This window comes from Archocentrus centrarchus, chromosome 3 (assembly GCF_007364275.1).
Source record: "Archocentrus centrarchus isolate MPI-CPG fArcCen1 chromosome 3, fArcCen1, whole genome shotgun sequence".
Taxonomy (NCBI): domain Eukaryota; kingdom Metazoa; phylum Chordata; class Actinopteri; order Cichliformes; family Cichlidae; genus Archocentrus; species Archocentrus centrarchus.
In genome coordinates, this window is record NC_044348.1 from 35,731,462 (window position 1) to 35,867,104 (window position 135,643).

The 135,643-nt window shown below is 46.3% G+C and overlaps 7 protein-coding genes across 15 annotated transcripts; 4 read left to right on the forward strand and 3 right to left on the reverse strand.

Annotated features, from left to right (window-relative positions):
• Positions 1–15,024: 15,024 nt before the first annotated feature.
• Positions 15,025–23,679, forward strand: gpatch1 (G patch domain containing 1). 2 transcript variants are annotated; one of them, XM_030722578.1, is made up of 20 exons: positions 15,025–15,156; positions 16,372–16,506; positions 16,800–16,885; positions 17,435–17,595; positions 17,906–18,003; positions 18,212–18,270; positions 18,462–18,707; positions 18,774–18,921; positions 19,249–19,328; positions 19,406–19,622; positions 19,839–20,153; positions 21,158–21,336; positions 21,424–21,551; positions 21,640–21,728; positions 22,041–22,228; positions 22,308–22,599; positions 22,784–22,861; positions 22,969–23,081; positions 23,158–23,291; positions 23,537–23,679. In XM_030722578.1, the coding sequence occupies exons 1-20, from the start codon at positions 15,087–15,089 to the stop codon at positions 23,568–23,570; spliced, it is 2,850 nt and encodes a 949-aa protein (XP_030578438.1). In that variant the 5' UTR covers positions 15,025–15,086; the 3' UTR covers positions 23,571–23,679. The 2 variants fall into 2 exon arrangements, with proteins under 2 accessions (XP_030578438.1, XP_030578448.1); XM_030722588.1 differs by having other exon boundaries at positions 22,787–22,861.
• A 3,356-nt stretch (positions 23,680–27,035) lies between these two features.
• Positions 27,036–34,685, forward strand: LOC115777505 (WD repeat-containing protein 88). 4 transcript variants are annotated; one of them, XR_004019636.1, is made up of 12 exons: positions 27,036–27,140; positions 28,062–28,172; positions 28,897–28,985; positions 29,605–29,668; positions 29,795–29,933; positions 30,019–30,148; positions 30,803–30,990; positions 31,378–31,460; positions 31,543–31,611; positions 32,651–33,175; positions 34,065–34,163; positions 34,288–34,322. XR_004019636.1 is itself a non-coding variant. In XM_030725430.1 (11 exons), exons 1-11 carry the CDS (start codon positions 27,036–27,038, stop codon positions 34,411–34,413), a joined length of 1,203 nt encoding a protein of 400 aa, XP_030581290.1. In that variant the 3' UTR covers positions 34,414–34,685. The 4 variants fall into 4 exon arrangements, 3 of the variants coding, with proteins under 3 accessions (XP_030581290.1, XP_030581292.1, XP_030581302.1); XM_030725430.1 differs by lacking the exon at positions 32,651–33,175 and having other exon boundaries at positions 34,288–34,685; XM_030725432.1 differs by lacking the exons at positions 31,543–31,611; positions 32,651–33,175 and having other exon boundaries at positions 34,288–34,685.
• Positions 34,686–34,788: 103 nt separating this feature from the next.
• wdr59 (WD repeat domain 59) lies at positions 34,789–56,908 on the reverse strand. 3 transcript variants are annotated; one of them, XM_030726143.1, is made up of 27 exons: positions 56,832–56,908; positions 55,118–55,167; positions 54,348–54,483; positions 54,177–54,262; positions 54,022–54,102; positions 53,822–53,859; positions 52,570–52,658; positions 52,300–52,416; positions 51,959–52,036; positions 51,232–51,388; positions 51,069–51,148; positions 50,842–50,971; positions 49,428–49,549; positions 49,185–49,349; positions 48,751–48,846; positions 47,422–47,526; positions 47,011–47,132; positions 45,808–45,961; positions 43,338–43,394; positions 40,750–40,883; positions 39,959–40,040; positions 39,697–39,809; positions 39,375–39,525; positions 38,582–38,663; positions 38,373–38,493; positions 38,150–38,292; positions 34,789–35,553 (listed from the first exon to the last, which is right to left on the reverse strand). In XM_030726143.1, the coding sequence occupies exons 1-27, from the start codon at positions 56,883–56,885 to the stop codon at positions 35,318–35,320; spliced, it is 2,979 nt and encodes a 992-aa protein (XP_030582003.1). In that variant the 5' UTR covers positions 56,886–56,908; the 3' UTR covers positions 34,789–35,317. The 3 variants fall into 3 exon arrangements, with proteins under 3 accessions (XP_030582003.1, XP_030582001.1, XP_030582002.1); XM_030726141.1 differs by lacking the exon at positions 43,338–43,394; XM_030726142.1 differs by lacking the exons at positions 38,150–38,292; positions 43,338–43,394.
• An 816-nt stretch (positions 56,909–57,724) lies between these two features.
• Positions 57,725–66,900, forward strand: nob1 (NIN1 (RPN12) binding protein 1 homolog). 2 transcript variants are annotated; one of them, XM_030726503.1, is made up of 10 exons: positions 57,725–57,815; positions 58,825–58,957; positions 59,039–59,172; positions 59,882–59,953; positions 60,037–60,165; positions 63,435–63,593; positions 64,442–64,687; positions 64,866–64,963; positions 65,124–65,268; positions 65,472–66,900. In XM_030726503.1, exons 1-10 carry the CDS (start codon positions 57,741–57,743, stop codon positions 65,739–65,741), a joined length of 1,461 nt encoding a protein of 486 aa, XP_030582363.1. In that variant the 5' UTR covers positions 57,725–57,740; the 3' UTR covers positions 65,742–66,900. The 2 variants fall into 2 exon arrangements, with proteins under 2 accessions (XP_030582363.1, XP_030582364.1); XM_030726504.1 differs by lacking the exon at positions 63,435–63,593 and having other exon boundaries at positions 65,472–66,898.
• A 16-nt stretch (positions 66,901–66,916) lies between these two features.
• cog8 (component of oligomeric golgi complex 8) lies at positions 66,917–70,396 on the reverse strand. Its single transcript, XM_030726502.1, has 5 exons — positions 69,892–70,396; positions 69,144–69,351; positions 68,082–68,906; positions 67,814–67,982; positions 66,917–67,671 (listed from the first exon to the last, which is right to left on the reverse strand). The coding sequence occupies exons 1-5, from the start codon at positions 70,329–70,331 to the stop codon at positions 67,388–67,390; spliced, it is 1,926 nt and encodes a 641-aa protein (XP_030582362.1). The 5' UTR covers positions 70,332–70,396; the 3' UTR covers positions 66,917–67,387.
• A 69-nt stretch (positions 70,397–70,465) lies between these two features.
• Positions 70,466–83,510, forward strand: katnb1 (katanin p80 (WD repeat containing) subunit B 1). Its single transcript, XM_030726501.1, has 20 exons — positions 70,466–70,622; positions 72,183–72,295; positions 72,388–72,518; positions 73,345–73,462; positions 74,807–74,907; positions 75,000–75,041; positions 75,519–75,602; positions 76,158–76,273; positions 76,854–76,925; positions 77,000–77,150; positions 77,237–77,430; positions 78,120–78,268; positions 78,706–78,756; positions 79,032–79,096; positions 79,649–79,867; positions 79,960–80,109; positions 80,447–80,523; positions 80,728–80,802; positions 81,163–81,279; positions 82,859–83,510. Exons 2-20 carry the CDS (start codon positions 72,247–72,249, stop codon positions 82,998–83,000), a joined length of 2,103 nt encoding a protein of 700 aa, XP_030582361.1. The 5' UTR covers positions 70,466–70,622; positions 72,183–72,246; the 3' UTR covers positions 83,001–83,510.
• Positions 83,511–84,649: 1,139 nt separating this feature from the next.
• kifc3 (kinesin family member C3) lies at positions 84,650–117,249 on the reverse strand. Of its 2 annotated transcripts, none has more exons than XM_030718846.1 (22): positions 116,632–117,243; positions 105,216–105,336; positions 101,482–101,624; positions 99,830–99,986; positions 99,380–99,465; positions 97,918–97,983; positions 96,612–96,761; positions 96,118–96,378; positions 95,732–95,905; positions 95,174–95,260; positions 93,632–93,779; positions 92,966–93,096; positions 92,607–92,718; positions 91,456–91,637; positions 91,103–91,207; positions 90,886–91,016; positions 90,185–90,308; positions 89,836–89,965; positions 89,039–89,268; positions 88,807–88,953; positions 88,352–88,481; positions 84,650–85,735 (listed from the first exon to the last, which is right to left on the reverse strand). In XM_030718846.1, exons 1-22 carry the CDS (start codon positions 116,863–116,865, stop codon positions 85,713–85,715), a joined length of 3,072 nt encoding a protein of 1,023 aa, XP_030574706.1. In that variant the 5' UTR covers positions 116,866–117,243; the 3' UTR covers positions 84,650–85,712. The 2 variants fall into 2 exon arrangements, with proteins under 2 accessions (XP_030574706.1, XP_030574697.1); XM_030718837.1 differs by lacking the exon at positions 84,650–85,735 and adding an exon at positions 85,754–87,693 and having other exon boundaries at positions 116,632–117,249.
• Positions 117,250–135,643: the final 18,394 nt, after the last annotated feature.

The window sequence follows — 135,643 nt, forward strand, 5'->3', positions numbered from 1 at the left end:
ATATACAGTCTGTGCTTTTAGCATGTAGTTTAAGGATAATTAAAAAACTGCATTTCCTGTAATGCAGATGGATGTGTGAACACACAATCTAGTGTTTGTTTCCTGTTTCCATGTCAGAGCTCAAGGAGCCTTCTGAGCCTGTACTTACACATTAATGCGCGAGTGTGCACAAACTGATGATAAAGTTTTTTGAATGCAGCCAGTTGTTCCAGCTGGTTTGTGTTCCACTGCTGAACAATAAACAAAAAGCCTGTGTGGGTTCAACAGCCTGCAGTTTAGCAGGAATTAAGCGATCAGGTCTCACTCATTCATGCAGGAACCTTTTGTCCCGGGATTGTTTGCTTCCTGTTGAGTGTTGGCGGCAGACTTTCAGGAGTCTCAGCTCCGCTGGCTCGAGGTCGTCAGCCCAATTTGAACCTGATAGAGACAAAGAAGAGAAAAGTCAAATATCTGCTGATGAAGCTGTTCTGTTTCACTGCACACAGACACACATCAAAGTGACGGGAGAATCGCTGTGCAGCTCAAGACGTTGAAGCACATCCACGGGAACATTTAGATTCACCTCAGCAGGCCAAAAACAGTGTTTCCTGCTGTCAATTTATTTATTTATAATGTCATGGGTCAGAGGTCACAATAGGTATGTAAATAATATGGTGTACATAACCATGATTTTACACAGATATTTTTATTGTGATCATTGTTTTTGTTGTTATATACACTCACCAGACAGTTTTTTAGGTACACTTCTTCAACTGCTCATTAACGCAAATTTCTAATCAGCCAATCACATGGCAGCAACTCGATGCATTTAGGACTGTAGACACAGTAAGGACAACCTACTGAAATTCAAACCGAGCATCAGAATGAAGAAGAGAGTGATTTAGGTGACTCGAGGGCTGATCTGCTGGGACACACAGCCATCCTCAGGGTTTACAGAGAATGGTCCAGAGAAGAGGAACTATCCAGGAAGAGAGACCCCCTCATTACGACCACGGTCTGCAGAAGAGCATCTCTGAATGCACATCACGTTGAACCCTGAAACAGATGGGCTGCAGCAGTACGATCACCACACTGAGTGCCCCTCCTGAGGATCTCTGAGGACTGGAGACATGTCACCTGGTCTGAGGAGTCTTTCGGATGGTAGGGCCAGACCCTGGTGTAAGCAGCATGAAATCAGTGGTTCAGACTGTGGGGTGAAATGGTGTGGAGGGTATTTTCTTGGAAGGACCACCTGACAGCACGTGGTGAAAATAGTTTAAATATAGTTTACACAGATATTGATTTTTTTAGATGGCTGAACTGCATGTGGCTGCAGCAGCTGTAGTCCTGTGTAGAAAATACTGAGTACGGAGAAGAACTTCATTAAACACCAGTGAAAAAAGAAAACCGTCTGTCCCTCTTCTTGTTTCTGCCCTGACAGCTTTCATTATTTACATTTGGGATTCACGGCTTGCCTGGCTGACCCACTGCCCTGTGATTGGCTGTACCACATGATGTCACAGCGTCCCCTCAGACCACCTGGTGTGGGAGGCCCTCGGCCCCCTGCTGTCTCTGTGTGTAAAACTTATCTGTGTAGATAAAATAGCTCCATGGACGGGTCAGCTCGTCCTCCACCATCGACCGTTCAATAAAGTTTAGTGGAGAAATCAGCAAACAGTCACAGCTCACTGTAACATGTGGGCTTATGTTTCCTCTGATCGCGCTCTGCTGTCTGCACAGCTTTAATGAATCCAGCTTCAAATGATCCCTGTGCAGCATTTTCCTGCACACAGTGATGATAACAGCGTTCTCTGCACTCACAAATATATTAGCTTCGATATCTTTCAGGAAACGAGCGTCAACTACAAACACTATCAAGATATGGAAGCACTACTGAGACTGGATTTCAAGGCAGACCATCATTCCTCAACCTCTTCTGCTGCCTTCTTTCCTTCTCTACCTCCTTCTTTCCTTCTCTACCCCCTTCTTTCCTTCTCTACCCACTTCTTTCCTTCTCTACTCCCCTCTTTCCTTCTCCACCCCTTCATTGCTTCACTACCCCCTTCTTTCCTTCTCACCCCTTCTTCTACCTCATCCTTTTTTTAATTTACTTCCTCTGGTCTTTCTCGTCCCACCTCTTTCCTTCTGTCCTTCTACCATATGGGTGGAAGGACTCTCTGTTCTCGCTGTTCTCTTTCAGCCAATCAGCACCATAGGAAAAAGTGACATCACATCCACTGGCCCAACCCCCTGAAAAACACCCCCACACCATAACCCCCCCTCCACCAAACTTTACACTTGCAATGCAGTCAGACAGGTACCGTTCCCCTGGCAACCACCAAACCCAGACTCCTCCCTCAGATTGGCAGATGGAGAAGTGTGATTGATCCCTCCAGAGAACACGTCTGCACTGCTCTAGAGTCCAGTGTGCTTTACACCACTGCATCAACACTTTACACCACTGCATCAACACTCTGCATTGAGCTTGGTGATGGAAGGCTTGGATGCAGCTGCCATGGAAACCCATCCATGAAGCTCTCACTGTTCTTGAGCTGATCTGAAGGTCACATGAAGGTTGGAGGTCTGTAGTGATTGACTCTGCAGAAAGTTGGTGACCTCTGTGCACTATGACCCTCAGCATCCTCTGACCCCACTCTGTGATTTTACGTGGCCTACCACTTTGTGGCTGAGCTCCTGTTGTTCCCAATCGCTTCCACTTTGTTATAATCCCACTAACAGATGACTGTGGAATATTTAGTAGTGACTGGACTTGTTGCACAGGTATCATCCTATCACGGTACCACGCTGGGATTCACTGAGCTCCTGAGAGCGACCCATTCTTTCACTGATGTTTGTAGAAGCAGTCTGCATGTCTAGGTGCTGTTTATACACCTGTGGAAGTGACTGGAACACCTGAACTCAGTGATGTGGCTGGAGAGTGAAGACTGTTGGCAGTATAGTGGGATCAGTACAGAAGCTCACACAGTCACAGATGATACAGAAGGAGATGTTACAACAGTTTGAAATGAGACTTTCTGGACAAACTAGGCAATTTCTTTACTTCCTGTTTTGACTTCTTCTCCTATACCAGCACTGATGTGGAGGTTTAATCTTTAAGAAGGTTTTAAAAGGATACTTTCTGAAAGATACTTTCTGAAAAAGCTGAAAAGTCAAGAGCGTGATATGTTTATATATTTTTAGTTTTGTTTACCTGTATGAATGTATGTATATATCTTTGAATTGTTGTTGTTGTGATATGTGTAGTTATTTTTAGTTTTATGTATTTTTTAGAGCTGTTTGTTGGTTGTTGTCTGGGACCACAATGGAAATAAGTGTTCACACTTCATTGTGTAATCCTGGTTTCTTATGCTGAGTTTGATGTGTGTGTGCTCTGGCTGTGATTAACCGAATAAACGAAACTAAACTAAATCTGAGTGGTGACGCCCATCATTCATACTGCAGCGAGCACTAATATAAATAGTGTGGAGCTGTGGCGACGTCAGCGTCAGAAGCAGCCAGTGCAGCAGGTATAATGAGGCCCTCACTTCTCTCCTCCCTCCTTTGCTTATTTGCTTTCTAATTTATTTAGTCTTTTCATTTAGAGTTGGTTCAGATTATTCTGAACTAGCAGTCAGTTACATGGCAATGTTTGTATTTAGTGTCTATTCTATAATAAAAATGCTGAAAATGTGGGTTAGGGTTGGATAAATGAGCCTGACACTGCCAGGCTCAGGGGCACGTGGTCAGGGACATTAGTCATGACAGTCAGTGTTCAGACCCCCCCCCTCCTGAGCTGTGTACATTCTCCTATATGAAGCCTTCTCAGCAGAAAGCTGCGATTATCCCCGGCACCATGTTAATCTGCAGTAAAGTGAGGGAAATGAGCGTGTGAGTGCAAAGGCTGATGGGAAGCCTACAGTGGTGTGTTTGTTTTGTGATCACAGCTCCAGTCTTTGCATATGACCGCTGCAGCCATTGCTTTCTAAGGAAACCGTACCTTAAACAGGTCACACAGAGGTCAGCTGTTGGAAGGTGACTGGACCTCATGCTCTCTGGATAATGTGGTGTGAGTAATCTGCTCACTAAATCTGAGTCACAAACAGCAGTGACAGAGTCAAACAGAGCTGTGCCGGGTGTGGCTGTCACAGCCTGCTCACAGCCGTCTCTCTGAGAGAGGAAGTACGGTTCCTGCAGGTCTTTGAAAAATTCAGAGGAATATGAAGCTCCAGTCTGGCTTTTAAAGGTGTTTGCTTTGATCACTCAGACCAACATTTACCTGAGCTGCTCAGACTGGCACACGAGTGTGTGTGGGCCCACGTGGGGTTTCCTCCTCTCAGAGGTTCAAACTGACTCTGTGTAAAGATGAGGACAGAACATTTGGTGCTTCTGTCTGAAACACTTACAAACTCTGTGAACCTATAAGAGTACAATAAGGTACCTTTAGGTACACCTGCCGCTCCTGCAGTGGCTTTGCAGTGGGGTGGCCCCCTGTTTGTGTGTCACAGAGGCCAGTGCTGAAGCTCTGACAGGTTTGTACCCCATCATACAAAAATATGAGAACCTGAACTTTTAAACAGGGTGAAGAGCTCTCTGTCTGTTTGTGTAAATTACTCTGAGGCAGCAGCAGTAACCTCTGCTCCACCACCTCAAATATACAGAATGTGTTAAAAGCTTTTCATTGAACCTGAAGAAGAAACCTATAAGCACCATTTTACACATAGGTAACAATGAGGTCCAATAATTACCCCTGTAGGTGCATTCACAGACACAAACACACGTTAGCATTTCTTGTTTTTCCTTGTGCAGCAGAGGCCACGGAGCTGCAGAGAGACATCTGTCTGTTTCCTTTATATTCAACACGACTGCAGGGATTTCACTGAGGAACAGGAGTTATAGTTGTAATTATGACTGCAGACAGGCAGAAACCCTGAGTGCATTTAATGAATCCAGGGGCTATACGAGCTTCGGGTGGTCCTCTGACTCTGAGGTCATGTTGACCTGCTGTTCTGAGCTCAGATTCTACTGTAGCTGTCTCAGCAGACCAGTAACTCCGCCTCCCTTTATTACCACTGTACCAGGGACAGCAGCAGCTCGAGGGGCTCAAAAGGGCCAAAAAGAAACTTCATCAAACTCCTGCCTTCATTTCTCAAAACACAGAACCTGTGTTCACTACCAGGAAGGACACATTTTTACTTTAAAGCAGCCGTGCAGCACTCAGAGAGCAGGTTACACACCCACAGGGACCGTGGAGGGAGGTTTCCTGTATTTGGTTTTCACACATTTAATTCAGGCGGTTTATGACACTCACCCAGGAAAACCATTAGATCAATTTATTTTTAAGATTAGCCTTAAAACTTTCCTTTATGATAAAGCTTATAGTTAGGGCTGGATCAGGTGACCCTGCAACTTCCTTAGTTAGGCTGCTATAGGCCTAGGCTGCTGGGGGGGTTTCCCATGATGCATTGTTTCTTTTCATTCACCTTATTTACTCTGTTTATACTCCACTCTGCATTTAATCATTAATTATTATTAATCTCTGGCTCTCTTCCACAGCATGTCTTTTCTCTCCCCTCAGCCCCCCTCAGCAGACGACCCCCCCTCCCTGAGCCTGGTTCTGATGGAGGTTTCTTCCTGTTAAAGGGAGTTTTTCCTTCCCACTGTCACCAAGTGCTGCTCATAGGGGGTCATTCTGACTGTTGGGTTTTCTCTGTATTATTGTAGGGTCTTTACCCACAATACAAAGTGCCTTGAGGCGCCTGTGTGTTGTGATATGGCGCTATATAAATAAAATTGAATTGAATTGAATTGAACTGAATTGAATCAATTATTTCCTGCATTCCTGGATTATCTGCTGTTCCTGTATCAGTGTGTGCTGCACTCGTCCTTATTCCTGTAAACACAAACAGTTCATTATATGATGCAGTCAGAAGCTCTGACTTTGCTTTCAAATGATTATTCTCAACTCTTAATTAATACTAAATTGATATTAGTACGCACAGGCTGCACCCTGCTGTGATTCAGACTGTGATGAAGTGATGGACCTGTGCTGCTGCTGTGTGTAACCATGCATCTGTTCATATTTTATAGTGTTTTATCATCGCCTGCATTTTAATGCAAAACACTTTAATCCATTATCTGCCTTCATATGTTCTTCTTTTATTATACAGCACTTTACAAGAACAGAGTTCACAAAGTGCTTTATAATACAGAATAAAAGGCAACAATTAAAATGGTATCAATAGATAGAATTAAGTAAAAGCCAGCCTGCACAGGTGGGACTTCAGCTTCTTTTTATTAACAGTGTCCATGGATCTGAAATCCAGTGGAAGTGAGTTCCATAACTCGGGGGCCACGAGCTCAAAACCACATTCACCTTTAGTCTTTAACCTGGATCTAGGTACAGCCAACCAGCACTGATCAGCTCAGACAGGTAGATGTTTTAGTAGTTCACAGATATGTGGAGGCATCTGACCTGGAGGGCTCAGAAAGTGAGCACCAAAATTTAAAAATGAACGCTGAACTTTCAGGGAAGCCAGCGTTGGTGTCACATGGGAGCTTTCAGTGGACCTGGTGAGAAGCCTCACAGCATTCTGGACCATCTGTAAGTGATCCCGGGATGATCTGCTCAGGCAGAGGAATGATGACTTAGGATAATGGAGGTGAGATGAAATAAAGCCAGGTATAACATCTCACTTTGAGACATATTTCATGCACAGATGATTAAAGCAAGTTTGGACAAACAGCCAATATGTTTCTCTTTATGTGCTCCATCCAACCTTAACCTGCTGCTCCGTCTCATCTCCTCATCTCCTCACCTCCTCACCTGCTCATCTCCTCACCTCCTCACCTGTGTGTGTGCATGTGGGTGTGTGTGGGGGGTGCGTGTGTCCATCCATCCATCCATTCGCTTCCGCACATCCTGTTAAGGGTCGCGGGGGGGCTGGAGCCTATCCCAGCTGTCATAGGGCGAGAGGCAGGGTACACCCTGAACAGGTCGCCAGCCTGTTGCAGGGCCAACACAGAGGGACAGACAACCTTTCACACTCACATTCATGCTCTCATTCACACCTATGGGCAATTTAGATTAGCCAATTAACCTAACCCCAGTAAGTGCATGTCTTTGGAATGTGGGAGGAAACCGGAGTACCCGGAGGAAACCCACGCAAGCACGGGGAGAACATGCAAACTCCACACAGAGAGAGGGAGAGGCCTGGGCCAAGGTGGAATCGAACCCAGGCCTTCCAGATGGTATTCTATATGTGAGGCAGCAGTGCTAACCACTACGCCACCGTGCTGCCCTGCGTGTGTGTGCATGTGTTTATGTGAGTGCATGTGTGTGTGTGAGTGTGAGTGCATGTGTGTGTGTGTGTGTGCATGCATGCGTGTGTGTGAGATGAAGAGTAAAGCCTCCCATCAGCACCTTGTGTTTATCTGTCTTCCTCACATTGGCCTGCAGCTTCCTCGGAGCCTTCAGAGTCTTTCAGCTCTGTGTTTATCTTCTGGGCTGTGATCGTTCTGGTCCCGGATCAGTCTGATCTCTGGATCTGAAGGCAGCAGGACGAAGTCCAAGTGTCCTAATCTGATTTGCAGGGAATTTGATGTGCTAAGCAGCAGCGAGGGGAGGTGTGAGTATCCAGCAGCCAGCATTCCTATCAGGCACACTTCCTTTCTTTTCCCTTTTACACTCCTTCTTTCCTTTCCTACCTTAGTGGTTATTTTTACTCCTTTACTTTTTACGCTTTTTGTCTCATTTCCTACTATCTTCTTTCCTTTCCTACCTCCTTCTTTCCTTTCCTATTGTGACCTTTCCATTTGAACCTTGTGCTTCCTCCAACTCCTTCTTCTTTTCCTACCTCTTCTTTCTTTTACCTACCACTTCCTTTCCTTTTCCACTTCATTTCATTTTCTATTCTTTGACCTTTTACATCCTTCTTACCTTTCAGATGCTCTTCTTTCCTTCTGTGATTCCTGCCACCTTCCTAACTCTTCCTTTCCTTCCTTCCTTTTCTTCTGCTACTTTTTCACTTTTTATTTCTCACTCCTAATTTCCTCATCTCCTTTCCTCCCTCTGCACTCTTCCTGTCTCATCTTTGCTTCTACTGTTTCAGTCTTCTGTGTCTATCCCCTCCTTTCCTCCACTCCTTTACCTTCTTTTATGCAACTTTTTATCCTCTTTTCCATGCTCCTCTTCCTCTCCTCTTCATGTTCTTCTTTGGATCCACGCATACACATTCAGTGAGTTGCAGCGTGTTGCCTCATGCAGCAGACGTGCACAGGGAGATCAGAAGCAGCCCTTAATGCTTTAGTCATGAGTTTCTGTGCAGCAGCCGAGCGCTCGTCTCTTTAATATTTCAGGCGTTATCGTGCTATGATGACATTTGGAGCCGAGGAGGTGTAACACTGCTCAGACAAGACCGGAGGACACGAACGACAGCAGCAGCAGAAAAAGAAGTCGCATCCTTGTCTTCAGCAGAGGATGTCAGCTCTTCTTCATTTCAGGGCATCTCAGGTTGAAGAGAGAGGAGCCATGGAAACCTTTTACACTCATTTCCCTTATTTCACACAGCCAGTGCAGTCAGAATGAATCCAGCCAGCTCCAAACCTCTAATAACATACACTAAACTCTATACATCCTATATTAACCACATATGAAGGTTTTTACAATCTAAACACAAAAATTAGCTGCTATTTTCTAAATCTGCCTACGAGCTCATAAAAGATAGAAAGAGGGGAAGTTTGTGCCCACATACATCAGCCTCCTTTCAGCTGAGGCAGACACTCGGCAGCTCAGAGCTCCAGCCTCAGATGGTTTTATTCTTTTGAGGGCTGTAATGAAGACAGACGGTCTATCATCAGTGTTTCATGATGATTGTTGGTCATCAAACATGTCCCACATCTGAATGAGCTTTAACTGCCCCTTAATCATTGTTATGAAGCTGAGGATTTACATGCTGCTGTCATGGTTTGGAGCTGCATCTCAGCTGCTGGTGTTGGATGGTGTTAAAGCTGATGGAAAGCATCCACCATGCAGCACCATCTGGAAAGTGTGTGACTGACAGTGGCTTCATCTTTTAGCATGGCAGTGATCCCAAACACACTGCAGTGAAAGCATCCTGGATAGAAACACTGTCAGTCATGGATCGGCCTCCCAGAGCCGGACCTCAGCATCTCTGAAGCAGTGTGGGATCATCTGAAGGCAGAAACATCCACAGAAGAGCTTAGAATGTCCTTCAAGAATCCTGGAGAACTGTTCCTGCCTCAGAGGGTTCAGGATAAAGGCAGTCACACACTTTCAAGCTCATTAGAACTGTACACACTCTGTTTATGCCTCATACGCTGGATTTCCATGTCTGCGTGTCCATGTTTCAATAAACCACTCCACCTGTTTCTTATTTTCCAAGCAAATATAAAGGAATGAGGGGTGACTCAGGACTTTTGCACAGTATTTATGTCATTCTAGAAGGTCACGACGACCTTGCAGAAAAGTCTTCCTGTGGTTTGCTTATTTTGCCACCACACAGCCTTTTTGTCACAACATCACCAGCTGGTAGTGTCGCAACTCATCAAATTATGACCAAATGAATTCTGCATCATGAATCACAGCATGTTGTAATGTTTTTGCAGTGAAGATTCTGATGCTAAATCAAAAGGTTGCTTTCAGTGAACACATTTTCATACCAGGGCATCAAATATGGCCACGTTTGTGTTTGTGTGCAGTGCTTTCCTTTGGCTAGTGTGATCGCTACATACCACAGGTCCGCTCACACAGGTACGCTCACACAGGTACACTGACACAGGTCCGCTCACACAGGTACGCTGACACAGGTACGCTCACACAGGTACGCTCACACAGGTACGCTGACACAGGTCCGCTCACACAGGTACGCTCACACAGGTCCGCTCACACAGGTACACTGACACAGGTCCGCTCACACAGGTACGCTCACACAGGTCCGCTCACACAGGTACGCTCACACAGGTACGCTCACACAGGTCCGCTCACACAGGTACACTGACACAGGTACGCTAACACAGGTATGCTCACACAGGTCCGCTCACACAGGTACGCTGACACAGGTACACTGACACAGGTACGCTAACACAGGTATGCTCACACAGGTCCGCTCACACAGGTCCGCTCACACAGGTCCGCTCACACAGGTACGCTCACACAGGTACGGTGACACAGGTACGCTGACACAGGTACGCTCACACAGGTACGCTGACACAGGGCCGCTCACACAGGGCCGCTCACACAGGTACGCTGACACAGGTCCGCTCACACAGGTACGCTCACACAGGTCCGCTCACACAGGTACGCTGACACAGGTACGCTGACACAGGTACGCTCACACAGGTACGCTGACAGAGGGCCGCTTACACAGGGCCGCTCACACAGGTACGCTCACACAGGTCCGCTCACACAGGTACGCTGACACAGGTACGCTCACACAGGTACGCTGACACAGGTACGCTCACACAGGGCCGCTCACACAGGTACGCTCACACAGGTACGCTCACACAGGTCCGCTCACACAGGTACGCTCACACAGGTCCGCTCACACAGGTACGCTCACACAGGTACGCTGACACAGGGCCGCTTACACAGGGCCGCTCACACAGGTACGCTGACACAGGTCCGCTCACACAGGTACGCTCACACAGGTCCGCTCACACAGGTACGCTGACACAGGTACGCTCACACAGGTACGCTGACACAGGTACGCTCACACAGGGCCGCTCACACAGGTACGCTCACACAGGTACGCTGACACAGGGCCGCTTACACAGGTACGCTCACACAGGTACGCTCACACAGGTCCGCTCACACAGGTACGCTCACACAGGTACGCTCACACAGGTACGCTGACACAGGTACGCTCACACAGGGCCGCTCACACAGGTACGTTCCACAATGGTGCTGGGCCACAGTACCCAGTGTGAGTGCACCCTAAGATGATCCTGACATCCTGAAACAGAAGTGATTCTCTTTAAAGAGCCAGTGAAGTGTAGTCTGTGTCCCATTTGCGAGATTTGTATTTCACGTGTCTGCTCGAGTTTTCGCTCAGATTTAAGCACTGATATCTACTTCATCATGGTTTGAGTTCACATCTTTGACTCTGCGTACTGAAAAAACACATTAAACCAGTGAGGTTAAATGTGAAGGAGTCCTCTGAAAGAGCTGGGAGTGACGGTCTATCTGAGTGTTGCATAAACCCAGTGCTGCAGGTACTGAAGGAAACCTGGAGCATCAATTGGAGACACCTGCAGCATTTAACACCAGCAAAGCTCTTCTGTGTTTGTGGCAGCAGCAACACAACATGGTAACATCTAACAGCACAGAGCTGCAGTCAGAGCCCACAGACCAGTGAGCCAGTCATGCTCAGTGTATGCAAATCAGCAACCAACCCCATCATAAAAGCCCAGATCACCTCTGCATCACCTCTCAGTCAGTGAAATTAGTGAAATCAGTGAATGTGGCCTTGTAGTGTTTGCAGAATCCTGCTGAAAGCCTAAAAGCATCAGAAATCAAACTGAAGCAAACATCATGCTGCAAAGGCAGGAGCTCTAACAAAGGATGCAGGTCTGCTTGATGGAGCAGCCTGCCTCCATTCTCATATTGCTTCATCGCTCCCTCATAATACCACCTGCAGCTGACAGAGTTCAACCCGTCAGTGGCTTCGGATCAAGTCTTCAGATGGTTGATTGTATGAAGGTACAGCATGAAAGGAAGAAGAAAAGAAGAACGGCACGAGAGTAGACCTTCCCCTTCTCTGTTCACACAGCACAGGAACCTGTTTCTAGAGCACCCATCAAACCATCTTCCTATGCAGACTTCATATTACAAAACTACAAACATGCTGCCCTCCCCATTTTTCTGTTAAACTGACTGAAACTGGTGATGATGATGATGATGATGATGTTCAGCTTTTGCTGAATCTGTCTGAGAGGCGGTGATGATGCTGTGCTGCTGCTCAGAGAGCTGTTTCTCTTGCACAGTAGAAACAGTCGAGTTCCTCGTTCCCCCTGAACATCATCAGCAAATGGGTCAGAAATACGAACCCTCAATCAAACATCAGCACGAGCAGGAAAACTTTTTTAAAGAAAGAAAAAACTGATTTATTGCTTGTTGTTAGTTTGGCTCACGTCCCCAGGCTCTAACAGGCGGCCACCAGGGGGAGACAGATACTCTGACTTCACCTCAGGTGAGCTGACAGGCTCATTCTGCAGGGGTCACCACAGCAGGTAGCGCCGCATGTTTGATTTGACAGATTTTGTTTTTTACGTCAGATGCTCTTCGTGACACAACCCCCGCAGGATCTGCGTGTCTTCGTGGGATCACGATCGTGGGGTTTGGTGAACGTGTAAGTTGAAAGTCTTAGCAACCAAGGGAGGAGAAACAAATAATAAAATCTTTTAATTCTCCTGAGACGAAGCCGTGGTTTATGTTTGTGTCTCTCTGTTGGAAGTATGAAGGACTTTTCCCTCAATGATCATCAAACTGTTGGGGAGGGAAGCCTCTGTGCTGGGATGGTTTTGTGGATTTTCCATCTCTCTGAACAGATAATGTATCATATTTACAACCTGAGTTCATCATGCAAATACAAATCTAAAGTTAGAAGGTTACATTTCTGTCACTGATTTGAATGTGAGTAAATCCAGATGGAAAACAAATGCAGCAAACGCCCGTTTGAAGCTGTGACCTGCAGGCAGACACTGACACCTAGTGGTCAAAGGTGAGAACTGTCTCCATAAATTCAACAGCCGATGTCTCCAAAACTATTCAAGGTCACATTGAATGTTTACTCTGATCAGTTATATCCAAGCGTAGGTCTTTGGCTTGTTCAGTGACAGTGACAAGAGTCAAAAAGTGGAGTTCAAACACTTTATTTTTGAAGTTGTGCCAGATTCACTCAAATTAACATTTATGTCAGGTGTCTTGGAACTTCTCTGTTGATATAACTGAGTATATTTAGGGAAATCCTTCAGTGTGAGGAGAAGTATGATTTTAGTGTATGAACTAAGTGCCTGCTGGACACCAGCTCCCCCTTCAGGCGATGTTTGAGTTCACCTTTGACGTCTTCCTTCTTTTCTTTTTCATTATTTCTTCTTGTCTTCTTCTTTCTTGTCTGCGTTTGTTTCCCGTCCTCCGTTCTGGCTGCACGCTCGCTGAACATCAGCTCTCAGTGGTCCCGGCTCGGCCACAGCCAGAGATACTAACGTGAACTAAAACTACTAAAGAGTGACAGGAACAAACACACCCTATTATTCAAAACCTCAAACTGCTAATGAGAAACTAAACCCTTTACAACAATATAATGTAAACATGGAGTCACTCTGGAAAATAACTGAAACTATGCTGAAAATGAAAATGAAAGAAACAATAACAATAAAAACAAAACTATAATAACTCTGATCCCGGCTCAGTCCCGGCTCTTCTCTGATAGCCCGGTTCTGTTGTGGCTCTGAGTCCATACTGGCTTCATCCTGCCCACAGATTTCACCACCAAACTGACCCTGAGTGCTCCCACCCTGAGCTCACTCCAGATTCAGTTAGTTTAAACCCCCTAAAGTTTAGCAGGGAGGCTCTGTGTTTTCGGTGCGCGGACGTGGGGGTCTCAGATTTGAATCTTTACGGGGCATTTGGTTTTTGTCGAGAGCGCGAGGTTTTATGGCTCACTGAGGGGGTGTGAGTGATTTCAGGCTCAAAGAAAACAAATGACAAACTGCTGTGAGCTTTGGACGGACACTCGATAGCCAACACTTCTGCTCCTCTGAGGCTGCAGAGGAAATTACACAGTTCAGTAAGAAACAATAAATCTGATGGTTTTATTAACGAATCAAACAATAAGAACAAAAGAAAACGACAGCGAGTGTTGGAGGAACAGGCAGTATCACCTTAAACACTCGGGTCAGGTACAGTGACATTTCAGATAAGAGCCTTTATTTCCATTAAAGAACCGTGTGTGTGTGTGTGTGTGTGTGTGTGTGTCATCCATCCATTTTCTTCTGCTTATCCTTTTCAGGGTCACAGGGGGGCTGGAGGACATCCAGGCTGCCATAGGGTGAGAGGCACCCCGGACAGGTCACCAGCCTGTCACAGAGAGACACCTGTGGGTGTAGAATCAGCAGTCCACCCACTAACTGCATGTCTTTGTGCTGTGGGAGGAAACCGGAGTGACCCCACACACACAGACACGGGGAGAACATCAAACTCCACACAGAAAGGCCCGGGCAGATGGTGGATTCAAACCCAGGACATTCTTGCTGTGACAGTGCTAACCACTGCAAAACCAGCTGCTAGTGCCATAACCGTCACAAATAACTCAAACTAGTAATAGCCTGGAGTGGTGGCCTAGGAGCCTGGAGTGGTGGCCTAGGAGCCTGGAGTGGTGGCCTAGGGGAGAAGAAGAGGGTTCGTCACTGAGAGGACCCTGGTTCAAATCCTCGGGCTGGCATCACTGTGGGTCCCTGAGCAAGCCCACCCCCCCAGGTTGCTCCCCGGGCGCCCCTTGGCTGCCCCCTGCTCCATGCTGTGCTGTGTGTACTACATACTCCATGTGTGTGATGGGTTAAATGCAGAGAATGAATTTCACTGCATGTAAATGTATGTGACAAATAAAGCTCTTTCTCTAATAAATAAACCATTATTAGTTTGGCTTTTTAGAGTTTGAGATATTTAACTCTATTTTATTAATATTATTACTTAAAAGTGTATTTACATTTATACTTATTTTGCTGTATTGTATTAATTTTGATCTGAGATTTTGGTTTTTTTGTTGTTTTTTTTTTTTTTTACCATATTAGGATATTTATTTTGTTATATGGTTTATCCTTTTATTGAGCTATATACTATTATACTAAAGTATAGCTTTGTCTTAAATAAACAAATATTAAATATTTACCATTGTTATAATATGTTATTTTTAAGGCAAAATGTATGTCCACAGAGATGCTCAGAAATATTTCACTAAAATTTGAGTGAACTCATCCTTTACCGGTGATGTAGTGACATGTCGCTACCGCCAAGTGTCGCTACTTCCCAGCGTTTAAACGTACTTCACAAAATTTGTCCTTATGCAGACCCCGTAAATGTAGCAAGAAACATGGCGTCCGACAGCGACAGCGACGAGGACTTTGTAACTTACGGGACTCCTTTGGAGCCTTTGGAAGAAGGTGGAGTAGATGTTAAGTCCTCCATCATGTGTTCACTTACACTTAAAAAACCTCCCGCGTGTGTAACGTGGAGAGACACGAGCCGCGCCGTTTGCACTGAGCTCAGCTAACGAGCAGCAGCTAAGAGCAGGGTTTGGAACCAGACTCCATTCAAAAATCCTTCAATTTAATGTTGCTGAGCAGCCTGGCTGAACGTAGCTACAGGGTCCGATTCAAAACTGAAGCTGCGCCGTCTGAAGTGTGTGCTCACTGCGGGAGAGCCGCGCTGTCGGTTTCATATCGAAGAAAAACACAAGCATACTTAAGTGTCGGTCGTGCCTGTGTTTTATTGATGCAAATATCTGTCCTGGTTCTTATATTATTATTATTAATTTCGGGAACGAGCTAAGCAGCCCTGTGGGGGCTGAAATCCGTTCGGGGTCTTCTGGTTTCGCATGTGTCCTCTCAGCTGGTTAAAGGTGCTCTGTGTGAACCTGCTCTCATCGGTGAAGGGAGCAGGGCACCAGTGGTGGACCTGCCGGTTTTGGTGATCTTTGGAGAATGCTAATGTAGCTGCAGGTGCTGGGCTGTGAGCACAGGTCCCGCTAAAGGAGATCGGGCCTTCGTGCCACCCTCATGGAGTCCGTTTCTGACAGTTTGAGCACAAACATGTATGAGTAACCCTCCTGGGGGTCGTTTTATAGAGCTCTGGCAGTGCTCCTGCTGCTCCTCCTCACACAAAGGAGCAGATGCTGGTTGACCCATCTCTCCTTGGTACGTGTGGCTGCTCCGTCCTGGAGGAGCTGGACTGCAGGTACCGACTCACGTCGCCAGCAGTGATGAGGATGCTGAACTCAGAGAGGAGGGATGAGGAGGGAGCAGTGATCTGAGGCCTCCAGCTGCTGAACCATTACCTGCGTGGGGTCGTCTTGTTCCCTCTCCAGTTCACCTGTTGTCACTGTGATTTGCACCTGTGCAGGTGAAATGGATTCACAGTGGTTTCTGCTTCCTAACTGGACAGACTGGTTTCCCCGGACTTTAACCGTCTTCGTGCTGCGCTGTGACAATCAAGTGTTCTCTTCTTGTTTGGGCCGTGGATAAATAAAGGCGTAGAGTTGATTACACCCCTGGTTTTATACAGAATTGTCAACAACATTATTTTCCCCTTAAACTTTTATGTTCATCCTTAAAAATGTATAAATATGTGTTAACACGTATGTTTCTGTGTTTCCGCAGACGAGCCCCTGAAAAAGCCCGTCCCGCTGCACGAGCAGACGGTCAAAGATGAGAAGGGGCGATATAAGCGCTTCCACGGAGCGTTCACCGGAGGCTTTTCAGCCGGATACTTCAACACGGTCGGCTCAAAGGAAGGTCAGTCAGTTCATACCTGTTTGTTTGCGTTAGGGGAGGTGAGGCGTTCAGTCTTCACTCTGGCAGTAAAACATTGATGTTCTATTTTTATTTAAGGCTGAGTCCACGATGAGGATTCAGGAAAGCCTTAGAATTGCTTCATTTATTTATCTGCATGACTGAAACATGACTTCATCATCATTAATGTTGCACTGACTGCCCTGCAGCTGCGTGTCAGTGAGGTTCTTCAGCTCAAATCACATTTATCATTTTGATTCCATGTCCTGCCGTTTGGCGTTCCCGTGTCTTTCTAGGCTGGACCCCGGCATCCTTTGTGTCGTCACGACAACAGAAAGCGGAGAAACACCACACCAGACCGGAAGATTTCATGGATGAGGAGGTACAGAGAGAGCGGGAGAGGTGTTCATTCAACTGCTGTAATCGGATAACAGCCAATACCCTAAAATATGAAATAATACAAAAATATAAATGCTAAGTTTCATTCATAATAACTGGAATAAGTTTCAAATTTCAGCCTGTCTGATATTTGGAAGTCATATAAAGTTTTTACATAGTTTGAGTGCTCGATATTTCCTGCATACAAAAACATGTCGGACCCTCAGAGAGCTTTCAGCCTTCTCCCAAAGGGACCCCACAGGTTTGTAAAAGGTGACACACAGCTGACAAAGTCACTCCCCAGAGTCCCGTTCGGAGTCAGGAAAACCTGGAATACAGTCAGAAATCTCTTCGATGGATGGATGGATACTTTATTGATCCCACAAGGGAAATTATTCACCATTAAGAGGGTTCATGAGATGTGAGGGAAAACATGCTGAGAGATCATCAGTGTGAGGATCTCTGTAAGTGATCTGGGATGTGCCCTGTAGGAGAGGAGAGCTGCAGCAGGTGTTGGCGGTTTAATGCACTGATGGTTGTTGTTGTGCGTCAGGATTTCAGTGAACACGGCATCGCTCCCAACGAGATCACCACCAGCCTGGAGTTCTCGTCCAGTCGCAGAGACGAGGCGGCGGAGAAGGCGAGAGCCGTCGGCGCTCAGGCTGCACCGATCCCCGGAGACATGCTGCTGGAGGAGCTGATCACACCTGCCAGGTAACAGCTACCACACCCACACCTCCCGCTGTCACTCTTTAAGATTATGATGGAGTTTTTATCCACTGATGGAAAATTTAGAGTTTGCTGCAGTCGCTGGTTTCAAATTTGGTTTCAACTTTTTTAGGTGAAATTTAGTTTTGTTTTTCTTGATGAAAGAAATTCTGCTGTGAAAGCTTCAAGTCGGAGTAACAATAAAATGCTGCTCTGAACACCTCATATTTGAAATGCAGACATTAATGAACGTAATTTTAATCCTGATCTGAGCAGCCGTGAATCTGCTCTGAGGTGCGTTTGTTTTGTGTCTCAGGTCGTCCGTGGGGGTGGAGCTGCTGAGGAGGATGGGCTGGAAGGACGGTCAGGGCGTCGGGCCTCGCGTGAAGAGGAAAGCTCGCAGACAGCAGGCGGGTACGAGCTTTACGGCTGCTCTGAACCCTTAAATTCATCACAGCCTGAAGATCTCTGCCTTTAAAGTTATCGAGAACTTTTTCAATGATTTGGGGTTTAATGCCGTTATTTCGTTTTTTACTTCTGCTTCATCTTATCCTGAGTTTGATTTTAGTTTGAGTCCTTTATGTTTCTGCTCTTGGATAAATCCTGACTGTTCTCCTGACAGAGGGCGGAGTCAAAGTTTACGGCTGTTTGCTGCCCCCTGCTGGTTCAGAGGGCTCGGAGGTGAGTGTTGCAGATGCTGCTGGGCGAAAGATCCTTTAGATGTTGTGTTCATTTGTCTATTGTGTGACACTGAAATAATACTTATGTTATTCATGCTTTTAAGCTGAATAATGTCAACCTCCGTGACACATTTTGTGCGGCGCTGCATATTTTCACCTGTACCTGCGTGCTCTTTCGTTCTGCCTCATCAGGACGACGACGACGACGAGTTTGCTCCAGAGAATGTGACCTTTGCCCCGAAGGACGTGACTCCGGTGGATTTCAGCCCGAGGCTGGGGCTTCAGGGTTTGGGGTACTGCGGTCTGGACCCCAGCCTTGCGTTGCAGGGCCGCGGAGCGCCTGAACACATCGACCTGTTTAAGCCTCAGTCTGAGACGAGGAACCGCCTGTTTGGAGACACGCAGGGCGGCTCGAGGAGAGGAGGGGTGGTCGGACAGGTGAGTCCATAAAGTTTAGTGTTTTTTTAATATATGAAGGGATGGCTGCTGACCTTTGACCTGCAGGCCTTTGGCGTGGGAGCTCTGGAGGATGACGATGAAGACGTGTACGTCAGAGACTCCATGTCCAGATATGACACGGTCCTGGGAGAGGAGGAGCCGGGAGACGGGCTGTATGGCTGGACGGCTCCGCAGCAATACACCAGGAAAAAAGGTGAGGCTTCCTGGGAGACACCTGGAAAGTCCTGGAAAGTTTATGGGTTTCAAAAGATCAGCGAGAAGTTTATTTTAGAGCAGAGAAATCAGTTTTGATGCAGAGAAATTTGGATATTTTCTGCAGCCTGACCTTAAACTGTCATTTATGAGATCTTTGCAGACGTGTTGGCGAGTTTGTCCAGCAGAGGGAGCTGTTTCTTTTAGCTCTAATTATTATAGAAGCTTTATTTGATTCATTTAGTTATGTAGTTGATTTCTGTATTCCCACTAATGTTTATCTTTCATATATTCATATATTTTCATATATTTTTTTAATGTTTCCCAGACAGAAGCAGAGATGCTTCATACATCGGCAAAATCCTGGAAGGATTCACTCTGGCACAGAAACCACCCGAGGAAAAAACTGTGAGCAGCTTTAAAATATGTGGTGTGGTGTCAGCGTTTGTATCTGGACCTGTGCTCATATCTGTGCCTCTCCGCAGATCTTCCCGCCTCCCTCTCTGCCCAGAGATTATCGTCCCATCCATCATTTCCGTCCGTCGGTCAACATTTCGCATCTTTCTGGGGTCAGTCCTGCGCTGGCTGAGGCTCTGCGGGTCTCTAAAGGCCACATGGTCAAAGAGGAGCCCCAGCAAGGAGGACGCCACCAGCTGGACTCCGGCCAGAGGAGGGCGCTGCTGGGAGAGGATGTCCTGCAAGGTAAGAAAAGGCTGAAAAATGATGCAAATACAGAAGTGCCAAAAACTGCAGTTTAAACAGTGTGTGGAAGTTTTGCAAATGCCTTATCTGAAGTTTCTCTAAATGAACCCACACCTTGTTAGCCAGGTATTGGAGGGTCAGGGGTCAGAATATAATGTCCCAGCCTGACGAGTGTGTCGACGCTTTTACCGATTTCACGCTTCCCATCCTGATCAGGTCCCAGTTCAGTCATGGAGCTGCTGAGGCCCGAGGACAGGCAGCGCCTGCTCAGCTTCCGCAACTCCTCTAACCCACCCTCAGCCAAACCCTCCACCCCGGTCTCCAGCGAGGCCTCGCAGCCGGCCGTGCTGACATCAGGAACGTCGGCAGGAGTCCCGCCTCCTTCCTCCGGCCTCCAGCAGCAGCAGGAAGCTCTGGCGGCGTGGAGAGGCATCCATACGTCTACGCAGACTTTTAGACCGTTTGAGAAAAACCCCAGCAAGCAGGCGCGCTACGAGCTCTACCTGAGCCGTCTCAAACTGGGAGACAAAGGTACGAGGCTCTGCCTACAGCTCCCATCATGCACTGCAGGAGGCTTTACAGGAAATGTGTAATTCATGTGTAGCAGACGGAGTTTATGCGCCCAGAGGATAGAACAGAATCACACACACAGACACGCACGAACACGTGCACCAGTGTTAATTTTGACAGCAAATTTTGATTTAGTTTTAGTCATAATTTAGTGATCTGAATAGTTTCAGTCGTCGAATTATCGTAAGAATACAGTCGAATAAATCTACAGTCGATTCAGTCGACTGAAATATAAAGGGTGTAAAATGTAAACGCTTTTTCTTCAGTTCCCTTAAATTAGTCATTATACACACAAAATTAAACATTTATTAAAAGTTGTGGAATATTATCAATGCTTGAAACACCAATACACACACAAACATATTGAACAAACAACACCTTTATTTACCTGACCTTGTTTATTGAGCATAACAATAAAATATTGATGAGCAGGCCTTCTCTGCCTGAAGCATTCACAGGCTGGTGTGTCCTTCCTGGGTTTAGATCAAATTTGTGCAACTGTGCGTTTGATTGGATGTTTTCCCTAACGTGTCCCGCCCTGTCACAAAATTAAATCAGTTCTGATTGGATGTCGTCCCTGCCAAGCATTTTCGGCTTGCTTTCATTCATTGACGTGTCAATTAATTTCGTTTTTATCCTTTCAGGTAGTTTTTATTTAGTTATCGTCTCGTTTTCTTTCTGAAAAAAAGGGTCGTTGACAAAAACTATGATGAAAATATTTTGTCAATGAAATTAACAGTAACGCACAGACACACACGTGTACACATAGACACACAGTGTGATAAAGGACTGCTGCTAAAGTTAAGCCCTGATAACGTCATCCCTGCATGTGATCAGGGAGACCGTGTGAGGTTCAGAAAGCTGCTGAAAGCCACCGTCCGGCTCATCCCGGTGCTCCTGGTTTGGTTCCTTCTGGCCATGTTTGCTGCTTTGCTCTCGCTCAGAGTACCTTCTGTGTCCCTCAGACGCTCTGGAGCAGAGTCTGGACTCGGGGATGACCGAGTGGGAGCGCAGTCGGGAGAGGGAGGAGTTTGTCCGAGCTTCCATCTTGTACCGCCCCACCTCCTCCTCGCTGTCCTCCCGCTTCACCAGAGCCAAACACCAGGAGGACGATGACACCGTGGAGGTCAGCCAGGACCAAGAGGTATGAAGCCACTCAGTGCTGTAACGCCGTGTCAAAGCGCAGAGCAGGCGACGTCAGCATTTATCTGTGTTTTGTTTTGGCCGTCAGGGAGACGTGGACGACAAACAGGCTGCAGTAAAGATGAAGATGTTTGGAAAACTGACCAGAGAAACATTTGAGTGGCATCCTGACAAACTGCTCTGCAAAAGATTCAATGTGCCCGACCCCTATCCCGGGTACGGCACTCAGAAATGAGACGTGAACAGTGTTGGGCTGAAATCCAGAATGAATCTGGCTCTAAAATCTGACCCGTTGTTCCTGCAGGTCTGGTCTGCTGGGTCTGCCGAAGGTGAAGAGAGACAAATTTTCGGTCTTTAATTTCCTGACTGTGACTGAGAGCAGAGAGGCTGCAGGTAACACATTTTATTTTCTTTTAGAATAAAATGTGCTGAGCTAATATTGGTCCCCTCTCAAAAAGCATCAGTAATTTTTAACTTCATCAAATAAATGAAACCAGCAGATGAAGTTAAATCAGAAAATGTATTTAAAGCTTTAAAACTTAGATGGTTTGATAACAATCAGGATTTATTGGAGTAATAATAAGTGTTTCCATTTATTCTTTCCCCCTTTGTAGACTTTACATTCAAGTTTGTTTGATTAAAAACAGAACGATGATTCTCTGGGTTTGTTTGTGCTCCTGGATAATCCTGATAATTCTTCTTCAGCACCTCCAAAACCTCCGGAGCCCGGGAAGAAGTCGAGGTGGGACGTCTCCGAGCAGAAGGACGACCCGCTGAGCGAGCTGCTCAGTGCTGCACGGAACCAGACCGAGACCAAAGCGGAGCCGGCCCCCGGACCTGCTTCACCCGCCTCCATCAGCACCAGCGGGCAGACTCCAGGAAGCAAACCCGAGGTAGTGAAAAAGCAAAGTGAAACCCACCCAGCGAGGCAACCATTAAATCTAAGGAGTTCATCCTTTCTTCTTCACACAGATGAAGTCAGCAGATCAGCTGACCTCAGACCAGAAGAAAGATGGAGATGAAGAGGAAGAAGAGGAGAGCCGGCCCCCCATGGATCTGTTTAAGGCCATCTTTGCCAGCTCCTCTGAGGAGAAGTCCTCCTCTTCATCAGAGAGAGACAGCAACGATGAGGAGGATGGAAAGGACACCAAGGATGATGAAGGAAAAATGGACTCAGAGCCACTGAACCTTTTCAGCATCCCCTCCACCTCCATCACCTCCTCCTCCTCCTGCGCCACCACCACCACCTCCCATCAGCAAACAGGTACTCTGAGTTTAACTAGCCTTTTTCATGGTGGTCCCTTTAGGGGTCACCACAGGGGGTCCTCTGCCTCCATCTCACCCTGTGCCTGCCTCCTCCTGTCACACCGACTGCCTGAAATACATTTATTTCTTATTTTTTATTTTGTAGCTGTGTAACATCTTTCTCCTGCGTGTTCCTTTAAAAGCAGCCGTTTCCTCTCAGAGCTCCACACAGGAAGAGGAGGAGTTTGGTCCGAAGCTGCCGCCCCCCTCGGCTGCTCTGAGTGAGTGTCACCCACCAGATCGACAGCAGGCAGCACGAGTTCATTCACATCGCCCTTTCCCAGACCTTTGTACTTTTCATATAGCTTTTTTGTTGTTCCCTGTTCAGCCAGAGGAGGCGCCACCTCCATCTGCTCCCCCAGTGAGGAGGAGAAGCCAGGAAGGAGCAAAGAGAAGAAACACAAGAACAGGAAGCAACACAAACACAAGAAGGAGAAGAAGGTAGAAAATGGAGAACACAGGTGAGGTCAAAGGACTCGTTCTTCACGCTGAAGCCCCGCCTTTTTTTGCTTTGCAGAAGAAGAAACACAAGAAGCACAAACACAAAGGGAAACAGCAGAAGAAGAGCAAGAAGGAGGAGTCAGGCAGCAGCTCAGAGGACAGCGATGAGGACGGTGAAGAGAGACAGGTGTCGATGGAGCTGCTGAAAAGGTCAGAGTTCAGCTCAGAGCCACGTGCTTTTAATTTAAGTTTCCACTGCGTTCACCAAACAGCAAAAAAGTTACAACTGTGATGTAACCAATCTGCTCTGGTTCTTATGATGTCATCATCTGTCTGTGTAGCTGTGAGATCTGAAGCTTTAATTTATCAGAGATGTTCTCTGCAGTTTGTCTAAACCTGTGTGTGTGTGTGTGTGTGTGTGTGTGTGTGTGTGTGTGTGTGTCTTCTCCTTCCAGACTGCAGAGCGTGCGGTCCCATCAGACCCGGTGAGTCGGGTGGAGGTGTGTCCTCAGTGAGGACCGTCGTGTAGCTTCAGATAATAAACTGTTTATTACTGTTTGGTGTTGATGATACTCAGGAAAATCCTGACAAACAGGTGAAAATAAAGAATTTGATGATTCAAACTATAACTGATTTAAACATCTTTGAGTGGCTCGGCTTCCCTCGGGAATCTGGGTTTATAATTATTGATTAACCCCTTAACTGGCAGCAAAAAAATCACCTGAAACAAGTACATAACACCCTCTGGTTATTATTGGCTCTGACCAACCCATTTCATAGCCCATTAACCGGCCGCGTCTGGTCCGCGGGAATGAAGTGCATTTATATGGCAGGCTAGACCCTCCCATTTTGATTGACACCTCATTCGGCCAATCATGTTAAGAAATGGGTTTCCCAGAGCCAATAATACTCAGAGGGCGTCACGTAGCTTTGTCAGGTGATTTGGTGCAGCCAGTTACATGATTGGCCGAATGAAGTGTCAATAAAAATGGGAGGGTCTAGCCTGCCATATAAAAGGGACTACAAACGCCCGTCACCGGGCCCTGGCCAGTTAAGGGTTTAAAAATAACATCTGGTCAGGAAACATCTGCTCTCTGCTGAAGGAGTGGAGCAGGGAGGAGGTGGAGTCTCCAGGAAAATATATATATATAACTCATCACTCCTCGTCATGACGGGTGGATCAGTCGAAGTCGGTCTGAGGCTTCATAACAAAGACTTCACTAACCAATGAGTGACATTACTGTGGAGGCATCCATCTTTTATTTACAGTTTATGGGCACTGACCATCAGCCGAGATAAACCTGTAAGCCCTCTGCCTCTCCAGGACGTTTCCTGTGATAGAGGTGGGCTCCAGAAGGGTAATAACACCTGCTGCCCACTTATTTGAAGCCTTTTCACATCCATCCATTCGCTTCCACTCATCCTATTCAGGGTCGCGGGGGGGCTGGAGCCTGTCCCAACTGTCATAGGGCGAGAGGCAGGGTACACCCTGAACAGGTCGCCAGCCTGTCGCAGGGCCAACACAGAGAGACAAACAACCTTTCACACTCACATTCACCCCTATGGGAAATTTAGTGTAGCCAATTAAGCTAACCCCAGTAAGTGGTTAGCACTGCTGCCTCACAGTTAGAATACCATCAGGAAGGTCTGGGTTCGATTCCACCTTGGCCCAGGCCCCTCCCTCTCTCTGTGTGGAGTTTGCATGTTCTCCCCGTGCTTGCGTGGGTTTCCTACCACATTCCAAAGACATGCCTTTTCACATTTGCCAGTAAATAAAATGGGCGTGTAGCCTAAAGTTTCAGGTTTGTGCACCTGAAATGAAACCAGCTGGCACACACGAGGTCCTGTGCTGTTAGAGCGGTCTGTTGTTTGGAGGCTCAGTGATGTCAGACTGATGTTTCTGTCCCAGTACTGAATCCTCAGCATGTTCAGCAGCAGATTTTCAGCTTCCTGTTTGGTGAAATTAACCTGAGTTTAGGTCGTGTCATGTTGAGACAGCAACACTGTTACAGAGTAACAACAACAGGCAACTTCCAAATAAGCATCTCACTGACAGAAAGCTACAAACGGGCCAATAATACGCAGCAGGTGGGCTGATGCATAAGGATGCATTAACTCACTGTTAAAGGCGCCTCTGGGAGCTTTTAAAGAGTAGAAACAGGAAGCAGCATTAAAGTGATGAAACATTCAGAGACAGCAGGTTCTCAGGGCTGGAGCTGCACGTTTGGCCTGCTTCAGTATAAAAGAAACATGAGTCAGCAGGTAAACTGCGTTTGGGTCATTACACCTTAAATCTTCTGCTCGGCCGTCTCTGCCGTGTTACGGCCTTATCCAGCTTCATTTATCAGATACATTTCTTTTTTGGTTTTTCACACTTTGAAATCTCAGAAACTATAAAGATAAAATGAGATGAGATAAATATTAAATATGAGAACTGTGAGTTTTCATTGATGCAGTCTCACCTCGTTATTCTTTGCTGATCGTGTGAGCCGATGAGCTAACCTGTGTGGGGTCAGAAAAGCGGCTGCAGAAGGGTTAGGGTTAGGTAACCCTAACCCTAACCCCTAACCCTAACCCTAACCCTTTCTGCAGCGTCCTCGTGTAATCGTCACAGACTCATTCATAAATATTCAGGTCATTTTATTCAGGACTTTCACTCCTGTAAAACATTAAAGAACATTTCTATCTTAAAAACACTCAGACCTAACTTTTTGTCCAACACCTGCTTAACTGCAGATAGTTCGATGAACTTCTACACAGCTGATACACCACATGTTCTCATGCCTCCCCATTGTCAGTGATGGAGTAGGTTGGGTGGTGATATGGAGAAGCTCTCCACAGTAATCTCGCTGTTGTTGGCAGTGGAGGAGGCGGCTATCTCCATGTGAACCCCTACGTCATACTGCAGAGGTTGTGGACCAGTCACTGGAACTGGATGTTGGGTAGAACTCAGACTGGAAGCCTTCACCCCACACTAACTCTCTCCCTGTGTTCTGGGAAGCCCACATTTCCCTTTCTGGAGCACTGGCAGCAAAACTGCTTCCAGCTGCTGCTTCCAGGTGATTTCATAAAAAAAATCATCTTCCTCCTGTAGGGGAAAGATGGACACAAATAAAGCCCGTTCTCAGTTGGAGTCCCACAGGCACTGAGGGGATGACTCCGATGTGAGTGCTGTTGGAGGATCTGTCAGTTTAGTTTTATTTGGTGCCAAATAACACGCAGCCGCCTCAAAGCTCTTTATTTTGTGAGGTAAAGACTCTACAATAATTACAGAGAAAAGCAGCACTGTACTTTTGAGCAGTGCTGTAGCAAAGAACCAATTTAAAATTTAATCTGTTGTTATTGTACTTTCACGTTAGCGTTAACAGAAGTTAATCTATTCGCTGCATGTACAACATTGGAAGTGCTGAGATTGGAAGCTTCTTTCCAAACACACAGGGCTACTCATTACCATAATTAATACTAAGTTTCAGAGTAGGTGTGTATGTTAATTGAACCCGTCTCCCTCAAAAAGCTTTCTTTACACATTCAATGCCCTTATCACCCACAGTTCCTGAAAGCACCAAGGTTCCCCGTGTGCGAAAGCACCAATGTGCCCATGTGCGTGAACACCTGGGCACATGTGTTCACGCACATGATCAATAGAGGGTCATAACCACCTCCAGGGGACTACGCCCACAGGGGTTTAAATACCTGGGTCTCTCCACCATTTGGTTGAGAACTGAAGAAGCCTTTCGGATGAGAGGTGAAACGTCTTCAAGAAACAAAAAGAAGTCCAGTCGCCTTTTTCAAGCTCCAGAGACTACTATGACCTGGATAACTGAGAATCTACACAGACATATGAAAGCACCAAGGTTCCCCGTGTGACTGTTGCCATGGTAACTGACACAGCCCCCCCCCCCCCCCCCCCCAAACACACACACACAAAAACGAAACGAAACGAAAGTCTCGAAAATGGCGTCGAGAAACATCGACCCTTTGTCGGTGGAGCAGCCTTCAGGAGGAGGAGAAGAGGAGCGGGAGGAGCAGGAGAGAGGAGCGGGAGGAGCGCGGAGCCGGGTAAAACTGAACGGTTAGCTACGTGGCTAACGTTAGCCAGGCGTGATGCGTTCAAATACAAGTCAGGCTTGTGTAAATTTGGCAACAGAATCGCACAGCCTCAGTGCTGTTTGAAACTGATGGATTAAAGTAAGTTTGGAGCGTCTCACTAAAGACCTTCTACAAGAATGTGTGTAATACAATAAGGTCATATAGAGTCTGTAATATAATAACTACTGCAATATTTAGGGCCTATAAATATTTCTGTAAATTGAATATTTCGGTCTTTTACTTCAATAAATGAATTATTAAAAGCCCGTTCTGTCACTGTGAAGAATCGTGAGCAGATTCGTGAGAAAAATGAGCGGATTGTATGGCGATATAAAATGGTCTGAAAAGTCCTTTACAGCCAGAGGCTCAGTGTTTACTAGCGGCCAACCGATGAGTCGGTCGATATCGGCCTGTCACCGCTATCGCTGTTAGCCTGTGGGTGAGCACTGTCACTGATGGAGATTTATTATAAAGGATCAGCTCAGGAATGAAGAGCGCTGCCTTCATGTCAGACGAAAAAAATGAAGCTCCCTTAGCCAAGATTCGTCAGGTAGAAGTCAGATGAAAGATGGCCTCAGGAGAGGAAACCAGGACAGTGGATCGAGCGGTTCACTGTGGGTGGGGTGGGGGTCCAAACAGCATCATGCTGAGTTCGGGAAAATGCAACTCATCATCTCAACACGTTCATGTTTAGCACCAAATTGTACTCCCATCTCTCTGCAAGAGCCCGCTTTCTCCTTCTTCTTCCTGTTCATCCATCTCTGGCAAACAGGTGTTCATTTAAAACCACTGTAGATGCAGCAGATCCATAATTGATCCATAATTACCCTGCACCAACCTGGAGCCATGCCGTAGCTGCTCTCTGTGTGACGGGGTGGTCTGTGTGTGCAGGTCCCAGTGAAGGTGTTGCAAGCTCACAGCGATGCAGTGACCACAGCTCGACTCTGCTGCAACGATCGCTGCATCCTGAGCTGCTCCTCAGACTGCACCGCTGTCCTCTGGGTGAGCTGCTGTGTGTGTGTGTGTGTGTGTGTGTGTGTGTGTGTGTGTGTGTGTGTGTGTGTGTGTGTGTGTGTGTGAAGAGTCTGCCTCCCGCAGAGGTCGTGGGAAGCGTGCCCGGGGCCGTGCGAGGGAGCTGGCCGCTCCTGGGAAGGTTCCCACTGTTCCAGGAGTTCTCCATGTGTGGATAACGGCTCTCACCGTGGTTCTCTGGAGTCCCAAAGCCTTAGAAATGTCTCTGTGACCCTTTCAGACTGATAGATGACAGTGACGTTGTTCCTCAGATTGTGGCTCATGCTGCTGTCTGAGATCTTTAGCCTGCTTCTCTTTGTCAGACAGCTTCTGTTTCAGTGATTTTCTGATTCAGCAGGTCTGCAGTGATCAGGCCTGACTGTGGCAGTGACACTAAATTTGTGATTAATCACAGTTAATTAATTGATTTAACGAGGGGAGGGGCAGTTTATCACACAGGGCAGGCAGGTCTGGAGAGCTTTGTTCCCGTAATGAATGAAACCATCATTAAAACCTGCAGTTTGTATTTACTCTAATACAATGTCTAATATCAAAATGAGTTTGATGGCCTGAAGCATGTGAGAGTGACAAATACAAAAATTAGGAAGGAGAGAAATAATTTCTCACTGCACTGTTTCATGTGTTTATTAATAAAATAAAACGGCTTCATATTCCACTGCTGAAGCTCTTCCTGTTTGACCTCTGACCTGTGTAGGATGTGGAGAGCTGTCAGCCTCTGAGGACATTTGTTGGGGGTCACAGTAAACCCATCACTGAGTGTGCGCTGATCCCAAACAGCAGCAGGTGAGTTCCACCTTAGATTTACCTGCAGCTGGATTATTACCCAGCAGCAAGGATTTTGAAGCTGTTTGTGGTCCAACGTGTCTCTGAATAACTGAGTCATTTCTACCTTTATTGGTCTGAGCTGTCAGAGTGAGTGCGGTGTTTCTAATCTGATCAGATTAGATTAGATGAAACTTTATTCAACTTGGATCACTGTGACGTCTGAATATTTGGAGCTATCAGCTGATGAAGAGTCTCCATTACTCAGACTGTAATCTGAAGGAAAAGCACGCGTACACTTGTTAAACTTGTCTTTCCAAGACACAAACACAAAAAGTAGTCACTTCACCTTTGAATAATCACAGTGACCAAAATAAAATCAACTTATTAAAGTGATTAATATAAAAAATCCAAACAACAGTGAAACTGCTGCCAGCTCACAGAGCACCAGCACAGGCCTCCGTCCCACCCAGATTTTATGATAGTTGATAGTTTGTAATAAGCGTGATGTGGAGAGAATCGCTGCACAGGTGGGGAGACCTCTCTTGAAGCTGATTGGTCACTCAGAGAACGAATAGAGTTTAAGCTGTGAGCAGGTTTGTGTGAGTTTCCTGACGTCCGTCTGGTCTGTGTGTGTCAGCGTGGTCACTGTGTCCTGGGATAAGAAGATGGTGGCCTGGGACCTCGAGACGGGACTCACACTGGTAACTTCTGCCATCATTCGCATGGGGTTTCAAACCAGCAACCTTCCTCCACACGTTTCTCTCCACCTCAGATGTTTCTGCTCTTCTTTTTGCTTTTGTGTGATTTCCTGTTAATCTTTGTCGCAGTGGAAATGGAGGCAGCCCGGCCTGCTGACCTCCTGCGGTTCCTCGTCCGACGGCCGGCTGGTCGTTTGTGCCGTAGATCCTCAGAACGCTGTTTCGATCTGTGACGCCGCCAGCGGACGGACACTGCACCACATCGGCGGTACGACCGGTCGAGCGCCGCCCGGTCAGCATTACGGTAATACTCCTGTGAGTGTCAGCAAAGGTGTGTTTGTTTTCCCCATCAGATCATCACCGCTCCACCATCACGTGCTGTCGGTTTGACCCTCAGAGCCAGCGAGTGGCCACAGTTTCTGCAGACCGGCGCATCAAACTCTGGGACCTGCGGGCCCAGAAAACCACCGTGGCCATCGACAGGTGATGAATGAATCAGCTGTTTGTTCCTGCTGCTGTCGCTGATTTTTAGGTTTTAGTGTTTCTGCGGATGAACGGAGGACCCCCTCTAAGCCCTCCTCCTCTTTCCTCTACAGCTCCTTTCACACTGGACACCAAGCCCTGTAACGCCCCCTAACATCTGGCTTTTGTCTTCACGTTTAAAGGGATTTATCGGATCTGTGGCACTGAGGATATTCACTGTGCTACTAGCAACCAGAAGGAAGTTAATCACCTTTTCAGAAGGTCCAACGTGTTTGGACAAACAGGCATATATTCACTAATTTTGGTGTAAAAATGAAATATTGTACAATATGTCAAATATGGCTCTAACAAGTGGGCACACAAAACAGGAGTCAGGATTTACATCAAAAATGATTTGCGGTAAATCCTGTAACCTTCTCAAACTTCCTGCTTCAGTTTCGGTCCTCGGCAGAGGAATGATTTCAGTGCTGTTTGTCATGTTTCAGCAGAGCAGGTGGAGGCTGAAGCTGCGGGTCAGGAGCGGCCTGTTTGGAGGATGTGCTCTCTGAATGTTCTGGTTTAAAAAAGCAGACAGGAAGTGTCTCCTCACTAAAGAGCCTCAGAGGAGCTGCGAGCAAAGATCTCACTGCGTTCTTCTCACTGTCTCACCATCAGTAATCACGGCAACGTCGTCTCGGCCTGCTGCTTCACCGGCAGCGGGCGCTTCCTGTGCACGGCGTCGTGGGACAAAACGCTGAAGCTGTGGGACCTGCAGGCGGGGGGGTTTCGCTCTCACGGTGGGACTCCGCTGCAGGGAGGCCACGAAGGCAGCGTGAGTGCCTGCTGCATCTCTGCCGCTGATGGTGAGACCTCTGAGCAAGGCACATTTTTACTGACACGGTGCTGCAGCCACGGCTGGTTCAGAGCCGGTGAGAGGGCGGGGCCTGCACAGGTTTGCTCTGAGGATCAGACAGCATTTTTCTTAATACGCATTATTAACTCATAATTATTAGCTCAGCTGGTCAAAATAATAATGAAGTTCATATTTGGTGTAACTCCAGCTAACACACAGGTTCAGTTACACACACACACATATAACAATCCTCAGTAGGATGCATCATCAACGTCAGGAAGAACCTGAGTCCACAGTAAGAGCAGCAGACAGCGTGGCAGTGTGGGTACTGGAACACACACTCAGTTCTTCCTGTTGTGTTTGTCTAACACAAACACTTCCTGTTGTGTTTCCTCAGCGAACCTGCTGGTGTCTGCCTCCTACGAGAGGACCGTCGCTGTCTGGGATTTGTCGACCGTCTCTCAGACTCTCGTCCTGAAGGTGATTAAACTCGGCCGTGTAAAGACATCGTGATGTTTCAGGTCACGTTCGTGTGGCTCAGCTCCTGTGTTTTCTCCCTCAGGGCCACAGTGATTGGGTGACAGATGTGTCACTGAGTGCTGACAGGAAGTTGGTGGCTTCTTCCTCCAAGGTTTCCATCCTCTCCAAGTGCTTTCACTCACCGTCCAGGCCACATTTAAAGTTTTTGCTCCTTAAGCTTAAAAATCCACTTTTTGTTATTTTGATACACTACATTCATATATATATATTAGGGGTGGGACTCGATTCAAAAAATTAATCTAATTCATTAGGAGCTTTGTAATTAATTAATCGAAATTAATCGCATTTTAATCACATTTCAATATTTAACATGAGAAATATTAATTTAAGTTTAGTTGATGAATGAATCAATATACATAAGCTTAAACTTCAAAATGTTGTTTATTTTCCCACCAGTCTACTACACAGACCAATGAAGGGTGGAAGTGCTCCTGTGATAAGCAAACACCTGAAATTAAAGTTAAGCATCATAACTGGATAGTTTTATTCAACATTAATGTCTCACTTGTTATAGTTGGAAATTAATCATTCTCTCAGCTGTATTCCTTGATGTTGAAATGTGTTATGCTTGTTTTAACAGCTTATTTTGAATTAAAGACTTAAAATTAAACCACAAAAAGGAGAAAAAGTTCGTTCTCTGTTTAACAGCTGCTTTTACACAGGTGTGCTTCGCACTCATGGTTGCTAGGCGACAGGAGCTACACAGAGGTGACGGCAGGTGATGCTGATATGAAGGCTAGCTGCTCACCTCCGGCCTTTGCGGTCTGAGTGGGCTGCGAAGGACGTGGGCCGGGTCCTTCGCAGGATGCAGCCCCTGAATTTGGACATTGTGCGTCGATATAATCTGTAAGCCGGGAACTCGTGCACTGAGAAACGTTCCACGGTGCAAAGTGCGATTAAAATGCGTTAAAAATTTTAATTCGTTAATTTCCCCGTAATTAATTAATCGAAATTAACGCGTTGAAGTCCCACCCCTAACATATATATATTATTCAGATGTCCATATGAAATTCTCATATTAAGCTAGAAACTGCACCCACATCTACTTTAAACCAAGTGTCACCATCTGAATCTAAGGCTGAGTACCAGCATGGTAGCTGCAGCAGTTTGTTGTCTGTGATGTGGCACAGGATCAGGCTTCGGTATCCTGGATGCTGGTCTGCTTTCTGATGATTCGCTGGAGAAAACCTCAGAAGTTGCATTCTGGGTAAACTTTGAAAGCAGTATCGGCTACTTCAACCTGTGACAAACAGACTGAGCCAGAATCGCTGTTTCTGAGCCGGCCAATCAACAAAAAGCTCCCAGCTACAGGTCTGACTGGTGGTGATGAACTGGGAGCTAGAAGCTGCTGAGACGTCATTTCTTCTGGAAGTTTAGAAGGATATTCAGCAGAGATCGGCTGAAGCACGCGTGCTTCCATCTGGGAACCTCAGCAGATCGTGCAGAAGATGATGATGATGATGTCAGAGTAACCGAGGTCTTCCACTGTGGGTGTCTTCAACAAAGACGCAGCATCTTCTGGCCAAACAAGTGTTCAAACATTAGAAGAACTGGCTGCATAAACATCTCACATGAAAAAAGCGTTGTTGACATCTGCTGATGATGTGGGAGGATAACCAAAGACTAACAGACCCCACCTGAGAAGATGAAGACAGGTAAACCAAAACAACACGGAGAAAGAGGACAGGTGTAGGAGCCATAAAGCAGAAAAGATAGGATGTGAAAATATATGTACAATTTATAGTTGCAATTTATATTTTGTTCCATTCTTGATTCATGTCATTGTGTAGTTCATAATTTCAAGAAAATGATTGTTGATATAAAAAATGTTTGATGACGCTCCCTTAGAGTGACGTAACTGAGCATGTGCAGCACCAGTTAGTCAGAGCTGCGCAAGGCACGAGAGCATATAGTTTTCTTACCGTGTGCCATGCTTGAAGTGATTTTTGTAACCTTTTGATTTTCTAAGTAAAGACACCTAAACGTAAAGAGCCTGTCATGTCGTGCGCGTGAAGAAATTACTGTGTCTGCAGCTCTAAGGGGTATTTTTTAGAAACCAAAGAAAGAAAATACCACTACAACAGGTGCGAGCAAGGGACTGAGATGGGTGGAGGTCCCTTGCTCGTCCGCTGAAGGTCTTCCTCTGACACCGGCCTCATCTTCATCTTCAGTCTCTGATTCCGTCTGCGTCAGTAATTAAATAATAGTCACATTTGAACAGTCCTGACTGCAGCTTATAGCTGTGAAATGGAGGAAAATCCTGGAGTTCACATGCTCTGTGTAATAGATACATCACATTGATCAAACTGCTTTAGGTCCTGAAGAAGGTTCTACAAATCCTTGAAGGACCTGCATAACAGTGTGGATTGGTGGGCACTCTGGTCTGTATCTTTATTGCCTGTTCAGCTTTGTTTTGGCATGTGAACGTCCCTTTGACTCAAAAATGCTGGGAAAACATTTCAATCCTTCCTTTGGGGCACCTGTGAAGGTTGAGACTCTGAGAGGCTGCAGCAGCAATGATTTCCACCCCGTCTGTGTCTGCAGGACGGGACTCTCCGGTTGTGGGATGTGGAGAACACGGAGGAAATCCCAGAGGTCCTGAAGAAGAGGAGCACTGAAGGAGCGGGAATTCCCATCCTGAAGGTTTGAGTCCATCACAGATCCTCAGTTTAAACTCTCCACAGCTGTGAGGGTGTTTGAGTGGATTCTTCCTTTAAAACTGCCACTCACCTGTTCCACCTGTGTGTGTGTGTGTGTGTGTTTGCAGTGTGAAGAGTGTGGAAAGCCGTTCCCAGTATCCAGACTGCTGACCTCAGAGCTGATCACTCAATGCATCATCTGTTGCCTCAAATCGCCGCCCAGATACCGACCCCAGCCGCCACCTCTTTCATGACTTCCTGTCAAGGAGGTCAGAGGTCAGCAGAATCTGCTGGGAAGGAACTTTTTCTACAGTTGATCCTGAAATTTGAAATTCTGGTTTTAATGTTTATATTTCTGAGTTTTGTTTTGTGGCTTTAATAAACACTGTCTAAATAAATGTGTTTTTACATATTAACAGCAATAAGAGGGAACAGCAGAGAGAATCATTTCTTTGGGATATTACCTACATAATTAGCTGATTTCTTCATATTTTGGGGGCCATCTTATTGTTTTCTGCTGCTCATTTTCAGGTGGACCTGCAGGTTCCCAACCTTCATTATTAATCATTATTAAAATAATATTGATGGATTCACTAAAACCTGAATTATTTCTGGTTTCTGACTGACAGCTGATCACACATCTGAACTTTGAACTGTGGTAACTCAAAGCTTTTCTGGTAAAAGTGATTTGATGCCATCAGGCTGTCATTAATAACAGCCTGTTATGAGCTTTGTATTGCAGATGTCGTCCTCAGGGTGGCGCTGGAGCAGCGGCGGATTCAGATTTAATGCATCTTGACAAACAGAAGCTCTGAATCAGCCTCATCACATCTGTTTCTGGAGCCTCTGCTGGGTCACACTTTAATCCATGACTGTCATTAACAAAAACATGATTTTATCCTATTTGTTCGTCTGTTTATTTTCTATCTGCTGTGAATTCAGCCATTTTTCCCCCTGTGACAGCAGAAAAAACGATTTTCCCTTCAGATTTTTAAAATGTGCAAACAAAGATGTAAACACAGTGTTAAACATCAGGTTTTTCTACTTGATAAATCATAAATTGATTCATAAACACTCCGTGACCGATGTCGCCTCCGGCAGAGCAGGTGATCGAAGAGGAGGTTTTAAGTCTGTCGGTCCCCGCGGCTCATCGTCCCCTCAGAAAGTGCTCTGCAGCAGGCAACGGCAGCCGCAGCCGGCCGGACACTCGTCCTGCCGGCGAAACCAGTCCATCATGTGACTGGTGTGTCCCCCGTGGCCACAGCTCAGGCAGAAGTTGGAGGAGCCGCGGACGGCCACGTGGCAGATGGCGCACTGGAAGGTGAGGCGCTTGCAGACGGCGCACTGAGTCCCCCGAGCCTGACTGCGGCAGTGGCAGCAGAACACGCCGAACTCTGCAAAGAGACCACATCAGGAGAGTGTCGGTAAGACCACACACACCGTTAATCCTCAGCAGGTCACCAGCCACCTGTCCAAACGCTGTCACCCTCCAAATCAAGTCACACACTGTGATTCAGGAGTCACGCAGTTACACACTCCTGCAGATACAAACAGGCAACAAAAATCTACAGCAGGTGTGGACACTAAACCCGCCCATCAGGGGAAGTCTGTGAATGTTTCCTGTGACACAGAGAAGTCTGTACATTCACACACTTTGTTCACACAGGTGAAACTTTATTAATAAAGCAGCTCCTTCCTAGTCAACACTCTTCAAGGTCACTAGCATTAGGGCCCTCATTAGTTCTCCCTCCTATATCCCTGTCACTTGCCCGGCTGGTTTTGACCAGTTCGAGCCTGTCACTCGGTCGTCTCTGAGTGAAATCATTGGTCATATGAAGCCTGCCGGGTCTCCAAATGACCCCATGACACCTCACCTTTTCAAAGGGGTTTTTCCCACTTGGCATCTTATGTGCTTAGTATTATCAATGGGAGCTTAGCAAAGGGCATAGTCCCTGCTTGTCTTAAGAAGGCAGTGGTGACCCCACTCATTAAAAAACACTGGCCTAGACTCCTCAACTTTCCAATTTCAGGCCGATTTCTAAACTCCCTTTTCAGTTCATTTTTAGATAAGCATGACACCCTGCAGGACTTCCAGTCTGGTTTTAAATGCTGCCACAGTACTGAGTCGGCACTGTTGCAGGTTTTTAATGACGTTCTCTTAGCCACAGATGCTGGTCATTGTGTTGCTTTGGTTTTGTTGGACCTAACAGCGGCCTTCGATACTGTGGACCAGCAGATCCTCCTGTCTCGACTGGAAAAGTGGGTGGGCATTAAGGGTGTGGCTTTAGATTGGTTTCGATCTGCTGAATCTTGTGCAGCACCCCTTATGTGTGGGGTGCCCCAAGGCTCTATTCTTGGTCCTCTCCACTTCTCTCTGTACCTACTTCCTATGGGATCAATTTTCAGAAAACATGACATCACATTCCACCTTTATGCTGATGACTGCCAAATTTATGTGCCTCTGATGCAGCAAAATGCATATTCTGCTAACCATCTCCTCGGGTGCACTGGAGAGATCAGGCATGGCTGTCCACCAACTTTTTGCACCTAAATCATAAAAAGACAGAAGTGTTGCTGCTTGGGCCCAGTGATACTTCAAAAATGACTATTGATCTGGGTCCCTTAACTCAACATCTTACTAAGACAGCAACAAACTTAGGTGTAAAGCTGGACAGTGAACTTAAACTTGATGCCCAAATTAAGTCAGTAGTTAAGTCCAGCCTTTATCAGCTAAGACAGCTGGCCAAAGTGAAACCATTTCTTTCACAGCATCATTTTGAGATTTTAATCCATGCTTTTATCACGACTCACTTAGACTACTGCAATGCACTTTATGTTGGGCTCAGCCAGACACTGTTTGCCCGGCTCCAGATGGTACAAAATGCTGCTGCACAACTCTTAGTTGGGGTCAAAAAACGTGAGCACATTTCTCCGATCTTGGCCTCACTTCATTGGCTCCCAGGTCATTTTAGGATTGATTTTAAAATCCTTTTATTGGTTTTTAAATGTCTTCATGGCCTCGCCCCGTCATAGCTGTCTGATCTGCTCCACCTGTACGTTCCTTCACGTTCGCTCAGGTCAGCTGATCTGGCACTGCTGGCTGTCCCAAAGACAAAGAGGAAGTCCAGAGATGACCGCGCTTTTTCAGTTGCTGCCCCAAAACTGTGGAACGATCTTCCCTTTAGGCAGGCTGACTCACTCTCTGCTTTTAAGTCCTCTCTTAAAACGCATTTCTTCTTGTTGGCTTTTAACTCAGTTTGAGATGTTGGTTTTCTTTGTTTATTTTCTTAGCTGTGGTTTTTATTTATTTATTGATTGTTTCCTTATATTATGTCTGTGTTTTGCTTGTTTGTTCTTAGTTGTGTACAGCACTTTGGCCAACTGCATTTGATTTTAAAGTGCTTTAGAAATAAAGCTGAGTTGAGAAAGCTCACACACGCTCAGCTTTCATACTGAGCCGCACTCACAGCTGTGTTAACTTTCATGTGTTTGATCTCTTCATATTCTTCTAATATTATAGTTTCACTTTGCAGACAGAAACCTGTCCACACGTCTGATTGGTCAGATGCTGCAAACTCCGCCTTTGTGAATGTGCCTGTAGCTGGATGAACCCTGGTTCACTTATCGAGTCGATAACCAGCTTTGTGAGGCCGGTGTCGGAATAAGAGAAGCCGGATGTCAGAGAGACGTCCTGGATAAGCTGAACGGGAGTTTAAGCAGTTCAGTATCCGAGCAGCAACACTACAGTTACAGTCCTCAAGAATCATATCGTTCTTTCAGCTCAGGATATTTTCCACGAAGGCCAAGTTAGAGTGATTGGGAGAAGGAGGAATGATTTTTTGACTATTCAAACAGCCCAGATGGTAAAAGACAAACAGGAAGTGAAACAAACAAACAAAGGGGCACGTGGTCAGCCTAAGGCACTGTAAGACAAGAGGATGCAGCTTTATCCCTTCTCATTCGAACACATCGGCGACCACAAAAACGTACCGATGCCTTTGTGAGGTTCGGGCGGGCAGGAGGCGAATTTGAGCACCTCGGCTCTCTTGTCTCTCAGACCCCAGCGGTACAAGATTTCACCGTAACACTTCTTAAAGTCGTCAAACTGCAGCGTGTTGGCCGGGTCCAGCAGCCTGCACAGGGAGAGGAAGTGATGTCAGACTGGCTTCAGAGTGACATCTGTTCGGTCCCACTGGAGGCGGAGCTAAATCACCTCTTGTTCATGTCGTGCTGCTCTCGTTCTCGCTCCCGTGGATCCGTGTAGCCCTGGTTAGCATAGCGGTAGTCGTCGGGAGAGGATTCGCCCCACGGGTTGGCGTGCTCAGAGTCTCGACCTGGAAGTTTAAAAAAATCAAAACTGTAGGAGGAGAGTAATCCAAACATCTGCAGAGGGGGCCTGCGTGAGGTGCTGCGGAGGCTCACCTGGGTTCCAGGTGGTTGTAGTGATGGAGTCAGAAGTGCTGGAGCAGGAGCCCGAGGTGATGGAGCTGGACGTGTAGCTGGGCTGAGACAGAAACACACACGTTACATCAGAAACAACCTGAACCCCCCCGTGGAGTTCTCTGGATCCACACAGCAGCACTGAGACGAAGAAGCAGGACTGCACTGAACTGGACCGTGTTTGTGCGGTCGGAGCATTTTTAATGCAGTTATATGACCAATAATATGGCTGCTGTGCGCTTCACTGGACTTCAAGAAGGCAGAGCTCCAGTTTGCTGAGTGAGTCTAACAGAGTTAGACTCTTAAACTAAAGTCTCACCACTTGGCTGCCATCTTGGTAACACCTCAACGCTCTTATTTGGGTGTTTATTTGAAGCATGATCAAAATTAGCCCAAATTTCAGTGGCTACAGGACAAAACTGTACCTACAGGAGTACATGCTTAAAAGGTTCGATGACTTTGTCCCAAAATAAGGTTAAAAAATTCATTTCCCTGGAAGTTAAACATCTATCGCTATTGTTGCTGTTGCAGAATTTTCCCACGGATTGAAATTCAGGAATTGTCTCCATGTCTCTGATGTTCCTGATTAGCAGGTCTGTGGATGCAGCTGACAGGTTAGCTTTCAACCCTCTGGCTCCAAATATGAAACGGGTTTTCCCAAACCAACAAGTGACATCACAGTAGCTTTGTCCATCTTTTATATACAGTCTCTAGTTTTAAATAGGTCTGCTGTCTTTCCATTTCTGTGCAAAAAGTAGCCTTTAATCTGACTTACATATCGAGCGTGGTGCGGGGGGAACATGGAGGAGCGTGACGTGTGGTGCCCATACAGGCCGTAGCAGTCTGGAGGCGGAGCCTGAGCTCTGAATACGCTGCACAGCATGGCCAGAGTCTGAACATCACTTATCTGACTGTAGTGATCCAGACTGAAACACACAGAATCGGGTTGTAAGTATTCATTTATCGGCTTTTTCTCCTCTGAAAAGCTGCTCGGAGACTGAAGCAGAAAGCTGAACATGTGCGTGGCTGCAGCGACAATAATAAGACACACCACAGGTGTGGCCATCAGGGGCCGCAGCATGCTCTCAATAACTCACAGAGTCTCCAGCAGGTGGCGTCCAAACGGGTGTCTGGCCCAGGGGGTCTCCATGTCCGGGTCCGAGTCTGGACTCAGGTCCTGACTGGTGGCAGCAGATGCAAGGGCCCAAACCTGCACGCAGAGGCGGGATTGAGAGGCGAGTTTTCTTGGCTGACTTCCTGACTCCACACTTTGCATACTTTTTACTTCAGTGCACAAATTTAAGACAGATTTTTAATACTTTAATGTAAGTTAAATGTATAAAGGATGGAAGCGGTGACCTTCGCCACGTCTCTGCGTCCGACGGCGAGCGCCGCCGCTGCGTTCTTCTGACACGTTTCCTGGATGTCGTTCATGTTCAGACTGCAGAGAAAAGAAACCAGAACGATCAGCAGGAAACACAAACATGAATGACATCATTACGTCTTATTTATGTCACGCCGCAACAGTCATCTCAAGATTTCCACGGGTGAAGTTCAGCAACCACCCGGTGAGGCCACAGTGGCTAAATCCATCTTTTATTTACAGTCTGTGGTTCAGGGGGCTTGAATTAATGTTGGTAAGGTTGGAGCCTGGTGGAGTCCAAGGAGAAAATCTGGACCAGTGCACTTTTAGTTGGCAGCTGCAAGCAAGAAGACAAACTCTGGGGTTAAAGAGGAAGTCTGTTTAGTCTAGTGCTCCTGGATTAGATTAGATTAGATAAAACTTTATTAATCCCTTTAGGAAGACTCCGTCAGGGAAATTGAAGAACAGCAGCTCTGATTTGATGTTTCCTGCAGAAACACTCCGAGGCTGCAGTTTTCATAGCTGCTGTTTCTTTGTAGCGGACCTACTTGGATGCTCAACATCAGAACATACGAAGCCAAAAATGCACTTCTGATCCTTTAATTTGATAGAAAATTCCAGTGAAGGCTGATTTCTGTTGTAAATATTAGTTTCCTTGTTAGTTAATCTGAAATTTTCAATAGCAGAAATAACTGATTTATAAAATGTCAGAAAAACACGTGAGAACTGAAAGTTTCCTGAATCGCTGCAGCTGTGATGGAGGTCGTGTTTCAGTGTCGGCTCTCACATGTAGCTCTCTCCCAGAGTTTTGTGGACGGGCAGCAGGCAGGAGATCTCCTGGATGATGACTTTTCCAGCCAGTTTGATGGGACGGTTGCCGTAGTCCATCCCCTCTCGCTTCGTCTTAAAGCGGCGGGATTTCTGACAGACACACAGACAGACACACACACACAGACAGCCGAGGAGAGACAAAGCACCACCTGATTAAAAGCGGTCTGGACGACGGCTTGTTTTAAGAGCCCGTTCACACTGCGAGGCGCTGACTGACCGAAGGCTCGGAGCTTTGCTCTCTTTAACGTGATAATGTGAAATTCTGAGCTTGTGTGTTTTGTGTTTTCACTTTTTGTTGTTACCCAAATTTCAGCTACGACCTTCAACCCCTGCAGGCAGGCAGGCGGCTGCACCGACACATTACAGCCCAGAGGCTCTCAGCTGGATTCAGGTCGGGGTAACAATGATATCAACAGCATCGATGCCTTCATCGTCCAGGAAGTGAGGGCACATGAGGCCAAGCAGCACCAGGAGGAACTCAGGGCCCACTGCACTGGTGTGACTTCATCCAGGTAACAGCAGTGAAAGCAGCATGAGCTAACACGTGAAGGTCTGTATGCCCTCTGAAGATACGCCTACCATCACTGAACCACTGCCAAAGCAGTCATGATGGATGAGGTTTCAGGCAGCGTAACGTTCACCACGGCATCTTCAGACTTTCACATCTGTCACACGTGCTCAGTGTGAACCTGCTGGTCCTGCTACAGGACGCTGAGCCCTCATGGAGTCTGATTCCAATGAGTAGCCCACTGGAGGTCATCTTTAGAGCTCTGGTGGTGCTCCTCCTCTTCCTCCTCACCCAAAAAAGCAGATAGTGGTGCTGCTGCTGGGCTCACAGCATGTAATGGCCCGTCTCCTGGTATCTGCTCCACACTGTGCTGGGAGACACAGCCATCCCGGAGGACTACCTGTCCAACGGTACCATCTCACACTACAGCAATGACAGAGCAAAAAGGACTGAGAAGACCCCGTCAGGAGAGAGCAGTGGGGGCCACCTGTTAACTCATTCCTTTTTGGGGGTGTTGTGTTGTTGCCTCTCCGGTGCGTCTGTCTGTGGTCACTTTGATTTGAACCACAGCAGGTGAGATGGACTCACGACGGTTTCTGCTTCCTGACAGGCAGAGCGACGTCCCCGAGGTTCTTCGACTGAGCAGTGTACCTGTTCACTCTGTCATCGATAGGAGGGGATTAGTGTTGGTGCTGATTGGTGCTGATGGGATCGCAGTCATCAGCGGCTCACAGTGGGAACACAGTTAGTTTCCAGTTTATTAACAGCCAAATTACTTTCAGAAATAAGTCTCAGATCTGTGCGGGAAACTTACCTGCACGTGTTAAATGTTAGTGAACATGAAAAGTTTCACTCATTGTTGAGCAGACAGGAAGTCAGGCAGAGTTATTGAAGTCATTAATTGCGGTTATGTGTTCAGAATTCCAGTCATGCTAACGCTAACTCATTTCAACAGGATGAGCCGTGATGATTCCCATCTGAACCCTCTGGAGTCAGCTCAGTGCAGGAAGCAACAGAGAAGGCTTTTATTTTGAAAAGTGTCGGTGTACCAAAAACAGGCTTTGAAGCAAACCCAGCTGCTCCAACAGCCTTTCTCTCAGCACTGAGGGTGCAGACCCACAGCTCCACCTGTGGCATCACCACTATCTGATTTCAGTGATTCAGCTTCAGCCAGAGAGCTTCTAACACAACAGAGATCTGCTGCCAGCCCACGGTCCCGTCTGATACCTTTATAATCCACACCAAGGTTTGATGGCCTCTTCCTTCGCCCGCCTCTGGACCACGTTATTCAGGCGGATATCAATAAACAGCGATGAGCTGCCAAAGTGGTTTAAGTGGCACAGCGTGACAGCAGAGTGTCTGTCGCTGCCTCGGCTCTGACCCAGGAGGTTCAGATTCACACCTCATTCATACATGCGGCTTCTAAAAATCTCACACGAGCTCAAATCTCACTGACTGTGACCTCAGCTAAAGGTCAGAGGTCAAGTTTTCTGAAAATCTTGTGAATGTGATAATTCAAGAACGATGTGATCTAAGATGCTCAGATTCACACCATCCTGTTTAAGCTGGACCCGTCAAACTTCCCACTCTTATTCACTGACTTTACTACAACAGCACTTTGACCCCCCACCCCCACTGGCACCCCCATTGGGTGGATATGGTCTTAAAATGTAGGAAAATCCTGGAAGACCTGGAGCGTCGGCAGGCATGCTGGCTCAGCAGAAGCACTTCCTGTTACCTCCATAACTATGTTGCTGCTCTGCCTGATGCTTCAGTATTTAATTGGAAACTAAACTTTAATGGAAAACCAGAAAAACCCACTGATGCACATTTAAATTCAGAACACATCATTTCTGTGCCTACAGGTTCATGTTGTTAAGGGAGCAGAGTCAGGATGTGTTAGTCGAGGCAGCCGCAGCCAATCAGTGACATGCAAACACCAACGTTAAACCCTGAAAAGCCCAGAGAGCCGAGAGGAGAGGACGGAGGCGCAGATCAGAAAACGGGGCTGGGTGCTTGGTGGAGGAGCTCAGTACCGGCCAATCGTGGAGGGTTTGGACAGACCAGCGGCGGGAGGCAGAGATTGGGAGCTTCTGATTGGAGGAGATTAAGAAGGAGGAGTGGCCCACAGCAGCATGAAGGGGCAGGTGATTGGCCGGAGAGAAACACAGGAACACAGAGATAAAAAATAAAAAAAGAAACAGAAACCCATCAGAGAGGACAGGACAGAGCTGAGCAGCGAGGGTGAACAGGTTCTACTTCCTGTCAGAGCCCAGGCTGAGGAGTGATTCTACTTCCTGTCAGAGCCCAGGCTGAGGAGTGATTCTACTTCCTGTCAGAGCCCAGGCTGAGGAGTGATTCTACTTCCTGTCAGAGCCCAGGCTGAGGAGTGGTAACTTTTGCATCATACACACACATTTTAATGCCAACCTTTACGCACAGCTTTCCCATTAATCTGTCTTAAAAACAAATTCTTTTAGAAACTATGAAATAACATTTGCTTACAGATTGAATCGTATCACGTGTCATGCCCTGTTTCATGATGTCGTGCCCTGATTCGTCACATGCCCTTTTCCCAGAAATAAAGCTCTGACCAGTGTTAATTTCATTGACGAAATATTTTCATCATAGTTTTCATCAATGACCCTTTTTTTCATGATGATAACGAGACGATAACTAAATAAAAACTACCTAAAATGATAAAAACGATGATGAAATTAACTGACACTTTTGTCAACGAATGAACATGAGACAAAAATGTTTGGCGGGGACGACATCCAATCAGAACTGAGTTAATTTTGTGACAGGGCGGGACAAGTTAGGAAAACATCCAATCAAACGCACAGTTGCACAAATTTGCTCTAAACCCGGGAAGACCAAACTAGCCTGTGATTGGTCGTTCCTTCCGATAGAACTAAGTGATGTAACCAATGTCAGCAGGGAGAAAGAGAAGAGCCGATGTATGGACACATTTGTCCTTTGACGTTGTGACAAACGAAACGATGTGTAAACCATGTGGGGCGACTATCTCGGGTAAAAACACGACAAATCTTAAACGACATCTGCAAACCAGTCACCCAGATCTCCATGCAAAGGTCAGCATTTTAATGTCATGCAGGGTAAAGTGTTTTTCCCAGTTTGTGTTTAGAGAAAATCTCCACACCGCGGTGGATTAGCCTTTATAATCTTAGTCCTGAACACTGCCCTGTACCTTTCAGAGCGTCCTGCTGTAAAACGCTCCGATTATCTCAGTAAGGTGGTGTTAATGATCAGGTGTGTGGGAAGCAGGTGAAACGCTAATGTTAATATTATTAATAATATTCCATAACTTTGAATAAATGTTTAATTTTGTGTGTATAATGACTAATTCAGGGGAACTGAAGAAAAAGCATTTACATTTTACACCCTTTATATTTTAGTCGACTAAATCGACTGTAGATTTAGTCGACTATATTCTTACCATAATTCAACTAAAACTAGACTAAAACTATTCAGATGACTACATTATGACTAAAACTACATTACATTTTGCTGTAAAAATTAACACTGGCTCTGACTAGCAGAGGATAAACAGCTGCTGCGATGCTACCCACAGCTCCCACTGGCTCACTAAGATGGTCGTAACTTCCGGTTCTGAAACACGAAGATGGGTAAGTGTCTTAGAAAGCACTGTTTTTAATGGCCAATAGGGGGCGCTGCTTCTGGCTCTAAAAAGACTTGAGCTCAGAAAACAAAGAGGAAACGGCCTTTGGCGCCTCTGCTCTAGAACATCTGGAACATTTTCCTGATGACTTTACTTTCAGGTAAACAGGAAGTCAATTATTAGTCAGAATTATATTGGGTACAATCATTGGCTCACAACCTGTCAGTCAGGAGCTATTTGCCAATGAGTGCGCAGTGTTCTTGGACTCTCAGTTAGGTCCACCCATCCGTCATCGTGCTCAGCTCAAGGCATCCGTAACAGGATTGACCAAATGGGTGACATCACAGCGGGCGCAGCGCTCAGTGTGCAGTGTTGCATCTACAGCTTCACTTTTACAGCAGGTGGGTATAAAGGTTAAAGCAGCCTAAAATCTGCATATGATGTTCCTGCCACCCAAAGACATGGCTGGTGTATGGGAAAGGTCATGTGACGCCTCTCGCCCTGTGGCAGCTGGGATAGGCTCCACCCCCGAGGTCGTTTTTTTTCCCCTCTGTCTCTCAAACCAAACAGTGCCCGTGTTCTGTTTCCTGTAACCTAACTGAGGAGGAACAAATGCTGAGATGAATCTCTGAACACATGTCAAAGCAATAATACTGGTGCTAAAATCCTAAAACGTGTCAGTATGAATGAAGCTGGAGTCTTAACAGACTTTTAAAGTGATGAAGCCACATCCTGAGAATTCCTCCGGAAGTTCCCGGGACAAGTTCCTGCTGTGGAAACACGACTGAAGGCACCTGGATATCAAACATGAGACGTGTTAACTGAGCTCTGTGTGTGTGTGTGTGTGTGTGTGTGTCTGTTACCCGTTCTTTGTAGTAGAAGGAGGAGATGGAGACGGTGTCTTTGTCGGAGCGAGTCGGGCTGCCACTGTACAGCCGCAGAGTGCTCTGAGACTCTGAACGCATCTTCATCGGAGTCAGGACCCCGCTGTGATAGGCTGACAGAGCCGACAGGGACCTGAACACACACACACACACACACACACACACACACACACACACACACACACACGACCTCCATTAAACAGAACAGCAATAGTTTAAACCTGTTAGCATCCACAGACCTCTCACCTGTGCTAGTGTGGATGTATTATCATCAGACCGACAAAACAAAGCAAAAAACATTCATTTGAAAGAAAAATGAAGGATTATTGTTACATTAGTGCACTTTCCGTTGAAAACAGCCAAAAATACCTGAATCAAAGGTAACCTGAGCACATCCGTGTTAGCTGTGAGGATCTAAAATCTGTGAAATAACCCGTCAGGATTAAAGTAGTGGGTCCTGATTGGATTTGGCACAAAATGAGGGAAAAGAGACTTTTCATAGTTTTGTTATCACGTTACAGGCTTTAAGCAAGTGCTGCCATTCAGGCTTCCTGCAACATTATGGGGGACATTAAACCTACGTTGGCTTAGGAGTGCAATTTCTCAGCTTTCAGAAACGTTTGCATTTTTCAGAGGGGGAAAAACTGTCGTGAAATGACAGTAAAGTGCTCCAGGCTATAAATGTGCTATTGCTATGTTTTTGCTAAGGTGTTTTTTGAAATCTCGTAAGGTGCTCATAATGAGCACAGTACGAGATGAATTTTTTTAACCTAACTATGCTGCAGTATCGCTGTACAGCGGCTGCATGACCGCAGACACCTGTCACCCTGTTTGCTCTGTGTGCCTTTTGGATGGCTGTTCTGGAACTAATCTAATCTAACAATAAGATGGGCTTAATGGCGGTTTAGGGCACCCTCAACAGTTAAACTGGAGTCTAACAGAAAGGAAAGCTACTTTCAGCTGCTGCTTTGTCACAAGGGGGCGCCACAGCAGGAAGCTCCGCATGTTTGATTTGGCAGAGTTGTTCCTGACGCGACCCCGAAGAGACTTCATCTCTCCGGCTGAAACTGAACTGTAACAAATGTGTGAACGGCTGCACCAACAACACAGTCAGCTGATCGCAGAAACCAATAAAGAAATGTTGAAGAAAAGAGGAAGGGTTAGCCACGTGTGTGTTTTTACCTGGGCGTGGGCTCTGTGGGGGGGACGGAGCGGTGCATGGTAATCGGTCGGGTGAAGTAAACCAGACAGCCGGCGCCACAAAAACGAGCGCCGGATGTCCGAGGAAACGGGATGTTAGCGTCCTGGAAGAAAACAAATGTGATGAGGCTTTGAGGCAGAAACGTCCTCGACCTCCAACATTTGTCAGAAGACACCTGTGGTCTTCAGAGAAAGGTGCTCAAACCTTGGGCCTCGTCAGCCATAACACCACGTGAAGAGAGCAAAGTACCTGAGCTGAGCAAAAGGTTAAAGACAGGATATTTGTCCAGAGTCCTGCTGTGTGGACAGCGTTGGGGTGAAAATATCACCTGTAAATATGTGAATCTGGGATTTCCTGAGCAGAGAGTAGGCGTTACCTGCCGTAGGTGTTACCTGGTAGGAGCCGTACGTGTTGGTGACTCGAGGGAACGCCTGCAGGGACGGAGCAACGGGGTTGGACAGGACGAAGGGGCCGGAGGCCGGACTGTCCTCCTGTGTCTGAGAGAGGAAAGACAAAGTGATGATTGGCTGCGGGCTTCGTGACATCACACAGACTCAACCGAGTCTGTCCTGAAGAGGGCGGTAGAGGACGCATCATTAAAATCTTCTCTGTGAGAAGGAGAGAAAGGGAAGAAGGAAATCAGGAGGAATTCTGAGGAAAAACCAAGACTGAGGTCCAGGCTCCAGATTAGCATCTGCATGTCGGTGCCACGGTGACACATCTGGCCTTTTTTGTCAGTTCCCATAAAGATTTCTGTGAGCCATGAAAACTGGACAGACCCCTTCTGTTTATCTCTGCGGCTCTAAGCTGCACGTTTCGGAATAATTACGGGAAAGCCTCAGAGAATAAAGCGATAAAGACGCGCACATCCGGTAAAAGTCAAAAAGGAACCAAAACAGAACAAGGTGAAGTCCGCACACTAAAAGAGCTCCTGGATGAAATTTTAATACAAAAAGCCTAAAGTGACGTTTCGGGCACAGCTGCCCTTCTTCAAACACATTATTTATACCCGCCCACTCAGTCAGTGGTCATGTGGTTGAGGTGCCAAATATCCAAATAAGGAAAAACAGAAAAAAGGAAACATCGGCATCCAATCAAGCACGTGAATATGAAAGTAATCAGGTAGTCAAAGCAGTGGTATTATAGCATCTTATAAACATTATGAATACATACAACAGAAATATAGAAAAACATAGAAAAACAGTCATAGAAATGGAATATCAAAAGAGAAATAATCATTTACTATCAATATAGATGAAAACATGTAATAATATCAATTTAGGTGAAATCAGATAAAGTAGGAGTGGCAAAAGTTAAGGACCAAAGAGTTAAAGAGTAGCAATAGGAGTTACACAGAGGGTCTCAGATCGAATCCTTCGTTCTTCAGAGCCACAGAGAACACCTGAGAACTTCACAGCGTCATTATTCAGTTTGTGTTTTTATCTGCTGACCGATTTTTGCATTTTCATAGAAAAGAAACAACTTGGTGCATAAACTTCAGCAGAATGAGGAAATTAAGGTTCTGACGCTCCAAGTTTCCTGGAGGAGGAACCTGAAAACCTCACGCTTAATCTTTGCCCTCAATACTCAAACCAAGCTGCGCCCGTGACCGTGCCCTTTGACCCAACAGAGCTGCAGATGTCAGGTTAGGTTTCGAGAGGCGGGTGGGGGTGGAGCGGTTACCTCAGGTGTGTGTTTAAACACATGATGGGGACGCTCACCGTATCAGACTCCAGGCAGGAAACGAGCTGCCGGACGCACGGCTCCAGACAGTTCTGGTTCCTCTTCACCTTCTGCAGAGACGTGTCCCTCAGGATCTGCAGGGACGCGCAAACACAGACACGCTTTACAGCTTTCATCGTTCTGCTTCTTTAAAGGCAAAACTGAACATTACAGCCCCATTACTTATACTCACACAGATTATAAACTGGACAGGAAAGTTACTTAAATGATTTCAATAAAGAGCTTCATAATAATCTGCGAATGCAGAATAATTTGACTTTTTTATTATTAGAAATAGTTCACAAATAAAAACATCAGCTTTGAACTTGTTAGATTATTATAATTTTCATTACTGCTGTCTAATATGAATACAGCCAATCAGAGCGTATGCCGGTCTGCTTCACGGACAGTGTGCTGTGATGCGTTCGGGTACCTTCTGGATCTTGGTCCTCATGGCAGAGGGGATGGTTGTCGGGGAGACGAACTGAAAGGTGGGCGCGGCGTTGTTGGGATACTGAGCGGGAAACTTTACCACCAGGTGAACCTGATGGCCGCCGAAGTGAGCCGACACCACGCAGCTGTGGTTCAGCGCGTCCATCTACACACAAAAAACAAACACCGGGTAGGAAGGAAGACAAATGTGCTGAGATCCTCGCTAACAAAGACATCGGCTCACCTCCACATTCACGTTTCTGATCTGCAGGTTGACCAGAGAGAACTCCTGCTGCAGAGTCTGAGCGAGACCTGAACCGGCCGCCGAGCCTTGAACGCCTCCGGCAGACAGAGAGCTGTCTGGATCTGAGAGACAAACACATTTAAGACTCACTCAGTGAGCATGTCCAAAAAAACAGAGGATCTGAGACACATTAACTCCCCTCCAGAGGACAGCGTGGACTCAAAGAAGCAGAGATGGGTACTGAAAGCAGCAGCTCGTGCATGCATGACTGACATTTACTTCAAAGGTTGACTGAAGTGAAAAGAAGTGTGCAGTAATCCGTATATCTACAGGCTCTGTTCTGGGACCTCCCTAACCGTCCTAATGCACGTGATAGTCCCATTATCCCCACCGCACTGGCTTTGTTCACACGGTGATGTCACCACAGCTCCATATCAACAGCACCGTCGCTGTAGGATTCTCCTGAACGACAGGTGTTGCCACTGAGACAAAACCTGGTATAAGTGCTGGTACAGGAGGAGAGGCCTCTGCACCAGGTGTTCCTACCAAACCTGCAAATCAGGTGTTCCTACCTCCTGCTCTTAAAGTCAAAACCAGAAGCAAAGAAATGATGGTGGGTTTGTTTCCACAAAGCCTCATCAGTGTCTCCCTCGGTATAATCTCTTATAGCTGATATATCATTAAAATGGCAGTAAAAACTGACTGGGATCATACAGGAGGTGACAAAAACTGTCTCGACTGGCTGAAATGACACCAAAGTGCAGCTTACAGCATCACTTACGGTGTGAGGGTGAGAGCGGCACGGATGATGGGCTCATGAAGTGGAGGAGCTGAGGTGATGCAGAGCAACTGTGCTCTAAAGAAGCAGAAACACACCAGCCTGTGTGAGCTTTACCTCTTCGATGTATGCACACTAACGTGGGATGCTACTGAGATCAGCTGATCTGCCCGGATTGCTGGAGCTGCCTAACAAACACAGTTTCAGTGTTTTTCAAGTTAAGGAATAAAAATAATTCAGGAGCCACATTAAACACTTTCTTCTGAAGAAGTCATTCCTCCTGTTCCTCTTAAGGAGCTTTCAGTGGAAGTGAGGAGGAATCAGGTTAATCTGAGTCTCGATCTGACTTTAGAAGATCTCTTCATTTGGGTTTAAACTTCATGTAAACTGTCTCAAAGTGAAAAAGCAGGTCTAAGAACTGAATCCACTGCCTGAGGTCCCTAAAAAGCAAAGACATCATCAACAGAGGAGACGCGGCCCTCAGAGAACCGAGCAGAGAAACCTCTGTTAGCAGTTCGTTAGCAGGCTCTGACCTCATGCCTGTTAAAATGAAATTGGAAAATAAGCAGCCAGAGCCACGGGAGGAGCAGGAGTAAAGGAGCATTTGGCAGCGTCTGCAGCAGCTCTTTGTCTCACCGTGCAGGCTCTCTGTGGTGAGGCCCGCGCTCTGCTGGCCCTCCGGCTCCTGAGACGACAGCGGCTTCTCGGACTCAGCAGCGAGCGCCATCCCCTCCATCAAGTCCTCCACTGTGTCGCTGACGCACAGCTACACAATGACAAAATTAACACACAGATATCAGCCAATCAGAGCTGGGACGGCCACGTCCATGTGTGAGGTCATTTCTGTGATGCCACGTGCTGACCTTCTGCAGCTGAGGATCCACCCTCCAGATCCTCAGAGTCTGATCTCTGGACCAGGTGACCAGCTGGTAGTCCTTGGAGCCTGCACAGGAAACACAACATTATGGAAGAGGAGCCTAAACAGCTACAAACCTCCCCTCAGTTGTTCTCTGCAGCCAGTTTCACCTTCTTTCTGCGGCCGCCACTGGAACTCCAGCACCACGTCGTCGTGTCCCACGAAGGCGTGGACGGGGCTGTTGAGGTCGAGTGTGCTCCAAAGTAAAAGGCTGTTCTCCCTCCGCAGCTGAGGAACCATCACCGTCACCAGACCACTGGAGAACGGCTGACAAAACAAAAGCACACTGGACTGTTTTCTCCTCAGGTGTGGATAACTGACTCCATAAGGCTGCACACAAACCTGCACACATCTGTCAGAGGATGGAGGTGATGATCACCTTTGTTCGTGCTTGTTTTCTAACCATCACTGAGGCGGCTGTCCATCTCTTTATATGTTACAAGGTGTCAGTCTTTGGCGTATGTGAGCGTTCGCGTTCTGAGCGATGTAAAATTCATCAGCAGGCGAAGGCTCTGCGCACGATTCTGCACTACGACATAATCTGGAAATCTGGGTGCATTTCCCCCATCTCTGTGGGACAGGCCTGTTAACTGCTGAGTTTAACTGAGGATATCAGAGAGTGTGGCGGCCTGTCTGTCTGTGGCTGTCAAGGATATGAACCCCACTGTGGTCCAATGGCAGGTGAGACAGGATCGAGACTCGTCAATCACAAGTGGTCATCCACTGAGCACGCCCGGTTTATCCTCCTTTCTGATACAGAAAGGAAAACATTGGGCCCGTCCCTCCAGCTGCTCTGTGTTAATAAAGTTTGATTTGACTCCACAGCCTGACACTCACCGTGTACCTGGCCTTCCACACCGGCACCTGACACGACAGGATGTTCAGGTACTTCCTGGGCTGCCGGTAATCCCAAAACTGCACAAAACACAAGTGAGAGAGAAGCAGATGAATTAGGTGGTTTGTGTTTCAGATGTTCTCGTGTGCAGTTCAATGACTGAAGTGTCTCTGCAGGGCTTTCAGGCTCTCTGTGTCCCTGTACCTGCTTCAGCTGTGGATCTGAGCCCCACGGGCCTGTTCAGTAACCCACGCATACGTCACATGAACTGATTTATGCTTTTACAGCAGGGACAGAAACACCAGTACATTCATTTGTCTGTGGAGAGCCTGCGGTTTCTCACCCTCACTGAGTTGTCCTGGCTGGACGTGGCAAAGATGAACTCGCTGTCCGGATGCCAGTCGAGGCCGTGGATCTTGGACAGGTGAGCCGCCACGTATTCTGCCGCGGTGTTCGGTTTCTGCTCAGAGGAAACACGACGTTAAGAAGGTCTCAGATCGCCGAGTCACGCGCACACACGGGAACCTGAAGCCCAGCTTTAAAAACACTGTGGCTTCATCGTGTGTCGTGAATAACACCACCACCCAAAGGCGGTCTCATCCAGGAAGCTCACTCTTTTGTCCCAGATGCGAACGTCGCCATCGTGACTGGACGCCAGCAGATTCGGGTTCTTCTTGTTCCACTTCACCTGAGACGCCCCAGCTGGCAGGAGAGAGAGGGTCACACCAGAGAGTTAAAACCACATCCTGTTCATTCAGCACCCAACAGTTTTTTTTTCCTCTTTTTTTTCACATAATATTGCAACTACAAGCAGTGGTGATGCATTCAAAGACACTCTGCCATCTGCACATCTGAGGTTTGCCGCAGAAAACACCAAATCTCTGAACTACAAATCAAACCCTGGAAGATCACCAACAGAAAATGGGAATCAATGTGTCCCAGAAAGTTTATATTAGCAGGTCATCACAGGACAAACACTCTGTCAGCACAGCCTTCATCAGAGGTGTCATTAACAGACCAAATGTGAACAATCTGACTCCTGAACTTTCTGTTCTAATTTACTTTTATTTCTCCTCTTTAAAGCCTCAGACGCTGCAGTATAAACCAGCCTCTGCTCACCGCTGGGTCAGTGCATGTGCATAGCCAATGACATGGCTGTAAGGCCAGAGACGGGCCGGCTGTGCACACCCTCAGAAATGATTACAATGCTTCTGCAAGATGCGGCACGCTCATGGATCTGTGAGGGATCTGTGGCTGTGGTACAAAAGCACTGACCAAAGTGAGAGTGTGTGATTTCCCTGTAACTCCTCTGAATGTAGGGGTGAACTTACAGGTCAAAGTTCACCTCCTCCTATGAACACAAGTAACTGAAGGGTATTACAGCGACTGCACCACAAAATACAGTGTGCTCTATAATAATGTCTGCAGTATCGTTACAATGTAAAAACAACGTTACTGCTTTTAAGTATTGATGGCATCATTTGTATGCTGGGAAAACAGGCAGTGAGGATGGGAATAAGTGAGACCAATTTTCCACAGATTAACGACCAAATAATAACCTAATAATAATAATAACGACCCATGTTCAGAGGCCCGGGCTCTCTGCGGCGCCCTCTAGCTGAATCCTCCAGTAATAATTTATCAGAGGCCACATCCTGTATTCGTCCCCCTCCTCATCAAACTGACGGTGAGACCTGAAGGCGGCTTTTACCCGACTCTCCGCATTTTACAGTAAGCAAGCAGCCGGACTCTGACCCTGAGCAGCACCTCAGTTCATGTTTGTGCTCACAGAGTGATGGAGGTGTGAGACGGCAGAGGAGGTTCATCCAGGAAGCACATCACAGGCGGGCCCTTTAAATACTCACCGACAGCAGACAGCGCCACCGTGGGTTTCCGAGTGTCTCTGCAGAGTCAAAGACCAAAAATCAGTGAGAAGCATCGATCGGTAGGAAGAGAACCGATCTGATATCTGAGCTGCTTCGCGGTGTTTGAACAGGCATACATCGGTGGAACCAGAGCAACCTGTCATCCACAAACAGCCAATAAAAACACTTTTCTCTCTGACCTGGTGTCCCAGATGTAGATGTAGGTGTCCACTGAGCTGGTGACCAGGAACTCCGGTTCAAACCAGGACCAGTCCAGGTCGCTGAGGACATCAACACATCACAGTGAGACCGGCCCGCGTTTACCTGCTGACAGGTGCGTCTGATCTGAGGTTACCTGATGACTCGGGTGTGGCCCTGCAGGGAGGTGTGTGCTTCTCCGCAGCCGTCCCTCCACGAGTACAGATCCACTCGCTGGTTACTCTGAGGAGGACACGCACACAGAAATCCACCATTGTGATTTTATGATCATTTATTCCTCCGGCTTCGCACCGTCAGCTGAACTCACCGAGGCGGCGAAGACGTGGGCCTCTGATCTGTGAGGGTTCCACTGGACCGTCCCCACGTCCCACTTACTCTGACGTCCGATTTTCCGCGGCGGCTCGGACGGCTGCTCCAGGTTCAGCAGGTACAGGAAACGACGCCTGGAGGACGATTACGGCATGAGCAGGTAAAATCATGTGTCAGGAAACAGAAGATTTATAAACAGAAATGCTGTTTCAGCATCTGTGCTCACGCTGAATCAGAGAAAGAAGTTTTGTTTCTCTGCTACACAAAAGGAAGAAATCAGAACAACAAAAATGATTTTTAAACTTCAGAAACACAAAAACTAGCGCACTCCTCATTTTTATTAAATCAGAACGTCACAGACCGACTCACAACTCACTGTTCAAATTCATCTTTATCATAATCAACATCTGAATGTTGATTATGATGAAAAATCACATAAATAAAAAATCTGATTTTTTTCCCTTCAAACTTTGATTTTTGATTCATCAAAAATCATAGAGTTGGATTTTAATCTTGTTATTTTTCTACGATACGTATGAAATGTCACTTTTTCTCCTTCTCAGATTTATGCACACATTAATAAACTTAAATTAAATGATTCATACTCTTTAAATTTTCTTTTTTAACCTCAAAAATATTTGTACTTAATAATTTATTATTGATTAAATTTATTCTGGCTTGGAATGACAGAGCTGCTCTGAAACGGAATAATTAATAATTCTTCTGAAATAATTGAGCCTGCGGTGCGTTCAGGTGACCCAAACTTACCCGGACAGCACAGCGTGGGAGCCCAGGCAGTCCACAGACATGGCGGTGGCCTGAAAACACAAAAGCAGCAGTGACACGTTTCTTAGTTCAGCTGATGTTATGCAGTGTCTCCTCCGTGAGGTCACTGATGCATCGTGGGTAATTAAAGTCCATTTTCATGTCTCTCACGCCTTGTTTAACCTGCCTTTACCTGCCTGACCTTAGCTGCTCGTAGCCTGTTAGCTTTACAGAATAATCGAGTCCAAATAGAAACAAGCAAAATTACAATAAAGCAAAATAAATATCAAAGGAGCAAAAAATAAGAAATATCCAAAGTAATCAAACAGATTCAAATGATTAAAGAAAAACTCCCAAAGAGCTGCTTCAGCTGAGCGATTAGCTGTCACCTCCACCTGCAGTACGGTGTCGGCTCTTTGATATGATTTCTGGCCACGTCTAATCTCACCTTCCTGGTCTTGAGTGTAATCAGTAGTTTACACCTTGTTATAAACCCATTCATAATCGTACACTCTGACAGTGATGCACCCGCCTCCTCACGAGTGTCTGTAATTGGTTAGATGTTGTGAAGTTGGTTTTCTTAACCACGGAAACCATTCAACAAAACAGACCTCTGGATTGTTCCAGATGTGTTAGGGTTAGTTTCCGTGGGATAAGACGAGACTTAGTTAAAAGTTCCCACCAGGCTGTCACAGAGCTGTTTATGCCAAGGCTTTTAAAGCAGCTATGATGTTTAATGAAAGGCAGGTCAGAGATGTTTACTCTTCCACAGAGCTCTGGTTCTAGGTCCGGCCGTGGGTCCTAATAAGCTTCATTTGATCCATTCTGCAACTTACTGCTAAACTGAGTCTGGTGACTGAAAGCAGGCAGCAGAGGGTTTTTTAGGATCAGTGAGAACGGATAATTGATTTTTGGCAGGATCATCATTGACTGTGGCAGCCCTCCCCATGAGTGTGAGATCATCCTCTATTGGAGGAGTGTGATTCAACTGCAGGTCTGACAGCCTGGCAGAAAATCTGACACCTAAATATCTAATGTTGCCTGTCAGGGATGGAGGTGGCGTAATCTGATACAGGTGAGAACTTATCTCTCAGAGAGGTTAGTGATAAGTAATACCTGACCTTTGTTAGGGATCAACGCGGGTTTGAAGGGTCACTGAGGCCATGACACAGTGCGGTGCATTCAGGCTCTCCTGATATGAGGAACATTAGATCTCATTCACAATGAAAATTATTTTGCTGTCCGTCTTAGAAATCATCAAAAACTTTCTTCCTTTCTTCTTTCAACCCAAAAGTGACTAAAACAATTATTTAATCTCCTGAATCATTCCTGATTAACTTCCTGATTGACTGATTAATCTTTCCGGTTATGATTAACGTAGATTTTCCTTTTAAATTTCACCTCATGTGGAGTTACTGTTTGTTTGTATGTTTGTTTGTTGGATATTTTTTTCTGAGTAGTTCATTATTAATGTTATAATCCTCTGTTGTCCGGCCTCGGTGAAACTACACAGGCAGTTCCACCGATTAATCGATTAACAGCATTTAACTCAATTGATCCACAAACACTGAGGAAGTCCGCAGGTTTAAACTCGGAGGAGCTTGGCGTTTCTGTTTTACGAGACTTTAAAGGCTCCTCGACGTGCGCGCGCAACCGCTTCGTCCACACCTGGAAAACCAAAATAAAAAAAAATTAACCTGTAAGAATAAAAGCACACCTGAATGTCCCGAAACTCCACCACAGCATTCTCACTGCTCCAGCGGGCCGCCATCTTTCTGCGTCCCCTACCGTCAACAAACACCACGTGACACCAAAGCGACGCGACGCGGCGTTCAGGGGCGGTGGGTAAAACTTGAACCACTGTGTAAAAAAAAAAAAAAACACGTGATCCTCAGCCTGTTCTGATGATCCATGATCCATGAATCTGATGATTCCGCTCATCCTGTTCAGGGTCGCGCGGGGGGGCTGGAGCCTATCCCAGCTGTCATAGGGCGAGAGGCAGGGTACCCCCTGAACAGGTCGCTAGCCTGTCGCAGGGCCAACACAGAGAGAGACAAGCAACCTTTCACACTCACGCTCCCATTCACACCTATGGTGTGAATGGGAGCACCAATTTAGTGTAACCAATTAACCTAACCCCAGTGAGTGCATGTCTTTGGAATGTGGGAGGAAACCCACGCAAGCACGGGGAGAACATGCAAACTCCACACAGAGAGAGGGAGAGGCCTGGGCCAAGGTGGAATCGAACCCAGACCTTCCAGATGTTATTCTAACTGTGAGGCAGCAGTGCTAACCACTGCGCCCCTGTTCTGATGATGTTTTTCTTTATTCATTTTTTATTTTATAATTTCTCCTTTATGTCTCAATACAGATTTTACATGGATTTTAAAAATCTTTTAAAAGCTTGAAGTCTGATTGGACTGTTAAACGAAAGAACAAATGAAACAACTTAACGTAAACTATGAATTACACAACGAGACAGAACATAAATCAATAAAACCTTTTTAAAAATAACTTTAATTATTGAGTTGTCAAATTCCCCACATTGATGATGTGTTTTCGGCTTCAACGTGTCACGAGGCTTCTTTCTGCCTTCTGATTGGTCGTTCCCCTTGCCGATCGTCACATGAAGATGGCGGCGGCCCTGGTGGAGCATGTTGTCGCGGATGCGGGAGCGTTTTTGAAGAAGGCTCCTCTTCAGGTGAGACCGTCCGTCCTGATCCAGGTGGACCGGGCTGTAAGGGTGAGGGTGACCCAGGAGAGGGGCTGCAGGGGCCGGAGATATCAGCGAGGTGGGCCGGGGAGCGAGTGGAGTTCTGTGGGGAGGTGGAGGCCAGCAGGTCTCCCAGAACAATCCGAGGACCCGGATCTTCCTCTGCCGTCACAGAGACGCTCGGATGGATGAATAAATTTGAGGTTACGGTGTTAAGCTGGTCCCGGTGTTGTGCCAAAAAGTGATCGTCTGCCAGAAAGTGATTTTTGATGTTTCTATGTGCTTTTATGTGTAATGTCTTTGCTTATATTGGTGAAGAGAGTGTAGTCAAAAGGATTCATGAAGGGCTTAAATATAACATGAAGAAATGACCTGTTATTCAAGTATGTTTATGACTCTGCATTATTGCACGTACATTATAATAAATCCAGTCCTCTTTGGTCACTTAAAATATCTTTATAGAGTGTAATGTCATATTTGTTCTGATTTCTGCTGCCCTCTTGAACAGATTTCTCTTTAAAATCTGACCAATCACAGTTTTTACCCTGATAAATAAAGAATATATAAAAGTCGCTGCCAAAAACTGATTGCAGCTTCTACGTTGTGACAGAAATGTTGTTTCTTACTCAAAATGACTTGATATCATTCACGAGAGATATGTTTGACATATTTTTCACAGATTATAGGTCAGCAAGTCATTTACAACAGTTTAAATATGGGTAATCATTTTCTGGCAATCACTTTTTGGCACAACACCGGAGCTGTAATGTAGTCCAGAGACAGGAGACCCGGACCAGGAGTTCACGGCAGTCCTCAGTCTACTTGAGGAAGTTTAAATGTGTATGTGCAGGTTTTGGTCTGTTTTTAAAGTCTTCATAAATAAAATAAAGATGCACTGAAGCTTTAATGAGAATTTCTGACACCTTAAATTTCGGATGAACGTGGATCAAAACTCTGAAACGTGAAGGTTCCTGATGTTGTCTCACCGTGTTGGCAGGAAATCGGCAGGAACATCTACACTCTGAAAGATGTGGTGGACGAGATCAGAGACAAGCCCACAAGGAGGAGTCTGGCCTTCCTGCCGTACCAGCTCCACTTCAGGGAGCCGCACCCGGAGCACATCAGACACGGTAACCCGTCCTGAGGCCACCTCAGTCCTTCCTGCCTCCAAACCCGTTTACAGGTGTGTTAATGTTCTCGTCTGTGTTCAGTGACGGAGTTCTCCAAAAAGACCGGAGACTATCCGAGCCTCTCAGCCACCGACATCAAAGTCCTGGCTCTGACCTACCAGCTGGAGCTGGAGCACGTGGGCGTGCAGCACCTGAGGAAAGAGCCGGAGGTTAAGGTACCTGCAGCACACCTGCTGACATTCAGTTCAATTTTATTTATATAGCACCAAATCACAAGAGACAGTCACCTCAAGGTGCTTTATTTCAACTTTCTTTATTGAATTTTAACAGCTTGACATACAATATTAATCAATAGAACACTGAAAAAGCAGTAGTCACAAAGAGGAAAAACAAGAAGAAAATGTAAGCTAGTTTCTCCCTAACCCCCTCACTCCCACCCCCCCACTCTGAACACTCCCAACTCTAGGTCCAAACACAAGATTGACATCTAGCAGAGATCCAGTAAGGCGCTTTATATCGTAGGTAAAGACCCTACGATAATTACAGAGAAAAGCCAACAGTCAAACGACCCCCTGTGAGCAGCACTTGGTGACAGTGGGAAGGAAAAACTCCCTTTAACAGGAAGAAACGTCCATCAGAACCAGGCTCAGGGAGGGGGGGGGCAGGACAAAAGACACACTGTGGAAGAGAGCCAGAGATTAATAATAACTAATGATTAATTCTGGTGACCTTGACAGCCTAAAAACTTGTTAACTCATCCAGCTCACCTGGAACTCTGAGAGCTTTTAGAAGATGAAGCTGGATAATGGGGCGGTCTTATTGTGAAAGGCTGAAGCCACCGTCGCAGTTACCTGTAGGTGGTTAACTTTAACTTTTGCCTGCTTCTAAACACAGATCATCACCACTGGATATTTTCTATTCCAGGTTAACATTCAGAGCACACAGCGCCACCCGGAGACTCCGGTGAACGTCGCAGGGTTCCACTTACCCTCCAAGGTGAGAGACACGTGCTCGTTTCAGCCGTCAGGTTGGCGTGCAGTGAGTCTGCATCACGTCAGTTTGTGCGTTTGTGTCCTCAGAAACCCGCAGACGGTTCGAACATCCAGCAGACAGAAGAGAAGACGCCAAACACGACCGACGAGTTCAACAGCTTCCAGTTCTGGAGGGAGCCGCTGCCGCCCATCGACGACGAGCTGCTGGGCTTACTGGTGGGAAAAAATACACACCTCGATGTTGTAGTCCTTCCATCCATCTTCCACTTGTCCGGTTCAGGGTCATGGGGGGGCTGGATCAGGATTTTGCTGCACAGCACTGTAATGAAATCAGATTCATTACAGAAAGGTTCACATCACATCATTTCCTTGTAATTCTAAAATATTTGAATCAGGAATCCAAACTGGTCTCCTGATCGCTCTGGGTCACTGCTGAGCGTCAGAAACTGTGACAGTGATCAGAAATCCCAGACTCGGTTCAGCAGGTTCAAAAATATTATTTATGTCATTTCTTTATTCTTTCTTAGGGATGATTCACAATTATCGACTTTTTCCAAAGCGTACGACAGGAGGGAGGGGGGTAACACCCAGCGTACGCTTTTCAAATAGTTAGAAAATGTCGGTCGGTCTGTGTAATTTGAGCGCCGAGGCATCCACACCACTGCACCATTAGGTGGTCTGCAGGGATATGGCCTCAGGTCTGGCAGATCAGTTCAAAGGCCTCATTGAATTCTCTAAAATAATCCATCATCGATTCACAAAATGACTCTACTGATGATATTAGACAGGAACAAGCTGTGAGTGCAGCGCAGCAGGTGTGGAAAGCAGCCGGAGATAAATTCAACAAGAAGTGGAAACATTGTTCCAAAAATGGAAACTGTACACAGTAAACCGCAGAAAACGATGATGGATTTTATTCTACATGTTCCTGGCCTATTTTCATGGATGCTGGCCCGTATCTTTGTGCGTAATGTGGTGATCAGCGGCACTGTTGCCGACTTTTGTGTAACAACACTCGCTGTTGGCTGTCTCAAAAATCGCTAGAAGGACGAATCGAGGTTCGGGCGATGCCACAGCGTACGAGTGCTCTATGCACACAAAACACGGTGACAGCAGAGTTTTCAGGTTTGGGTGTCAAAAAGTGATTTGGTAAATATACTGGTGCACAGGATTTATGAAGGGCTTATATATAAAAGTGAAGAAATGACTTGGTTTGCAAATATATTTATGACTCTGCGTTATTGTATCTACAATATAATCAATCCAGTCCTTTATGGCTACTCTAGAACTGTAATGCTATCTTGACAGATCTCTCAGGTAAAAAGACATTTTTAATGTCAATGATAATTTTTACCCTTATTAATAAAGAATATATGAAAGTCACTTTGCCAAAAACTGACTGCAGCTTCTACCATGTGACAGAAATGTTCTTTATGACTTAAAATGAATTGATATCATTCATAAGAGATGATGTTTGACAGATTATAGGCCCGCAAGTCATTTACAACAATATAAATACCAGAAAGAATGTTTTGGGCAGGAAATCACTTTGTGGCACAAAACTGGCTATTCAGATGACACATCGCTCCACTGCCACTGTGTACGGTGTGGAGGTACATTTTGTGTACATGCAGTAGACGTTCACATGGGAGGAACAGAAAACAGGAGATGTGCTTTTACACAAACACACACACACACACACACACACACAGCTTGAGCTTTTATTTATGAATATATATGATATACATAAACAGGTGTGTGTCCTACATCACTGTAGTTGTTTATGAGCTGAGTGGCTGAGAGGAGAAGGGGGCGGGGCAGCAGTGTGTGTTTGTGGCGATCAGTGAGGCAGTGATGGCGAGACAGTCAGTCAGGTTCATTCCTTCATGTTGGTACAGTTTTGGTTACGGCCAACAGGAACCGCTGAATTATCAATTTTGCTGCAATCTCTCACCGATCCTTTCAACGTCCTGATGGACGCTGCCGTGTCAAGATTAATGCGGAAGCGCACGGCCTAAAATTAAAAAGTTTTACAAGAGCTCGCAAAAGTACATCTTTTTTTTTTTTCTAACCCTAACCCTTGTGGGGTTCCATAGTTTTTAATGCTTCCTATTATATTAAAACACCAAAGAACTTAAATGTAAATGAAATTAAATGTCATAAAAAACATTTTCTTTGTACACTTTGGAAAATGTTTAATTGTGAATCATCCCTTAAAATACACAATTCAACTTTATTCAGATGTCGTTTTGGAGCTTATGTTCAGCTCCATTTTCCTCAGACCTTTTCTATCGTGCTGTATTTATGATGTGACACACATGAATCACCTGGACCTGCCTCACCATCTCACAGACCTTTGTGATGCTCCTTGTAGCTGCTCACTGACTCTCAGGAATGCCTGCGTTTGCACGGATATTTGTAATGCTCAGAACCTTTCTGCCGTGTATTACAGGGATTCTCGATAACCAGCTTCCTGAATCTCGTGGTTCTCCATCATGGTTAGAAACTCAGATGTTACACTAATTGTGATTTCCACTGATGAAACCGGTTCTGCCTCTTGAGGACGGGCTCGACTGCTTTGAGACTACAGGTTACGGAGCAGAAGTTGAGGTAATGAATAAAATCATGGCAGACACACTCTGAGCTGCATCTGTGAAACCAGCCAATGATGAGCTTCCAGCTCTGAGCCCAGCAGTTCGTGTCTGTGTGGGAGTTTTGGCCTTGTTTTTCTTTTTCCTGTGAAAACACGTGGAACTGGTTTGGACTCCTACATTCTTATGGCCAGTTTTAGTAACCGGGGTTCGGACCGCCAGGCTTCGGCTCCTGACCACACCGAACCCCTGCAGTCCTCCTGCCGGTGCTGGTCCCACAGGAGGATGGACCCATATGGCTCTTTCGGGATGGGCCTCGTTGGGCCCGATGGGCTCGGCCTGGCCTCTGGGCACTCTCCCTTGAGCAGCCCCCCAGGCCTGGCTCCAGAGTGGGGCCCCAGTTACCCTATCCCAGGCCAGGTAAACTGGTCCCTTGGTCTTTCCATAGGGGCCTCCTGAATTGCTTCTTAGTCCAACTGCATAGCTCCTGGGATCACAGGGGTGCGTAGAACCCTCCACCTAAGGTGGAGGTGCACCTTGCTCTGTCAGGGCCCAGCAGAGGTTGCTGCTCCTCCACATTGAAAGGAGCCAGTTGACGTGGTTCAGGCATCTGACTAGGATACCTCCAGGACCCTCCTAGGTGAGCTGTTTCACCAGGAGGCCCTGGGACAGAACCAGGACACACACTTCTCTCAGCTGGTCTGGAAACTCCTCAGTTTCCCCTGGAGGAAGTGGCTGGGGAGAGGACTGTCCCAATGCCTCTGTTTAGACTGCTGCCCCCGGCACTGGATAAGTGGCAGGTGATGGACAGGTGGATGGATGTTTGGAATTAGGCACCATGTTATTAACATCTGGGCAAACACTGTGTGTCTGTTATGGCTGCTGCTCTGTCAGGGTCCGGCGGAGGTTTTAAAATCGAACGCCGAAGAGAAACAAACTGTCACGCGGACAGAGTCGGACACGCGGACGAAGTCGGACAGCGACGAGTTCAACAGCTTCCACTTCTGGAGGGAGCCGCTGCCGACCTTCGACGACGCGCTGCTGGGTTTACTGGTGAGTCTCCCGGAGCAGCTTTGCATGATTCACAGTCCAAAATAATCCTTGTTGAGGTTATTCTGGGCCTCAGTTCATCCTCCATCTGAAACAAACTGTTTTAGCTCCTCCTCCTTTGAAACAGAAGAAATGAACAGCACGTGGGTGGGGCTTGTGTGCCTGAGATGACCATATTAGGAATATCTCCTCTCTATGACATCACGCAGACCAAAGAGTAGAAAAACCTGTGATAAATCAGGTGTTTAGTGACGGACTCGTTACACACTCCTGCTGCAGTGGACCTCATTTACATATTTAAAGGACTTCCTGATGGGTGTAGGTGTCTCTGGGTGTACCATGATTCTCCTGTGTGTACAGAAACGTCTGCACTCAGAACACACACGTCTTACCGCTCACGCTGATACACATTTCAAGACAAAAAATAGCTGCAGAACTCGTCTGATTTATTATTTTTGTTTATAATTAATGCCTTTTGAAAATCATGCCCATCCTTAATGTCCTCTCATCGGGCACCTGCAGCGACGTCAGATTCCTAAATGAGTCCTAAATGTAGAATTTCTTACCTTGAGTGAAGAAAACAGTTGGGGTTAAACTCCTCTGTGTCCTGATGGTGATGATGGTGATGATGATGATTCAAAGAGATTTATTGTCATTCTTCTCATGTGAAACATGAACTGAGGTCCCTGCAGTGCAAGCTGCCTTTTTTGTTTTTAATATTAAAAGATATTTACAAATAGAATAATTTGAGAAATAGAATATATAGATTACTAACTACAGAGAAAAGTGATCTGGTACCTGAGCAGTTCACACTGATCAGTGGCCTTAAAGAAGCAGATGTGTGTTTACAGAAAGAGGGCGGTGTCTCAGCACAGACAGAGGAGCGGGCGGAGCAAAGGGTGTCAGAGGACCAATCGGAGGACGAGAACAAAGAGAACGAGCCTGAAGATGAAGATGACAAAGAGAATGATGACAGCGATGATGGAGGAGGATGGATCACTCCCAGTAACATCAAACAAGTGAAGATGGACTCTGCTGATTGGACGGCTCCAGCTGATGTCAAAGTTGGGTGTCTGACCACCGACTTCGCCATGCAGGTAACGGAGGAGCGCGCAGTCACTGTTTTTCACCTTCTGTAAGTCTCTCCCTCCTGATTGGTCAGCTGTCTGAACTGTGACGTATTTTAATGTTTTAAGCTTGATTACCTGCATTCAGGTAATGATGCGTTCAGGTGTTTGGATTCAACTGCTGAAAAAGTTCTCGTCTGTTTTCCAGAACGTTCTCATTCAGATCGGACTTCACGTCCTCTCGGTGAACGGGATGGTGATCAAACAGGCGAGGAACCACATCCTGAGATGTCACGCCTGCTTCAAGTGAGCAAATCGAAAACCTGCTCGAATACATTCAAATACAAACAAAATACAATAAACAAAAATAAAATAAAAAGTAAACGAATAGAATCCATGAGACGAACACGTTTTTACAGGCGGTCTAAAATAACGGATTTTTCCCTGTTAATTGTTTAAATTCCAGGACGACGGGCGACATGAACAAAGTTTTCTGTCCTCACTGCGGGAACAGGACTCTGAAGAAGCTGGCGGTGACGCTGAAGGAGGACGGCAGCATGCAGATGCATTTCTCCAAAAACCCCAAAGTGCTGAACCCCCGAGGGCTCCGGGTGAGACGCAGCACTTCATTATCACGAACACGTCACACTGCAGTGCAAATCTCTTATAGCCGCCATTTCTGCTGCTGTCTGTCGACCGCTTCCCTTTCAGTTCTGCCTGTCTGCCCAGTTTGAGTCAGGTGGATAAGCTCCACCCTCTTTCAGGTCTAAGGTTTTCTGTATCAGGTCTTAAACCCTCTTGTGTTGTGTTTCAGCACTCGCTGCCTCTGCCTCATGGGGGGAAACACTCCTCCAACCCCCACCTGGTGGAGGACCAGCGCTTCCCCCAGCAGAGGCTGTCCCGAAAGGCTCGACAGAAGACCGACGTCTTCAACCCGGACTACGTGGCCGGAGCGTCGCCGTTCTGTGAGAACGACATCTACAGCCGAGCCGCCAACCTGCAGATCAGAGACAGCCAGTGTGGCGCCGGCAGGCGGCGAGCCAACCCCAACGCTGCCCGCAGGAAGTTTGTCAAGAAGAAATGAAGACGGCAGGGACTCAGATCACGTGTTCAAATTAAAGGACCACATCGTCATTTTCCAAATCATTCATCTGTTCATCGGGTCTCCAGATAATTAGGCACAGTCTGCAGACCACCTGCTGGTGCGTGCATGGACACTCAGACATCCAAGACACAAGGATCCACTGCACTTCTAAAGGGGCGTCCACACCAGAAGAGACGAGCGGCGGCGTAGCAACGTGAAAAATTCAGTGATATTCGGCGACTGCTGGCGACTCGAAGTGAGCCGAGGGAAGTGACTGCCAATGACTGACTGGCATAAGATGGTAAATACATTAGGTTACCTAGGCAACCAACCATCAACTACAACGCGATGCATGATGAGCAGATCACTTCCTGCGTGGACGCCCCTGAAGAATACCAGCTCCAGTTTATTACAGGTTGCTCATCATTTCTTATGGAAAGGACCGAAGAATAAATTACATTAAAGGTTAAAAAGGTTCATTTCTGCAGAGGTCACGTCAGGTTATGGTGGCGGCTTTCAGAAGGGTTTTCAGGTGCAGCGAGGCTCTAACACAGAAGCATGAATGCTGCGTTAAAATGTCAGAAAATGTCTCTCATTCTCACCTCGAGTCGGTCCATCTTTATGAGATGGAGAAATAATTTTGACTCGACGTTTTCTGTACTGTGATGCTGATGTCCACCGGGCCAAACATGACCCTTCAGTGGGCTCCTTCTGGCCCCGGGGCCTCATGTTTGACACCCCTGACTTAGAATAACTTTGGCTCGTGGCGACCCGCACGATGACGGAGAATTATTGTGCTAGAAATCTCCACTGTTTCTATGGTAACACAGCATCGCTGTCTGACAGTAAGATGACACAAAAACCGGCGCAGAGGTGGAGCATGAGCAAAGAAACCTTTATTTAAACAGGAAGTAAGACGCTGGGGTTCAGAAAGATTGAGTGACCAGGCAAAGATCAGCTGTGGGTACATAAATAAGCAAAAACATCCAAAATCCTGAACTTCAGAGCGAAAGTCTCCCATCCAAGTACGAACCAGGCCCTGCCTCGCTTCCAAGGTGGAGAGCCTGGAGTTTAACTTCAGATATTCCAGACGTGGAGATCTGCTCAGAAACTGATGGATGGTTTGGAAACACTGGTGGGGAACTGTGTAGTCCTTTAAGTATGACACTGACTCATCAGAATATTGTATCTTTATTGATTTCCATTAAATCTTTGAGTGTGACATCAGAGTGAATCTGTTTGCATTATTTCAGAGTACAGACACATTCTCAGGTAACCCTTAAACATATTTAAAGAAATCCACCAAATAAATCAGACACCGTAGATGGACTACAACTCCCAGCTGCATCAGCAAAAAGGCGCTCAGTTGTGACGCAAAGGAGACCAAGACTCAGGAGAAAGTACAGAACAGGGACGGCTAAAGCGGGCTGTGCTAACAGCGCCCCCGACACAGTAACAGGAAATAGAAACTATGTTTTTCCTCCTTAAAGTACAGAAAAAAAAAGCTAGAATCAGGTGGATCCCCTCATCGATGGAAAACGGGTCATTAAAGACTAACAAACGTTTTCTTTCCAAACTGGTGAGTAAACCTTTAAATAAGAAATGAGACCATTAAAGCCTTTTTTTTACACATAGAAAAATATTAATCATTTAGTGTTGACGGAGGCCATCACCCGATCCTCGTCCTGTTTCGGCTCTGAGTCTCTGAGGCTAGACCGGGTCAATGTCGGGTCTGGATCTGCCGCTGGTTCTTTGGGCTCCGCCTCAAATGTCAGCCTACCCAGTTCGGCCGCAACATCGACCTCTGGCAGCGGCAGCGAAGGCAACGGGGTCTCCTTCTGAGGAAGCACGAAGGCCAGAGGCTCGAGAACCGCAGCGAGGTCGATGGAGCCCAGACTGCCGTACCTGTGCAGCTGAGTGGGAGGAACACCTGCAGAGATGGAGAACACGAGTCTCAGACGCACACAAAACTCCGTAAGCCAACCGGACTCTGCTGCTCAGGCAGAAACGTGAAAAACGATTTTAACCATCATCAGTCATCCATTGTTTTCCATGTTGCTGCGAGTCCTCACCCAGAATGAGAGCGAGCTGAGCCGGAGGAAATAGGACCTGCAGGCAGCGGTTTAGGAACGGCACCAGGTCTTCAGCATATGCGCAGCAGAACTGCACAAACAGCTCCTTCTCCTGGCTGCTGAAGGCCGTCTCCTCCGCCCGGTGAAACACCAGAATCTGACGAGTCACCTGATTAAAAAACGCAAACAAAAATGAGACCATAAACACCAGGTAATCCAGCATCAGTCAGACTTTAATCTGGATTACACCAATGATCCAACTGCTTACCATCTTCAAGGCTTCCTCGAGGCACTTGGTGACACCCTCTACCACTCCACTGGGGCAGCAGAGCCGGAGATCGTTGAAGGCAGTCAGGATGTTGTTGAGGAAGCAGGCGAGTGGCTGGAAGTCCAGCAGGGACATGGGGGGCTGCAGGGTGCCAGGCTGCGGGGCAGGTGCCACAGAGGGGATGGTTCCCCCCAGCACCGAGGGCAGGGCGATGAGCGTGTACAGGTTCATGTCCTCCTGGAACTTTTCCACCGCCTCCTGCACGGCCCCTCGGAACGTGTCCACTGCCACCCGCTGGAACATGGGTGCCAGCTGCCCGCGGAAGTCCGCCCCCACCCTGCTGAAGGACAAACCGAAGTACATGCACTGACCCAGCAGGGAGTCCAGGCGGCTCCCCACCCCCCGCTGTAGGTCCCTCTCTAAGGTCTCCAGGAACTCCGCCACCTTCTGCACCACCCAGCCGTGGAAGATGGCACCCTCGTTCACAGCCACGAGCCCAGCGGTGGGGGGCACCAGCGGGTCCTCGTCAGAGAAGATGGCTCTGTACTGGGTGATGATGTCAAACAGGTGCACTCTGCAGGCCTCGATGGTCTTGGTGATGTGGAAGTAGGCGTCGTCTTCGGGGACGGCGGCAAGGATGGAGTGCAGCCAGGTGCCACGAGCCTGCAGGAACTTCACCCGCAGCTCCGCCTCCGTAAACACGTCCATGCGCCGCAGGTAACCGATGACACGGAGGCACACGGGAAGCTGGGAGTTGCTGCGAAGCTGCTGCAACAGCTGGTTGAGCATCAGCTGAGCGGACTGACGCACTTCATGCACGATACCCTGAAGACAGAGAAGGTCAAAGGTTAGAGGACCCATACAGGTTCTAAATAGTTCCTGCAGACTGAGATGATAATAAAGCAACTTCTGTATTTGTTTCCTTTTTCCAAAATCTGGAGCTTAATTAACCTGCTCTTTTTTCAGTTAATAGCTTAATGGGGAAAGTAAAATGAGTGGAAAATGTCCTCCACAGAGCGATTAAAAATCCAAACACACTGTTTTTGGTCTCCATCATCTCACCTGGATGACGGGCAGCGATGAGTGCTTTTTCTCCAGCCTCTTGACATATGCCGCCAGCTCCAGGGCCTCCTCGTAGTAGCCGTTCCGGACGCAGGTATCCATGAGCTGAGGGATCTCTAAAATCTCCAGGATCTCTGTGTGGCGGTTCAGCGTGAGGCTGTTCATCCGACGGCTCACTCCGATCTCCTCCGCCTCCTTCATGAAACCCCTAAAAACAAACAGGCCCCCAAAGCACAGAGAAAGCACAACAATAAGTAAGAACACATTTGATACTGGTTATCTGTCATTAACACTCATTGTGTTAAATTACACTGCAGTGAATATCAGGAGACCATAAAATTGCTCGAATAATCGAGAAAATGTGCAGCAGCTGATCAGAGAGAGCAGCTGCAGCCTCCGTTTTTATTGTACTTACATGCAGGTTGTAATACTACAGTCAGTTATTAACCACACTGCTATAAATGGGTTTTACTTCTACTTGGAGCTCTGACAAGCTGCCGGTTAGTTGAGAGAAAATGAATCTGAGTTTTCATCCCGTGCTTTTAAATGACCTGGTAGCTTTAAACTTGCAGTAAAAAACACTTCTGGGGTTTTAAAGACCGCAAATTAATCGAATAATCGGGAGAAAAAAAAAGCGCATCAGATTAATCGTTATTTTCATGTTTAATTCGGGGTTGGCTGTTTCGTGTTTTTACGGAGTGATTTTGTTCCAGTTGAAAGTGAACCCTCCTCCACCGGGAGCACCGACCTGCATCTCTCCCCGAAGCGGGGCAGCTTGTCCAGCAGCCGGGACACGCTGCTCTCCACACGGCCGAAGTCCCGGTAGATGTGCTCGGTGCAGTCGGCGGTGCGGATGAAGGTCTGGTAGTTGGAGAAGGCCAGCTCACGGGTCTGCTGCAGGATCTGAGCCCGCTCCTCCGCCAGCCGCTCCGGCTCCCGGCCCAGCTTCTCCACCCCGAAGCTGCTGAGCTCCGACAGGTAGGCCGCGAAGTCCGGGTTCTCCCTCCAGCTGTCCGGGAAGCTGTCCCTGAAGATGGATGCCAGGATGCTCTCATCCTCCACGTCCACCGCCGCCATGGAGCGTCGCGACAGGGTCCCGGTGTCACAGACTGCCGGACGGCTGCGTTTCTCTAAACAAACAAACCGGACCGACCAACACTTCCTGCTTCCTCTTCTTCTTTCGATCATTCACACGTGGCAAACAGCCTAAAGGTGTATTACCGCCACCGGCCGGCAGGGACCGGAATAATCATCTATATTGATTTCAGCGGCGAGGGGTAACTGCGTCATGACGGGTCACGTCATCGTTGCTCATAAAGTTGTTTTTAAAAAACGTAGTGACGTTAGCGGAAGTGAGGTGTTGTTCAGTTGCTAAGCTGCAGACGAGCAGCACCGGGACCGTCTGCGGGTTTCTGCCGCCGCATCATCGGATCAGCTGCAGGCTGTCCACCGCTGACCGGCCGCAGCCGACAAACGGAGGTAAGCCGCCCGACGGTAGGCTGCGTGTCCTCGTTCACTGCTCCGGCGGGAAGCCGCCGCTGCTTACGCCGCGGACCGGCCTCAGCGTTCGCCTAAATTTAGTCAGGAGCTCGGTGACGGCGGGCCGGTCAGGTCACCACCTGTCACGGAGTCAGACGTAACTGAGTAATGTGAGGAGCAGACGGAGCTCCTTTGGTGTTTAATGTCGGGCTGCCGGTCTGAACGGAGCCCGTCTGCAGATTAATGATCTTAACGAAGAGCTTAATCAGATTAGCTGAAGTTAGCTGAAGCTCCAGGACAGCAAACATCTGAACTCATCCGATCCTCGGACCATCAGCGCGGCTGTCGGCTGGTTTCCAGCAGCCTGTTTCTGATGACGCAAATAAAAATGATCAAACATGGTTTCCAAAAACGGAAAGTTTCAGTCTGCAGACGCTCAACGGACGAAGATTTTCACGGAGTTTGGATTTTTGTTTTTAATCGCTCATAAATATGATCCGCGGTTTCGGCCCCGGCAGGAATAAAGGCTCGGTGGATGTTGATGATGATGATAATATGTATCCCATGTTTGAGGCTCCTGTTACTGCAGTAAATGCTGCTAAAATGAAGAAGGCCTTTAATAACAGACGTTAATAGAACTCACATGATATTAAAAGACAAGTATGTATGTTCATTTATAAAATCCAGCGTATTTATAATATAAAAACTTAAATATTTTCTTTATTAGACTGAATAAAAACATTTATTGGAGTCAAAATGACCAGGATGTGAAAATAATAACAGTATTTTTGTCATGTGTGGCCCAAAGTTATAGTTTTATTAGCACTGATCTATTTGCTGATCATCGTTACTGAACAGTATCCACAGCCATCAGCTGTCTCACAGAGTTCAGAGGTCGTTCTGGCTGGATTCGTACTCATTCTAAGATGGAGATGAGAGTTTGGTTAAACAGGTATAAAATACTTACCTGCATACACCTCCAGAGTTTAATGGAGGAACTTGGTTACTACATCATACTTTGTGGAAAAGGTATTCAGGTCTTTTTCTTCAGTAGAAGTACATTTATTCAAAGCAAAGTCCTGCACAGTGACTTAAAGGGATATTTAATAAGTGTTTCTGCAGTTTCTGCAAGAAGGGCTGAAAAATAACCATGAAAATAAAATCCCAGAGGAAGAAAGTAAAAGTCCTGTAATTCAAATGTGCCTGAAGTGCCAGCAGTTTGTTTACTGCAGTTTCTAACTGTAGATAGAAGCTTTGGCTTTTCTCCAGGTCACCATTGTATTTGTTCTTAATAACGTACCTGGTTAAATAAAGGTCACATCGACTCACTGGCCATCTTCTGGTACAAAATGGTATCACATGAAAGTACAGCCTGGCCCTGTTTTGACTTCAGCTGATATCTCTTCACCACAGTACACAGATGTTGTGGACTGAAGTCATTGTTATTGTTTCTTCACATTTTGTTGATGCTTTAGTAAATTTTAGAAGGTTTTAAACTATTTTAAAGACAGAACTTTACAGTAAGGACTTTTTGAACATCACTACATTGTGTTCCTGCAGGTGTTTGACGCGCTAAATGAATTAACCTCAGCCGGGGTCCAGACATAGCAGCCAGTCTCCCAATATGACCAGTATGGCTGCCGCCAGCACCACCAAGATTGCATGGCGCCTGCGTGAGTACAAACATTATTCAGACGATTATCACACCCTTCTTGTCCGGCAGCGCGGCCTGACCTGAATTTGTCCCTCCCGTGTTGCTGTACAGAGGAGTTTGAGGCTCATTCCAGCTCCGTTTCCTGTCTGGCTCTGGGGAAAAGCTCGGGCCGCCTGCTGGCCACAGGAGGAGAGGACTGCAGGGTCAACATCTGGGCCGTCAGCAAGGCCAACTGCATCATGGTGAGACCTCCTCGCTGCAGACCTCCCTTTCTGTGAAGGTTTTTTTAGGCTTGAAACATGAAATCCATCCATTACCTGCTGCTTACCTGTCGTGTCCCAGTCACGATTCAATTCAATTCAATTTTATTTAAATAGCGTCAGATCACAACAAACAGTTGCCTCAAGGTACTTTATATTGTAGGTAAAGGCCCTACAATAATACAGAGAAAACCCAACAGTCAGAACGACCCCCTATGAGCAGCACTTGGTGACAGTGGGAAGGAAAAACTCCCTTTAACAGGAAGAAACCTCCAGCAGAACCAGGCTCAGGGAGGGGGGGTCATCTGCTGAGGGGGGGCTGAGGGGCTGATGCCCACACCTCCCTCTGTTCAGTCACCACCTCTAGCTTTGATCTTACTTTTATATTAATTAGTTTTCTGATTATTGGATTAATGAAAAACATGGTTCTCTTCATGGGATATAAGCTGACTCGTGTATCCCTGCCGCTGTTCGCCATCTTCCTCCAACTGTGCGTGACCTGGCTGGCCTCTCACGGTGTGTGGAGCACACCGAGATATGTGATACATAAAGGATGGTCATAGCTCAGGTCTTGCTGAATAAAACATGCAGTTCATTTTGGAATTTATGGATTTATTAGTGTTCAGAAGGAAGATTAAGCAGGAGATGGAGGACTGGCTTATCCTGTGAGTGACAGGTCACTACTGTATAAGCCTGTGGTGTCCTCAGCTGATCTTATCAGCTTCATTTTTAGTGTGAGTCTCTGTGACTGACGGGGAGGGTGGATGGTTCTGAGGATGTGTGTTTAACTCTGTGTGTTTTCTCTCAGAGTTTGACTGGTCACAAGAACCCAGTGGAGTGTATCCAGTTCAACATGTCGGAGGAGCAGGTGGTGGCCGGGTCGCAGTCCGGATCGATACGAGTCTGGGACCTGGAGGCTGCCAAGAGTAAGGCTCAGTTTGTTCGCCATCTCTGAACTCTGAGTGGTTCCAAGACTTCACACACAAACACAAACTGCACACACAGCTGCACACACAATTTAGGTCAGGGGTGGGCAACATTTGTCTTCTAAGGGTGACGTGAAAATCGCTTTGCTTTTCTCATGTAATACACACCATGCAGTGAAACAGCGGTAGAAAAGTTTGTTAGCCTCTTTCCCACCAACAGGGTTCTGGAGCCGGTGCCTTTATTTGAACCGTTAGGCGGGTTTTCCACCGCAGAAGCACTCGGTGCTCGGCCGAAAAACGGGTTCAACTCCGGCCCCGCAAACTAGCTGGTCTCGAACCAAGGACGCGTGACGAAGGCAGCAGCAGGGCGTGACTCTGCCGTCTCAACATCCAGTTTTCTACCATATTACATGTGTATTACATGAGACAAGTGATTTTCACGGCTGTGAATTAGGTTGGGCTCTAAGGCTGAACTTGCTGCTTTGTATCAGTTCATATCGCAGATAAAAGGACACAAAGTGCGTACTTGTCGTCTTGCTCTAATCGCTGTCTGTGTTTCCCTCTGTGCTGCACACAGATGCTGCAGTAGTTTGGTTTGGACCCTAAAACGTATTTGCAGCACAGAAAGGGGAGCGTGTTCTCCCACGTTTGTGCGCTTCGGCTTCGTGTCCAGACAAGGACCCGCCCACACTCATACGTAAAGGAGCAGTTCACAGAAACGCGGTGGGAACGCGGGCCCGTTCTTAAGCGTTTCGCTGGTTCATTGAAACCAGCACTGGCACCGGCTCCTCGGCGGTGGGAAAGTAGCAGTTGAGACGACACGCCCTTCGTCACGCGTTCTTGGTTCAAGACCAGCTAGCTTGCGGGGCCGAGTTGAACCTGATCAGCACCAAATGTGTTCGCGGTGGAAAAACCGCTGAACAGTTCAAATACTGGCACCGGCACCTGGTCGGTGGAAAAGAGGCCTCTGAGCGGGTCGCTCAAACATGTGAATCTCACTGAAGCTGGAGAGCAGAACGAGTCCTATAGATGTTAGTTAGATGTCATTTTGTGTATTATTATCATTATGATTTGTATTTATTTTATTTAAACAAAACAACTGACAGAACAGGGAGATGTTTGAACTCCGCAGCCAGCGCAGAGATCAGAACTGAAGCGCTGCCTCTAACAGGGGCAGAGATAGAGCGCCCCCCTACTGTTCACCATCAGGCTCTCTGTCTCTGAATGTCTGTCAGTCCCCAACATGCAGCATGGCTTTAATGCGTCTGCAGCTGGTTCATTTAAAAATTATACTACAGTCAGAAGAAGATGCAAAGATGTGACCGTGCTGCTTCCTGTCCTCAGTTTTAAGGACTCTGATGGGACACAAAGCCAACATCACCAGTCTGGGCTTCCATCCGTTCGGAGACTTCCTGGCCTCCAGCTCCATGGACACAAACATTAAGGTAGGTGTGTTTTCATGTGTGAGAACATCTTTGTAGTCATAACCCTCATTAATGAACATGCCTTTTCTTCTTGAACATGTGACTGCTGTCAGCTGTGGGACGTGCGGAGGAAGGGCTACGTGTTCAGGTATAAGGTAAGAGCTGTTACGGTGCTGAAACCGTCCCAAAGAGCACTCGTCGTTTGTTTCAGACTGAACCCAAACCATGTTTCTGCTGTTAGAGTGGAGGATCCCACAGAGTGCAGGCAAAGCCCTCCTGACTCTTTCACTGCGCTTCAGTCAGCGATGAGAAACCAAAGCACATTTCTAACAGGTGGCTGCAGGTTGATTTGGTTAAACGTGCCTGTGATGACCTGAATCTGACCTTTTACGCAAAGCAGTTAAAATCTAATCTGCTTCAGTCTGACCTGGAAACAGCTCTGTCTGGAAACCTGATTATTTTCAGCTTCATGACAGACTTTAAACTCCACTCTGCATTCAGACATTTGTCTCCAAAGAGTGGATCTCAGAGTAATCTGTTGACTGTGAGCCCTCCGTAAAAGAACAGAAGGTTTATTTCAGAATAAAAGCCTTGATGGCAAACAGGTGATCCGTGCTGCGTTTGTGTCGCAGGGTCACACTCAGGCCGTGAGGAGTCTGGCCTTCAGTCCCGACGGGAAGTGGTTGGCATCAGCGAGCGACGACTGCACCGTCAAGGTACGAACTGACCCACAGGCTGCTTTTTTTTTTTTTTTTTTTTCTTTTTTAGCTTCACCTGGTATTAAATTACATTTAAGGATTATTTGCTGGCTCCATCTTCTTTAACAGTAGATGCTGAGGAAACCTTTAGGAATCCAAAGGGACTTTTATTATATGAAAGAAAGCCGGGGAAGTAAAAATGACTCGTTTTACTTCATTTTCGTTTTTGATTCGGAGCACATCGTAGATCTCACTCATGGTTGGAAAGAGTTTAATTTGGAAAGTAAAACTATTGATGGAGAATCAAGTTCAGCAAGTAAATCATCAGAAGATCAACATGAATTAGTGAGATTTCACACGGGGCTGCAGCGGTCTGGTGTTTGGCTGTTATTGAGCGTCTCGGGACATTTGGACACTCGTGTTTCTGGTCTGTAAACTCAGAACATCGTGTAATAAAATCCATCTGAAGGACACGGGTTTGAGCTCTGCTCTGTGTGGACGTTAGAGGAAGGATCTCGCTCTGCCACCGCCTCGTCCTGTCTGTCCTCAGCTCTGTCCTCTTGTCTCCATCAGCTGTGGGACCTGGCTCAGGGGAAAACCATCACAGAGTTCAAGTCTCACACCGGGCCCGTCAACATCGTCCAGTTCCACCCCAACGAGTACCTGCTGGCGTCCGGCAGCTCCGACAGGTACGCCGCCGCCACCGCTGCTGCAGGGAGCGGCGCGTGATTGAAGTCAGTGAATCGGTGTTTGCAGCTCCTCCTGTTTTCTGTCCCGCTTGTTTGTTCATCAGCAGGATGAATCGTCAGCTGAGGATCCCTCTCTGACTGCCATCGATATTTTATTATTTGTTGCTCAGTTTGACCTTTCACCTTTGTTGCTCTCATAGTCGTCCCCGTGTCACCACATTTCTAAGTAAAAGTAGATGGGAGAAGAAATCTTCACTCACTTTTTGTAGTTGTTCCCCCAAAAGTTCTTTAATTTTGGTGCGACCAGAGAGAGGAATACAAGTCCGACCAGTATTCAGCTCCAGCTGCTTTTTGTTTAGTTTTTATATAAACACTATTTTATATGTTATATAAACACTTTACATTCATTATTCATGATGCACTGAGAAACATCCTCTTCCACCCCCCTCTGTTTTCTCCTCTTTTTCACTCCTCTACCCTCATTTACCGTGTGTGTGTGTGTGTGTGTGTGTGTGTGTGTGTGTGTGTGTGTGTGTGTGTGTGTGTGTGTGTGTGTGCGTCGCCACCTCGTTTCCTGCAGGTCCATCAAGCTTTGGGATCTGGAGAAGTTTACGATGATCGGCTCGTTGGAGGGTGACACGACTCCGGTCAGGTGAGTTTTCCCACTGCAGTGGCATGGTATTGGAGTCTGACCGCTGACCTCTGACCCCTGTGCTTGTGGTTCAGGTGTGTGTGTTTTAGCCCGGACGGCTCCTGCCTGTACAGCGGGGCCACGGACTCTTTGCGGGTCTTCGGCTGGGAGCCCGACCGCTGCTTCGACGTGGTGCTGGTGGGCTGGGGGAGGGTTTCTGACCTCGCTGTCTGCAACCAGCAACTGGTGCGTAGCTCCGCCCACTGCTCAGTAACAGTACCGTGCAGGAGTTTGGGGTACTTCTTATCTTTGTTCTCCTCGCTGCCCGTCAGATCGGTGTGTCTCACCAGCTGTCCAGTGTGTCATCTTATGTGGTCGATCTGAAGAGGGTGAAGAAGAGCGGCGGTGCTGCGATCCAGGGCGTCATCCAGGACAGCCAGCCGCTCACAGAGCCGAAGAAAGATCCCAAAGGAACGGCACTGCGAAAGAGCTACGAGAGACCCACGACCACCTGCGGCTCACAGAGGTACGGCAGGCTGAACAGCAGCAGAGGACCCTAACCCTCTCTGAGGCCGGCTTAGACAGCTGAAGGTCACATGTAGGTCCTGCAGGAAGAAACAGGAAGCAGCATTAAGCAAAGTTTTTCCTGCCTACTGAAAACATTTTTGGGCTTCCACCGAGGAGAGATCTATTCTTACTAACCACGCACACTCGGAGCGTTTACCGCAATATCGACATCGACTTTAGCACCTTAAAAAAGTATAAAATGTATTTAAATGCTTTTAGTGCTTTAGCTGCAGTGCAGTCCATGACAGCTGCAGCTGGTTTTTACATTTTTTTATTCATTTGTAATTTTCTGATTGAAATCTTCGTTTGGAGAGTTTGTATTAAATTTACATATTACATATATTTATGTAATATGTCTAAGATAAAACTGTGGAGGCGCTGCACACGTCAGCGTGATAAAAGCTTTTTATGGACATTTGATGTTCACACTTGAGTTAAACCCACTTACACAAAGAAAACCTGCTTACAGAGAAGTGATCAGAGTTCAGGTGATTTTCATTTTACCTGCAGGAAAAACTGCAGACACACAAACACACACACAAAAGCTTTAAACAAGCTTCCAGGTGCTTTAATAAAAGCAAAGTAAACATTTCACTGGATTATTATGCAAAAAAACCAAACAAACCTGTGTCATTATGATGTCATCAGGGTCAAGCACCGTTCAGATTCTGATAGGCGGAGCCCCGAAGGTGAGAGGCGGAGCCCCAGTGAGGACGAGGCGGAAGAGAAGCTGTCGTCGGCCGAGATCCACAACGCCGAAGACTACAAGGCGATCTTCCAGCCAAAGAACGCCATCTGTAGGTGGACCCAGAGCATCGCGGCTCAGTTGTTGTATACATGCATACATGACACCGTATGAGGGTTAGATACACAACCAGATCTGTGAATGAAAAAGTATCCTGAGTGAATCGTCACTGCAACAACACCTGTGGGACCACCTGCAGCGAGTCTCCGCCCATCTACGTCAGTCTAACCTCATCCAGCCTCAGGGTGCCGAGCCGGTCATGTTTGAAAGGTCAAAGTCAGTTCGACTCTTACACACTGTAACACAAACAGAAACACCAGGTTACCTCCACACACAAGATGATCTGATGAGTTTGGCATAAATATTCACGCTCTGGATGAGACGTTGGCTCTTTCATCGTCTCATTGCTCTGAGTTGCCTTTGTCTCGATGACGTCGTAGTTTATTTTTCTCTGTGTGAGTCTGAGCTCCTCGCTCTCCTCTCTTCCAGCTCGCACTCCTCCTAAGATGTCCGAGCCGTTCCCCGCTCCTCCGGAGGACGGTGAGTCCGGCACAGCGCCGTGCTTCTGTGAGGCATCAGGTGCTGTTTGACTTTATAGAAGAGGAAGTCTGTTTATTTTGGACCGATCTCGAGACAGTTAATCAGTTTTTAAGGTGTTCAACACTGAGCACGTTTCAAGTTTAAAGAACTGGACGAAGGTGTGATGGAGACACAGTACCTGATGTCTGAGGTGTCGCTTCAGCTCCTGTGTTGCACACTTTGTGTTGCTGTGTAGGTTTCTCAGCTGCTCACTGATGGTTTCTTCTTCCTCTCAGAGTCCATTTTGGCAATCGGCCGGCAGCTGAAGGACGTGATATCTCCTTTTCCAGCCAAACAGCAGGTCAGTGAACGCAGCAGCTTCAGTCTGTGAGGAAACACAGAAAGGAAACAAGGACACAGGACAGAGAACAAGGAAGGGAGTGACCCCATCAGAGCAGATACCTGCTGTTCAGCTCAAAGTATCCTCCAACCAGGATTTTTCCTTCTCAGCAGATGAATGAACCAAAACCAGCTCAGATCTTTAAGTAGTCCCACTGTGGGTGTGGGTGTGGGTGTCTGTAGGACAGAGAAGGAGAGGAAGCTTCAGCTCTGCCTGAAATATTCCCTTAAACTTTATTCCAAAGTTGTTTCAGAGAATTTAATCCTGATTTTATAATTGTTTGTTTCTCGTTAACAGTTTTCACTGACAGCTGCAGACTGAAGTTTAGATTATGTTTGATCTTCTGTAGCAGGATTTCATCAGAATCAGCCAAAGAAATGAATATTGTGCTAAATTAAAACAGTTAAAAGACCAAAGCTGACAGAAACAATGAAAACTGAATAACAAAAAACTCGAGTCAAACTGAAATAAGCATCAAATCTGTAATAACTCCACGCGTTCGTTGTTTTAAAGGCTCCTCCGCTGGCCTCCTCCACTCCCGTGCAGAGGGTGGAGCCTACGGTCGTCTCCTCTGCAAAGCGTCCGGCTCCTCCAGCTGCGGGCACGGCGTCCTCCGCTCCCCCCGCCTCCACCCAGCCCCCCTTCACCACAGCCAAGACGAAACCGGAACCTAAAATCATCCCGAGCACCAGGAACGAGCCCATCGGACTGAACGTGGCCGACTTCCTGCCCGTGAGTGCACGCCATCTGTTTGTAGATTCTCGTGACACTCGTTTGCTGAGCGTTCACGATACAAATAAAGCTGCGTGTGTGTCGTCGGTCAGTCTTCGCCCAGCAGCAGATCCGCAGCTCTGAACGACGAAGAGGCCCTGACCCAGATCAGGAAGGGTCACGACACCATGTGTGTGATGCTGAGCAGCCGACATAAGAACCTGCAGACGGTCCGAGCCATGTGGGCCCGAGAGGACATCAAGGTGAGAGCTTCACATCTCAGCTCTTCAGCCTCGTGCACACCCGTGTGTGAAAGTTGTGGCTATTTATACAGGTGCAGCTGCAAAACTCAGTGATGGTTGTAGTTAAACTAAAATTGTTGGACTGGATTTAAGGCACTGATCCGTGCTGTTGAACGCCACCTTCACCTGAGTGCAGGATCTTTGTCTCACAGCTTTTTGTTAAATTGTAACAGATCTGCGACTCATGGAGGCCTCAGCTGTCACATCCACTCAGTAAAAGCATGAAGTTAATAACTGAGGTCTGTGGTTTTCAGTTAGTGTTAATAAAGTTATTTGAAAAAGTTTTTGTTGTGTGCAGATGGCTCTGGACACCGCTGTCTCCATGAATGATCTGTCCATCGTTGTGGACATCCTGAACATCATCAACCTCCAGCCGTGAGTCCAACACACACACGTGCATATTTACATTTGATTTTTATTTACACTGGAGTTAATGGACAAAATGATAATTCCAGCCCCTCAGTGAGTCTGTTCTGGAAACCATCGGTCTGCGCCGTCATGAATGCTGCGGTCCGTTTTCTAAATGCTGAGGTTTTATTTTGATCTGCAGTAAATGGTAAAAACATGTTGTTGTTTCAGCTCTTTGTGGAAGCTGGACGTGTGCGTGACCATCCTGCCTCAGCTCGACAAACTGCTGCAGAGCAAATACGAGAGGTGAGCGAGTGTCAGTGCGATGGCGAGGGGGCGGGGTCAGCAAATCATCTTTATATGTCCCAAATTAAAAGGAAGCCATTTAGATAATGGCTGCCCTAAACCTAACCCAGAGGGGTTTTAGGATGGCTGAGTTCACGTCAGAGACAATTTCATCCTCTCAAAGTGAATCAAACTCTGACCTCTGACCTTAAATAACTTCGGTCACCTGAGGCAGCTCAGGAGGGAGAGCAGCTCTCCAGTTCTCCTCCAGCCCACATCTCAAAGGGTCCTTAGGCTGTGTGTGTGTGTGAGACAGACGGATGTGGTCTGTAGAGAAACTTCAATCATCCAATCAGCTTCCTGCTCTGTGCGTTTCCTCAGCTACATGCAGACCGGCTGCACGTCTCTGAGGCTCGTCATGAAGCACTTCTGGACGCTGATCTCTGACACTCTGAAGGCCACGCCGTCCGTCGGGGTCGACATCACACGAGAGGAGCGGTGAGTCTGTGTGTGAGATCGTAAGTCCACCTCCCACTCTGTGGGAGGTTTTTAAAGGGGTGTTGCAGACCGAAGGTCTGAACCCTCCTCAGCCGGATGGGTTTCCATGTCTCCTGTTTTCAGTCAGACTCAGATCAGACGTTTCAAATGATTCATGAGAAAATGTTCTTTTGAAAAGCCGGGTGCATCTTTCACCGGAGGCGTTCAGTTCATATTTAAAAGCTATTTAGTGCATATTTAAAGCTGGTTTAAACTTCCTCAGTGCAGGTAGAAGAACAGGAACAGTAGTTTGTGCACAGCTGCAATTTAGGTGCTGTCCAGCAGGTGTCATCTGTGTTAGTTAAACAACATCAGGTGAAGGAAAGCACTGAAGGACTCGTGAGGACGTAGGAAAAGAATCTGACTCTCGCAGTTCAATTATAATTTACAATTTTCCTGAAATGAAATATAAAAGATGAAGGCTCAGAAAAGTGGGTGGGTGGATACTTTATTGATCTCAAAGGAGATTAGGGCAGTCAGGTGTGGTATAAGATGGAGAACGCAGCAGGGTTTACAGTGTGTGTGACATGTCAGTTATGTTGATCGTTTGTTGTGAGTCCTTTCCTTTCATTAAGGATGCTCCGGTGTCTCCTCTCCTGAAGGAGGAACCACCTTTCCTTTGTATTCAGACCTCATGACCGGGAAACTTCATAAGCAAAGCTAATTATTGGACTGTCAGTCAGTTTTTAGGAAGGTTCTGAACTTCCTGCGGTGACCCTGAAGTCAGTGCGACCATCATACTGAGGAGACGCAGTAAAGATGTCCCATAATTCATAGCAGCACGTCATCTGTCAGAGATGCATGTCATGTTCATCAGTGATTTCTGTTTCCTGCCATAACCTGAACCCCCGCTCTGAGAACGTCTGCTGCCGTGTGAAGAACGTGTGTTTGGTATCACCGTCTTCATTACGATGATCAGTGACTTTAATGTTCAGAGCAGTTCAGGTTCCATCAGTTCTGCTGGTTTTTTGAATAAAGCCAGGAGCTGATCTCACTGCAGCAGACACATTAGTGCTTTAAGGTAATCTCTGCGCAGGTTGTTTCACCCCGCAGACCCACATCAGCACCACCACCCGCTGCCACATGATTGTGGAGTCAGATTCTTTGAGCACCGCGCTCCTCTTCCTCAGTTGTCCTTCCCGGCTTTCCTTTATCTCCAAGGAACAGTGATCAGGAAAAAGCAGATGAGGAAATCTGACTATCCAGCCACATACTGTATATAAAAGATGGACTTGGTTTCCAGGTCTGACAGCAAAGCCAGTGCTAAACTGCAGGTTTAAGGTATTTTGTGTAATGCCCAGCAGGGGGCGACTCATGTAGCGGCAGAAGGTCGTCTGATTGTATAAAATGAGCCCACCGCTCACTCTGTGACCTCAGGTAACGCTTTCCTGACGGGTCTCAGGTGCTCAGGTCGAGGCTTCAAAGCTGAACCTCATGAACATGCAGGCGGCGATGCTGAAGGAGCTGCTTACCTTCACTGAAGGGAAACAGATGTGACAAACCCACAGACGGTCATGTGACGATGTTTTTGTGTTTGCAGACACCACAAGTGTCGAGTGTGCTGCAAGCAGCTGAAGAACCTGAGCAACATCGCCAAGAACAAGGCGGCGCAGGTCGGCCGTCACGGCAGCGCCTTCAAGGAGCTGCAGCTGCTCATGGCGCCGCTCGACGACTCGCCCTGAGGACGCCGCCGCAGATCGGCCGACCTGCAGCACCTGCGCTTTGTGCGTCCTTTTGTTATGACACAGACCCTCCGGAGACCTCCGTCACAGAGGAAGACATGCTTTGATTCAGAAGACATTAGACTCCTTCAGTCTTCCTCAGAATCAGAGGAAGAGGAGAAATCAAACTTCAGCTGTGGAGGAATCGGCGTCTCGGTTCTCGGTGGGAAATCGCAGATGTTGGCGGTGATGTGCCGTCAAGAGGTTTGAATGTTTAAAAAGTGCTCGCAGCATGAGTGCTCATGAAAGGCCGGAGTGAAGAGCCAATCAGCTGAAAACTGAGAAACCGCCCTGAAGCTCGACCACGTCCGAGTCTCTGCGTTTAATCTCGTAAACCAGCAACACGTTTGTGCAAAGTCGCTGTGAGCAGCAGGACCTCAAACACACCAGCTCACACTGCACACTTTTCTACTGTTCAGCCTTCCTGTGTTCATGTTGTTTATTTAAATAAAGACAGCTGTTGGAAATAAAGTGAAGACTTTTTTTTAACAGGAGAGTGAAATATGAAGATTGCCTATTTAAAATGATAAATGTGCACGACTGAAGAAGCTCTGAGGTCCCAGATTTTCTGCAGAACTCAAATGCAACATGTGTGTTTGGAGCCGTGTGTGAACGTCTGAGCTCAGCATGCAAAGTCAGGTGGTCTGCACACATGTCAAGACTTTCATACATTTGAATATCTGTCAGAATGGAAGAGGTCAGAGGTCATGAGCATTTGGGCAATTTGTTCTTTTGCTTCTGTATATGATCAGGTTATTTAAAATTGTTTAGTGAAGATACAGATACAGACTTTCAGGGTTAAAGGTTTAAAAAAAACTTGTTAATCATTTCAGTATTTCATAGGCTCAGGCTGGTCAGCAGGTACAGGGTTGGTGAGAGACAGCAAGGATTCCCAGAAGGAATATACAGTGAGCTCAGCAACACCAACGGGCCTGAAAGCGGTGACTGATCGCAGGAAATAAACAACATTAAAGGAAAACCCGGTCAGATTAGACCAAAAGAAAAAGCCAGGGAAGCTCTGTGTTTAAAGACAGATGGACTCTGCTCAGATGCAGCAACATTAGCTGGGCAGTGCTTCTAACATACTGTGAAAGTATCCCAGGACCCACCATCTTCAGCAACAGTCGAGTCGACCACCTGACCTCAGAGCTTCATTTTCACTTACAAACTGAGGGCAGAGAGACCCACAAACAGCTGAAAGAAAGGGCTGGGAAACAAAGGGGGGAGAGTACCAAAGCTCGAGCACAGCGTGGTCTGTGCAGGTTCTCAGCCATCCAGGTCACAGCATCTAAAGTGCTCTGAAGAAAACTGGACTTTGAGGTCCTTCCAGAGGTTTCACCTCTCACCCACAGCTGTCAGCAGCTTTACTTCTAGAGGAGCAAAGGAGGCCATCTGTGTCCACCTGGAACACAGATCCCTTCCCATGAAATTAAACCCGCACACACTTTAGGGTTAGTCAGCAACACTCAGGACCACTTCCAAGGTGACAACCCCACTAGAGCTTAAATACCTGGGACTCCTGTCACCTGTTAGAACTGAAGAACCCTTTTGGATGAGAGGTGAAACCTGAAGAACCTCAAAGTCCAGTTTTTTTCAACTCAAACACTCAAACAAATGTGTGCGTTTGTTTTGGAGTCTTTATTAAAAAGTAAATACAAAAAAAAAAACCAGCAAGCAGAAAGTTTGATCATCAGGGCAACGACACAGCAGCTCATCGTGTTTCTGAGCACTCCCGTTTACTGCAGCTAACAGTTTGGGTCGCCTCAGCAACAGCACCAAGTCAACCGCTACACATGTTCTGTCTGAGGTCAAAGGTCACCGGTGGTTTCCTAGAGTTTTTCTACAAACAGAGGCAGAGATGACAGCAGAAGCACACCGAGAAGAAAAGGAGAGTTTAGAGATGTTTGTTCTTCAAAGAGCTTAAAGGAGCAGAGGACTAAAAATCAACTCGTATTTCCTCGTATTGCTCACGTCCTATTGGACAGCTTAGGATCAACGGAGTACCCTGATTGGATAAAGGAGCAACACCTCCAGGAACTACAGAGGACACAACACACGTGAGAAAAAAGAAAAAAAAATCTACAGTTTAAGTTTTAGGTTAATAGTTTAAGTTCACCCTCAAAGCGTCCATCCACACAAGAGAAGAGAAAATTATTCAAGGGAAAAAAGTAAATTTGGATCATGAAAAAGAAAAATTCATGTGCCCACATTCTCCAACAAAGACGTCCACACAGAAACAAAAACAGCATGATTAAAGCATGTAGACTTAAATATATAAACACAGTATGCATATCAACCATGTTTGGGTTAGAAAAAAAAAATCATCTAAAACTTTAAAGTGCACCTTTACAGAGAAACAGAATCAAATACTGTGATGGAGAGCAGATACTGATTTCAGGGGCAGTTAATGAGGATCTGAATCCGGGGGGAGGAGTCACTGCAGTCGACTTTATCACTGCGAGAAGACACGGAGATCCAAACGCTGGTCTCAGGAGAGTCGTTCAGATTTAAGATCGTTCTGTCCTGTGAAGTCACTGTCCGTCTTTGCTCCCGCCATTGGCTGAGGACGTAATAAACACAGGGAGGGCAGGAAGGAGGCGGCAGAGACCCCAGGGTGCTGGCTGACACCCTGCAGTCCGTCCCGGGTGTCCTGCAGCGACGCCTCAGCCTCCGTCAGGCCGTCAGCTTCAGTCGTCCTGCAGAGAAACAACACCGTCAGGCAGCAGTCGTGTGACCCTTTACAGTTTCTCACCATGTCCACACTTCTGACCATAAATGTGAAAACATGTTATTCTCTTCACATCGCCCCTTTCTAAAGATGTTCTTAGACTCCTGTCAGTGGTGAAGCCCTCAGCCAGCAGGGGTCCCCGTAACCCAGCAGGTGTATATGAAGTGTCCCGACACCACCTGTAACAGACTGGGTATTTTCATATCTCAGAGTCTCGCGCTGCCTCTACCTCCATCTTAAATAACAGGACACCTGCACTGATCTTTAATCTCCTTGTGCACCTCTGCGCTGCTCCCAGCACTGCTGCCCTTTTTATATTGCTTCCTCAAATTCCCGTCTGACCACTTCCGTGTGACTCTGATTTTACCCGGGACTTTACTCTGGAAGTTTTCTAGACGAGGATCATTACTGGTGCTCGGAGCAGAGTCCTCATCTACGACCAAGAGCTCTTTAAGACAAAGACTTCAGTAGGTAACCGGATCGGTCAGTAACACTCAACGTTCCCTGTGACCTGCTGACCCGTCTGAACTCAGGCAGACGCACTGAGAACATGACCTTTGATCTGAACCCAGCGCCACTTATCAGGTTCGGCTCCGCCTTTAACTTCCACCTGAAAAATGAAATTCCAGATGGGCTGAAAACAGTCCAGAGGTGCACAAAGAGACGGCCTTGAAGGAAGATTGGCCAAATTTAAATGAGTTCATGGTTTTTATAGTTGAACTTCATAACAGCTCCCATTCTAACCCACAGGAACAGGGAGGGTTTGAACCCACAGCTGGAAACCTTTGCTATCATTACCTGGAGACTAATTCCAGTTGTGAGGTCACATTTGTTCTGTTAGCGTCTGTAAATCAATACGACCATCAGAAGTGATCACGGTGCTCACGGTCTGAGTGATCTGCAGGAGCTTCCCTTCAGAGGCTGTAAGTTTGACTGCAGTGTGAACATGCAATAAACAGACGTGTTCCTATTAAACTGACACAAACAGTGTTTTCAGATTTATCAGTGCAGACATGGAAGTAAGCAATCAATTCCACAATCCTCTGCTCATCAGCACAACGTCCAGCCAGGCCACAGAGCAGCATGGACGAAAGGCGAGGAGGAGGGACACCGACTCACTCACAACACCCACCCACACTCCAAGGTCACGAGGAGACAGACGGAGGCGGTCGTTTTGTTTCAGCTGCTGCAGACTAAATTGAGATTAATGAGTGAAAACACCTGCAGGTGGTTTCTTATCAGTTTCATCTCAGAGCAGCACAGAGAGGTTCAGATGATTCTGGATCAGGGGCCCAACTGCCTGCATCACTGCAATAAAGGTCTATAAAAACCCTCCAGCTGTTTCTGAAGCCGAGTGCTGTTACCGTCTCCATCCTGGCTTTCTGAATCAGGCGGGGTAACCCGACTGTATCGTCGGCTCTCCCGGCCACCCAAGAAACCCTGCAGGTTTAAGGTGCATCTGCACCCAGTACTTTAATCTAAGAATAATTTCTCATCTTTAATCTATCCAACACGTTCTGCACCTCTTTGTTCTGGCATGAGATGAAATCTCAGCTGTGTCATTTTCTGGTGACTCCAAAAGAAGCCGATGAGTGAAAAAGCCAGACTCCAGGTGAGACACACACACACACACACACACACACACACACGCTCTGGGGTTAGAGGGGAGGAGCATTAGATGGATGGTGGAGGAGACGGGGAGGGGGGCACCATGCCATGCTCAGAGCTTCCATGCCAAGCTATCCACCAATCAGAATACACCCCCACCTACCTGCCCACCGTCCCCCACCAATGGGCTGGCTCTGTCTACCTGTCTGTCTGCAAACCAACCAATCAGACCACAGAATGAGGACACAGAAGAAGAAGGAGGAGGACAGACTGACAGCGGGCGTTCCTGGAAAAATCCTCCACTCTTACAGTTCAGACCTGCGATGTTCACAGTTACCATTATTATTTATTCCACCGCACCACCCACGCTCACTTCTGCCCTACATTTCCCATAATGCACTGCAGAAAAATGGCTCGGTTATAACAAACATTTTTTAAACTCTTGACACTGTATGATGTCACAAAGGAGATATCCTTATAAACCCTTTGGTCACCACGTACACATTTGCAATAATCACAGTTCTATATAACCATAATTATAATTATATAGAACTATGAGTATCTAGAACTATAATTACATTTATTGTTCTATATAATCAAAGTTCTATATAATTATAACGTAAATTATAATCATAGTTCTGTCATACTGTGATGTTCATTTTCTCTACAAACATTATGTAGGCAGAAGATGAATTTCTTCCACCAACATTACTGTATGATGACTGGAAGTGATCTGGTCATCTCAGGCAAAGAAGCCCCGCCCATCGGCATAAAAGTGCAAGCCAATCAGAAGAAAGTAAAGGGGAGGAGCTAAATGTTTTGTTTCAGGCAGAAGGGCCCTGAGGCCCTGTGAGATAAACAGCTGCAGTTTAATGAGGCGAGCAGAGTCGAGCTGCTGTGATGCTAAAAGTGTGCACCTGTAATAATCAGTAATGTGAGGACTTAATTCATCATGTGACCTCTGAGCGCCGTGTACCTGTGGAGAGCTGGGACTGGGACCTCCTGCGGGAGCTGCTGGGAGTTCTGGAGGCAGAGGAGAGGGTGGAGCCGGCGCTGCTGGCCCGAGAGATGGGGAGAGGGACCGGGGTCACAGGAGGGGAGTCCAGCTAGGGAGAGGTCAAAGGTCGACATACAAGACAGATTTGAATCGTTTCATTTTAGGTTAGCTGACTTGTTGCTTTTATTTGGCTGATTTTGTTGCTCACACCTTGAAACCATCTTATTCTCAAAGGTAAAGCATTCATCATTGAGCTACTCAAAGATATTTCCAGCATGCTGCACGCAGGTTAGTCTCACTGGTAATTTACACCTACATGAACCGAGGGGTCACTTATCCTGCAAAGAATGCGACCCTGCTCTTATTTTGAAGGGTTTGAAAGCCATCAGCTGATCATGAATAAAACAAAGAAGAAGAAACAGCACGTCTGTTACCTCCACGCTGTCATGGGTGGGCGAGGATGACGTGGACGAGTTCTCGTGTCTCCTGGAGGATGAGGAGCTCAGCTCAACGCTGCGAACCCGCTGAGCAAACTTCAGCGAGCAGACCGACTCACTCATGTTGCTGGGCAACGGAGACACCTGAAGACAGACAGGAAACTGAGTCATCTGCATCGAAGCAGTGCCAGGCTGTTCTGGACTCTCATTGGCCCGCTCCTGGACTCACCTGCACCATCATCAGGGTCTTGCTGTCTCCGCTCAGGGAGTCCTGCAGCAGGTACGTGAGGCGGGAGTTTCTGAATGGGACGTGGGAGTGTTTGCTCCGCAGCGCATTGATGACGTCGCCGAGCGCCGACAGGGATTTGTTGATGCACTGAGCTTCTCTAAGCCGACTTCCCTCCGCCCCCGACTTTCCAATCCGCTCCGAGCCCGCCAGGTCCACGAGGTTCAGCTTCCCTAAAGCAGAACACAACGGAGAGTGAGGAGAATCACCTGAACCAGGAGTCGCCCTCTGGAGACCGAACACAACTCTGAGGAAACCTCGGAGTGACGCTGTTCAGGAGGAGGCACGGATGAAATATGGAGATGTTCGGAATCATAACATCATTTTTGGTAAAATAGGGACATTTTTGGAAATAAGTGGACTTTTTTTTTTTTTTTTTTTAAAAAAGGCGAGGAAACTCTTTATTAAAAGACGACACGTGGAGAGATTCCTTTGAGAGGCAAAGTGGGAACTTCATCTGAAAAGACTTAGGAAAAACAGGAATTCTGAGGTCCGGACTTTTTTCTAAAGGAAGTGTGGACCTCTCTTTAGGATGTGAGGACATTTTTAAGTGTGTGTGTCCCTGTGTGTGTGTGTGTGTGTGTGTGTGTGTGTGTGTGTGTGTGTGTGTGTGTGTGTCCATCCCTGTGTGTGTGTGTGTGTCCCTGTGTGTGTGTGTGTGTGTGTCCCTGTGTGTGTGTGTGTGTGTGTGTGTGTGTGTCCCTGTGTGTCCCTGTGTGTGTGTGTCCCTGTGTGTATACCTTGTGTGCGGTTTCCAGTGGATGTGTTGAATCCACACACAGTGATGATGAGCAGAGCGTGTGAGCGTGAGCTGTGCTCGTTCAGGTTGGTGCAGGCTGTCGCTCTGTTCAGGTGACCCAAATCAAACACCTGAGGACAGGTAAACGATGCACTGCTGTCAGAGATGAAGTCATTTGCACTCGAGCTTTAATCGATACTGTTTTTGATTCTACTGGTTTCAGTTTTTCATTATTATTCACAAACAGGAAATTAAAATTGTTTCTGTGGTAAAACCATCAAACATCCTCACAGACAGGCAAATGATCTGAAGGCGTTTTACACTGAAAGGAAAAAACAGGAAGTCCTGACCTTGTTGATGTCCTCGGGACTCTGTACGGTGATCTCAGTCAGTCCGGGGACGTAGAGCTGGCCGCTGCCGTCGGGGTTCATCTTGATGTCGAGCTTGTCGGCCGGGTTCTCCCCGAGCAGGTCCCTGAAGGACAGCAGAGATGATTAAGTGCCTGCAGGCTTCGCCTCAGCTGCAGCGCCACAATAAAGGCTGAGCGGGGAGTTCAGGCTTGAAGCTTCCATGCTTTGGAGCGTGAAACATTAACCTTTCACCAGCTGACGCTCAGTAAAACCTGCTACCATCAAACTGCTGCAGCTGTGCAGCCTGATAATCTCAGAGTTTAATCTGACCTTCAGAGATCTGCCAGAGAAACTTGGATCCAGCATCCAGATGCTGAGCTCTCTGATTCTTTGCACACATGTTTTGTTACACAACAGCTGGACATGATCCAGCTTTGCATAAGTGCTCTGAAGCTGCAGCCGCTCAGATCAAAAATCCTCCCCTGCTGCACAGGTTGGAGTCACGCTCACCAGAAACTGAAACACTGAAACACGTCCTCTCACGTCCTGCTGTGACCAACGCTGTACAGCACGACTCTGACTGAGGGAAGAGTTCCAGCTTTGAACCAGTTTCTGGGAGCGTGATTGGCTGATGGTGGCTATAAACGCTAAGGTGATGTGAGGTCATCAGAGGCATGTGAGGGCACTCATCGTTTCCTCACCGCAGCGTCTCATTGTAGATCTCCACCATGCTCACGGTGATTTTGTAATCCCAGTCCGGAGCTTTTTCCGTCACCTCGGAGAACAGCAGCCGGAGAGCTCGCTGGTTGATGCCGGGGTCGTGGGTCACACCCTGAAGACGCACAGAGGAGGCGGAGTTTACAGGAAGCTGCTGAGGCCACCACTTTAAAATGAGAAAAACATGAAAGCCCATCCTACCTCCATGGTGTAAGTTTTCCCCGAGCCGGTCTGCCCATAGGCGAAGATGCAGACGTTATAGCCGTCAATACAGGAAGTGATCAGAGCCTGAACCTCCTGAAACACCTGATGGGCCAATCAGAGAGTAAACAGGCAGGTGAGACGGAGATGCTGCAGATTCTGCCTGCTCGTTTATCCAATTCTGATTCACCTTTTTCACAATGAAACAAAAATCATGGCTGACAGGGTTTCTGCTCACGGGTGGCACAAGTCACCGACCCTGACCCACAAACACTGAACAGGACCCAGGTGGTTGTTTCAGCTTACCTGTGCAACCATCTGAACATGTCACTTCCTGCTCGGAGAACACTCACCTCTTCCTGCGTGGCGTGAGGAGGGAAGACTTTGTCCAGCTCAAAGGTCATGATCTTGCCCTTATTAGAGAGGTAGAGGATGGCGTCGTCGTCCGAGTCGAAGCTCAGCATGGTTTTGGCGTCGGCGGAGTCCTGCTCCTCCTGACTGACCGGCCGGACGCGACAGAACACTCGGATGTTACCTGGAAGACCAAAAACGGAGTCAGATTCGCCATTTCTTCTCTGTAAATTTGTCTTTCTGGACAAATGAATCCCAAAATCACATGAAGCATGTGGAGGTCTGTAACTGTCAGAGCTGCGATGACATCAGCGTCTGACAGTCCCAGCAGGCTCAGGTGGTTCAGTTTTTGTGAAATTAGCTCTCAGATTTCAGCAGGAATTCAAACAATAAACTTCAAAATAAATCCATCTTTTGTTGAAGAGTTCAGAATGATGCTCTGCTGCAGGTGCTCACAGTCAGCCAGGTGAGGTGTGTTTAGAGTAGCCTGAAGCTTTTGGTCTGACCTTCGATAGGATATGACAGGAAATGAGGAAGAGCAGCTTCTCAAATCACCTTAAACTGGACGTCACCTGCCTGTAATCTCCTCTTACGCAACACCAGTACAGATGGATTTTAATCAGAAGCTGAGGCCATCAAATAAAGCCCTCTGAAATCTGTAAATCCAACTTCAAGGTTACTTCTTTCTAATCTAGCACAGAGACACTGTCCATTTTATACCTGCATGAAGACGGGAAGACCCAAATCAGACACAGAGGCGTCGGAAATTATTCCGTTCAACTTTGTTTATATAGCATCAAATCACAACAGTCGCCTCAAAGCGCTTAACATGGTAAAGACCCTACAATAATACAGACAACAATCAGACAACCCCTATGAGCAGCACCTGGTCACAGTGGGACGGAAAAACTCCTTTTAATAGGAAGAAACCTGCAGCAGAACCAGGCTCAGGGAGGGGGGGTCATCTGCTGTGACCTGGGGGTGAAGTGATGAAGGTCAATGCTGGAACCCTTCGTTCAAAATACAATGCAGCTATCAGCTCCGAGTCTTTTAGGTGGAAACATTACTGAACATTTAAAGTATTACAGGCAGTAACCAGGTGAGTGAACAGGTGAGGGCCCTTCACCTGTACGAACAGAAAAAAGTTTCTGACCTTTGAGTCGAACCAGCTCGTTGTGGCATTTCTTCCTCAGGTTCATCTCCCGCTTGTATTTACGCAGCAGCTCCTGGTTGGTGCTGCTCACCTCGCTGATCACCTGACAGATCTGACACACACACACACACACACACACACACACACACACACACACACACACACACACACACACACACACACACACACACACACACACACACACACAGGTTCAACCCTCCTGCTTCCAGTGTTTATGGGGCATGGTTACATAACCATAATAAGATGTCCAGTCGTAGTTTTTCCTTTAACTGGAGTCACGACTCGACTTGAGTGTGTCTCACTGTGATGGTAACAATGACGACAGGTTTCTGACTCACCTCCTGTTTGGCCTCAGTGATCGCTTTGTCCAACATGAAGGGGAAGTCCTGCACCTGCCTCTTCAGACAGTTGTAGTCAGAGGTGAGAGTCCTGAGGGCCGGCTGCAGGCTCAGCAAGTTCATACGCACACCTGTAAACATCAGCAAACAAATGGAGCTAACGAGGAAGTGTCAAGGCTGCAGTTCCTCTGGCTTCCAGCAGAGGCAGCAGAGAGTCAGTCCCCACTGACTCCCATGTTAAACTATCCAGCAGAAATAAACATGTTTACAGCCTGATACAGAAACTGCTTTGGCTGTACAGGGGGAGGATGTTTCTGTAATTCACCTGTTTAAATAGAGTCTGCATTATTAGGGGCGTGGCCTCTGTGACTGACAGGTGGATGGCGACACAGGTGGCTGCAGCTGCTAGCTGTCTGCTAGACTTCACCTCAGCTAACTGGAGTCCCTGAACTGGACCTCTGGCCCATGTTTGTGCTGGTGGAGCCTTTGAGCATTTTTAATGTAATTATCTGACAATAATATGGCTGCTGTGGCTTCATTGGACTAACAGACCGTACAAGAAGGCGGAGCTCCAGTTTGCTGAGTGAATTTTATTTGGATGTTACTGATCAGCAGGTATCTGTGTGTGATCCAGTCACTGTTTTATCTACAATCTGTGATCCAAACCTGCCAGGTTCTCATGGACGGCTTTCATCTCGCTCTCGGCTCTGATGAACGCCTCCTCGATGACGCGGTTCTTCTCCTCCTCCAGATTCTGCATCTCCACCTCCAGCTGACCCTGAGCTCGTTCCATCTCTCCTTCATAGACCAGGATCTGGAGGGAGGACACAGAGGTCACACAGGTGAAGGCAGGTATCGGAATACAGCCCATCATCCAGCATCTGTACACTCGTGTCTACGGCAGCCGTCCCCAAAACTTTAAATATCCCCGATGCAAGTTTGACTTCCTAGAACTGAATTTTTGATAACCAGAATTCCGGTTATTATATCTGTAATATAAAAGATAAAATGATTCTACTAATAACTGACCAATGAGAATTGGGCTGCAGATAAATGACATCAGCAGTGTCATTTGGACATCAGAAATTAATTAGACCTGTAAGTGAATTTGAGTAGAAATCAATTAGAAAATTTCAATAAGGTTAAAAACATTTTCACCAGTAAGACATCTTTAATTAGAAGCATTCAAAATTAATTATTGATGTTATTTGGAACATAAGTCTTAACAGAATTATACATCTGCAATTATATTTAAATACATCTGCAATTATATTCTGTAATTCACAAGAAGTCAGAATTTAGATTTCAAATAAAGGAGCATATTCAGCAGGTCACAGAAACAGTTAAAGATGCAGGAAACACGAAGTCTCTGAGCCGTCATCACCTAAACTACCAGCATCAGCCAATCCAGACAGCTCTGACATTTACAACGCCTAACGCACACACGCACGCACGCACGCACGCACACACACACACACACACACACACACACACACACACACACACACACACACACACACACACACACACACAGGTGGAATAAAAACACAGTAAGGCTTCATTCACACTCTGGGCTAAAATTTAAATCCATTATAAGTTTGTTAAAAAGTAAAAATCGCCTCAAACCAAATGAAACGCAGCTCCTCAACAGGTGGGTCATTACACCTGGAGCTAGGCTAACAGCTAACTGCTGTTTTGTGCTAAAGTGGAAAAATCCAAATAAAAGAATAAAAATAGAATCAGATGCTGGCGATCACTCAGCTTTGAGTCTTCTAGTGTGAACACAGCCTTCATTTAATAACCAAGGGACACAGCAGGGAGTACTGGGAGGATCAGACTGGGAGATCTCACTGGGTCTGAGGTCCTGAAGCTTCCCAGTTAAACCAGTTCCAATCCCTGATTTCAGAAACGCTGTGTGTGTGGTTTCCAGTGGATGTGTTAAATTATTTGCGTATTTTTAATCCTGTATTAATCATTCATTTTACTTCAGTTCAGTCTGTTTTTTTAATCCGTCATCACTGCAGTCTCAAACAGGCCTTCTCATACTTTTGGATGTTACTCATTCTGCATCAGCGGGTGGTGTTTCTGGTTTATCTGGCAGCTTCAATGTCAACACTCGGTCAGTGGCGGTTTCGCTCGCCGTGACCGCCGTTCTCTGAATATTAATGATGTCACAGGGTATGTGGGAAAAAGGACTGGGTGGCCAACCTTGGACAACCTGCGAACCACCTCATTGTTGCGCCGGCCAACGGCCTTGGACAGGAGGCCGCACAGACGGCCTCGATCGGCAAACAGCTGCAGCCGGATGCATGCAGAGAGGAAAAGGTGAAGTTCAGGGGTTAACACGGAAACTAGCTGATCCGAGATCTGCTGACAGCATCACCCTCCACCCACAGGAGAACCTCATCACCTGCTTCACCACCCGGCCAACATGTGGAAACCGTCACGAAGAAAACATCTGGTTCACATCAAATCATGTATTTAATCCAATCCCACATACCAACATTTGAAAGGAGAATTTGGGAATTTCAGGTGGTTTTGAAGTTATTGAAGCAGTGATGGAACAAAAACTGACTTCTTACACAGAAAAACAAAAACAAAAACTGAACCATAGGGAAAGCCCTGAAGCTCATAATTCATCTCCTCCATGGCTTTTACATTTATAAAGTGTTGCTGGTTTGCCCTCACTGGCTTTCTGCAGCCTCTGAGTTTAGGCATCTGGGCCTCTGACGGTAGCCTGCCGAGCCGGTGTGCAGCTGAAGTTACCTGCGTCCGGAGCTGAGCGCAGGTCCTCTGTGACTCGTGCAGCTGCGTCTCGAGCTCTCGCAGCAGCTGCCTCTGGACAGAAAGCTGCTCCTGCAGGGCGCCGTTCTTCACCTGCATCTCAGCCAGAGCTTTCTGAGAGTCCGCTGACTCCACCTCCACTGTGTGGGTCACATACTGATGAACACACCAACAAACAAGCACATTAGGTTTAGTTCTCCCAGACAATGCTTTTATTCTCTTTGTAGATCACTGTTGCTTCAGAAAGTTGTTCAAATCTAAAGCTAAATGGTCAGGATTATTTTTTCCTCTCTTCAGTCTGAGCCCAGTAAAGCTAAACATGTAGCCAAGGCTAAGGGTCCTTAATTTAATCTGACCAGCTTCCTCACTCTGACTCTCGGGGGTGTCGCAGCCTTTCTGGCGAGCTCCTCCTCGCACTCCTGCAGCCGGAGAGTGAGTTTCTGCTCGGCCTCCACCTGCCTCCGCCTCGACTCCTCTAGCTGCCCGCGGCTGTCGTCCAGCTGCCGTTGGAGACCCTCCATCCTGGAGTTTTTCTCCAGCAGCTCTTGTTCCAGCTCAGCCAGTCGCCGTTCCCTCTGCCGGGCCTGGTTCTCCCAGCGGGACACCTCCCTCCGCAGGGCATCCGCATCCTGCAGTACACAGTGAGGAGTTTAAAACCATCAAGCACACGTGGAGCAGGTGGAGCTGACAGAGTTCTGGCTAAACTACTAACAAGGTGAAAGAGGAGCATCTGAAGAGGTCAAAACACTTCCAGTGTAGAGACCAGCTTTTGTCCTACAGGTGATGCTAATGCACTTTTATCACACCTGTGAACCCAGGGACATACATCTTGCTGGCTCAGGGGGCCATGGGGGCACTCTACCTGGCTGTGGGGGCAGTGGCTGCAGCTGCAGGTCTCTGCAGCAGCATCGAGCTTCTGAAGCTCTGAGCTCCTACGGGACTTCAGCTCCTGCTTCAGACGCTCATTCTCCACCAACAGCAGCTCCAGCTGCTTCTCCAGGTCTGTCGCCCCCTGGAGGACACAGCGAAAACATTAATCTCTGTTAATCTCCAAAACTGAACACACCTGTACCTGAGGGTCCTTACAATGACCAGCGCATTCTCCTGACAAAATGTGAAACAGATGCTAAAAAAAAAACCAAAAACAATACAAAACAAAAAAAAGAATATGTTCGTGTTTATGGCTACAAAGTGTCATGTTTTTTTTTTGTTTAGTTTTTTGGGGAGGGGCTGTCAAGACGGCACAACTTTGAAACCGTTATTCAGTAGGAAGCATGTTTCACGCCTGCAGCCTGTCTTGCATGTTGACAAGTCTTCATCAACCTGCCCACAAGATACATATTAGCCTGAATATGTCTGTAGGTTCATCCAGCTCTGAGTAGCCTTTGGCGTATGTGATGGAGATACAGCAGCTGTTCCTTTAGCCAGCAGACACACTGTGTGACAAACTGCACACACTTTTTGTGCTTTACGTTTTCTGTCACTCATTTTCCTCACCATTCCCGCTTGTAGCCTCTAAGTAAAGTGCAACTTCCTCTAGCCCTTTCCGGTCTCCGAGCAAGCTTTGCAGGAACCCCTCCCTCTGCTGTGTGGTGTGTCTGTGCCCCGCCCCCCCCCCCCGGTGCTGCAGCTTCCAAAAAATAAATAAATAAATAAATTTTTTAAAAAGCCGGCTCCCGCATTGAGCAGATGCGTTAAACTTAAAGTAACGAGCTTGTTTAGAAAATTTAAGTAGTAGAAAGTACAGATATTTGTGTAAAAATGTAGGAAGTAAAAGTAAAAAGTAGTCAGAAAAATGAATACTCAAGTAAAATACAGATACCTGAAAAATTTACATAAGTACAGTAATGAGGTATTTGTACTTTGTTACTTCCCACCTCTGGTCACAACCACCTCCAGGGGACTACGCCCACTGGAGTCTAAATACCTGTCCAGTCCTCATTTTGGAACAGACCTTCAAAAGGCTGCATGAGGGTTCAGATTTTAAGGTTCAGGTTTTGAGTCAGGTTCAAGTTCAAGATGTGGGTCCTAAGATTACAGTGTATGACTGAGGGTCCCCACAAAGACACAAAGACAAACATAAGTGTGTTTGTGAGTTGCATAAATATTGATGCAGTGTTTTTTTTCCCCCCATGGTTTCTCGGGAATGTGGTCCGACAGGGTCTCACCAGTTCAGAGCGAAGTCTCTCCACCTCCTGGGTTTGATCCAACAGCTTCTCCTCCAGCTCCTCCACCTGCAAATGCCAAAGGACACCATTAAAAATAGCACACTTTAACCTGTGTTTAGAGGTTAGATGTTAGATTCAACTCATTGTCATTGTGCACACAAGGCACACAACGAAATGATTGTTCCAGATCACTCATCCAGAGATGAGCATCTGCGGTCATGCAGCCAGAGACCGGCGCTACCACTAGGCAATGTGGTTTAAGTGTCTTGCCCAAGGACACAACGCAGCGCAGGGACAGGGGCTTGAACCGGTAACCCTCTGGCTGAAAGGCGAGCACCTACGCACACCTACCCACTGTGCCACTTTTGGAAAAAAATAAAATAAAAACAAACCTATTTACAAGTTTACCATTTACTTGACTGGAAATCCAAGTTTAGAGATAAATAAATAATGTTAGCTATCTCTAGTTTTGTCTCATTTAGGCAGCTCTCTCAATGAAATATGAAATTTTTGATTTGGATCATTCATCACTCTCAGTTAAACATTTCCAGATTAAGATGCAGACTCAGCTGCAGATCGCCAGATCTGGTTTATCCTTCAGTCTGACCCTAACCTGCGGATCGGACTGACAGGTTTGTTTGATTGATGCAATAAATCCGTCAAACTTTCTGACTGCCTTCATATTTGATGCCAACATGCAGGAGTCAACCTGACAGCTGAGAAACACACCTGGAAAAGTTTAGTTAAGCGCTTTGACGTTGCAGTCTGAACGCAGATCCATGCAGCTTGGGATTTACTGTTGCCGTCCTGAGGACAATCTCACCTCTGACTGAATCAACTTCATTAGAAAAAAAAAAATCCTTCACCGTCAGAATTCATAGGATATTCATGATTTTAAGTTTTCTTCAGTGTTACAGCAAATCCAGGTGCTAACAGTGAATTCAGACACTGGTTAAATATATAAACAAATATTTGAGCTTAGCTTGCAGCCTATAGCTTCTATTTTCATACCCAAAAGCATTATGGGAACTGTTAGGCCTGTCATACACATTTCTCATGCCTGCGACAGGACAACACATTTTTTCTTTCTTCCCTTTTTCTCCATTCATGTCTGGACATTTTAACTGGTGAGGGATGCTCAACTTATCCTTACAGCTTCCTGTGTTTCAGGCAGGAAAAGTAAAATCAGCTGCTATAATCAAGAAAAAAATAAATAAAAGCTTCTGGGTGTCTCAAACACAGTGTCAAGTTTCTGACAGATCAGTCGAGCAGAGGTTACGTTGGCTCCTGTGGGCCCAACTTTTGACCTCGGCGCTACTCCCCTATGTCTGCAGTCTGAGGAGCTGTTGTGAACAGTCCAGATCGATATGGACTCTGTAAACCAGCCTAACATCTGATAGCACAATCAACATTAGCGTGCCTGATTTGGCTGTACAGGTGTGATAATTTCCTGCAGATGTACCTGTGTGCGCAGCCGAGTAACGAGCTGCTCTTCCTCTGGACAGCTGAGACGATCTGAAGGGTCACCGGGCTGTACCACCCTCACACCTACACACAAACAGAGAGACGTGTTTACATCACTTCTGAGGACATTACACTGACTTGCGTCCAATTTCACGGGGACTCGAGTTAATCTACCTCTTCGAGGTATTTGGCCCACAAAGAGGGAGGACAGTCCAGTGTTACATAAAAACAGGCTAATGTGGGTTTTTTAAAACTAAATTTTAAGTTATCTTGTAATATCTTGTTATCTTAATGACAGTTAAACCTTTGCTCTCCAATCAGTTATGTCACCTGATCCATTTCTCCCCATGGAAAATTAAGAATATTTCAAGTGCTATCATCTATAATAAAACTCAACATTTGCTCCATCAGCTGGAATGATCTTGTTAGAAAGGATCCACATTCTCACCGCTGGGTGTGGCGGACAGCTGCTCCTCCTGCAGTGTCTTACCACCTCCACCCGACTTCTCCTGGACACTGTGCTGTAGCTGCTGGACCAGCAGGTGGCGGGCTACTTCTTCAGAGTGAAGTCGAGCTTGAAACTCACAAACTTTGTCCTGTAGAGTCTGAAAACACACAAATAAAAAAAAACAAACAAATAAAACGCTCATCAATTATTCAGTCTGTCCAACTCATTTTTAATTTAAGTCTCTAAAAGCTTCTCAAATCAAAACCACATCTACACTGTCACTACCACCTCTTCCTGTCAGGAGAGATGAAAGGAAACGCTACAGAGAAATAAAAGAATCTAGAATGAGCAACAAGTAGAGTGAGGATTTTAGATTGGCAGGAGTCCACCAGCACGACCAGGTGACCTTCTGCAGATGAAGATAGCATGGAAAAATGGAGGGGTAATGTGGACAGACAATAGGGAAAAATAAGCTCTCTGAAGACAGAGATGAGTGTGAACAATGCTGTTTCTATGAATGAGGAACAAAGACTAACTGGGCAAATACACATTCAGAAAACAAACCTGAAACCTGGATTTTCTGCTGACCAATCACATGCTTACAGCCCATCTGTTCTTAGAGCTGATAGCAGCTCAGAACAGAAAACTGAGTTTTCCAAAAGCAAAAACAGGTAGAATTATTATCCTGAAATCAACTGTTTTTGTGATCAAGGAAACATCAAATAAACTGATTAGAAACCAGAGGTAAAAACCTAATTGCAGTCACTGCACTTAGGGCTAGCTATCACTAAAGCTGTTCTCCCGTTTCCTGGAACTAAAAAAAATAAATAAATAATAAAGCTTTAGTCTTTAAAAAACTTGAATAAAAATTTGCTGTCGATGTAAACAGCAACAAAGTAACAATTTCTGGGTCTGGAAAATTAAGCCATTGTGAAAGCACCAAAACCTGCAGTTCCTCTGGTGTCCAGCAGAGGGGCCACAGTGAGTCTGTCCCCATAGACTCCCATGTTAAATAAACATGTTTACAGCCTGATACAGAAACTCCTTTGGTCTCTGTAGATAATTCACCCCCTTCATAACAGCTGTACGGGGGGGGGGGGGGGGGGTGTTTCTAGAACTCAACTCACTCCCAAAACATCAACACTGAGACCAGAAACCATCAGGTGTGTGTGCAAATCTTTTTATACAGTCCAACGGTTTGTGAGATTTTAAGAAATTAAACACGAGTTAAATAATATTAATCTAATTCAAAGCTGGACGACACAAACATTTAAGTACATCCTGCTTCGTTATTCTGTTTAAATGTGGGCGAGAGCGTGCCTCACAGATGCAGTTCGCTCAGAGTGCGGCAAACATCACATGGAGGAACACCAACGTTCAGAGCGCATCAGCATTTGAGTCACAGACGCGATGGGAAGGACAACAGAAATGTCCCTGAGGCATAAACAGACAGCGGTTCTGTCAGCTGAACACCGTCAGATTATGCTGATGTCAGCTGTGACTCAGCACGTCACTGCAGACACACCAACAAGGCGTGATGTGTGTGCACTCAGTTGAGACTTTTCTGAGGGAACCTCACTTGGTTCTTTTAAGGCTGCTTTTGATGGTCATTCTTCCTCTCTGGAGGTCGAGTGTGTGTCCTGTCTGATCACCTGGATGAGCAGCTGCTGGCTGGGTGCGTTTGTTTCGTTGAGCTCGGCAGTCAGAGAGGGGCGCTGTGAGAAGGCGGTGCTCGGCAGAGAAAGGAAGGAACCGTCGTCTTCACCATCACTCATCAGGAAGTCCACTGAGCTCGCTACAGAGACACACAGAGCTTAGTTAACACGTAGCACCATGTTATTCATTACGTTTTCATTCAGTAATTCAATGAATCGTCTTTAAAGTTATTTTTCTCATTAAAGTGTAACATCCTAAACATGACAAAAACAGGAAACAATACTCAGATTAAACTTGGGAAAGTGTGACATTTCTTCAAGTACTGGGACAGCTACCTGATCATTAAAGAAACTGATCACATGGTAAAACGTTACTGTGAAATTAAGCTGCGCTTAATGAGCTCAGAAGAAAGCACCTTCTGAGTGAATGTAAGGTAATCTATAAGCAGATTTATCAGTGATTACTGAGGTCAGCGAACACAGCGAGAAACAGCCTGAGCCGAGTCCCTCGCCCTCAGCTGCTGAGCAAACCTGCAGCACCATGGAAACCAGTCCAACCAGATAACTGGTGATAACAGCCGCTGACACATTAAACTGCTCATACTGTGTGTGAGTGTGTGTGGGGGTGTGTGTAAGTCTGTTGTCACAAGTTTTTCTAAGTGCATGAGGCCTCAAATCTTATCAACCTGAGAACAATCCACTCTCTGTCGAGCAAATCTGAGTGCACACGCGCGCGCACACATGTACACGTACACACACGTACACACACACGTACACGTACACGCACACGCACACGCACACACACACACCTGTTTTTCTATCTTTGTGAGAACCCTTAGTCATGGCTCCAAATAAAGGTGCGGGCGCTCCTCAGGGATCTTACACGCCCAGACGGTCAGCTTAAATGACTGCTGTGGATCCTAAAGTTTGGGCACCTCTTAATTAAAGGTGTAAATGGATCTGTTTGTGCAGAGACAGCTTGGTTAACACTGCTGATCTGTTGTAGATGCAACAGAACAAAGAGTAATGAATGACATTTATGAGAACACAGAGTCCCTGATTGGGAGTGAGGAAGGTAACATTTGTGAGGAGGTAAAAGTGGCCACCTCACCAGTGTGTGAGTATTTTAGTTTCATTTGGACCAGGAGGGTCTCAGCGAGTCTGAGAGAAACTTTGCTAAGTTGACGTATGTACCAGAGGAGTTCAGTACAAAGCGAAATAGAATACCGCGCCTTAATCTGACAATATGATGACATTTATCGTGTGCCATGTGTCATACATTTGGTGTACCTTGGACACGAAATATTTAGAAACCACTAACAGTCACTGTGACATCCAACATTACAACAAGACCTCAGTAATTAAAGTCTCTAACGAGGTACCCAATAAGGTTCCAGTGACTGGAACCTAATCTGGACCCCAAGATTCCAGTTAGTGAGGCTGTGACAGGTTCCCCCTGTGTTTAAGTGATGTGTCAGCGGTTCACCGACCTTCATCTGCAGACATTATTTTAATGTTGCCCATGTTTAGAACTATGAGTCCAGTTCAGAGCTGCATCACGGACTGAGTTGAAAAGTGCTTTAAGCCAAATAATGACAGATTAGAAAACAGGATCTCACACACACACACACACACACACACACACACACACACACACACACAGATATGCTGCATGTTTGCTCTTCCTGCATCACACAGTAAATGTTTACACGTGGAAAAAACCTCGACTCTCAGATCGAACGTGCTGCTGACATGTTAGAAATTACAGGTGTGACTGTCCGGTCCTCCTTTCATCACCTGGTTGGAGCAGTTTCACATGAATTGTATTACAGGCACCATTCAGTCTCAGTATTGATTATAGCTGCCTGTCCATAATCACAGTGAACAGAAAAAACTGCAGCATCACCATCTTCACTTCATTTCAGGGTTAGGCTTTCGGGTTCATCGCCGAACAATATTGACAGAAATTATGATCTTAGGGTTTGTTTTTTGTTTTTTTCCAAAATCCTGAATTCAAAAAGGAAATATCAGATCCACATCAGTCCTGTCCTCTGCCAGCAGGTCGTCTGCCCCGATCAAAGACACATGGGTTCTGTTATAGGGCATCAATTTTGCACTGGCTAAATATTTTAAAAAGGCTTAAGAGGATAAAGGGGGAATTTTAAATAAACATCCACATCAGCATCCACCCTGAATTTCACAAAGACTTTAAATAAACTGCCTGTAGCTGCGTTTCCACAGGAGGAACCAGCGTCTAAATAAACTCCAGGGAGGAGGTTTCATCATCACCACAACATACGTGCTTGATTTTCAGGGCATTAAACTGCAATGAATTTCTTCAGGCTCCTCTTTTAATACACGACCAACAGTGAAGTCCAGACCTCATTAATGTTGCCATCAAAAACTAAAGTACAAGCACAATACATTGACTATACTTATATTTGGCCTTAAAAATTGACAAAAGTCCATCCATCCCTTTTCTACCCATCACCTGGGTCACAGACCTGATAAGGCCCTGGCTTGGCCTCCTGGTTTTCAGTAAACTGAGATGTACGAGTTCTGAAAATCAGCTAAAAACAGATGCGTTTTGTGTATAGAACATTTTTAACATGAGCAGAAATCCTAATTTAAGTGGGTCACTCTCCAAACAGGAGAGAGATATCAGCCTGATATCAGACAGACTTATCAACTCGTTACACTGAAGCCAGGAAAACGACGTGACTCAGCAGGTATAAAAATGCTGCAGAAAAATTCACCAGGATGCAGGAAATTGAGTGTTTGATGCCTGAGAGGGGAAGAACCTGCAGCCCCTCACCTAACGATGCTCCCACCCAGAGCCCAAACAAACCTAAACCTCACTTTATTTCTTCCAAGATTTTTCTTGAAACAATAAATCAATAAATGAGGATGTTTGAACAGAAAGTGGCTCCTTTTGATATTTACCCAGAAACATCTTTCAGTTTGTATGAGGTGAATATTTCCTTTGCTCTCAATGATAAATATTCAGACTTTAATGAGGACGAAAGCTCGTTTGGTTCTTCTTTGGTTCATTTATTTTAACTGATTCAACAATGACTCAGTCAAAAGTGATTGAATAATCTTTTTTTCTACAGCAGGGTGAACGACACGGCAGCAGCGAAATTCGTTCTGGGGAATTCTGAGGATATTAACCTTAATCCCGTTTTAAATGCAGCAGGAATGTGAAGCTGCAGCTCGAAACTTTTCTCACCTGCTTGTCCGGTTTCTGTCACAGTAAACTGAAATCTGCAGTTTCAGACAGAAGACATTTTCTTTTCTTATGAAAACAGCAGGTTTGACCTTTTGTCTATTGGCCTAAACACTGCAGTTCAACACAAACTTCCACTGTAAAGTCTGAGTGGCTTTAAACGCGTCTGAAAGTCTGAAACTCTGACAATAGCTCCAGTGTTTGTTCACCTGATCCGGCTCGCCGGGACTCGCGCTGAGAAAAACAGCAAGAAATGAAGCAAAGGTGATATTTTCAGCTCACCTGTCCGTCCCCTCTGACAGTCACAGGTTTCCTCTTACTGCTGAGCTCCATTCATACACACAGGTATGACACCCCCCCCCCCGACACACACACACACACACACACACACACACACACACACACACACACACACACACACACACACACACTCGCTGCTGTCATGAAAAAAGCAGAAATGCAGCCGCGCTGGTGTTTTTCCCTCTGCAGCGGGCGGCTGACTCACCATCCAATGAGATGTCTTTCTTCCAGAGATCCTGCAGGCAGGGGGCGTGGCCAAGGTCCCAGGTCTTTCGTGTGCCGAACATGACCGCCGGGTTGAGCAGAGCGCTGGACCGCTGGACCGGCTGGAAGCACAGAAGGACAAACAGAGAAGGAATGAAGACACGAAGAGCTGCTTCTGCCGGGGGAGACGGATTACACTACACCGTCGGTGGCTGGTTGCGATAAACGCCTCCGTTTTCTCCTGTAGTTTGTGAGCCAAACTGAGACACTTTCAAATAACACTTTCTCACCTATGGTTTCTGTCACATTAAGTGCTTCTTAACAACATCCCCTTTCAGAGCCTTTATGGAGCACCAGTAAAACCTCCTCTTTGGTGCTTTAGTACATACTGATGTTTGTGTAAAATAACTGCAAATAGCTGATAATTGGGTCACTGTCCACAGAGCAGACCTTTCAAGAGTCAGCAGCAGCAGATATGCAGACTTTGACTGTCTGTTTACACAAAAGGGCCTAACAGACAGCAACAGTAGCTATGCTACACAATGGGCCAATAAAAGAAGTGAACAATGGTTAGACATTTCCACACAACATGGGACACAATTTATTTTGTACAATCAAACAAAAGTCAGTCTCATATGTCAGGATTCACTGAGTCTACTAACCTTTGTGGTGTCTGTACTGCTCTGTTAAACTCTATATATGCATATATGGTCTCTCTCCATGAGGCCTTTAAGTAATCTGAGCTTTAACAAAGGTTTGGCCTCAGCTTAGAAGGAATGCAGAGAGGGCCTCTTGTAGCTCTCTGGCCTTCCATAGAGGATGACCATATGTTCAGATATAGGATGAAGCTGTTTTCATAGCCATATATGGAAAGATACGAATATGGGGGGTTTTGACCACCCCTATATAACCTTTGTTCTGCCCTTTGTTTAGTGAGTTAGGATGATTGGGCCTCCTCTCCCAGGTAGCAAGAAGCGCCTGTTTTGATATTGTCTTTTTTGTAATAAGAAGAAGAAGAAGAAGAAAGAGCCCACCGGGAAGAGGCCCCGTGGTAGACCCAGGGCACGCTGGAGAGATTATGTATCTCGGCTGGCCTGGGAACGCCTTGGGGTCCCTCCGGATGAGCTGGAGGAGGTGGCTGGGGAGAGGGAAGCCTGGGCTTCTCTGCTTAGGCTTCTGCCCCCGCGACCCGGCCCCGGATAAGCGGAAGAAAATGGATGGATGGATGGAAGAAGAAAGAGCTTTATTTGTCACATACATATACATGCAGTGAGATTCATTCTCTGCATTTAAACCATCACACACATGGAGTATGTAGTACACACAGCACAGCATGGAGCAGGGGGCAGCCAAAGGGCGCCCGGGGAGCAACCTGGGGGGGTGGGCTTGCTCAGGGACCCACAGTGATGCCAGCCCGAGGATTTGAACCAGGGTCCTCTCAGTGATGAACCCTCTTCTTCTCCCCTAGGCCACCACTCCAGGCTAAAATAAACTTTGTATATGCATTAAGACTTTGCCAGCGAGGATTTTTTCTCCAAAGAACACACCACTCAGATACGGCACCTTCAAAGGCATTTAAAGGAAAACCTCGGCCATTACAGGATGATGGAAAAAAAACAAAACACTGCAAACTAACAACACAACTTCAACAGCAGTAAAACATGTACCCGCATCAACAGCCACAGGTGGAGGATGTGCTGTCAGGAACTTTGCTGTAGTATCTGGATGCAACAGGAGACTCTCGCCATGGATTACAATACCGAGCTGTAAGGCAGCGAGCATACCGACTTAATCCAGAAGATCCCAGACAACCCAGAAGGAATTTTCTGAAATTGCATCTCCAACATGTGTAACTGGAAAATAAAGTTCATTTTCACTCCTGCAGCAAAAATGGAAGAACCAGCTGAAGAAAATGGTCTCCGATTCAAACGCGTCTAATGAAGTCGTGCACTTTTTACCACCCCGATGCACGAGTTTTCAGTGTGGTATGACTCAAATGATGGCAAGCCACCTAAACACACAGACCCGACTGCCCCACGGGTGCAGTGGGATCACATGTGGGCTCAGAACCACTGCGGGGTTGATGCTATAGCCTGCAGAAGAAGCAAAGAAAGGACAGTGGCCAAACTAACCCGACACTCAGTCAACCAGACTGAATCAAGGAAGATAAGCAACACAACACCATTACTCTGGAAGATGTCAAGATTCAACACAGCGGATCCCAACATCAGAGCAAGATCTGTGAAAGCTGTGTGGCAGAAATGAGCAGAGTACACCTGAGTCCATCCTTCCTGAAAAAAAAATTCAGTGATGTCAGTAGGTGGCACAACTTCTAAAAACAAGCACACCTTCCAACCAGATGACTCATGTGGTTTAGCTAACAAGGTTTGACATTAGCACCTCTAGTTCAGACCCCAACAGCACAGCCCATCAGTCTCCTGTCCTGTCCTGTCTCACCTGCAGGACTCCACCAATCAGCCGACAGCCTGCCTCTTTAGGCGCCTCCAGTCCACTGCGAGCTGGTCTCTCTGAGGGTTGGACGTGTCGCTGTCGGTCCAGCCAGCTCTTGTTGATCAGCATTCCCACCCAGCCCAGCATGCTGCCGCTCCACACAGCTGCTCGCAGTCACCCATTCACTTTGCACCAGTGACCAGCTGCAGGGTCAGGCGGTACAGCCAGTCAGAACTTCCTGCTGCACGGCAGGTGGTTAACCCACCTACAGTCTCGCTGCCACATCACCTGCAGGACTACCGACAGCTGATCCTAGAACAGCTGATCAGGAGGCTCTGTACTCAGGATGAACCAAGTGTGAATGTAATCTGTTAATCCTGAGAGCAGATGGCCTCATTAACCATCGAGTGAACGCAGAAAGTGGTTAATGGAAAACAAATTTCAGGTCTAAACAAACTGTTAGCACTAATCACAGTTTAGGTAGTTCACTTCAAAGCAGAGTCGGACTCCACACTGAACCTCAAAGAGACAACTAAAAGTTCTCTCTTTGGTTCATTGGTTTAATAGGAGGATTACTCAAAGTTATGGACAGATCTGCATGAGAATTTTAGCCCAACTTCATGGTGATCGAGGAAAAATTGGGGTTCTTGTCTTGAAGTCTCAGAAAACATGATAGACTGGCGTGGATCCATACATCCTCCTGGATTCATGGAGTTGGTTTGTGTGGTGTGGAGGAAATTTTCAGCCTTGTTGGGATGCAGTCACAGATGGCTCCTTTACAAAAGGAAGTTTTTCCTGAATGCAGTCGAGAAGCATTTACCAGGAAAAACTGGATCTACACAAAGATCAAAAGTCCACTTAAGCAAAGACTATAAATTTATTAATTGTTGAACTTTTCCAGCAGCCAGTTTCCTGCTTTAGATCAGAATCCAGCACAAACAGACTATAATGGACCCCTTGTTGTAATCTTCAGTCCAGAGGTCCCTGAGCCTCTGTCCTCTAACCCTGCTCGGTAATCCGTTCATAGTCCAAGGTCACCATAATGGATTAATTATACCATGAGGAAGGTTACATGCACCTGAACAGGACCAACAGAACTACATTATAAATATATCCAGTTGGTTCATTTTGGCACAGACGTTTTTATTCAAACCGTGTAACAAAACATTCAATTTTGTGGCTCCAAAATATAATGGTTCACATATTTGCTTGGCAAGCAAAAGGTCTCTGGTTCGATTCCAGCTGAGGACATGAGTCTTTTTGGGGCTGCAGAGCTGACTAAGGTGGCAAGGGAGCATTTGAAAGTAGCTTTATATACATATATACACATATACATACACACACAGTTCAATAAATATATGTGGGCTTCAAGGACAGGTTCTCAGCTTTAATTTGAGGGCATTCATACAAAAAATGAACAGTCTGCACTCCCATTTAGATCTGGAAGTGGATTCTGTGAACCCACAGCATGCAGAGAAAGCAGATCTCAGGCCAAGTGAAACAATAAATCCATCAGAGCATTAGCAGGGCCAAGTCAACAGCTGAGGGTCAGGAGAGATATGATGCTGCTGAGCTCAGCAACATAAGAGTGCAGTGGTGGATGATCACAGGATACTTTCCATGGTAAAGAAAATCAGAACATCCAGCCAAGTGAAGAACACTCTCAGGGAGGTACACATGTCATTATCCAAGTCTCAAAGAGAAGCCTTTGAGAGAAAACAGACCAAAGCAAAAACAACACCCCAAACATCCATTTCCTTCTGGGAGAGCATGTTTCAGACAGACTGCAGGAGTACGCACGCTGTTTTCAGAGGTTAAGGGCATGGTACACACGAATAGTCTTAATAAAATGCTGGAGAGGCCAGAATGACCAAAAACACACAAGAGACAAACAACTGCAGCTCGATAAAAAGACGAGAGCCTCATCCAACGCAGGAGACCCTCAGACTAACAAGCAGCTTCCTGACAGCAGCCTTCAGCCGTCCTCGCTGTGCTTTTCCTGCTCGCAGACATTTACTGACAGATGTTCCAGCTGCCTTTAAACACCGGCTGGTCCTGCTGTGTTTGAAAGTGTGACGGTGTGTGTGTGCAAACATCCAGAAACATTTCACAGCAGATCCAGTTCCTCTGATATTTGGAATTACACAACTGGAGCTGCTGACTCACAGCGTGCAGTGAAAGCGCAGATTAGAGCTTTAAGGATGCGCACACAGACACACACAGTATATGAAAGCTTTATTAGTGTTGACAGCTGCTGACACATTTCTCCCTGTAAACTGTCCACACAGCAGAGCTCAAGTTCACCTCTCACACTGCCTGTTATCACCGCACACACAGTTTAACCCAAAATTAACCTTAGTGTAGCCATAATATGCTAATCTAATCTTACCCTAATTTAATCCTAATACACACTGATTTCAACCAAGGCTGCTCCTACATCCCTGAACTGAACCTCTGGATCATGTTTGTGCTCTTGGAGCCTTTTAAATGCAACTATCTGACCAATAATATGGCTGCCGCGGCTTCATTGGACTGACAGACCGTCCAAGAAGGCGGAGCTCCAGTTTGCTGAGTGAAACTGGGATTTGATTGGATGTTACTGATTAGCTGGTATCAGGGTGTGTGTGAGATACACCTGAACAGTGTGTGGATGATAACTCCGCCCTCATCCAAATATGGCCAAAAAAAATTGGTGGTGACCAAAAACCATCAATGAGGCTTCAAATGAGGTCCAAAACCAACAGCTGACATCAAGGTGGCTGGATTAGAGGGGGGTTAATTCCTTAATCTGGATTCAAACTTTGGAAGAAAAAAAAAAAAAAAAAAAAAAAAAAATCAGGTAATTTTAAAGCACACCTGGGAATTCAGCAAGAGAAGAAAAGCAAGAAGAAGCCTGAAAATCTTCATATTTTTAGGATTATAGTGATCCATCATAATTCTGATAAAAATGATAAACGTAATTTAGCCACTCAGTCAGGTAGAGTTCACTGTGCAGATAGACTCTTCTTCTTACCTCTGAATGACTTTTTATCCTCTTATTTTGCAAACTTCTACATGAAGGAGGGTGTGATCATCTCCTACTCAGACCTGAGCGCTGCTTTCTGCCCAAAAACATCTGCTGGCAGCATCACAGCAACACGAGTGAGCATCCTGCTCCATTTACCTCCTGCAGAGACGAGCCGCCTCCTCAAACTGGGTCAAGTCTTTGTGTTTTCCCTCCACGTACTCAGACTTCATCATAATCATCACCACAACCCCACACAGTGTTTACAACCACTCACCCACAAACATTCAACACAAAAGGTGTATTTCTTTCATTTTTCAGAAAAAAGCTGCACCCAGAGAGAAACCTGAGGCTGAAGGGAACATTTACAGGTAGGGCACTGTAATGAACCCGTTTCTGTTTCCTACCTTTCTCACTATGATAAAATAATCTCACGACAGCATCAACAGCAGCATCCAAAACAGTGGGGGGGGGGGGGGGGGGGGGGGGGGGGATAAGAAGTGGTTTGAGTCCCTCTGAGATTCCCGACTGAAATAAGCAGAATAAACAAAAAACAAGAGCATTTATTTTCTGTTTGATGTTTCTGCAGGATGAAGGACAGCAGGAAACACCTGCATGTGTGTAACAGCAGCACAGTTACACACAGGTGTCTAAAAGATTTTTCAAGAACAGGTAGATAATCAATGAAACCATCATCAGCACACTCGCTCCATCCCACAGAAGCTTCATGTCTTTGACCCACTTTTAACAAACTGCTGAAGTCATTCTGAGCAGGCTAAAAATACCTGACAGTGGCTCCGCCTACACCTGCTGTGAGGACACAAGGAGTAAAAACAGACATACGGTTCAATTAGAACGATCTACGGGTCCGTCTGTATACTCTCCGTGGACAGGAAGAGGTTTATGGTGAGATAAAATAGAGTGAAAGCAAGGATGAGGAGGAGGAGAGAGGAAACTGATGAATGAGGAGGAAGCTTTGTGCCGCCGTCGGCTCATATTCAGGTCAAGAAACATGAGCGTCTGCTCCGCATCAGGTTACAGCCAGCCCTCCATGTCTGCCTCCCCTGCAGCACCTCCATCCCGCCCTGCACCATCCGCCCGGCTCTTACCTCCCCGCGGCCTCTCCGTCCACATCATCACCACCGCATTGCCCGAACCGCTGCAGCTTCACGCCAACACACAGCAGCAGGATCAGAGTCAAAGCCACCCACCAACCCCCTTAACACACACAAACACGCTCACTGCTTCCTCCCTCTGTTTCCCTAGCAACAGCACAGCAGCATCCCACCGCCTGTAACCCCTCCTCCTCACTCCATCCCAGCAGCAGATGAACATTTCAGCCTCCACTGAAGTGAGAGTAGCTGCTCCTCCCCCACCTCAAATATGCAGCACTCTGTGTGTACTCATATTACTCATGTTGTGGGGACCTGCATCAGTTTACAGTCAAGATGTGAGGACCTGACGGCTCAGAGTCCCCACGATGTGCAGGACTACAGGTTAGCTTTACGTTAGGGAAAGGAGAGGCTGTGGTAAAGGTTAGGTGGTTAGGTTTATGTTACATCAAGTTTAAGCTCATGTTTACATTAGAGGAATGCTAGCTTTATGTTGGAGAAGGTTGGTGTAAGATGAAGTTTGTTAGCCTGGGGTTAGGTTTATGTTAAGTCAAGGTTAATTTAAGGTTAAGCTGGGCTGAGGTTAGGTTATCTTAGGGCAATGCTTGCTTTATGTTAGAAGATTAGTTTTTATAGCAGGCAGAGTTAGCTTTATATTAGAGCAGTGTTTCTCAAACTGTGGGGTGCGCCCCATGGTGGGGCACAGGGTCATGACAGCTGACCATTAATTAATCCATTGTTCAAACAAATGTTGAACAATGGATTAATTAAGGAAACATTACCACGCTTCATGTGGGATGTGAAGATATTTTATCTGGCCAAGTGGGGTGTGACGGAAAAGTTTGAGAACCAGCAGGGAAAGGTTAGGTTTAAAGGCTGGGCCAAGGTTAGCATCGCAGCAGGAGAAAGTTAGCACTTTGTTAGTTAATGTTACATTAGGTTTAAACTATGGTCAGTGTTATTAAGGTTTGGTTAGAAAAAAAAAAAAAAAGGTTTGGTTAGGATGGGGTCCTTTTATCCATCAGGCAGATTAAAGCTTAAAAACCGATGTTCATGAGTGGGTGAGGACGAGTAGAGCCGCTGAAAGAAAATCTAAAATCTTGAAACTTGAAGACCTATCTGGCAGGTGAGGGACGGTTTCTCAAAGCTGACTTTTTAGGCCATCCTCAGCTGGCAGCTTACACTGGAACATCTTTAGCAAATTAGACAATCTACCATTTGAGCTTTTTAGCAGTTTACTCTTAACCAAACATTTATAAAGAAATATAATCTTTGATAGTTTTTAAAACCATTCGATAATATTCTGCATAATGGTTTTATCCAGCTGTATGCCTTTATATACAGATCTGTTTGCAAATCATATATACTTTCCATGGACCTGCAGACTGGGAGCATTAAATCCCTGAACTGTCCTGCAGGGCGAGACCTCACAGATTACAGCATTAGATGATGATGATGATGATGAAAGCTCAGTTACATAACTGATGTGACTGACACACTCGACCATGAACGGCGTCTCTCTATAAGGAGTCAGAGGATCATGTGGTCGAATGTCCCAGATTTAATTGGAACCAGGAAACATGAAGCCTCTAAACACTCAAACATACAAAGCTGCATCAATAGGAGCCACCAGGACCCATCTGAGTCAGAGCTTTAGTGCCTTATGGGGAAAAAAATAGAATCCGAGACCCAGAGCAGAAATTCCATCTTGAACGGCAATTTAAAATAATAATGGATTAAAGAACAGGACGAACACGGTTACACCTACGTTATGCTAACGTAACACATTCAGCTACATGACGCACAACGAACACGTGTTCGGTATGTTAACGTAACATTAAGTTATTCAGATAACCATAGCATAAAGAACATACTAACAAGTTAACCAAACCATCAATCCATTGAATTCTTCATCCTCGGTGTCACTTCTAAACAATTCCGTACACTCCGTAGACGAAGCGCCGCTTCCTCTTCTGTGTCGCGTTAGTCAGACTCGTCGTCAGCTGCAGTTCCAATTATTCCAGCCTTTCTGAATCCCAACAGGATGGTTTGTCACTGAAGCCCATGTTTTCTTGATCCATCCAATGACTTCCAGGAAAGTTGGGTGGCGCATTCTCCCAGTTGCCGTTAAGCTGTGCTCTCCATCCATCATCCACTGCGCCCACAGGTTACGCAAGACTGCCTTAAAGCTGCAGTTCACGGAGATGTCAAGTGGCTGGAGTATTTTGGTTCATGTGTTATAAATGTCACATATACGTCGCTCCGGAGTATAGGTCGCACCCCCAGCCATACTATGAAAAAAAGTGCGACTTATACTCCGGAAAATACGGTACATGTTCTCAGGGAATGTTACATATTACTACATGTTCTTCCATAATCATAATGCTGTCAGCTGCTGACTCTAGATGATGCTCAACAATAAAAAAAATACTCCAAATAAAGGAAATACCTGAACCAGCCATCAGGTGATTGATGAATGAAATATTAAAGTTGAACATCTTTACTGACACATACTCTAAAACAAACAGTATCAGCCTGTTGAGGCCTGAAGTTACAACCTTAAAGACATCAGTTCAGACATGAGTGAAGTGACAGAACCGAGTCATCACCAGGATCTCAGCAGCTTTAAAAAGGACACTGAGTCCTTGATCAGCCCACCAGAGACCTGATCTACACCAGGAACCATCACTGTTCTGTTAATGAACCAAGCAGAAGCTTTCATCCCCTATAGAAATCACTGCAGGCCAAACTAACCCCTGAAGGCTCAACAATGGAAAACTAAGATTAATAAAAAATTTTTTTAAAACCCACCGATCTTTAGTGATATTGCCCACAGGTGTCCACATACTTTTGTATTTTTTTTCCTCTCTGTATGCCTCACAGGTGAGTTACATTTACTTTTACACTTAACTTCGATATTTTGCAGTGAATTTCAAATATCAGTAAGACTGGGTCAAGACATTTAAAACCACACTGCATCTGCATGCCTGTATGACATGAAGAGCTCAATTTGTGCAGAAGTACAAATAAAGTCAGAAGAGAAACAAGAGCAATAAAAGCTGCTTCAGTGCTCAGATTCACATCGATCCAGCTGTCAGGTGCAAATGTCCTGAGGCGATCACACACCTGTCTGATCATACGTAGTCACTTTGCATGACCACCAGGTGAAGCTGTTTCTTTCCCTCTCTCTCTCTCTCTCTCTCACACACACACACACACACACACACACACACCCCTCCCAGCAGTAAAGGTACTGATGCGGTCACTGTAAAGCAGGAATATGTTCACAGATCAACAGACAGCCCGCTGACCTGAAACAGGTGATTTTTAGCCAGTCAGAGCAGGTTTTCCTTTGCATAACTCCTAGTAAAGTTTAATATTTAAAGGTTTAGTGTCGTTTTACTGCTGCACTCAGATTTGATAACTTCATGTGCAGCTGTAAAAGCTCCTCCGCCTGTCTTCATGTTCAAACAAAGGTTTAAAGTGAAGGCTTCTGTTTTTAATTACAGCCCCGTTCATTTCTACCCTTTGTAGACGAGGGCTGGGATCCAGAAAGCCTCCATTTCACAGGCATCACTCATTTTTGTAGTTTTGGTGTAATGTCACTTGGTCCAAAGAACCTGTCGTACATTTTAATGTAGGAACTTTAGTGCTTCTAAATATAACCGTGCAGGTGCCTCTTCAGTCCATTAATGAAGGCGTTATGACCCCCACCACGGACGTGCTTTGACCCGCGTCTGTTTAACTGTTTGCAGAGAAGAAACGCAGATGAGAGAGACGGAGCTTCAAAGAAAGGACTGATTAAATGTTGGTGTCTGATCTCAAATACAGAACCCTCTAAGCTGGAGGAGCAGCGCGCATCCAGGTCTTCACAAATGAAGCACCCTCATCTTCCTCCTCACTAGATTTAAAAACAAACATTTAACTTCTTGGGGCTAATTGGTTAGCAGCAACTGAACCTACAAAATAAGAGCAAACGAGCTTGTCCACTTAAATCAGCTTCACACGGAGCCGTCCTCACAGGCATGAGTCCACACAAGGCTCATCCAATTAAAACCAGCGTGTGGGAAACGCCATTTGTGGAAACATCTGCCCAGCAGCAGAGATTCATTAAAAAAAAAAAAATCACCAACAGTTAAAACTGCATTCACACGTTTGACATCATAAAAACTGATTTATGGATTTAGCAAACAGGACAAACAGTCTGAGCTCTGATACCTGCAGCAGTGATTCACAGCTCACACATTCACTGATCTGCACATCTCCATTCAAAATATTTTTCTTGCATACAGAAGAAATAAAGTCTCATCAGTCACACTATACAAGATCACTTTGTTATGGAAATAATTTAAAAAGGAGTCACTGACTTTTAACGACCTTTAAAATGCTGCGTTTTGGTCGACATCTGTTCTGCTTGAACGCGCTCAGTAAATAAAATGAAAAAATTTAAAAAGGTGTAAAGGATGCAGCTCTGAGGCCCTTCAAACACTCCAGCTCATGGACGGCTTTGCACCGATGTTCCTGCTGAGGTGATGTCATCATTATGGAAATAAGGCACCAGTTTGCTCAGTGAAAAAGAGTAAAACAATATACACTTATTTTTGTAACCTCTCACGCTGTGTGTGGTCTGTTCAGTAGATGGAGGATTCATCATTTAAAGAAAGGTGCAGGTTGAGTTTGACCCCCCCCCTGTGAAGATTCCTATGATAAACAATAAAACTGTGAAATAAAAAATTTCATAAAAAGTTTGTATTTTGGAAGAATGAATCCACATCTTCACATTTATCTTTAAACCTTTTCAATAATTAAAACCTCGCCCTGCCTAAACCCATCCTCCTCTTCCTCCTCACCTGCACTTGCTTCCTGCCGTGAGGGAGGTTGTGTACGCCACCTCGCCTCCGCTTTCCCAATCCAGCTACTCGATCCCAGGTTCCGGATGCCCCCCAGCACCCCTCAGTAGTGCCCCCATCCTTCAGATGAGCTTCCTGCCCCACAGCCTCCGTCGGCTGGCTTTGCTCCTTTTTGTTTCGGTTCTTAAACAGGCTGTGGAGCATCAGGACCGCCAGGGTGCACAGGACGTACATGACCCTGTCCCACAGGTCCAGCACAGCTCAGACTCTGGGCTCCTCCAGGTGGGTGTTTGGTTTCATCACAGAGTTGTTCCAGCCCAGGTAGGAGCTCGCAGGTGTCTCGGAGTTCACGGCTCCTCGCTCTCGTCCAAGTGAGTTTCCTCGGAAAGAATCACCTGTTTAAATCCTGCTGTGTTTGTTCACCTCTGTCCCGAACCCCGCCCTGTCAACATCACACATCCCGATAAAGGCCTCTGAACCTTGCCCGGTCCTCCTCGCTGCTGTCACGCCAACGCTCATTAAGACAGGTAACCAGAGCCTGCAGCCACAAGCTTCAGTTTCTCAATGAAACTCAAGACTCACTCCTCTGTGTCACTTTAACCCCCTGAAGTGAGGCTGCAAGCTGTGCACCCCCCCCCCCCACCAGTTACAGAGCCAAGTGTTTAAAACAGCAGAACAAAGTTTTTCCCTGCAGCAAACTTCAGATCTGGAAGGAAAACTTTGGTGGATATAAACACCAGTTTGTCTTCTGGAGCCCGTCAGCTCTTCTTCGCACAGTTCTGGGGTTGTGATGATGAAGCTTCAGTTTGCGGTCGGCGTGGATGAGAATCCTCTGACTGTTTTCCTCTCTGACTCGAACAGATTAGAGCAGAGGCAGGTCGGGTCTTCACCGCCATCAGCCTGAATGAGCCTGAGAGAAAGAGCTCGAGGGGCCTCCCCTCCTCCCGCCCTCCCTTTCTGTCCCGGGACCATCTGTTGTTATTGCTGCAGGATAAAACTGCAGAGGATCGCCAGTGACGTAACAGCGTGATACCAAACGATGGATTTATGTTCTTATTTTCAGGCTGAGCTACGTGACGGTTTTCACGTTTAATAACTGTCAGGATTATTTCCGGTTCTTTGATCACTGATCTGCGGTCACAGACTAAACAGAAGTACTCCAGCAAAGACAGAAACACAGTAAAGAGACGGAAATACAGCACGGATCAATACTGGTCATAAAGATCAGTCAGGGCTCAGTTTAAGAGGAGCCAAGTTGAGAAAACTTCTAGTTAGGAAAGACTGATGTCCTGACTTCAAATTTAAGATCACACAAAGCTTTTATTTTGGTAGAGTGAAGGTTTTCGGTCAGAGAAGCTCTGTTCTTTCACGTCTTGGAAATCTCGACCCCCTCTCCTGAATATTGACATACGTGACATACGTGACAGAGCCGGGGATGCTGGGACTTCGACCCAGTGGGAGCTGACAGTCTGAATCGCAGCCAGTCAATCCTGATGCTTGCATCTGATTGGCTGTAGTGCGATCAGGACCTCGCTGCATATAGCACCGATCCGCTCACTGTAAACAGAGCTGGGACTGTTTCTGGAAACTGTCCTGCAGGAACAAAAGGGGGCCGTTTCCGGTCCGCTGACCCCTTTCAGGGTGCTAATGAGGAGAGGGCGGGGCTGGGGTCCAAATTCAGGTCTCACATGCTAAAAACACTCACGAGGATCCAAGGGGGCTCTGAAGAGGATCAAGGGGTCATCGAAGAGTTTGCAGGGATCCCCGAGAAGGCTTTAAGAGTTCCTGCAGACGTTCAATGAGCAGAGAAGAGCTTTAAAAACACTGATGTTCCAAAAATACGCTCCTCAGACATGTCGAGCGTTCAGCTGATGGGCAACAAGAAGAAATGAGGACAGAAGGGGCTGTGCACGGACTCGAACCCTGGATGCTGCACATTAGTTTCTAAGGCTCTGTAATGGAGCAGCATCACACACACAAGTTTCATCGGCGTTTCCTCTAACAGATTCGTTGTTACTTTTTTCTGGTAACGTCGATTTTAATACCAGCATCTTCCAGTTTTTAAACCCACCTTGTCTCCAAAACAACATTTTGGTATTTGAGTTAAAAATAAAATAAAGACATTTTTATCATCTTTTCAATAAAGTATCTATCCATCTTTCTAGCCACTCCAGCGTCCTGATGCCATCAGAACTCATCTGCTGTTTTTTTATTTATTTTATTTAAACCTTTATTTTATCAGGTAAAATGTTTGAGAACCAGTTCTCATTTATAAACATGACCTGGCCAAGAGGCCTCAATAGAATCAGGTCCACTACACATAAATACACATAAATATAAACATATAAACATACCAAAAGCAATCAATCGATCAATTAATCGGAGATTAACATGGAGCATGCATGTAAAACATGACAACTGGATAAAAACAGGAATGAGAAGAACAGATGAGTTAGCCTAAAGGGAGAGAGGGGACATTAATGTGTGTGTGTGATTGTACACATGTATGAATATATAGGAGAAAGTGTATGTGGGTATGTAAATTAGTGTGACCTGGGGTGATCAGCATGAGCAACAGTCAACTATAATCTGTTGAATTTTATGGTTGAAAGTAGTCAGAGATGTTCAAGGGGGTTTTCTGGGGGTTTTCTGTTTCCTGCAGCAGTCGGCACCTCCTTCATTGCCACCAGTCGCTGAGGTCGCAGAGCTGATCGAGCTGATCGAGCTGATGATCGAGCTGATTGGACTGATCGGGTTGACCGAGCAGATCGGGTCGTTACAGCCACTCCTGAACAAACTGCCTCCAACAGCACCCGTTTGAAAACCTGTTTTTATTCTTCTTATATTTTAATGTGATTTTACTTTTTTAGTCATAAAGCACTCCGGTTTTAATCGTGCCTTTAAAAGAATCAGTTTTTGCTACAGAGATATTTCCTCTTTTTTAAACTAAGCAGCCGACAGGAAAAAGATGCTGAAGGGATCGAAGCCTCAAACGCTCTGACCTCCTGTCTTCTCACCCTGCCAGGCACCCTGCCAGCTCCATCAAACAGTAACTGGTCAAAAACAAAGCCATAAAGGCTTCCAGAGAAAGTGGGCTGTGGTGAGTTAATGAATGTCACTTATCAGATCGGACTCTCACTTATTAGGAATTGTACATACGCACTGGGCCGAGCCTCCCTTTGCCCTGAGCTGATGGAAACACACCAAACAGCTGCATGGATAATCAGCTGATCTCCAACCTTCCCTCCATATGAACCTCATACTTTATTTTAAGTCCAACATTGAGGAATGCTTTTAAATAATAACCCAGAGGACAGGGGCAGATTCACACACATGCAGTTCCTGTGTTTGTCCTGTGGGGGGCAGTGCAGGTGTGTCTGTTATGTCTCAGGTGTGTTAGTGACTTTAAGAGGCTCAGACCTGCAGCATTAAAGCAGATTACAGGAAACCTGCTGTTCTTTATTTAAGGCGCCTTGTCCTTTGTTAGGAGTGTGTCACCTGCCCGTTACAGACTTTTAAAAACTAATCAAACTTTTTTCTTTAAACTTAAAGTTTGTGACTGAGTTTCAGGATGGAAATATTTAAATTCAACCATGCAGTCAAAATGAAAAAAAAAAAAGAAAATCACACCACTGTCAACAACTCTTTTTTTTTTTTTTTTTTTAAATAAAAGTCTAAATCCATTCTCTCATGTTGAGCTTAAACCTCCTGCAAAGCTGAACTCTCCCTCCACATGAAGCCTGAGCAGAGTCCAGGGACCCACATTAGCTTGTGAGATTTTCCTGAGGACGTCAGATGAAACACATTTGTGAAGATGTGATGTTAAGTCTCCCAGTGGTAAAGACTCCAGACCCTCTAATTCAGGTCAGCCTCTAAAGTTAAATCACCTCTCAGACCCTTTGCAGCATCACAAACACAGTCAGGTCCACTGACAGCCAATCAGAGTGTAAGATTAGAAAAATATGAAGAGACACAGTGATGTCAGTAACCCGTTACTCTAATCTGACTACTAACGAGTAATCTAGCGCGTTACTACTTGCAGTCCAGTAATCAGATTAAAGTTACTTATCCAAGTCACTGTGTGTTACTATTTTTGTCATTTTCCTCAGTACAAAGATATAGTTTTGCTTTCTTCTTGCATCTTGGGGAGTGACGTCTGGCTGATGCGACAATTAAGTCCCGTTTTCATCATGACAATAACAGTACTGCGACACAAGTGGAAACACTGGAGGGAGGAAAGAGATGCACGTTTTCTAGCTGAAATACGAGAACTATTGTGAGTTTGTGTCAGCTAAAGATGACAATATCAAGGTTAGCTGTGGCGACAAAGTGCTTCAAAAACACTACATCAGATTTGAAGAAACATCTGGAGTCGCAGCACAGTCACACTTACAGAGCGAGTCTCACCAGGTGGTGAAGCAGAGCTGTGGCTAATGCAGGAGCCCCCCAGCACCCAAAAGAAAATGATTGCCTGTACTTAAACAACTGTAAATGACTTGTTGACCTATAATCTGTGAAACATGTCAAACATATCTCTCATGAAAGATATCAGGTCATTTTGAGTGAGAAACAGGATTTCTATCACAAGGTAGAAGCTGCACTCAGTTTTGGGAAAAGTCACTTTTATATTTTTTGTTTTGCTTTTTGTTTTTTTTTAAAAAATCAAGGTAAAAACTGTCATTGACATTAAAATGTGTTTTTAAACAGAAATCTGGCTCAAAAAGCTGCAGAAATCACAACAAATATAACATCACAGATCTATAAAGATATTTGAAATGGCCGAAAGGCTCTGGATTGATTATAATGTAGGTACAATAACACATCCTGCTAAAGATTGTTGAAAAACAGGTTATTTCTGCATTTTATATATAAGCCCTTCATAAATCATGCTGACTGCACTCTATTTACCAATATAAGCAAAGATATTACACATAAAGTGGACACATGAGTGGTGTCCAAAAAACGACGTGGGCTTCATACATAATTGGCAAAGTTTCTGGGGAAAACCTGGTCTTGTTAGGAGAGACGGCATCCATCCCACTTTGGATGGAGCAGCTCTCATTTCTAGAAATCTGGCCAAATTTATTAACCCTCCTAAAAACTGACTACCCAGGGTTGAGACCAGGAAGCAGAGCTGCAGTCTTACACGCCTCTCTGCAGCTTCTCTCCTCCTGCCATCCCCCCAAAACCCCATCCCCATAGAGTCGGTGCCTGCTCCCAGACCACCAAAAAACAAAGCTAAAATCAGCAGAAAAATATTTAAGCATAAAATTCAAAAACAATAAATAATACAGCTTCATCAACTGCACCAAAAAAAACAATAAAACAATTAAATGTGGATTATTAAACATTAGGTCTCTCTCTTCCAAGTTCCTCTTAGTAAATGACTTAATAATTGATCAACGTATTGATTTATTCTGCTTTACAGAAACCTGGTTACAGCAGGATGAATATGTTAGTTTAAATGAATCAACACCCCCGAGTCACAGTAACTGTCAGAATGCTCGAAGCACAGGTCGAGGAGGAGGAGTAGCAGCAATCTTCAATTCCAGCTTATTAATTAATCAAAGACCCAGACAAAGTTTTAATTCTTTTGAAAGCCTGACTCTTAGTCTTGTCCATCCTAATTGGGAAACTCAAAAACCTGTTTTATTTGTTATTATCTATTAAAGTATTAAAGGTACTGCACTGCAGTGGTTTGAATCATATTATCTAATAGACTCCAATTTGTTCATGTAAATGTGGAGTCTTCTTCACACACTAAGGTTAATTATGGAGTTCCACAGGGTTCTGTGCTAGGACCAATTTTATTTACATTATACATGCTTCCCTTAGGCAGTATTATTAGAAAGCACTGCATCAATTTTCATTGTTATGCAGATGATACTCAGCTTTACCTATCAATGAAGCCAGATGACACACATCAATTAGTTAAACTGCAGGAATGTCTTAAAGACATTAAGGCCTGGATGACCTCTAATTTCCTGCTTCTAAATTCAGATAAAACTGAAATTCTTGTACTCGGCCCCACAAATCTTAGAAACATGGTGTCAAACCAGATACTTACTCTGGATGGCATTACTTTGGCCTCCAGTAACACTGAGAAATCTAGGAGTCATTTTTGACCAGAATTTGTCCTTCAATGCACACATTAAACAAATATGTAGGACCGCTTTTTTGCATTTGCGCAATATTTCTAAAATTAGATACATCCTTTCTCAGAGTGATGCTGAAAAGCTAATTCATGCATTTATTACTTCTAGGGTGGACTATTGTAATTCATTATTATCAGGCTGTCCTAAAAGCTCCCTGAAAAGCCTTCAGCTGATCCAAAATGCTGCAGCTAGAGTACTGACAGGGACTAGAAAGAGAGAGCAGATTTCTCCCATATTGGCTTCTCTTCATTGGCTCCCTGTTAAATCTAGAATAGAATTTAAAATCCTTCTCCTCACATACAAGGTCTTGAATAATCAGGCCCCATCTTATCTCAAAGACCTCATAGTACCATATCACCCCAACAGAGCACTTCGCTCTCAGACTGCTGGCTTACTTGTGGTTCTTTGGATACTTAAGAGTAGAATGGGAGGCAGAGCCTTCAGCTTTCAGGCCCCTCTTCTGTGGAACCAGCTCCCAGCTTGGATTCAGGAGACAGACACCCTCTCTATTTTTAAGATTAGGCTTAAAACTTTCCTTTATGATCAAGCTTATAGTTAGGGCTGGATCAGGTGACCCTGAACCCTCCCTTAGTTATGCTGCTATAGGCCTAGGCTGCTGGGGGGTTCACATAATGCACTGTTCCTTTTCATTCACCTTATTTACTTTGTTTATACTCCACTCTGCGTTTAATCATTAATTGATATTAATCTCTGGCTGTCTTCCACAGCATGTCTTTCTCTCCCCTCAGCCCAACTGGTCACAGCAGATGACCCCCCCTCCCTGAGCCTGGTTCTGATGGAGGTTTCTTCCTGTTAAAAGGGAGTTTTTCCTTCCCACTGTCACCAAGTGCTGCTCATAGGGGGTCGTTTTGACTGTTGGGCTTTCTCTGTATTATTGTAGGGTCTTTACCCACAATACAAAGAGCCTTGAGGCGACTGTTTGTTATGATTTGGCGCTATATAAATAAAATTGAATTGAATTGAATAAAAACACACAGAAACATCTGAATCGCTTTATGACAGATGATCACTTTTTGGCACAACACAGGCAGCTGTTGAAAGCAACTAATAAAGTAACTTGTAATCTAACTTAGTTACTTTCAAAATTAAGTAATCAGTAAAGTAACTAAGTTACTTTTTAAAGGAGTAATCTGATTACTTTTTTAAGGTAACTATGCCATCACTGAAGAGAAAACACAATACAGATGAAGCAGTGATTTGGTAAGACTGCAGGAAAAAAACTCTGTATTTAAAGCCAACAAACCCTCCCAGGATCACGGCCTTCTCGGTATCACAGCTCTGTCATTACAAAACAGGAGGCTCTGAACTCGAAGTACAATCACAGATTCTCTTAAATTCACTGGCTGCTGAGCTGTGTGCAAGATATTTCATATCAGTACTTAGAAAACAATGAAATTACTTTAAAATTGTTCACATCCAGAAAGCAGGACGACTGGAGAGTCTCACTGATGCTAAAACCTTCAGACTCCGTTTTCTGCAGATCTGATTATCGGAGGCAGTGATTTCTTGATCTGTCATCTTAAATGCGACCTACCTCCAGAACAGGTTAGGTCCCCAGCATCAGTTACCATGGCGATAAAAAGTGAAACACCTTTGTGATACTTAAAACTCAGAGTTAACCTGAAGACACCCAGATAAGCCCAAACCCTGCTTCACAGCACAGCCTCTGGTTCATGAGCTGCACACATGATGAGGAACCTGGAGCTGGTATCTGCTCTGTCACCAAGTACACGTGGTATTATTTATTAATGCATTCAGGAAACTGCATCAATCCAAATACTGTCTGATGCTGCATTAGGCTCTCAGGGCCTCCTTTTAAAACAGGTTATTGTTATCAAACAGCCTAAAACTGTTTGAAGGTTCGGTCCTGATGTTCAGTCGGTCCACATCAGACACGTTCCAGTAAAGAAAACTGCATTAGTAAGCTGATCTCTCACTTCCTGTCTTATTCCACCCTCTGTTTACAGTTTTGGCCTTTTCACCACTGAAGCAGAGCGAGGAGGGAGGGGCGGCCGGGTTTGGTGGTTTACAGAATCCCAGAATGCACCGCATACGCCCTCTTCATCTCTGAGCTATTTCAGGAGGAAATTACAGAGATCAGCCGGGTGGAAACACACTGTTAGAGTCTGAGTAACAGGACTGACATCAGGAGGGGGAAGGAAAGAGCTGACGGAGAAGGAAACAACTCAGCAACAAGGAGGAGCAGGAGGAGGAGGAAGAGGGGGAGGAGGAGGAGTACGAGGAATTTCTGCTCCAAACCCTCAAACTAAACTCCAGGTTTCCTGCTTAAAACACTTCGTTCCTCTGACCTCAGAAAGGTAGTGCAGGGTGGTTTTTGTTCTACAGTAACTCTGCATCATTTTAACCTTCATACTCTTCATCAGCACAGAAGAAATTCACGTGAGCGTTTTAGGACAAACATGTTTAAGCCTGTAACCATCTCTGAACATCAGCGTGACAATCAGTCTGAATGAACTGCAGCAGTTTATCGTCTGTGATGTCGGGGAACAGAAAGAGGTGGCGGTACCTGGATGTTTCTCTTTATTCCTGAGGAAACTTCAAAAAGTACATTCTGGGTAGACATTGAAGGCTCTTATAGCTTGTGGGACACGTGGCTGCTCAGAACCAGAGCACGAGACAGGTCTCCATTTTACCCTGATACCAGGATCATCCTCTAGCTGCGATTCTCTCTGGTCAGTGATTTTTCTAATATAGTCGTGTTTGAACACTCCTGAATGCAGCTCATGGCTGTGAAACGGGGAAAGCTGTGGAAGAGTTAAATCCTTGATGGGTGGAAGTGATGAACCTTCCAAATCTCAGCTCCTGCTTTGGTTTCACTGTAGTTTTCAGATTTGTGGGACACAAACTGTTGAGATGAAAGGAGAGTCCCCCCAATGCCCTTAAAACGAGTTTGTCTCCACACACAAACACACGGACTGTTTGAACTCCTTCTAGTATGCAAACAGCAGCAAGGCCTCATGGTAAAAACAAATGCCATTAACTATTAACACATCAGAGAGCCACTTCAGTCCGTTCACCCAGGCAGGCCAAAGTCTATTTAATATGAAAAAACAAACAAACATTGGTAACAAGTTAGCGACTGCAGCTCTCACCTCCATAAAGACGCGTCAGGCACGAACGACACTCAGCCGCAACATGTCTGTCTGATAGGCTCCTGCTCCCAATCCTCTCTTTCTGCCTGCTGGTGGATGAAGGTGGTCTGGGAATGGGACCGGGATGCACGGGGTCAGCCAAATTTTCCATTTCTGTAAGTTTCCACTACAGACTGTTTCAAGGTGACAATCAGAGGAGGGGGATCAAGTTGCTCCACAACAAGATAAAAACAATCCAGAGAGAGGATCAGAGGAAGCAAATCGCACCCAGGTAACCTCACACTGACCTCCACTGCTTCAGTAAAGAGTCACTTTCATCTGAAACTTTCAGCTGAAGTGTTCGAGGCACTGCTACAAAAAAAAAAAAGCTGAACAGCCCTTTAATGTGCAGACAACAGCTCAACAAGCAGTAAAAACATCTGGATCAAAGCCAGCACTTCACACTATAACCGAGGCCTGTGTGTGTGTGTGTGTGTGTGTGTGTGTGTGTGTGTGTGTGTGTTGTGTGTGTGTGTGTCCCCGTCCTGTTTTCAATCAATACATCAATCGATTCAGCAGCTCTGCAGGACCTTCATGAAGCTGCTCCTTTTGTGTTTTACAGGAGTCCCACTGAGCAGGAAACGAGGTCCCCAGACCCAATCACAAATGCCCTGAGGCATCATGGGAGATCTGACTCAGCAGCTCCACCTGCTGGACTCAGCTGGGTCAGTCTGACAGGCTGCAGCCATCTGGTTTTAATCTCTCTCTCACACACACACACACACACACACACACACACACACACACACTACATAACAGTCCCAGCTGACCCCCCCCCCCCCCCCCCCCCCCCCCCCCACACACACACACACACCTGTATACACATGTTTGTGAGGACCATCACTGACATACTTCCCAGGTCTCGTGGCCAGATTAGCTTCCTTAGGGGGACCCAGGATCCAAAAAACTCCCAGAAACCAAACAGCAGTGCAGAGTGATGCCGTTTGCTCTTTACTGAATGCTGATTAGTTGGCAGCACAATACCCAACAACAACAACAACAACAACAACATGTGAGCAACAGTTTCAACTTTGAATAATGAACAACAGCAACAACAATATGTAGCACTGATGCTGGAAAAATGAGAAAAAAGGCAAGAATCAAAAACACTGAAGCACAGAAAATATGAATAATGTTTCTAGTTTCTCATTTTTTAAAAATAAACTGTTTAAAACTTTACACAATAAAAGCCTAAAATAATCCTGCTGCTGTCTTTACACACACGCCCTATAAAAAACAACAAAAAAAAAAACGATGAGTGGCTTTCATCATCTCATGTACTGATCTCCATTGTGTGTATGAGTGTGTGTGTCTGTATGTGTATCTGTCTGTGCGTGTGTGTGTGTGTCTGTGCATGTCTGTGTGCGTGCGCTTGTGTGTGTGCAGAATCCAATTTTATTTATTTTTGAGGTTACAGAATCCTGGCGTTTGCCCCGGTTCAGCTCTCCAATAATTCTCTCGTATTAAACTCCAACAAGTCCGAGGCCATGATTATAGCTCCCCCTGATACTCATTCAAGTATCAGTCAGGTGATTGTTTCCTTTTGCTCACCTGCAAAACCCACTGTTTGTAATCTTGGGGTGGTATTTGAGTCCTCCTTGGGATTTGATTCACATATAAAATCTATCTATAGTCTCCTCCTCTGATCTATTCATGCATTTGTGTCATCGTGCCTAGATTATTGTAATGCCCTTTTTACCAGCTTATACAAATCATCTCTTTCACGCCTCCAAGCAATACAAAATGCAGCAGCTAGACTCCTAACACACTCTAGCAAATGAGTACCAAGAACCTTGATCCTGTTTTATTCTCTTTACACTGGCTCCTTGGTTAGGGTCAGGAACCTGACCCTTGGTTTTAGAATTAAAGTTCTCACTCTTACATACAGAGCACTAAACAGACAAGCCCCAGAATATATTTCCCAACTACTTGTTAAACATACTGCTGCTCGCTGCCTTCGTTCACAAGCTCAAAATCTTTTAGTTGTCCCACGTACAAGACTAAGGACCGGGGGGGCGGAGCTTTCCAAGCAGTGGCACCAAAGCTCTGGAGCAGTTTACCTCTCCAGCTCCGTTTAGCTGACTCTGTGGAGTCTTTTAAAAAAAAATAGGTGAAAGCCTAGGTAAACAAAAGTTTTCTGTTGACTTTACTTTTATTCTTTTTCTTCTTAATATGGTAATATTAATGTTTTTAACATGGTGTTTTATCTGTGTTTTGATATTGTTTTAACTGTTGTTCAGCACTTTGTGACTTTTTGTCTATGAAAAGCACTATATAAAGAAACTTTACTTACTTACTCAGTGCACTTTACAAAACCACCACTGTGGGGCAGCTGTGGCTCAGGAGATCGAGTGGATCATTTACCAACTGGAAGGTCGGTGGTTCGATTCCCAGATACTCTAGTTGGCAAGATTCTGAACCCTGAGTTGCCCACGATGCAGTGTGTGTGTGAGAATGTTAGACAAGGCGTTTAGGTTCAGAAACAAGTGTTTGTGTGTGATTGTGACTGAGGAATGACGTAAAAAGTGCCCTGAGTGCTCAGACTGAGTAGAAAGGTACCTGCCCATTTACCTGTTCACCTTGTAGCTTAATTTCTATTTAGATTTGGGCTCTCTGGGGCGCCCAGGTGGCTTAGTGGTGAAGTCGGCGACCACATACATATGCCGCGTTGCGGTGCGGGTGGCGCAGGTTCGGGTCCCGGCCTGTCGCCAATTTGCCCGCGTGTCTTCCCCTATATCTTTCCCCATTTCCTGTCTCCCTCCACTGCCGCTAAAAGCCGCTGTGGCCAAAAATGCAAAAGATCTGGGCTCTCTGTTTCACAGCGAAATGTGAAATCATGGCTAAAACATCAATTCTGCTGTGAAATCAGTTTCCAATGTTTCCTTCTATTTTCATGTCAAAGAAAGAAGTCCTCGAGATGTCTATAATATTTAGGTCCCCACTAAGGTAGAAAAACAAGAATACGCACAGGCACAGATTTTCTGTTTCAGTGTGGAGCCACAATGACATAATAACCATCGTCATCATCGTGTTGGAAAAGACCTTGTAGTTAAACACCACACCCTCCCTGCAGGCCTGCAGCCGTCTGCTGGCAACGTCACGTCTGACGAGTTAATCGAGTTCATAAACGAGTCGAACAGCAGGCCCTCGGCTCGGCAGCAGCAAATTACATTTCCTCACATAACAAACCTCGTGCTGCTGCCTGCACGACCCTCTGAGTCTGATGTCCAGAATAAACCCTCAGATGAAACTGATGCAGTGACAGCGCAGCTTCAACAGCTGAAACTAACTGCTTTCTATCTGAAAGAGACCAAACAGACAACAGATAAGCTTTGTTTAAGTTATTTTCCTGATAAAGCAGATGTGTTCACAGCTGCAGAGATGAGGCGTTCGCTGGTATTAGGTTAAACTGAACGTCACACGGGCCCTGACTGAGGCCTCAGAGTCTCCTGTTTCAGCTTTACAGAGACCAGCTTCACACCCGGAGGAGCTTCGGCCTGTGCCCGTTAAAGGTTACCCAGCTGTTTGTTCTGAACTGTAAGCTCACCGCAGATATATGAGCAGCTCGCTCCTTTAATACAATCACACACAGAAGTATAACAGGTTGAAAACAAATGAAAACATTAAAAAAAACAACATCTAGAAAGAAAACGAGTGAATGAAGAGCTTTTATTGCCACTGATGGGCGGATTAAAGGATCCCTGCAGATCCAAGAGCTGATGCATGAAAACTGAGTGAAAACACACGTGTGGTTGGACACGGCTATCCTGGGAATAGCGGAGGAATGCTGGAGTAAACAAAGTGTAACTCACTGTTACCTGAAAGGTAGAAACACAATGGTTTTGTGGTTGCTCTGTGGCAGCAGTGACGCACTGAAGCTCACACACAACCTTTGAAGAACACTCTCGATCGCATCAATACACTCCTGCATACACCTCGTCCTACAGAGCGCCATGTTTGGAATCACACACACCCACACACACACACACACACACACACACACAGACACACACACACACACAGACACACACACACACACACACGCGCGCGCGCGCGCGCGCACACACAGACACACACACACGCGCGCGCGGGCGCGCACACGCACACACACAGACACACACACACACACACGCGCGCGCGCGCACACGCACACACACAGACACACACACACACACACGCGCACGCGCACGCGCGCACACACACCTCTTCCTGAAGAAAACATGCCCAACAATGAGGTGAAAAAGCCCATTTCTGCTCCTTTTCCTTTGAGGCTGTTGGTGAAACTAAAAACACCAGCTAACAAACCGGGGGGAGACCCGTCGAAGGAACTCTGCATGAATCCTCCTGTTAAAGCTCATTTAACGTGTTTGTTTGTGGCAGATACGGCCGAGCTGCAAACACAGGAAAACTGGACGTTTAAGGGTTAAAGAAGCTACCAGAGAGGCTTCGTCCACGTCACTGAAGTGATGAGACTGTATTTATAGAAAGTTTTGTTCTGCAGCGGTCAGTGTGCAGACACACCCTGCAGACTGGCCGCCTCATCCTCCTCCACCACCACCACAGGAACAGGAAGCCGGAGCGCGTCTGACTCCAGAGGAAAGACTTGAGCAGCTCCTCGTGCAGCTCACTTCAGTCCTCACATGTTCACCATCTGCTCGCTCAGTCGCTGCCTCACACTTTTACACACTCCTCTGTCCTTTTTCTCCCAGCTGCAAACTTTCCATCAACACCAACTTTTCCTGAGTCGAACCTTCCTGACGGCTTGTGTTTGACTTCAAGTGTAAACTGTTTATTCAGCTGAAGGAAATCCACACAAGACAACAAGATCACCACGCCACAGCAACTCCAACTCCTCCAACCTCCACGGCAACTTCCACGAGCGAGCGCTCAGCGTTTTTGTCCTTTTTGTTTACAAGTTTCTCAGATGTGAAACATTTCCTCATTTATTGGTTCTACTTTCTAATAAATGGAATATTTTAGGGTTTCATTCATTATTTGATGAACTGATCAAAGATTTGACAGCTTTTCCATTAAAAAAAGCCCCAACAAATACACATTTTGTGCTGGTTCTCAGTGTCAGCTGCTTCCTGTCCTTCAGTCAAACACGTTTCTCTGGTTGGACTGTCGGTCAGTCAGCAGCCAGCCACCCTCGTTAGGAGCTATTATGTGTTTAACTTTATATTAAAAATGGATCAGAGAAGGCCAGTGTTGTGACTCCTGACCCCTTTCCTTGTTCAGCTGATGCCGCTGCAGTCACTGAGTAAAGGAGGCCGACCGTGTGCAGCGTGACTCTCCTGCTGCCGTTTCTGCTCCTCGGACTTGAACCTAGAGCAACATTAAACTGTTAGAATATTAATTTCCCCTCCGGTCACAAACAGCTTTGATGATAAAGTTTGTTTCCTGTCACGGAGGATTTGCTGCCTCTTCTTCCTCACAGTGACCGAACTGTCATCAGGTTTTGATGTAAATCACCAGACGGCTAAAATTCCAACAATGATCAGCTGATTCGTTTCAAAACAAGTTTCAGATCTTTCAAGCAGAAGATCCAGACGTCTGCTGCTCGATCCTGAAGGAACTTTAACCAAACTGAATCTCAAACCATCCGCAGTCTTCTGGTTTCAACGAGTTTCACATTTCTTACATTCTTCCAACCAAACATCAGCTGACGGATCAAAACCAACAGCAGCTGCAACGATCAGCTGATTAACGGACTGCATGTTGCTCCTCCAGCAGAAACCTGAACATATTCCTGACACCGAAGATTACCTGTATAAGCATCCAAACGTGAACTCTGGACTGAAGGGAGGAAATATTTAAAAACTGGTCCCACTTAAGCCCAACAGTTTCCGGTGGAAGTCCACACATTGGTGTCAGAGAGCATGTGTGAGAGAATATTTCACTTTTTATGTAGTCTGACCAACAGTGAGAACTACAGCCACCAACTCTCAAATTCATTTGTCACTAATGGGAAAACTTTGTTGTATTTCCATCAGGAAAAGAAAATCTGCTGATTCTGCTTCTAAAAATGGAGAATTTTCTGCTGCAACCGGACAGAAACTTTAATGTTTGCTGTTTCTCACAGCTGATGGAACCCTGACTTCAGAGAACCCCACAGAGGACCCCGGAGAGCCCTGAGACCCTCAGAGAACCTCTGATGGACATGTTTCCCTGTTTGATTCTCAGTGAACGAGCGGCGGGCTTATGTAAACGCAGTTTCTGGTCCTGTCATTGATCGCAGGACACCAGGGCACAAACTGATGGAGCAGTATTGACAGCTGGCAGGCCTGTCGTCATCATCACCATAGAAACAAACACGTGGAGAGCTGGCCAGGTGAGGCCGCGGGGCTTTTGTCCGCGTAAAAACCGCTGAGAAAGAAAAGAGCTTTGAAGCGCTGGAAGCTGCTGGACGGTCGCATGAAAAGAGACAGCAAGCCGCGGGTAGGCGGGTCAGAGCCGGGTCATGTGGAGGACAGCAAACGGCGAGCCCCCCTGAACCCAGACTACGACCAGCTGATAGCCCGACGGAAGGAAACAGTTTGGAGGAAGCAGACTTTTCCTTACCTCCAGGTCCCGAGCAGCGCCTCCTCTCCTCCTCTTCTTCCTCCTCTCCCGCTCCTTCCTCACAGTAAATCCTCCCGCAGAGACTCGGACGGACACTCCGGCAGCTGGGACGCGGATTCAAAGTGAAACCTGCGGGTCTGCGTGGCCCCGAACCCGTGTGCGCCTCCTGCTCTGCGCCGCTGGAAACTCCGGACTGGCTGCCTGACGCTGCTGCCTTCACGAACTGCGGGACATGTGGGGACTGTGTGAACGCGTATGGGCGGAGCGGAAAAAATAGGACTTTTATAGACAGGAGGGCGGGTCAGAGGCCTGTCTGTAAAGACTCTGTTCCAGGACTCAAAGGAAAACTCACACTGTGAAAAAAACCTCCAAAATCAGTCTGGCACCAACACTCAGCTCAGATTTGTTCTTGAAAATTAAAACTGAAGCTACCTCTGCCTCCAACACACACACACACACACACACACACACACACACACACACACACACACACACACACACACACACACACACACACACACACACACACACCCTGTCTAGTTTAAAGGAACTCTGTCAGTGTGACCCAGTTTGGGGTAACTGTGAACTTTGCAGGTCTGAAACTCTGATGGTCTGAAGATGTTTGAGGAACTGAACAGACCCACATGTGACACATCCTGTCAGTAATAACATCCTTACAGATGTGCAGACAGTCCGGGCGTCACATGAACCTCCTGGAGCTGAAAATCTTTACATTCATTTTGAGGATATTTAATGTTTTTAAGTAAAATCTGCAAAGCAAGAAAATTTGTGTTTTGGCTTCTTTAGACCGGAGATCATTAAAAAAGCAACAATAAGACTCTAGTGTTTGTTTAAATATATTCATGTAATATTTGCAGATACGGGTAGGCATCAAATTAAATCTGATGAAAGGTGTGAAGAAAGGACACGAATGCAGGTGTAGGGGTGTGGCTAAAGAGGGACATTGAACCTTTTTCTGAGCTCCACATGAACACATAATTCACTGAGATACGAGAAATCGGTGGGATGGTGCAGAAACATCTCACAGTGCTGTTTATGGAGGCAGTGTGGTGTCTCACTCCGACCCCCAGTTCCACCCCATTCACCCATTTAAACTGGGGTTTGTCCCTCATACAGAAATCATCACGTTAAAAAGGAGGATAGGTGAAGGTTCATGTTCTGAATATCTGCACATATCACGTTCTGATCATGCAGGAAAAGGGAAATAACCTCCACCGTGTCTCTGTCTCCTCCACACAGCTCCACATCTTCACTTTCTTTTCCTTCACCAAAAAACATTTTCACAGCCAACCAATCACTCTCCGAGGTCCTGATCTCACCCAGAGCTTCATACTGAAACAAGCATCAGGGCCCAAACAGCCAGCATCATCAGGAGAGTCAGGTCATCGTGCCCCTAAAGCCTCCACACCGAGGGGTTCACACTGATAAAGTTTATTCATCCCTGTGGGAGAAACATCTGCTGCCAGCACACGATTGATGAAGCAAGTCTCCGTCAGGTGGAGGAGCAGGCTGCAGCACACAGAGACGAAGATCCCACTGCAGAAACCTCTCATTTCGAACATGAGTGCACATTTATACAGCAGGCAGGGTGAGCAGGTCCAACAAACTGACTGTGGGACATGTTTTCTGATCCAAATTCAGGTCATGTGGGGACAGTTTACCAAACAGCCTCCACAGGCACAGGGAGAAGAAACAAACCCCACACGGGAGGATTGAGGCAGCAGCTTTAACCTCATGTGTTCCCTGTTTTTATCCCACTAACCTGTGAATGTTTGCAGCAGGGATTTCAGCACGTCTCTCTCTGAGCTGAGCTGAGAATCTCTGAGAATCACCTTCCACCAGTTTCTCCCAGTCTCTGGAAGTTTCCCAGTCTGTGTTGGGATTGGAAATCATATTCCACAAACGTGTGTGTGGCCTGAGACTTCCTGCTGATTTTCCACCTCGGGCTTTGTGGAAAATGATGGTGACATGCACGGAGGCCTTAGAAACTGTGTGTGTGTGTTACAGGGCTGACTCTCAAACACAACAGCCAATCATAATGCACGTGGGGACACCCAGTCACATTACACCAGCCTCTGGAGGGCGCTGCTCTGTGGAAAATTCAATATTCTCTGATTATGAAGCTGTTACTCAGTCGGAGCTGAACACATGAAGCACGTGTTTGGACTGAGAATCTGCTCCACTTCCTATGATCATCTCCTCTGATGTCCTTCCATCAGTGAGGATACAGCGTGCCGGCTCACATCTGGAAAAAGATGGAGACTCATGTGCGCTTCCCCTGAAATAAGGAAGTAGCTGAATGTATGTTTATGATCCTGATTTAGAGTCAAATGTACAGTAAGAGCTCACAGTGGCTAAATCCATCTTCATGTAAGCTTTATTTATTTATATGATACTGATGTGGTCAGTAAGTACCAGAGGGGGGGGGGGGTGTTCATCAGTTTCAGCTGCTTTGGTGTTCATGAAATTACCAACAGGTGCACTAGAGGGGCAACAATGAGACCCCCCCCCCCCCAAACAGGAATGGTTTTACAGGTGGAGGACACTCACATTTTCCCCTCCTCATCTTTTCTGACTGGTTTTCACTAGTTCTACATTTGGCTAGGGTCAGAGTCACTGCTGGGAGCATGAGGTCATACCTGGCCCCTACAGAGGCTGCACAGGTAGTCCAACTCCTCCAGGATGGCACATCAATACGTGCCACTGGTAGAAGGTTTGCTGTGTCTCCCAGCACAGTCTCAGAGCATGGAGGAGGTTCCAGGAGACAGGCAGGAACTCTAGGAGAGCTGGACAGGGCCGTAGAAGGTCCTTAACCCATCAGCAGGACCAGGATCTGCTCCTTAGTGCAGGAGGAACAGGAGCTACAGAATGACCTCCAGCAGCCACTGGTGTGATTGTCTCTGAGCAAACACTCAGAAACAGACTTCATGAGGGCGGCCATGAGGGCCTGACGTCCTCTAGATTTACCACAGAATACCAGAGATGAGAGCAGGTTCACCACGAGCACATGTGACAGACAGTGTGGAGAACGTTATGCTGTTTATACAAGAACTGAACTGAAAATCAGCAGCAACAGGTGTGATGGAGCCACATTTGAAATCT

What these genes read in the sequence shown, in the direction of transcription:
- gpatch1 (XM_030722578.1), top strand. Translation starts at nt 15,087, where the DNA reads ATGGCGTCCGACAGCGACAGCGACGAGGACTTTGTAACTTACGGGACT. An exon ending in AAGATTTCATGGATGAGGAG is followed by an intron (nt 16,886 to 17,434) that starts GTACAGAGAGAG and finishes GTTGTGCGTCAG; the next exon opens with GATTTCAGTGAACACGGCAT. An exon ending in GTGCCCGACCCCTATCCCGG is followed by an intron (nt 21,552 to 21,639) that starts GTACGGCACTCA and finishes TTGTTCCTGCAG; the next exon opens with GTCTGGTCTGCTGGGTCTGC.
- LOC115777505 (XM_030725430.1), top strand. Translation starts at nt 27,036, where the DNA reads ATGGCGTCGAGAAACATCGACCCTTTGTCGGTGGAGCAGCCTTCAGGA. An exon ending in GACACTGCACCACATCGGCG is followed by an intron (nt 29,934 to 30,018) that starts GTACGACCGGTC and finishes TTTCCCCATCAG; the next exon opens with ATCATCACCGCTCCACCATC. An exon ending in CTGCATCTCTGCCGCTGATG is followed by an intron (nt 30,991 to 31,377) that starts GTGAGACCTCTG and finishes GTGTTTCCTCAG; the next exon opens with CGAACCTGCTGGTGTCTGCC.
- wdr59 (XM_030726143.1), bottom strand. Translation starts at nt 56,885, where the DNA reads ATGGCGGCCCGCTGGAGCAGTGAGAATGCTGTGGTGGAGTTTCGGGAC. An exon ending in TTCGCATCTGGGACAAAAGA is followed by an intron (nt 52,417 to 52,569) that starts GTGAGCTTCCTG and finishes TCCTCTGAGCAG; the next exon opens with AAACCGAACACCGCGGCAGA. An exon ending in CCCACAGAGCCCACGCCCAG is followed by an intron (nt 45,962 to 47,010) that starts GTAAAAACACAC and finishes GTGTGTGTTCAG; the next exon opens with GTCCCTGTCGGCTCTGTCAG.
- nob1 (XM_030726503.1), top strand. Translation starts at nt 57,741, where the DNA reads ATGAAGATGGCGGCGGCCCTGGTGGAGCATGTTGTCGCGGATGCGGGA. An exon ending in CCCGGAGCACATCAGACACG is followed by an intron (nt 58,958 to 59,038) that starts GTAACCCGTCCT and finishes GTCTGTGTTCAG; the next exon opens with TGACGGAGTTCTCCAAAAAG. An exon ending in TGAACCCCCGAGGGCTCCGG is followed by an intron (nt 65,269 to 65,471) that starts GTGAGACGCAGC and finishes GTTGTGTTTCAG; the next exon opens with CACTCGCTGCCTCTGCCTCA.
- cog8 (XM_030726502.1), bottom strand. Translation starts at nt 70,331, where the DNA reads ATGATCGAAAGAAGAAGAGGAAGCAGGAAGTGTTGGTCGGTCCGGTTT. An exon ending in CGCTTCGGGGAGAGATGCAG is followed by an intron (nt 69,352 to 69,891) that starts GTCGGTGCTCCC and finishes GTTTGTTTTTAG; the next exon opens with GGGTTTCATGAAGGAGGCGG. An exon ending in TCAGCTCGCTCTCATTCTGG is followed by an intron (nt 67,672 to 67,813) that starts GTGAGGACTCGC and finishes CCATCTCTGCAG; the next exon opens with GTGTTCCTCCCACTCAGCTG.
- katnb1 (XM_030726501.1), top strand. Translation starts at nt 72,247, where the DNA reads ATGACCAGTATGGCTGCCGCCAGCACCACCAAGATTGCATGGCGCCTG. An exon ending in GCGTCCGGCAGCTCCGACAG is followed by an intron (nt 76,274 to 76,853) that starts GTACGCCGCCGC and finishes CGTTTCCTGCAG; the next exon opens with GTCCATCAAGCTTTGGGATC. An exon ending in CCCCGCTCCTCCGGAGGACG is followed by an intron (nt 78,757 to 79,031) that starts GTGAGTCCGGCA and finishes TCTTCCTCTCAG; the next exon opens with AGTCCATTTTGGCAATCGGC.
- kifc3 (XM_030718837.1), bottom strand. Translation starts at nt 116,865, where the DNA reads ATGTACGTCCTGTGCACCCTGGCGGTCCTGATGCTCCACAGCCTGTTT. An exon ending in ATCTACAATGAGACGCTGCG is followed by an intron (nt 90,309 to 90,885) that starts GTGAGGAAACGA and finishes GCTGTCCTTCAG; the next exon opens with GGACCTGCTCGGGGAGAACC. An exon ending in GTCCCGAGGACATCAACAAG is followed by an intron (nt 89,966 to 90,184) that starts GTCAGGACTTCC and finishes ACCTGTCCTCAG; the next exon opens with GTGTTTGATTTGGGTCACCT.